Source organism: Phaethon aethereus, assembly GCF_964289735.1.
Source record: "Phaethon aethereus genome assembly, chromosome: 5".
In the NCBI taxonomy this organism is placed as follows: domain Eukaryota; kingdom Metazoa; phylum Chordata; class Aves; order Phaethontiformes; family Phaethontidae; genus Phaethon; species Phaethon aethereus.
Window position 1 is genome coordinate 45038142 of NC_138579.1, and position 144179 is coordinate 45182320.

A 144179-nucleotide genomic window follows, 5' to 3' on the forward strand; every position below is an offset into this window, starting at 1 on the left:
ATGAAGTTATTTAACTGTGTTAAACATTATGAACCTTGCAATCAAACTTATTATAGTAGGAGTATACAGAAGTACTGTCTCCTCTTAGAAAAGTAGAGAGTGGTAAGCATGCATACTCCAGTCTGATGGGAAATACTTCAAATCAAGATTTGCTTATTTGATTTTGCCAAGCATGAGTCCTCCAAGTTTAGTGATATCGCAGCAGGAAATTAAAGGTCTGTTTGTGTTAATGCTGGGTTTAGATGGCAGCATGAAAGTTGGAATTGTGATTTCAGAGCAGGATGCAAGCAGAAGCTCAGGAATTGTCGCCCACAAATAGAAGTGGAGATTTAAGTAAGTGAGGAAATGTAAGGCTCTTCCCTCTGGAATTTGAGTTACTGCTGTGTACTTGTGCTTTACTTTCTTGTGGTCCCTTCACCGCCGCTGCTATGAAAACCTTCATTCTCCAGCAGGTAAAGTGATGTCCCCTAAACTCGTTCTCTGCTAGCGCCATATTTTCATTCACAGGACCAAAGGCTTCAGGATGGTGCTTATTAATTTACTCCCTTCATCCACTTAGTTCAACAGCGTCAGGATTAATTTTTAATGTTAGAAGAAAAGTGCTTCTGCTAATCTCTTAATTTTAGGCTTGGGTCTTTTTCTCTCTCTTTCTTCCCGCTCCCCCTTCCCCCCCTTTCTTTTTCCCCCCTTTTTCTTCCCCTCCTTTCTCTCTTCCCCCTCCCCCCCTTCTCGCCCCCCCTCTTCTTTTTTTCCCCCTCTCTCTTTCTTTTTTTTCTTTGTATTCTGCAGCAGTAGTGCTTTGATGTCTCTGAGTTCAAATCCAAACCCAGTCTTTTTACTCTTCCTAACCCAGTCCTCTCAGGAGAATTTTCCCCATTGGAAGGACTGTGGAGGGGTACTTCACTTAAAGATAAGGCAACTTACTGACTGTGAAGTGTGGAGACAGTACCGTGCCTAGGTGCTGTCCTGTTCCTCTCTTCCTGTTCTCAATTACGATACAGGACTTTACATCTTCCCTTTTCTCCTTCCCTCGTGGCACAAGGTCCTTACAGCTTTCCCTTCCTGCTTTTTGAAGAGTATATGAACAGTTGTATGTTATCCAGTGGGCAGTGAGACTTACACAGCTGTAAAAGTCCTACCCTATTTGGCTGTGCACCAGCCTCACTCCCACCTTTATCCCCTGGTGACATGGAGTTAATTTGGAACATCTGGTGCCAACGGGTAAGGTAGCTTGGATGTGCACCTCTCTATCTCCCCAGCTCTAGTAGTGACTAGAGTGTTACTGGGGCAGTGCAGCCTGGGTGTGCACTTCCCCTGTTTATTGGTTCTTAATGTAACTAGTGACTCCAAAAAATGAGAGAATTCAAAAATTAAACAAAAATAATTTAATTGCTTTTTACAATCATATTCTGTACTTTTCACTAGACTTTTTTTCAAGAACGACAATACCATGGCATACAAGAATTAGTAGGCACTGGTTTTATATTTAGAGTACTTTCTCAAACCCAGTCTGCACTGTCTACTTTTGGCCCCTTAGAGTGTGATCCATCTTCCTCTCCAGCGTTTAGCTGTGTCACATCATAGTTGAAAATATAACATCTGCATGGATAGGTTTTGTTGTGGACTTTTCCTAGTTATTCATACTGAACTCATCTGCCTCTCTTTCTTTTCTTGTCACTAGTACTATGTGTAATGAAATATTTACCCTTCCTCTATGAACCTGGTATGATTTGGTTTTGCGTAATTTCTGTATTGCTTCTTCTAAATTTTTTTGTTGTGACACAGAAATTCCATGGCAAATTTCAGCTATTCTGGAAGGGAAGTATTCAAAGTTGGTCTTGGTATTCCACTGATCTTAACATTTTAAATTTGCCATTTGTATGTTCTTAGTGTAGTCTTTGTTTTCTCCTGGTGATTTCCCATGGTATCTGTTCACAACAACATTTGTAGACAAAGTATGTGTCAAAGGCACAGTTCACATGCAGTGCACACTAATGGGATGGTTACAGCTTGCTTTTTTTATGCATTCCACAATGAGAACAAAAAGCAAATTTTCTCTATCTATATTATGCCTGTTTCCTTTCTGTTAGTTTGAGGCAGTGCAAGGGAGTAAGATGAAATTTTTTGAATAATAGATCTTTTTTTCCTCAGTGCTCTAATGCTCTTTTTATATAGTTTTCTAGAAATCAACAAGCCTGGTATTTTAAGAATACGTGTAACTGAAATCAGTGTTTTATTTTAAGACAACTTGCTCAAAAGTGATAAATGCTTTCAGTGAATATGTCAAGTAAATACTCATCACACACATCCTAGACAGGACAAAAAACATCTTGAGAAACCCTTGAAAACAGCTTTACAGTTTGGAAAATTTTCTCCCTTGCCTCTTCTTTCCCCCCCCCCCCCCCCCCCCCTGTATTTCACTAACTTGGTACAGTGTGTCCAACAGTTCTTTTGAGATCTGTTTTCCAGCAGGGAAGGGTTCAAACATCTAAAAGATAAAATCTTTGAGAATCACATACTCACAAATTCCTATGGAATAGTTGGTTTATGTTTTATCGTAGTAGACATTAGGCATATTTTGTCATTAATTTTGCTGTCTAGTAGGAATAAGTAGTATGCGAAAAGTCAGAGTCTCTTAAGAATCATCAAATATCTACTGTTGTTTTCCAAACAGAGTGAAATATTTTTGCCAGCCTGAGTAATTTATTATGACATTACCAGTATCTTCAAGGACATATGTAATGTAAATGAAGATAAGGAAGAGTATCTAGAAGTGAGGGATAGTGAGGTGCCCTGTACCTGCACCTGCTGTCTCTGTGCATCCCTTCCCTTTCCTATGGGAACATTGTGCTGTTTCTTTCCCCGTTTCCTCTCGTTTTTTGAACTTTTTGTTTTGTCTCTTGCCCGTCCGGTTTTAGTTCCTGAAACTAAAGAAGTGGTGAGCCACAAGTACAAGACGCCAATGGTGAGTCAACTCTGATGCTTTCTGGTAGTTCTGTAGAGGATATATCTTTACATTTTCATGTGGCAAAAAGAATTACATTGCAGTTGCAGGATTTGCAATGCTAATACTGCAGTGAAACACCAGCTGCTCTTTTATGATGGTTTTCCTTAAGGGAAGCCAACAAAACTTGGTGATTGTTGTTTCTGTGAAACCAGAGGAACTCACAGGTAGTGCAGAAAGCATGGTCTCTTTTATTAAGATAGATAAAGATGCAGGCTAGCTGGTTTGGCATGAACTTTAGCACAATAAGAGCTAGTGGAACTGTTAAATTTAAGACAGTGTAGAACACAATCCTTAATCCACAGAACAGATGGATAGGGAGACTGGTTCCTGGGCATAAATGATTGTTAACTGACTTTATGAAAAATTCCCATTTCCTCATGAAAGTGAGCAGTGAGATGCAACAGAACAGTGTAAGTATTGAATCCTGCCATATAGGTGAGTTACTGCTGTGGTTTAGTGTTCAGTTTTTATAACATTTTTCGAACATCAGCAGTTGATAATGATACTTAGGACTTCTACACGTAGTGGTTCAATGGTCAGGCTTATATGCACTTATGAAGAAGAAATATAAGCCAATGATTATCGTCAGAACTGAAACTTCTTCAGTTGTTTTATGTCTGAAGTACAGTGTGTGCATTTGGTGATTGCATGGAAGCTCACACTCCTTCAAGAAGAGAGAGAGAAAAATTAATTGAAGAAGGTGGAAATGTTTTAGAAACAAAATGCTTAGGATATATATAATTTAAGAAGCAAATAGCTGTATCTTTTAATAAGAAAAACCAGTTTAATGAAAATTTATTATATTTTATGTGTTTTTTTTACCTTGTACTATACTGGAACAAAATACGTTGTTATGCTTATTACCTTTACAAAGATTATAAATGTCAATTTACAGGATGAGGACTTTTAAGAACACCAAAATAGCCAGTATTAGTACTAGGATATAATCTAAGTCTAAGTCTACCTTCAGTGAATTGTGCTGCCAGTCACATGCTAAAAGAGGATTTTCTGTTAAATAATAGCACACCTAATCAGTTAAAAGCAGTAATTGTAAATCTTGTTAATGCTATGTAAAACCCTCTGCTTTAAAGTAGTGACAAAATTGCTTGGTATTCTTCATATGAAATGTGCGATGTTGGGTTGTGGTGTGTTTTTAATTAAAAAAAAAAAAAAGCCTCCCCCTCCCCCAAGCCCAACAAGAGCTTGTATTATCGATGGATTCACTAGTCTTGGTTAAAAATTGCAAGGATTACCAGTCCTTGTACTTTTGAGCATAAAAAGATAGTTGTGAATAGGAAGAATCCCACCGTCTCACGAGTCAAGGTACAGTATGGTATGTTTAGTCATACTCTTTTTAGTTAGCTCTTTCATGCCCTCCCAGAAAATTTCTTATAACTTCATACAACAGAGCAAAAGCAAATATGTAGGATGTTTTTTCTAAAGCCAGCTGGCCAACTCTCTAGCTTAGCATACTGTTCTTAAAAATTATTAGAATTATACTGTTGAGTAACTAATGTTTTTTTTACCCCAAAGGAGGTTTTTTACTTGTTACAAGGCTTTTCTTCTCTATCCATCTCAGTTATAAGGTAGTATGGGACACTTTTTCCTGATTTTGTCTGTAGCCAGAGTAGTTGTCCCATGAAGGAAGACATGCAGCAAAATACAAAATGTGCAGTGGATTTTGTAAAACACCAAATCATCTGAATTTGATTATTTCCTTTTCTCAATCCTTGTAGGCTCATGAGATCTGCTACTCTGTGCTGTGTCTCTTCTCTTATGTGGCTGCAATTCGTGGAAAAGAGGCAGAAAACAAAAGCAAACCACCTCGACCAGTTTCCAGTTGATCACAATATTGGGAAATACCTACCCTTTGGCACGATGATGTGCAGTACTCCCGTTTTTATTGCAGTACTGGAGCTCACTTACTGTCTTCTATGAGAACTTGATTATTCATGTATGACCTTGCAAGTCTTTCCCCATAGAAAAACCCAAGACTTCACTGCTCAGTCTCTTTCTGAATTCATCCTTAATGGAGTTTTTATATGAGCTGTTAATCAGACAGTTTTGAGCATCAGCATCCAGCTGTGAGTGACCTACTCTGGCCATTCCTTTGGAATTCCTTTTTTTCTTACAATGACTAGCAGCTTGAGTTCAGTTGTTTTTTTGTTTCTAGTGGTACTTGTTACAGATTAATCACTTTACAACTGCAGGCTTCTGCTTTCGGATTCTCTGCTATGTGCACAGTGGAAGCAGTCTGGTCCTGCATGTTGTTTAAATGTAGTGTTTTTCTTGTTTACCTTCCGTGTTGTTAATTTTTACCCATGAACATGGAGTTATTGTCACAGAGTTCTTCAGACTGTTTTGGTAGAGATTTAGCTACCATAGTCTTAAAATACCATGTGGCAATTGAATTTTGGTTATTAAATTGGTCCATCTGTGCAGATGACTGTTTCTCAAGTGGGAAAGGAAGTGGAGAGAGAAACTTGAAGACAGTATATTGTGAAAAACCTTGACACCTCATGGACTGTGTGGATTTTCAAATGGGAGTTTAGGTAACATTTGTAGATATCCCTGCAGTAGACTTAACAGATGCATGTAAGGACTACCTAAAGCAGTTAACACAGGGATTAGGAAATTTAAAACTTGGAAACTTTTTTGGCAGAAGCATATGGCAGACCCATGTCTCTTTGGATTTGTAACTATCCTCTACACATGATATTTCTATAGCAATCTGTAGGACATGTTCAGAAGCCCAAAGGATTATGCTGTCTCCAAATTTTTAAGCTATTGCTTTTTTCCAATCTGTACCTGTATAGCGAGGAATCTTACAAATACTGTGTTAACATATAATGAAACTCCCACAGTTAAAACTTTCCATCACATTCCTTATTTTAAATAGGCTGAATACGAATGTTTTTGCATCCTGTTTTTGTTCTTGAACTGCACTGCACTTATCTGGAAAGCTGTTAGGATGCTGGGAGGGGAGGCTGTCTAGAGAAAATAATGTTACATGTAAAATACTGGGAAAAAATGCTCTGATGCAAACTGATGTATTGTATGTTTTGACATAGAATTCTGAGTAAATGCACCCAGAAATAACCCTGGTTTGGCTTGGTCAGGGTGTCTACCATTTTGAATGGAATACACTAGTAATGGGTGAGGAAGTGATGTAAATATTATAGTACCACATCTATTTATAGAAACTGTACAGCTGTCTGAATGTGAAAATAAAACGTCATTCAACCAGCAACTGGTTTTCATCCTCTTGTGCTTTTCTATTGATGCAACTTATTCTAAAATTAATGTAACTGTATACAAAATACATCATACACATATATGAAATATATGAAATTTCATTATTGAAATAATGAAAAAGAGAAGACTATAAATGGAAAAATCTACATTTCTTTCCACATAAGCAGTTGAAACTTTTTATTTATTTCTTCTATCATAACATCCATGTAATTTATCTTAAAAAAAAAAACCTGTCTGAAAAACATGAATAGGGAAAACAGACACATCTGAAATATTGACATTTTTTGCACACATGCAAGTAGAAGCAAAAAGTAAAGCATTTTTCATCCTTTCCTAATATAAAGGCAAAACTGAAATTGGCAAACCCTGAAATTAGCCTGTTTTGTATTTAATTTATTTTCCTTCTTTTGTCTTCTGTGACTGTACATTTTCTTAGAGCAATATTTGAATTTTCAGCGATTTGTAGTATTCTTGATACTACTATATTACAAGTATAGTTAAGACTGATATCACTTTGGTCTACAATAGATATTCTGTTTACTGCAGTACTGGGTCCCACTTAAGTAGACAATATTTATTTTTAAATTATAAATACTAATAGCAGGCCTATTAACATATTCAAACCAGTTAACTTAAAATTTTAAGGGGAAGATTAGAGTTTAAAATAATTAAATGCACAGCATCTCTTACTATATACAGCTCCTTTTTTTCCCTCTAGGAGCTGTATTTTTGCAACTGTATTTTTCTTAAAATCATAAATTACATAAAGTGCTGTATGCTCTAAACTGCTGAGAAACTTCAGTCCAGAATAAGACATTTAAAGGGCCTGATAATAAAAATGCCCCTCTGTCCTTTTTGACAGATATGTTGGTTTTTTTTTTTTTTTTAGAGAACAGATGTGGCTAAATAGTTAACAGCGTGTGATGCTCAATGGCAAGGAAGAAACAGTAACAGCCTTGGACACTGGGCTCCTGCTCTTTAGGTGAGAGCAACCAAAGAAATTTTTGAAATGAACAAACTCTTTCTTGTACTTGGTGATGGTGACTTGGCAGGTGTTCTGCTAACTGTGGAAATGCAGCATATTCACCTGAGACAGAGGCATGCCGTGCCCCGTTTCCCCTGCTAAATACACGGTTGTCTGGATACCAAATGCGGATCTGGCGGTTGGCTTTAAAATAGGTGTGAGAGCCTAAGTCTTTTGGAATGCAGTCTTCCATCCTTTCCACCTTCTCTTCCTCGCTCCTAAGCATTGATAGGTATGTAAACTTCACTTTTGAGGAAAACAATAATTAGAGAGGCTTGCATGTGTTTTGTCATGTCCCACTTGGTTTGATCTTTAGGTAAGAATTCCTTAGCAGCAGTAAGAACTTGGAGGCTTCTAAGACTGAGAAATAGGTAATAATAAATAGTGCTAGAAGATTCTTAGAACAAAATGAATAATCCTTCCGTTTTTACCACTAGGAGGAGCCTGTGTCTTAGTTTTTAAGTATTTCAAGGCGACGCCCTTTTTACTTTAACACTTGAGATATTTCCAAGGCACGCACTTACACAAATGTGACAAAGATTCATGAACTTGCCTTAAGGTATTTGCTTATCCTGAACAAATTTATTTTTCTGCTACGCTTCCTTGTTTGTGGATGTTGGTTTTCAAATGACCATCAAATGTTCTCTGCAAACACTGGGGGTCGTGACTAGTCTTCCTGGCAGTTTTCAAAGTGGAGCCAATGTTACTAATTTATTGCCCTTCAGGATCGCAGATCTTCGTTGTGGTGTTCCGCAGAAATGCCCTTGTTTTGTTTGTGAATGTGGTGTCAGTTGCTAATATGAGTAGGTCTACATTTTAAAGGTTAAAGCTTTTAACATCAGTGTGTGTAACAACAATGGTAACTTAAGTGATATTTATGAAAGATATCTCTGGAAAAAAACTTTTAAGGGAAGGTCTGTTGAAGGAAAGAGTTCGTTACTTTAAGAAAACCATTGTAAAAATTTCCTACACTGATTACTAGCTTCAGATAATCCCTACCCTCCTACTGTGACACTTTCAGGATAGCAGATCTTGTAAGGTAAAATGTTCATCTGGGCATTCAAAAGCTAAATTACTAGTAAATGTAAATCACAAAGAATTTTGAGATTAAAGTGGATGGAAAATGTGGCTATGGTTCTAAGCTGCCTTAGGAATATTTATGTTGCAAAGATATTGAAGATATTTCTAGAATCGCGCTGCTTATGCCAGAGGGGGCACTTTGGTTGCCACTGAGGGTATTGTTAATAAGGAAGCCGTTGCCTAGAATGGGAACAAACCAGTCGCTTGACCCTGTGTCAGGTTACCACCAAATTCAGAACTAAACGGAAAATAGAAGCTAGGTTTCTCACAAAGAGCAATACTTACATCCCAGTTGCCCTTGATTGCCAAATGGATGAAAGTCAGAAGATGTTGTCTCTGAGGTGAGATCTTCCTTCCGTGAGAAAAATGGCTTCTGCTCAACTCTGTCTCCGGTGGTATTTAGGAACTCCAAGTCACTGCTCTTAGACAAGCCAGGTTTTGATGAAAGACAGCATCTCCTAGCTCCTAAGTAAGTGGGAATTAGGACCAAGAAGCGGAAGTGTTGTGCAAAGGACCTTGCCAGACAAAAGGCAATGCCGAAGGGCCTCTTGTTCTTCCAGAAGTCGCAATTCGGCTGGATGCATCTGCTTCTCATGAGGCCATTTCCGAACAGCTGAGTGGTATAACTTTGCTTCTGCTAGCAGCAGTGGCTTCACATACAGCCCTGCCCGGTCACTCTCTTGTGAGATGTTCAGTGTGAGCAACAGCTTTGAGTTCCTACAGTCATTCCCAGTGTGGCTGTTTTACTAAAATAGTAGAAATGTGATGATGCTTTAAATAATAGTGGATATGTGACCCCTCTTTCCAGCACTGTATCTGAAGCTTTAAAAGCTTGATGTTTGTGACAGGTGAGGTTTGAGCGCAGTTGAGTACAAGCCAGACTTAGAGAGGACCTCTTTCATGCAGGTTCTGTGCTCAGATACAATAAAAATCAGCTCAACATTTACACCAAGGTTAGTAAAATCGTGAATTAATTTTACATCTAAGTTTAGATGTGCTTAGTATAATTGTAAGTTATAAGTTAATTTTCTGTTTACTTGTGTACAATGTTTTGAAACTTCTGCAGCAGAATAGTTCTAGCATTGACTAATTTTGTTTTAAAGCACCAGTCCAACAAAGAATCATATATACAACAGCCAAGGGCAAACAGTCCTGCTTCTATTTGCAACAGTTACTATAGTGATAAATGTGGTTTAGGAACCTACATAGAAAGAGAAATCCCCTTCTCCCAAAATAGCTATACATAAAAAGGAACAAACGGTGGCAGGAAAAACACCAGTAAAACTCTAAACAGTTGCTTCCTTCAAGTAGACGAAAACTCTAGTTCTGTATTTCCATCCCTTCCACTCTTTCTTGCCTTTTCAGTTTCTCTTACTAACTCCAGCGAGCGCCAGTCTATCCACAGTGCTCTGGGTATCAGTGCTCTCTTCTTCCCTTTTTACCTGCCTCCCCGCTTGGATTCCTCACCGCTTCCTGGCCTACGCTCTCTTCAGCCGGTCAGGCTCAGTTCTGCCCCTCAAGTTCTCATCAGATGTCCCCATCTGTTTCCCTTAGTGTTTTTTAATACGTTCTTCTCGCCTCTCTGACCATCATCATCTTCCAGCCTCTTTCCCCAAACAGTTCAGACCTATGCTCTTGCCTGGTCTCCTGCTCAACCAGGCTCTGCCCCCTTCCAGTCTTAACCATCTTCCTCTCTCCTGTTCTTATCAAGCTCTCCGTCATCTTCTTTCATCCCTCAGCCTCATTCCACTCTTACTCCCTTTGCATTTAAATAAAATTATTTTTGGTGGAGTGCTGAAGGGTGCTATAGAGGGAACAGAAAAGATTTCCAGTCTTAGTTCTGCTGTTCCGTGATAGCTCCCAGCAGCAGCTCTTCCCTACACTCCGTGTTAGAAATGGCTCAATTATTTGATAATCTGATATTAAAAATAAATACATTTGTCTAAAACAGACCTGTAACCTAACAAATTGTCTAAATTGTTAAAGTTTTTCAGTGCTGTCGGAAACAAAAAAGCATAAGAGGAAATACCACGCTTTGTAAATACGCAGGACTGTTAGGGCCCCTTATACCAGTGAGGAAGAACAAGTCCTGTTTCCAGGTAGAAATTTTTGAGGACTTTCCAATGATCAAAATCTACTCTACTTGGGTTTTTTTAAGGCAACATATACATGAACTGACCTACAAAGCAGAAGAGGAGCTTGGATTTTCATCCCTTCTTTTTTTTTTTTCCCCTGGGTTTGGTATATGAAAACCAGCGGTAAACAACAAAACTGTATTTGAGAGTTGTATCAGTAATTAGTCTTTTTGTGATCATACTTTCCTGGAGTAGGTCTGCATTACTGGGGCAATTATTAGCCTTGACAGATACCAAGCAAATGCAACCTTGCTGAAGATTAAATTAGTTTAATCTGCAACCTGGGTTCATATATCTGGGTCCTACAATTTATACTTCCAAGCAAAACAATGAAAACTATCTATGATATTCTTTGTTTGTTAAGCAAACCATAATGTGACTATAAAATCAAGTTCAGATGATTATCCATGGTGAAGAAGAAAAAGGGGGCACAGTTACTGCTTATTTTTTCCACCTTATACCAATTTCCATACATTTTCATATCTACTAATATTTTTTATATATTGGATTAGTCACTTTTTTGGATTATTTGTCTTCCGTAACGCTATCCTAATACAGAATTATGACTGAAACATGTAGATAGCTATGACAGTTATCTGTGGTTTTAGGGCTGCTTATTGTCAACGTTTCTGTCTGGCACAGAAAGCAGATGCTAGACTGTTTTTTCCATATCAGGACCTAATAAATAAAGCTGTTCTTATCTGTTGCTTTTAAACTTTCACCAGTTAAACCTGTTTTAAGATGTGTTGCTTATGCAGACTGCTGTGTGGACCCTGCCCAAAGACAAGTAAAGGATATCTCACTGACAGCTTTTGTTTCCCTAAAATAGAGTTCTGTGGTTGGGAAGCACTTGAAAGGTATCAGCGGGGCTATTTTTAATCTCAGCAGACTGTTCTTACAAAATTCATTTATAAGGAGACAGGAATGGCTTGTATTTCTAAACCTGCTCCAGGAAGATATGTTAGATACGGGGGTGGATTTCTGCTCTCTCTTAAGCACATATAAGGATTTTATTTCGAAGAAATTCAGTGATAAAAGCCACATAAATGACACTTCTTATTTCCAGATAAGTCTTTTCCCTTGCTGTTCTCGTTTGGATGGCTATTGCATGATTAAATTAAGGAAAAAATGCTATCAATTAGTATTTTCTTGTGTTTTTATTCATTCTACTCAATTGTAGATCTCCCTTGGACTAGCTAGTACAATAATCCTATTTTAGAAGGTAAGAAACCTGCGTGTTAGGTATGCTGAAGCTATCTTAAATGCCTGTCTTGCCCTGTGCTGAAAAGCTTTGTTACAATAATATATGGGAACCTCTTGACCTCTCACTGTAATTTTCAACAAGTAGAATTTTATATATAATTTTATAAAACAAGCTTAGACAAATCTTGTAGGGGGAACAGGAAGATAAATTCATGACAGATAAGGCACTTTATACCGTTTTAAACATCCTGTTGGGACAACTTGAGCTCAATCCGTTTAATTTGCATTTTACCCCACTGTATCATGTAAGTATTGTAACTTAGGCAGCAAAGCAGGGGCACAGATCATCAGCTTGTGCTAAAATGAGGTCATGCATTGACTGAAGCGATATCTAAACTGAAACAATCCATCAAGGACAATGTTTAGAGTTTACAAGCTACAGAGGAAAGCGAGATTTTTCTAAACGTGTTACTGAATGCAAGTAGTTTTCTTTGTGTTACTTTGATTTCTGGCTAACATTAGAATGATCTTTTGAGCGGTGATTTATTAGAAAACGTGAATGTGTGAAAATTCAGGACTTTTTCATTTTAGGATATTTGTATCAGCATAACTATGCTAGTGCACCTTCAGTTACAACAACGAGTATTGATTGGTGTAGTTAATCCTAACTTGAACGTCCAAATAAAACGCATCAGTACCTAATGCGCAACAACATACTCACATTGATGGAAACATATCCTCTTATTGCACGGGTTACCCTTCCTTGGTCACACAAGGATCCACCTGCATTGATGATACTACAAATATATATTTAGTAGTTGGCACCCTTTCTACAAGAGGAGCTCTAGTACTAGAGCATATACCTGGATGTCCAGTGGCTGGGAGATGAAATACTACATGCATTTTTATAACCAGTCAGAAAGCTAATGCTCAGGAAAGAAACAGTGAGTATGTTAACTCTGCAGCCATTGCCATGGATATGCCTGCTAGTTTTGAACTAATAGTCATGTCTTTATGATGGCAGAATACAAAATAGGCTGCAACGTGAGAAGCTCCACCAAATGCAGTCACTGGGCAATAACCTCTCAGACCAAGAGCTCCTGGCGCTGAAGGGAGCTGGAACGCCCCAACAGCTATTCTTTAAAAAAAAGCCCTGGCAGCATCAGGCACCGAGAGCTCCCCTTTTACACCTCCGCTTGTGCATCCCTGGGCCCAAACCCAGGCAGCCCCAGGAACGGGGTGGCTGCCACAGGAGGTGGGGTTGCCATGCCAGCTGGCCAGTCGTTCCGGAGAGCTCCCACCTATGGCTCTGGAGGGGGTGGATTTTAAATCCTCCTCAAATCCTGTGACAGCCACTACCCAAATTCAGGTGTTGGCATTTAAGGCACCCCACCGCCCCGCCCCGCGGAGTTCAGTCTCTGAGCATCTTGAAGAGAAGTTCTATTTTGTGCCTTTTAAGTAAGATTTAGGTAATGCTTTAAAATCAGATTAGCAAGTAACAAAATAGTTGATATAGGCTTGAAGGAGCCAATCTTTCATCTTTGAGAAGCTTACTCAGTTTTAGAATTGCACTTAAAGAAAAAGATGGTTTTCTTGATGCATATTATGCTTTGTTTTTTCAATTATTTTTGTTCTCCTGGGTCTCATGCACTGGTTTTTTCTCTTCTTGCTGTTTTACGAAGTATTGGTCAACCATTAACTCATTTTGCTATTATTTTTCACTTGTAGAATAATAGTCAGGATTTGAGCACTAGGGCAATCTCCAACCAAAGGAAATGAGGAGTTCTGGTAAGGCTTGCTTGCATTTAACACTTTAATTCCATCTTGTGGCTTTTTATAAAGAGCGTTAAGCAAAGCTTCCCATTGCTAGGAGCAAGTAAACACTGTTTACTTATAATATTTCCACAGCAGTGATGAAATAGAGGATGAAACACAAAAGAATTGATGCTGAGGTGTGAAATGTGTGTTACCCTGGGCTAAAGTGTCAGCTGAGGGTTTATCTGGCTGGCAGGCAATGCCACACCGAGACAACTGGGCTAGTAGGAGTACTGGAAGCATTATTTGTTGTCTTAAGATTTTTGAGGTAGTTCGTGTTTCTTGTAAGTGGTAGCTTAGCTCAAGTGAAGCCCTGGGCTAGCTTGACTATTTCTGTGCTGCACGATACCGTGTCTTTAGTAATGCTCTGCAACGTGCCGGCGCTTCAGCTGCTCCTTACGTACCTTAATTCAAAGCATCTAAGTATTTCCGTTCCTGGTATGTAGTTAGTACGTTCTTTGAAGGAAAGGCACGTACGCTGAACTGCCAGCAAGCAGGCTGAATTGATAGGTTTTAAATTGAAATGGTGGTAGCGTTGAAAGGTAAAGTCACTCTCACATCCAGCTGGATAGGAATAATAGGCCTGAAGAGGTTATGTTTGTCTCAGTTACGTTACTTTTCGCGTGGAAGGATCTTTTACTTGAGCAATAACAGCGTATTTTGTCTTGGGAAAACTACTTGAAAGGACTTTCAGTAGGATTGTTTGGTTTGATAGTAGTTGCTGTCATCTGCAAAAGACACTCAATGTGCTAAAAGGGAATGCGAGTAGATAAGAATTTTTTAAACTTATGGCTTATGTTAATGATTTTTTTTTTTTACTGTTGATCTTAACTTGCAGACTTCTTTCTAACAGTGCTTAACAACTGCAAGGTAATAATATTTGTCATGACATTTAGAAATAAGTCCACCTGATTTTTGCATCAGAGGAGATCACAGAGAGGAAAAGATAGTTAAAACCATCTTTTTGTCAAGTAGTCTTTCAGGTGTGATGGGGGGAAATTGTGAGATGCTTTGTTGTTCTTAGCAAGCTAGGTTTGGGAGAAGCTGCTCGGTTTATGTAGTTTTAATCAGATTAGGATGAAATTTATTTATTTATTAACAACACGGAATTAATGGGGAATTAGTGAACTATACATTCAGGATCAATATTGGCCACGGAACAGATAAATGACAATACTATATGCTTGCAAAACATCAATAAACACCTACAATTTTCTAAAGACCTTCTTTTTCTAGAACTAATCACAGAAAGTTCAGATCTTGCAGGTGCATCTTCCCTCCCTCCCCCTTTTTTCAGTGTGTGAGAAGTGGTTCGCTTTTTGAATTTTCAGAATTTACATTTTTAGGAATAATTTTTAGAAACCTAACTAGATTGTGCTTCTTTTTTGTAACTATTCGGTTTGGATTTGGTTCACTCCTTATCACTGAAAGTTTTGGAAGTTAAAATTAATTTGTATTTTTCATGTAGGAGCAAAGCATTATGTTGGAAGACCCTATGGAATTAGATTCTGTTTGGTACTACCCTGCATGAAGTATTTCCAGAAGCATTATTTTGGCCAGGTTTTTTGAGAAGGCATTTCTTTGATTGTCATTAGTTTGAGGACCAAAACAGTAGAAAGTAAATTTGTGAGCACTGGAAATTTATTTTATTTTTTTATATAAATATATATATGGTAGTATTTAATTCTTGAAGACCATTTGAACAGTGAAATTTCCTGAAAAAAATATTGACTAACATCTAGTGAAAGCATCAGTTTGCAGTATACTGCTTTTCACAGCTGAGAGGTGAAATAAATGTTCACTGGTAAAAGCACTGCTCTTCCCAAAAATCTTGAACTCATGATGAATAGCTAAGAATTGAGCAGAAAATGACATTTTCATAGCGACTCTTGATTTATTTTTGTAGTCTCAGTATTGTACCCTATTACAGCATGAAAGTCTCCTTTGTGAAACACCTTTCTGATAATAGAACGTGTTTGGTATAGCACCTAACTCTCCTTAGGGTGAACTGTCCTTTGTAATCTAAGCTCTTGCAATTCAGTCTCTGCTTTTCAAAAGACATTGTCCCACAGATGCTGGGATGATCTTCGTAGCCCACTGTGTTCTGGTCATAGGTTCTTTAGAATATAGAATGTCTCTGACTTCTGTGTGTGGTATGTGCCTTATTTTTCAAATAATACTGTTGCCGAGAAAACGAAAGGACAAAAAATGTAAACTTGTTTGCGTATTTTTCATTGGGTTTTATTTATTTGTTGAAAATAACAACGTGCAACAGACAAGTGTTGACCTTGGATAAGCTTACTTTGGTTTTAGAGGGGTACCCTTCTTTGTTCTGATGCCATAATAAAATAGTCAAAATACACATCTCATTATCATCAGTGCTTTTGTTATGAAGAAGTGTTTGCTTGTTTAGTACAACTAATATGCCATGTCAGACACGCTTTCCCATCTCAGCTGGCATGTTGGAGGCAGGGGAGCAGTATTACTTCAGTTCCTTTGTGTTGATTCTTCCGAAAGGCGATGGGTTAATTTCATCTTCCCACCTTCTCTTGTATTGTGATCACAAAAAAGTACTTTCCAGCCAGAAATTACTAACAACTACCTCAGGTCCAAAAAACCCCCACCCCAAATACTATTCAAACTAGCAGGTGAGAAGCCAGAAATGCTATTGTGTCATGTGATTAGACAAAATTATCTGCAAAAATACATACATGCCATTCATGGGCTTTCAAAAGCCTTCAGTAATATTTGATGACAGTAAGTTTATTGCATTCATCACAAGCTTTTTGTTTTGAAATTTTTTGTTTACATGCAAATAATCTTCCTTGCTACATCTTTCGCTGTTTCGTCTGATGTACAAAATTATCTCTGTAGCTTAGCATGATGCCTACGATCGGTTGCAGAAACATCTAATAACTGGAATTCTATGCTGGTGGTTTTTAAAAAGCTAGAAAACTGGTAGTGAGTAATTATCAAAGAAACTATTTTCTGTATAAAGCTTTAGCCAGAGATTCCCAAACGTTTTGGTGGTGGTTCTGCAAAGATCTGCTCAAGAGCACAGAAGTGGCTATTTCAAGCAGTGACAGTAAAAGCAGTAGGAATGAAAGTTACTTTCTGTTGTGCAGAGATCAGTATAATGAAAGGTGATTAAATATTGCAAATAATTTGTTAGTATGTCATTATTCTGAGCTACTTGTTTCTTATGAAGAATGTCAGAATTCTGAGGAGAGAAAACGGAGACAACTGTAGAAGTGGGGGATTTATGTTCGTTTTGGGGATTAGGAATGGACTGGGTTTGCACCAAATTGTAGTATTTGGTTTTTTTCAGACATATCTTATGTATATAATGGGAGAAAAGTTTTATCTTTATTTCCCTGAATTTCTTCACATAGAGACAGGGGCAATCTAACTAAAACAGAGGTATGAAAAGAGGAAATATTGTCTGAAAATTATGCTGAGTAAGCAGGACACTACCAGACACTGCTGCCTGCTAGTACCAGTATGTTAAATGACTTTTAAGATGAGCAGGACTCCTAAATGTAACTGCAATTATCCTTCATTCATTTCTTCAATTTTCTTCTTTTCGAGTTCCATTCCAATGCTGAGACAGAGAATGGGGAGAAGGATTTATTGTCAAATACATGACCTGATTTTTTTTTTTTATGATAACTATTGCATTTTTTTAAGTCTAAAATGTACATAACACTTCTAGATGCACTGTAATTTTAACTCTGCTTACTTGGTTAAAGTAATGCACATGAATTATTGATGCTCATTAGCTCTATATTAATAAATAAGTCTCCTGCAGAGTTAAGAAAAACATCAACAAAGTATTCTCTTATTATTATGTATTTTTACACTGGAACAGTGTATTAAAGGTTGAGACCCATGAAATCCTAACTTTAACATAAACAAAATAAATTACCTTGCGGGATTGTGATCTTAGTATGATTATTGGAAAAAACAAACAAATCAAACAGGCACCCCCCCCCCCCAACATTATAAAATTTCCATGAAGTCTCTAACATGAATGTCTAACGACTTTAATCTTATATCTAACCAAACAGCCATTACTCCTTTATCCAGCCGAATTATTTTGATTCATACCTTGACTTGCAGATGAACTGAGATTCAGAGTTCTACTGAGGTGCTAGAGAATGAAAAAAAAAAAAAAAAAGTCATTGTCAGACATTAAAAGATGCTAATTTTAAATTGAGACTTGGTCCTGAGGGTGAAATATGGAAGCTTTATAGCCGTTGCCTTTATCTGATGATTCCAAGGAGATTTAATGTTCCTAAAGCAAGCTTCTGAAGATGATAACGTTAAGCTTTGAGCCATGTCTACGCTGTATGGTACAGCACTGAACAGAAATACTTGAGCCGGCCATTTTGCTGAAAGTAGCATTGTCTTAATAAGCTGCTGCATAGATTAGGTAGGCATTTCAGAGTAGCAGCTTTACCAAAAATATTTAGTCAGTATTTCTTACTGTGTTATAAACATGGGAATTTTTTTTTTCCCCTTGGCCCTTTTGGCAAACAAAATAAATTATCAATGTGTGAAAAATGTTTGTGAAGTAACATGCGCTACCTTTTACGTATGTCTAATGGCTAATGACTTAATTTAAAACTCTCAGTAACAGAGTATGGCACAAAGGATGATGAAATTATCCACAATGCAGTGTTTGTAGATAGTCCTCCATTCCAGCGCTAAGTATCTTCTCTAGAAATATTTAGTCAGAAGCATGATAATTGTCCGCCTTCAGACCTGTATGACCTCGCAAGGAACCGAATTCCATCGTAACGCTTTCGAATGAAAACCACAGTCTTGCTGGTGTAATTAACAAACTGTTTATCTACCGCCAGAGAATTCAGGGTTGGATAAAGGGGAACTATGATTTTTGTTTTCTTTTTAGCTGCCTGTTACTCTTTCTTCGTTGCGGTGTTAGTGTCGCCCATAAAATTAATCTGATTACCTCTGACGTCCAGTCTGCACTCTATTTCAGCTTCCCCACACTCGTTAACAGCTTTACAGGTATAACAGCCGCTGTCGAATGGAGTGGGTTTCCGGATCTCCAGGGTCAACACACCCTGCTTGCTGAACATGCGGTATTTGGCATCCCCGGAGAGATCCATTTTGTTTTTGTACCAGAATATCTTCGGCTGAAGAACACAAAAAAAGAATTTTAAAATAGGAGCTAGAAAATGGAAGACTTGCAGCTTATCTTGCAGCTTTAATGTAGCCATCAAAGGTTATTGCATTATGAGGGCTATATGTTACACAGCGGTGTTAATATTTTTTCAAGGAACCTCTCCTCATTCAGTACAAACTCATGACACTAATAATTCAAATGTTCAGCATGTTCTTTAACTCTCAAATAGCATGTAGAAAATGTAGGTCTGTACCCTATTTTATTGCAATTTTTAAAAAGCCCTACACACCGACTACAAATTCATTCCTTCAGGAGTTATTTGATTGTGCTTATTAAAATATATTTGAATGCTTCAAGTATCTTACAGAACAGGAATTAAACTGCACAGATTATGAGAGCAGAAGCATCATAAAGGTCTGCGGATGTTGGGTGGCCAACTTGGGATGCCAAAGTTTGGGCTGGAATCTTTTCCAAACCATTTAGCATATCTTTAGCGACTTCAGGAATTTCAAAATAAAGTTCCTGGTGTCTTCAGCTGAGCAGCAAAGAGGTTGGCTCTGTAACAATTCAAGCCATAGTGTTTTGTCGGTACCTGAAAATGTGCCTTTAATTTTTATAGATGAAATTTTGAAAATGAAAAATCTGATATAAAGCTGGACTTTTTTCCGGCCTCAGAATTTTTTGTTTCTTTTTTTACAGACTCTTTATCTTTCTGGGTATACGTCTTTTATTTCAACACTGCTACCAGGGCATGAATATTGGTTCTGCTTGAAGTGGTAGCTTTTTCATGCCATACAGATCACATCTGAGGTATGCTTGATAATCCATAGTTATTCAGAATTGGAAAGCTCTGTCAACATAAGCTACTCTCTGTGAAAAAGACCTGTTGCAGGGTTCTGCAGTAGGTACAGAAACATTTTGTTAAGGTTAATTTGGGCAACACAAGTAGAGAAATGTATCTGGAAAAGCTGCTTTAAGAGTATGAGGTGTACCGAAGGATGAGGACTATTTGTATCCTTCAGGCTGATGTGGAAGGATGAGCTAAGCATGCTCACATTGAAAAGCCTGTGACTACTGTATTTAACAGCTGTGAAATACACAGGTTTTTTTAGAATCTCCTTAAAACCATGGAAACTGAATGAAATGGATACAGATGCACAAAAAGGTCAGATAACCAACTTAACTTAACCAAGATGGTCAGTTAACCATCATTTCGTGATGAATCTGAGCTGAGGCAGCTACTGGAAGATGGATTTTGCCTGCAGTTGCTGGTGTTTTTTCTATAATGTTCTTTCAGAGCTATTTACGTGGATATGCTTCCTTTTTATATAATCATAGAATCATTAAGGTTGGAAAAGGCCTCTAAGATCATAAAGTCCAACCATCAAATAGATTTTTATACTTGACTTTTGTCTGAAGCTCCTTCTTCATCCAATGAACTGCAGCAAATGATTGCGTTAAGACAATCCTTTTTTTTTTTTTTTGAGTCAATTTGAACTTTGAGCAGTTATTTTACATGTTTTCCTGTGTAGCTATCAGATCCTTGTGCAGGCATGAGGAAGGGAGAGGAGCTGGAAACAGGCAGCCAGAAGGGGAAGGGAAAAGGGTACTGCGTTTTTTTGTGATGTTACTAATTTAAATTTATGACAAGATTATGTCATAATATGGTAAATTCCTTCACGGCAGTCAAAAAGCCTATTTCCCTTTTTTCAGAAACCTAAATTTAGCTCCCAGCTGATACAGTTTTTACTGCTTGTTCCTGACTAACAAAAAAGTACATCTTTTTGTACTCTGTGAAGAGACTTCAACAAATGTGTTTGGACTGAGAAAATATTCCTGTGAGACTAAAAAAAAAAAAAAGACCCAAAACTTCACAGATGACAGCAGGTCTTATTTGGCAAAATTAGCTAGAATAACTCAGAATCTCAAAAGGTTGTGTGGATGTATTGACATAACAGAAAAACTGGTGTTCCTATGTACCATTTAGGTTAATGGAACAGTATATTACATTAGCTGCTGTTTTCTTGAAAGACTGAAGAGAACAAAATATACATTGAAAATACCTTTTGTTGTTTACCTTCTTCAGTGAGTAGATTTTACTTACACATGGTACATTTTCAACGGCATGGTGTTACCGTAAGCAATGACTGTCCTTTCCTCTGTCCCCTATAGCGTATGGCCCCACTGGTTCTGCGCACAATGCTTGCGCCATGCCTCCTGGTTAAGCATCAGTTATGAGTGAGGTGGGAGATAATTGGGTGACCTTTACTTTTTTTTTTAATATAGTCATATATTAAAACATATTTCATATATTAATAAAATATTAATATAGTCATATATTGTCTTGCTGCAACAGTGTCAATGACAGTTGATGTAATCTGTACCTTGGGGATTCCTCTTACAGCACAGCTGAGCGTGGTGTTGTATCCTGCAATCACAGAGCGGTTTACTAAAGGGTGAGTGAATTTAGGAGGCTCGGAGAAGTCATGTTCTTTATATCTAGGTGGCTTATAAGTGGTGCCTGCAATTCAAAGAAACAAAATAGTGAGAGCTGCGTTCTCAATTCTGTTGACTCGTGTACAATCTATTTGTCATTTAATATGCCTGTATGACTTAGAGAAGCTTCAAAGTTATGGCATTTATGATATAACAAATCTTTCAGTTCATTTCACTCTAAAACACATCTCATGATTAATGCTTTACTTGAAGTCAAAGGTCCTGTCAATTATGGGTTTTCAGCTTCTGTTAAAAATATGAAAGCCATATGTCTGCAGGGGAAGTCTTCACCACAGACATCTTAAACTTTTAACCCCAGAATGTAAATATAACCCCTCAGTTGTGTTATTTTAAGAAAATAATATAGTTTAGGAAGACCGTGTGATTAAATATTTTTTGAACAGATGTTCATGTTAGTTCAGATCTGTCTAGATAAGGAGTCTTGGTGCTAAATACTTTATAACTTTAGCTAGTTGCTAAGGTACTGAAAATATCTGTCATGGTGCATCTAGAAAGACTGTATTTTCCATTTACTAATGTATTACTTCTGTTACTTAGTGGCTTTTATGATCTTTGTTTTGAAGAATATGTTACCTGTTTTTTGGATATGGGCAGGATTTTTGGTGGTTGCAGCAGTCTCACTCAATCCACACAAATTTTCACTGAAGATTCGAAAAAAATACTCATTTCCCATAATCAGGTCTGACACTACACAGTTTGTGCGACGATAGTGATCAAAAACAGTATACCATTCCTGTAACAAGACTATACTGTTTAGAAAGGTGCTATGAGAGGTCAGGCATGGTGCTAGTTTTGGTATGGAGAGATGCTTCTCTCTACAAGGGAAAGACAGGTATTCAACACTAGCCTGTGAAATGAATATTACGTTGCATCCCGTGAAGATCAGATGATCTATTTTCTTACTTGTTTTTTCTGGCTGATGTGATAGATATATGAATACTTGCATTTTGAGGGGGGAAAAAAAACCCCACAACCCTCTTTACATTTTAGCCCTACTTCTATCTGGGGAACCTGCTACAGGATGTGTCCTCAGAACATGACTACTTGATGGGGACTTCCATGAGAGACACGTTCTCCAGTTTGACTGGCATACATACCTCTCCCAGTGTATACCCTAGTATGCCCAGCATCTGAGTTCAAGCCTAACTCTTCCTCCCTCCCCTTCATTTTTTCCCCTGTATTTATGAAAAATATAACCCCAAATGAAAAAAATATAATTCCACCTTCTGAGTAGAGCTATTTGTCCAGTCACCACCAGAGACGGGACAGGCTAGGTCTTTTTTGTTTTTACATTTTCTACCAGGCATTTTATACAGTTCTATACTTAGCCTTTTGGTTCTTTTTAGATTCTATTCTTCAATGTTTAACTGCCTCAAGTATGCCATAGGACACCTTGGATACACAACTGAGTCACAAATTCAGCTGTTTTCCTCAAGTCTCTGTGTTCCCAGAGCAGGTAGTAGTTTAAACTTCATAAAAAATAACTGACTCAGTGCAATTTCTTACCATTGTCTTTTTATCAGCTTTCTGGACTGTGTAGCCCAAGATCTGTGCATTGCCATCATCTTGTGGAGGTGTCCACTCCAGGGCTGCATTAAATCCCCAGACATCTACAAGCTTTATACTCTGAGGAGGACCAGGCTTATCTGCAGAGGAGACATGAAAAAAAACCCTTAGCTTTTGGTTCAAGACCTAAGAGCTTTGTCATTTCCTCCCGTGCAGGGAAAAAATAGAACTTGATAGCGATCTATAATTGTTCCATAGCAATACACTTCATTTATGCGAAGTTGAAACTGTAAACAGGAAAGTTGGGAAATTTTCAAATACCCTCTTAATACTCTTCTGAGAGGCTGAAACCTGCTCAGACATAGACAACACAGTAGAATTAGCAACAGAGGAACCAGACAAACTCTTCCTTAAAATGGAATAAGAAGTTTGTGTTGTTTGGGTGGGTGTGATTAACTCTTTTACTACAGTTTTATTACTTGCTTTGTTACCTCAGTGCAATTTCTCAGGCATTTAGGTACACTGATAGTAATATAAACAACAAAGGCAACTGGGTGTATATGGATGGCTGTTTGGGAATGTGACTCTCTCTCCTGTTGCCTCGGTGCTTGCCCACTAGTGACACTTGTCTGTAATAACTAGAAAAAGAACAAATGCTCAAAGAGGTACAGAAGTCTATGTCCATTTTAAGATACCTGGAGATATATAGAAGAATATATATTATAAAGTTATAATAATTTTCTTTTTTCCTTCTTTTAAAGATCATTCAGATTTGTACCAGTGTTTAGTCAAATGCTGTAACATTTAAGTTAGGTTTATTAAGTAATGCTGCTGTCTGTTTTAACTTGAAGATGCTAGCTCCCCTTTTTGGCGTGTTGGATTGTTGCGCACAGCTACAGGGCCTGTTGGGGAGATGATCATTAGGTCTGGGTAGATGAAGTTGTCATTAAGTGCAGAATAGTTTGGGATCATTCTAGATAGCTGAATGGAAACTGTCTCCCCTCTTTGTAGCTGAGCTGGAAAAAATTAAGAAAATAGTTAGAATCTGGCGGATGTAGGATTGAGACGAGCACAGCGCAAAGGAATGTAACTATAGATTGCTTGTAATTAAATTCCTTAAAGAAGGATATCCACACCAGTGATAAACCAGCCTTTGACTGTTATTAGGAGAACCGTGACTTTCTGTGTCAAAGCATATGGTGCTAATTCTCTTTTCGCTGGCACACTTCGGATTCAAAGACTGCTTTAGAATTAGCTTTAACCCTTTTTGTCCTCCTTCAGATTGCTGAACACTGGAGCCAGCTAGAACACTGCATGAAGTTCAGTAGGGAATATGGAATGCATTGCTCCCATTCCATTTATTGCCCTCTTCCTTCCTCTCTTACACCAACATTGCGGAGAAAAAGCTGCCATCTTCTGTGTTTCTTAGCAGCTACCAACTTCAGGTAAAGCCTTCTTTCTTTTTCTTCCCTTTTTCTGAAGTAGGGAATGGTAGTGTGTTGTCAGATGAACAACATTGCTTATGAGGATGTGGAAATGTATTTGTTGTCATCTTGAATCACCACTTCAAAGAAAAAATCTGGATATATGTCTAGATGTGTGTCTTCGTTATACAGAAATCACTGAATCTATTCTGAGTTGAAGAGAAGAATTTTGTAGACTACATATGAATACCTGTGTGGGTATGAAAACTGCAACAGTCTCGGTGGGCAAAGCTCTACAAGCCCTCAATAAGCGTATTGTAATTTAATAGTAGACAGATGTTATGATGTTTGGTAATTTGTTAATTATTTTCAAGTCTACCTACTGTTATAACCCTCCACAGTACCTGCCTAGTTTCACAAGTATTTTTCCTGCATGCTTACCTACAGATATATCTACACAACAGTCGTGTTTTGTTTTAAGGGAATGCTTACACAATGCTTTGGCAAAAACTGGAGATCTTGGCGATGGTAGTTCGTTTAAATACTATAGGAAGAGACTGATAAATGGAAGAAAAATACAGTCTTAGGTGCAATGAAAGGAAGAAGAACACTTTTTGGGGAGGCCTCACTGGACAGATACATTTTGAAGCCTGTGCCTTAGTTACCTAAAAGCAATTATCTGGGAACCTCCCTTCAAAACTAAAAACACTGGGATGGCAAGTCATTTGTTAATTCAGTTATCTATTGGAAGAGTTACACTTCAGGAATGTGTGTGTGTGTGTATATCTATATTTAAGACATTCTTATGTATGTGTTTATGTTTGATTTTTGGGGAGAACAATTTCAGAGTATGACTGAACAGAAAAACACTTTAAGCCTTAACCTGCTATTGGATTAATTTGCTAACAAGTCAATGATCTATTAAATAATACCTTTTTAATTTTAAATAAATTATTATATCTACTGTGGTGGTATAGGTGGAATAAAGAAAAAGAGCATCCTGAAAATCTCAATACTTGTAAGGCTTTGTAAAGGACAACCTTACACAAGGTAGAGATGGATACATTTGCTAAATGGCTTTTTATATTCTTGGTCTTTGTGGTTTGGTGGGATAGTGCAATCTGCAAGATTATATCTAACCAAACTCCCTTTGTAGAATTGTAGAATATTAATTTCTCGGTACTAACCAGTACTTCTCTAGCTGGTAATTTGAAGAGAGGATGGGAAAAGTTAATCTTAGTCATGCATCTGTGGCTCATTATTTTTCTCTGTAGGGTACTGTGTTAGAGTGGGGACTTATATTCTGGGGAAATATTCTGCTACCCTCAGCACAAGCTCATCTGGGGATTTTTGCATATTACTGAATGTTATAGAGTGGGAAGAAGGCATAAAGTGTGAATTATCTTTCAACAAGAAATTATAATTTACATTTTTGAATAATAAAGAATGAGAACAATAAATAATTCCAGTTAAAAAAAAATTAAAAATATAGAACTGAGATTTGCTTTGGTCAATAGAAGACATAATGGAAGGCACCATTTATTGATTCATTTAGAGAGAGAAAAAAGTTGGGGGAACTGTATTTTTCAGAGATTGGAGATATTTTCATTATCTAAGACCTTCCTATAAGTGTTTGAAATATACTGTATTCCCATAGTAAAAGTCCATATTTTCTAGGTCTCTAGAGTAAACCGCAGCAATAGTTTTGGCAATAAGGGCAGGTGATGGCAGCAATAGAAGTGTTTCCTCCTGTTTGGAGCCGACAGGAAAGCGAAATAAAAACAATTATCAAGGATGTTACATATTCCATCATAGCAGCAGAGCTTTTGCTTACCTGCCTTCTTGCATTGCTCCAAGAAAGAGAAGGGCTGAAGCTACAAGCACTACTCATTCATCAAGTGGACATTTGCCAAGGGGAGTTAGCTATGAACAGACACCGCAGGAGGTCTCGGATTGCCGTATAATGTCTCTGAAAGCTGGGCTGGCTTTTCAGCACGCCATTCTACAGCCCCTAAAGCATTACTAGTAGTATAGAAAGAGTGCCTGAATAACCCCTATTTCTCTCCTGCTAAGAGAATATAAAATTTGGAGAGCAAACAGTGCTGTTGACAGAATTGAAAAGAGGTAGTTCTGATGAGAGTGACAGAATCAAGAATCAGAGTAGATGCCTTGGTTGCAGAAGCATCTGCGTATGTTACAAGCCCTTTCTCTTCTTGGCCAGGAATTAAGTGAAATTTATTTATTCACTTTCAGTTGAGCAATCTGCCCAAGAAGTAAAATGTTTAATACCTGTCCTCCAACTCTGATGTATATTAATCTGTGTGATAAGATTAGTTACTTTTTTTCAGCCGTTCATTTTCTATATGAAATAATTCTTTGACAATGGTACGTGTATCTGTGTTTATGCTTTTCTACAGTGCCAAACAATGGGTGGAAGATACTGGGTACTATGCTGTAAGAGCAATGTGCTAGAATCTGGAGTCATTAACCAGTTTTAGAAAGCTATTTTGCTGTATAGGGTGCACTACTCCCCTTTATCTGAGTCCCTTGGGATTATTTTGTTTTAGTTGCCATTTACTTATTTTGCTGCTGCAGAACTGCAGCCAACCTCTTGAGCAGAAGCAGCTGGTGGTATTAAGTCATATTTGCTCCAATTTGTTATGCCTTTCTTGTTTGCTGTTGGCACCACTGCATACCCGTTCTGCCAACGTTATTTTATAAAACTTTAAGCAGGATACAGTCAGCATTATATCTTCAATTCCAAAGTATTAGGAGTTATGTTTAAACACTCTTTTTGTGCCAAAATACATGTTCTTAAAATGTGTTGATACATTGGAGGAAATTTGGGATGATAGTGTGAAAGTGTGGGGAAAGAGAAATAAAAACAATTATCAAGAATGTTACATAGAGCTGTAATTAGGAGAAATCTGGCTAAGCATTAAAGAAATCTGAGTAGGCAAGATCTCAGAATATATCTCTCAATCCCAAGGGAAGTTACAGAAACTTTGGAAGTGCATTCCTTTAAAATGACACTAGAAAAGAGACTAGCAATTGTATAATAGAGAATAAGCCTCTGCTAAGCGTCAGGCTTAACCAGACACTCTTAACAGAGTAAGGCATTAAACATGAATTTTCCAAATTCAAGAAACTGGAAATCAGGTTGTAATTCTTGTTGTAATTTCTAATTATTGGAACAGTAGGGATATATAGTGCAATGATTTTATCTCCACTGTCCTTATCTGCTGAAGAAACCTGGTAAGAGTATATCCATTCCAGGATTCGTATTTCCTTCCTTGAGGACAATATGGCTATTCCCAAGAACACCAGAACTCTCAAATTCTTTCTATCGCTCTCAAAGTGGTAGAAAGAAGGGTGATAAAGATGATCAAAGAGATGGAATGGCATGTTTTTTGAAAATAAACAAAAAAAGTCTAAAACTTGATAAAGTTAATTCAGAAGAGTGTCACTGAAGGCTACAGAATCATTAGCAGCATGGAAAAGGTGAATAAATGATTATTCATGTTTTTTCTGATACAAAACTGTATGGACACCAAATGAGGTTATCAGGGGAGAGACCCAAAACAAACCAAACAAACCAACAGGCAGTTGTACATGTACTTAAACTGAAATTCCTTTCGAAAGGGTATTTGGATTCTGAAACTAGACCTGGATTTAAAAACTGACTGCATAAAATCATGCAAGAAAAAAAAAATCCCTCAAGAGCTATGGGACACACAGATAATTCCTCTCCCTCTGCAAGTTTCTAGGACACAGATCACTTCAAGCTGGGAAAATATAGTAGGAAAATAAAGTGACATGCTAGCCCTGTTCTGAGCTTTGTCCTAGTCATCTGCTGTCAACCGTTGTCAGAGAAGGGATTCTGAGGTAGCTGGTTCTTTGGGTTGCCTCAGTACGTCCACTGTTTTGTTTTGTATCATAAGCTTAATTTTGATGTTGTCAGGCTCTTACCTATGATTTGCATTGTTATTGCAACTTTATCAGTCATGTTTTCTATCTGAAGAGTGACTTCATATGCTCCTGAGTGATGAAGCTCTGCCTTTCTGATGAAGAGGATTGTGTCCGTGTTGCTGTTCCGAATTCCCACGTCTTTGGAGTCTAGAGTTTGACCATCTTTCACCCAAATGATTTTGGGTCTTGGTTTACCCTGAAGAGAAAAAAAAAAGTTTATTAATTTTTTTTAGGCTATAATAGATTTCCTTTTTTCACTTTTTCTGTTTTTTAGTGATCTGTAAGCCTAGAAAGCCTGATTTAATATGCAAAGTTGAGATAGTAAACTCTTGAAAGACTTTCCAATTTCTGTTTTCTTGCAGACAAATATTTGCTCCCATCTCTGTGGTTTAGTGGCACCATGCCCTGAGGATGCCGTTTTAGTTAGAGAAGAGACTGAAATTATATTGAGAACAAATTAAAAAAAATATATACTTGTACTGGTCTGGTACTCTTTCCCTGTGAAGCCAACAGTTGATCTATCTCACTCCAATTATTATTAAGTAACGTAAGTCTTTAACATCTGAAGAGTTTATTAGCTTTTTCCCCCCTTCTCCTCCCTTTCTTTAAACATTTGATTCTTTATCCACAGGAATTTTTAAGATCTTTCAAAAAATTGTTACGGTCTTGAAATCTTGAGATGTGAAACACTGTATAATTCTTTCTGCATTGCAAAAATTTTTTCGTGACTGTCAACCTAAGCAGTCAGCGTTCTACACCCATGAAAGATGACGTTGTGGAATCAGTAAGATATCTGTGGCTTACATCACTGTCACTCAGCCATTTCCAGGAAAACTGGTAGATAATATTTAGTTCCTCAAAAGTTATTTGAGTACTATTTCCACAGGACAGCTCCAAACCAAGGATCCCAAGAAAACAGAAAAGGGCCATACCATATTTGTTAACTGTATTTATAGTCAACCTAGCAGAAAAAAACTTTGTTTTTTTTTTTTTTTTTACGTTTCTCCCAGATTAACATGGTGAAACAGTGCAACACAGGGCTAGGTGAATGTCAGGAGCAGCTCAAGTGGGGAGGGAAGGAAAGTGAGACCATCCAAACCAGTAGTCAGATGTGCTTAGGCTGCGCTGGAACTGAAGTCTAAGGCACTGAAATTAGGACACACGCTGCCCTCCGCCTCTCCTAAACAGCAGAGAGCACCTCTGGAAGGCTCCTCAATTCACTGGGTGTCTGGAACATACTCTGTAAGACTGTGTCTTTTTCCTTGGGCTACAGAGGGAGATTAGGATACTCAGACTCTTGGTTTAGGTGCCTAAAGGTAGGCAGAATAAAAAGAAATCTTTGTGCTTTGCTGCACCTTTTTTTCAGGTTTGTCTGGTATTTGCTGAGAAAGTCTGTGCAGCATCATTTTATTTTTCTCTGGTATTAGGAGAAAAAAACCACCTTCTTTTATAAGAGTCAGGCCAAGATCCATCCAAAATTACTCCAATTACATCCAAAAGGGCTACTAAAACATCTAAAAATTGCTGTTCTTTAATAGATGCTATTTTCTCTGGCATCTAAATCATCGGATATATTGTAATTGATTTTATACCAGGGCTGGTAATAAACCTTGAATGAGAAATGTTTTGGGATCTTCCATTTTCCCCATCTGGTAACTAATTTTCTTACTGCTTTCTGCCAAGGAGTATAGTCTCCTCAGACCTGTAGCTCTGAAATATTAGATACAAGATTATTTTGTCAAGTTCTAGTGTTCCTTCACGCTGGTCTCATTTCGTAGAACCCTTACCAAAACCTATTAGTGGAAGACATGGCTTCCCTTCTTCATCTGGAAGGTATAGTAGAAATGCTTGAACAAGTGAAAGGATGTGTTGCTTGTTTTATTTTGTTTTGTTTCTTTTCCATATCCAGGGCTGATTACTGGTGGACGTGACTTGACAAGAGTTGACTCTCTTTTACTTTCCACTTGTGTATATTTGTAAATGATACGAGGATTCTTCTTGAAAATTTTGGCTAGGGGAATGCTTTTAAAATAAAAATGATCCCTTAAAATACTATAAGTATATGGAAATTTTATTTAAGTTTCTAATTTGTCAAGTCAAACACTTGGCTACGTTTTCAGACTGATTACAAGATTTAATAGTTCTTGATGGATTGAGTAATGAGGTGAATTGAGGATCTGTTCCTACATATCTTGGCAAAAGTGGGCACGAGAAACCATAGCATTATCTTTACTATAAAAAACATCTTGACTATAAATCAAGCTTTGCTACTGCTGTTGTTCTAGTGTGGTTGATCAGATATATTCACTCACAGCACCTCCTTTTTTGAGGTTCTATAAGTGCCAGTGAAAGACTGCAAGTGTTCAAAGTGTTGGTTTTCACATACTCATATTTATAGACTGTGAAAAGCATAAACAGATAGAGAGCACGTTCCTAATACATATCTCAGAACTGTAAATAGTAGAAGACACTGACTTACACTTTAATTAGATAATATTCTGCCTGCTTGTGTTCCCTAGCTCAGGGTTCACAGTAATTCCAGTATTTATGTATTTTCTCCTATATCCTTTTTGTGACTTGAAGATTGCAATCATATCTACTTTGATATGATTTAGACTTATGATTTAGAAGACTTTAGAAGTCTTTTTCTTCAATAGAAATAGTAACTGATTTAAACCTTTTCAAAATGTAAAGTGATTTGTTCTTTTTGCTTTGCTTTTTTTGAAAGATCCTCAATTTTGCGTATTCTAAATAGTTTTTACAGTATTAAGAATTGTAGCTACAGCTGCAACTCAACACCATTACAAATTTAATTCACTCAAAACATACCTCTTGAATTAAAATCCTCTGGTTTTGTTCTCAGGCTAAAATTTGGTGTTGATGGATCAATTTTACCATTTTTTGTTAGCGTTACCTTTTAGGAGAGAGGAGTTTATACCCACACGTGATTTGTCTGTCAGTCAGCTACTCAACTTTTGAATCAGCTAGATTCAAACACGTCAGCTAGAACTACCTAAGGGAGTAGGGCAAAGAACTGGCAAATCTCAGAATATTGCAGTGCTGGGAAGATGGTAATATAGGGGACATAAGACACAAACCTGTAATATGCCAAACTTTATCAGTTCCTCTGCTTATGGAATAGTTTGTCAATTTTGTGCAAATTTTCTTCAACTCAGGCATCAAAGCAGCAAAAATACCTGTTGATTTCATTTAATTTTCTTAAGACTGACTCAGACATATCAGATGTAAAATCTTGAATTTTGCATGTGGCTAGACCTCAGTGATGGGGCCATTTTAGCAATTTTGGAGATAAGAAACGCGAAAGAAAAAAATAAGCATGTGATTATGTCGAAGTAGTGCAAGCATGTAATTCAAGGTAGTTACTCCACGTATTGGTTTGCAACTGTTCACTGATTAGGCATAGCTTTGTGAAAAGGCAACTTTTCATGTAACCCAGTAACCACAGGGCAAAAGACATGTATATTTTATTTTACATAGATTTTGCTCTTATATAGATTTCTTTTTTCCCCTGCTGGTATTGCCCAAACAAAAAAATGTAGGTAATGTGTGCATGTATGTCTCCCTTGATGAAAAAATGTTTTGCATATCTCCTGCGTCTTTTACATGAGGATTTAAAAACTCTTCACTAGTAACAGTGATTACATATTCATAAATGTCAACCCTGGACAGCAGAGAAATTTTAGTTTCTTCAGATTATAAATGAGAACTAGATTAAATGATATATCTATTATTACTGAAGATATCTCTGTCAGAGCCAGAATCTGCAATTTACAATTTCTTTTCCTATGTCTCACTCATTTCACACTAATTCTTTCACTGTATTGATACGATAGTCTTGCATATGAAAAAAATGCATGTGGTCTTTTAAGAATAGTTATTCTTGTTGCTTATACAGCTGTAGAAAATGCAGAGGCAGGGTAACTCGTTAGGTCAGTCTGTGTGTACGTTTTAGCAATTTTGTGCATGCCATAGCGGCACGTGTAGTTAGGTGCATGCACTCTTGATAATCTGTGACATGCTGTGTATTTTACACCTTCAGCTCATCTACAGTAATAGCCCAGCGATTCTTTGTATACACACGTATTCTATATGGGGCCAGTCGTGATACTCTGTTTATGCACAAACACTCTTGTAGTCAGCCTTTCAGAAATGAGCATACACACTTTTGGCAAAGCAGTTGCCCGGTACCATCATGTACCTTGGCTCCAGAAGAGCAGTTGGTTGAATTCTTACACTTTTGTGTACTTCTGTCTTTAAGATGCGTCTCATGCTCAATAAGCAAGAGCGGGCTTGCACGCACTTACAGCACTTACTTTTTCTTTTTCCCCAAAAGGAGGGATTATGGAAGAAACTCTATAAAAATAATTGCTACTGAGAGAAGAGTGATTTTTTTCCCCCTCGCCCTGCTGCTTTAATATTTGAGAGGGTTTTTAAATTGTCATCCATACTTTATGTAATACTGCTTAAGCAGTGAAGCAATGGGAACTTGCATAAGGGAAACTACTTTAGGTAAGTAATGATAAATAACAATGACAAAATAGAAACCGATACGTACCTGGAAAGGGATCACAATATTGATTGTCTCACCCACTTTCTTCACCAGAGTCTGCCTGAGATGGCGTGGCAACCAGATTTTGGGACGCTCTGCGGTTAAGCATTATTACATAAATATAAAGCTTTTAATAATTTGAAATATTACTTATAGCACAAATAAGACAAAACACCAGAGAAGAAAGGCTTGGATACTTGTAAGCATAAGAAAATTGTGCAAACACTGTGTATACAGTTAGGGAGTAGTTAGTTCTCTAAGTATTTTCAAATGTATTTGACTGCTGGATACAGATTTAGTAGCAAATCTCAGTTATATATTTACAACTGAGCAGGTTTCAATGACAGCAGGATTTGTAAAACTGTCGCATGTGAAATGCCAGGTGTGGGTCACTTCCACTGGATGTGAGCCTTCTATGTGGACTTTGTTTCTCTGGAGAACTTTATCAGTTCAGTAGAAGGGATGGGACAAAGGGTGTAGTGGAGTAAAAGAGTGATTACAGACTGTGATTAATCTATTGCTGTATTGATAGTGCAGCTCCTTGTAATTTCTCATTTGGAGATACTTATGGACTTACCCAGAAAGCAGAGCAATCAATGGATTTCCTTTACCTTTCTACAGTCATTCAGTTATAGCTCGCTCTTTGAGGTGGAAGGACTGGAGTCTTATTGTAGCAGCTTACTTTTCACTAACAAAAAGAGGACCTTAGTGCATGTTTTTTCACCTTGTCCCTGTTTTCCTCTACCTCACTGGAAAGCTTTCTATGTTCTTCACGTGTTCCTTATTCTTTTCCTAGTCATTTACAGAAAGAATTTCTTAACATACAGTTGGAGTATCCGTCTTCATATCCATTTAGTTTTGAGATGCACTACAACTTCGTTTCATTTACACTGAGTCGTTTTACTGTCACTGAGACTCTGGCAGACACGTTGTGTGAGTCAAGGTTGAGGAATCCACTATTAGCAGCTCTTGATATCTTTTGGACTCCAGTCAAATGAATTATAATCTACTGCTGTTGGGTGATACACAGGGTGTTAATTAATAACCTAGGACAATCAAGTACAGATAACTGCTTTTAAATAGATCACTTGCTGTAGCCAACATGAATTTTGCAGCAATAAAACAGCTTTTCCAGGAAAGAGCTGAATATTAAGAAATGTGTCTCAAATGCTGACAGTGCCATTACGAGAGGCGAAATGTCGGTATTTTGAAAGTAAGAAGTAGGATTTTGTTTCAAGAGCTATGCTTTAGAAATATAAGGCCTGGCTAGTATAGTAATGTTCTCAGAATCAGAAGATATTGGGCACCTAGTCAAAGTCAAAGAGCTGTTTGGGTGTTACTCTCAGAAGGCAGCACAGGCTTGCCAGTCTCACAGTTTTTCTGCATGTGTACACGAACAGAATTTTGACAAGAGAAAATAAATTAATAAGATTTATTCAGTCTAGATACTCACGCAGGATCTCTTGAACAGTAACGGGCTCTTTGATTATTGCTGCTCCACTCTCACCAGCCAAGTTTATAGCTTTTATACGGAAATGGAGTTTGTCCCCCGTGACCAGGTCTTTAATGAGTGCAGACGTGCGCTCAGTTAGGCCAGGAAGAGCTGGAATCCATTCTGTAGCTGCAAGTACAGGATTTGTATATCGTAATAATAAACTATTTTTCCAAACTGATGCCTTGTCTAGATTTGAAAGTAAGTTTGTGTTAGGGTAAAATGAATTTAATGTGCAATACCACACTTAAAGGGAATAAACTAAGCTCGAAAAAGAACTCTGGATCTAGAAGATGTGTTTACACATGGAGTTAAGAAATATATACACTTTTGTTTGTTCAAAATAGCTAGGGGTAAAGGAATCATTTTTGGGTAGTTCCTTTGGCATTCTGTTCTATAGACCTTAGAGCTGTGGGGTTCCTCTACTTTTATTTTCATTAGCAGGAGGTGGGGGAGAGAATTTTGGAAGTATTTTTAGCAAGAAAGTGAATCCTTAATTTAATTTTTTTCTTGAAATAAGTATATCTCCCGTGGGTGTTCAAACAGATTCATGAGAGCCTCATATGCTGAAAACAATAAGAGAGCACATAACTGTTGGAATTTACTATTCACTTCTCAGTTGACACTCTAGAACAGAATTTTTAGGGCTTCCCTATGTATTCTAATGACACAGAAATAAGACTGATAAAATCATTCTTCTATGACAATGAAATAGTGATTCTGGTAATTCCATGATGATATCTCATTAAAGACTATAAATTACTTCTGGATAAATTATACTCTGTAAAAACTCTGGTTTAGGTTATATGGCAATTGAGCTTAGTGTCAGAGAAAATTTCATGAGTGAAGTGACTATAATTTTTTTTTAATTTGATTTTTATGACATAAATATTATGTTGTAGCATCGCAGTAAATTGAGTATTGTAGATATGGTGCAGTTATACTCTTTTATTATCAGACCACACAAGTATTAAATGAGATAAGGTAATAATTACTTGAAAGTTTGACTGATGTTCTTACAGTCATGATATTATAACGGTTTTAAGGAATATGCAATTCGTCAATGCTACAAAAGTATAATAGCGACTATAGAGCAGCACTGGTATTTTTGTAGTACTCTTCCGTATTAAAGTTTATGCTGACTGTGCAGATGACATTATGATTGATGTGACTTTCACGGTTTTACAGTCATGTCGTGGTAAGATGGTTGGCAAGGATGTTAGTCATAGATTAGAGTTCAAATTTATTGGTACTGGATGTGGTTATTTTATTGGAATGTTGCAGTGAAGCTATTGCAATTGTAGTATTTTAATAACGTTCAGTTGCTGCTGCCTAGTACTCGTGCCTACTTACATCCATCTTTGCAGTATTCCACAATATAACCATCTAATCCCCCGGCTCCAATCCGCTCAGGGGGTCTCCACTTCAGGGCAACGGTGCTGTCGGAAACATCTTCCACTGTAAAATGGGTTGGCTCGCTTGGAGGAGCTATAAGGAAATACGTAGAAGTAAATTCTGAGAAATGGCAATATAACTGTGTGAATTCAAAGGCTATAGAAGGAGTTGAATCGAATACCACTATTTGTTTTAATAAAATATATTTAGCTGGAGCTCGGTTGTAAAAAGTAACACCTAATAATTCATTTAATAGAAGTGCAGCACAAGATTCCTATAACAGGGAAGGGAACAAGAGGTTAAGATAGTCATTCCTATTCATATATACTCCCGTATGAGTAAAAGCCAACGAAAAAAGAAGAGTTGTAGAAGGGAGGCAAATTGTCAGCAGAAGTCTGCGGAAAAGTTTAGAAATAAAAACGCATACCATTTGTATGCTGTACGTACAGCCTGATTGTAATTAGACAAAATTCACAGTCAGAGGACCAAATTCATCAGTGGCTAAATTTGACTTCACTCATTTTCCTCTAACAGTGGAGAAAATGACCGAAAGTTATGACTACATGTTTACAGAAATGCTAGTTCTGATTTGCACATTTGAATAAAGACATGCCTGAGGAAAATATTTTGGGGCTGAAAAATTTTCACTTCAGCTAGATACAGCTGTTTCATATCTTTTCAGAACAGGAGTGTAATGGCTCTTTTTAAATCCATAGCTCAGAAAGACCATTAGCTAAATTCAGTCATCCTAAGCATGACGGTTGTCTACTAATTAAAAAACAGTCAAGAAAAGCCCTTACTGGAGAATCCGAAATACACACAAATGCTACTGTGAAATCATTGATTCCAAAAAGCAAACAGAAAGATAAATTTTCAAAACAACATTTAGAGTGCTGGAACATAAAATTTAGTATACATGGCATAAGAGCAATCATGTTAAAGAAATGGGTGTTTGGCATACATAAATTGAACATCTTCCGAATATACATAACAGGTTTTACATATTAGAAATATTTCATATATAAGTAGGTTAAATACAGGTTTATAAATTGTGCAACTGATTGAAATTGATCTTGGTTCCCAAAGCTATTGTAAAAAAAAAAAAAAATATCACCCAGTTTCCTTTCTGTAGCTGTGTCAAAATTTTTCATATTCAAATGGCAGCAAGGACTGTGAACAGCACACAGGAGGCAAAGGCAGTTGAGAGCATACGCAACCACACAATACACGATCAAAACCCCAAACCTCTTCTCTGAAGCAGTAAGTGTGAACTTTATCCTTAATCAAGTAAAACTCTGCCTATCCCATGAAAACTTTGGACCTTTTTTTTCAGTGGCTCCGCTTGATGGTTTTCGTTTGCCCTCTTTTGTTGCAGACCAGCCGTTGTGTGTTTGAAATCCAGAATTAAGAGACCCTTCTTGCAGTTCGTCCTTTCCTTCTGACCCCTTCACTGCATCATCTGCTTTTACATTATCTCCTTCAGCAGGCTGTCCCCCTTCGCTGATATTTGTAGATTTAGCAACTCTAGTCATTCTAATCTCTAGCTATTTGTATTTCTGTGGGTCTTCTTTCTAAAGCTCTCAGCAGGCAGGCTTCCTGAGGACTCCTTTAGTTTGCTCCTTCCTCAGGGACTGCAGGAGACACTGCACTGCTGTGCTGGGAAGGATTATTTATAGAAAATCATTCCTCAAATATTTTCTTAATCAGCTATCTTTTAGCTGTGGAGAGGGCCAGGGTTAAGGGAGTACTGGGTGGGATACTGTGATATTTGCACCCATAAGGGAATGGGAGAAGCTGAGAGGGACAGGGAAATTTCTGTCAATTAGTTCTCCTCCTTTCCAGATCCAGCTTGACTCTGACACTTCTAATTATAACAACTAAAAATTCATCAGCAATTTCGTGAAACTGGAACCTCTGTGCTTCTCAGGAACAGGAATGAGAGATAGAGAAGAGGAAGATTACAAAGGAAAAGGTTGATTAAATATAGAATATAGAGATGGTCAACAGCCTTGATAGGTTGGTTGGTAAAACTCACCAATTGGCATGAAGGGTTGCGAGGCAGGGCTCGGCCGGGACATGCCGATAGAATTCACAGCATAAATCCGCATCTCATAAACTACTCCTTCAATCATTCGCTTGGCTTCGTAGGTTAGCTCTTTTAAAAGGTCAAAGTTCAGTCTCATCCATCGATAACTCTTCTTCTTCTTTCTCTCTAAAATATAGCCTGGAAAGGATAACTCTTATGATGCAAAAGAACTGCAAATTATTATCTGACATGCCGGAAAAAAGAAAATTAGCTTCTTTTTTTTTTCCTCTCTATGGCATAAAAGAGCCAAATGTGGTTCAGAATTATTGCATATAACTTAATTGTGTGACGCTTTAGTATTTTTCTGCAGTTTCTTTTTGTATTGCTTTCCTTCTATCTCACATTCTTGCCTGAACAATTATACTTTTCAGAGTAGAAGTTATTTAGAATTGTCTGTCTGGTATTAGGCTTTAAGCACATTTTGCATTCTATACACTGCTATTAAGGTATTTAGATGTACGCAAAACAGAGAGGCTATCAGAGCTGGTTTAAAAGGTAAATCCTTTCTGGTGAGAATGCGGTCATTCACTCCTAATGGCAGAGAAAAGCATGAGACACAGCAGGTCAACAGAAAGCCCCTTCAGTGAAGGAGAAATTGCCTTGAAATGTGTAAGTTGAGATATAGAGTTAAAAAAATAATTTCTTATATTCTGCTGCAATTCACTAATCTTGACTAACAGCATAAATCCTAAAGCAAAAAAGTAGTTGGAGGAACCGTTTGACACTTCCTTTTTTTTTTTTTTTAAATGATTTATCAAAGAATGTGTTAGATCCCTGTGTCCATCGCTCAATGGTGGAATTGCGGAGTGCTTCCCAGACAGTGCAGATCCAGCTCCGCTTCAGCCCTATAGTGGAGTGAGTCCTGGCCACGCACCGTTTTACGTGCTCCGATTCCCTTTGGAAGGAAAGTGACCCTGTAATTGGAACAGAGAAGCAAGAGAGCTGGATGCGCTGCAGAACAAATCTGTAGCATAGCTTTGATGTACTCTGTATGCCCAGAATCCAGTCTTCAGTACATCTCCTCCCCAGCGTGTGCAGCCTTTCCCGCACTACTGTTCCATTTTTCAGAATGACTAAGTCAGGCTCGGTTATCAGCTTAAAAGATAAACTTCTCATTTCCCAAAACTGGGAACGGAATCTGTGACTCTTGATCTTTAATATGGAGGATGGAATATTTATGAACATTTGTACAAATTGTTTTCCGGTGACCTGCTACAAAGGACTTATCAACTGTTTCTTTCCATCTAGCTATATTAAATTTCTGCTGCTTCTCCGTGTTGCAGACAGTATGCCTGGATGTGATGCACTGAGACTCCTCTTAAACAGATTTTGTTTTGGAAGCTATTCAGCTTTTAACTAGGGAGTGAATAATCAGAAAATAGGCTACACAGTGATTTACACATACCGTATATTTGTATGTATCATCTGCCTGTTTGTACCCACAGCCTGCAGAGGGTATGTCTGTAGCAGCGGCCGGCTGCAGTAGCGTAGCTCTATAGCCGACACGCTCTAAAGGCTTATGAATTGAGCTGTGGAGGTCAGTGATTCAACCCCCGCTGCTCACAAAGGTTGTGGCTATCAGACCTGCCCATGTCTCTTTGGTGTACCGGGGAAGCATGGTTCACACTTGCAGCGTCTAACGGGAGATGGAGAACGACACGTTTGCTAGCACGATACGGGCACAGCCATCCTGCAGCAGCAGCCTCTCCTGTCCACGGTGAACTGTGAGAAGAGCCTGGGAGTCTACAGAATGCTTTGGGCACTGAGTGGTGGAAGTATCTTTCAGCGGGCAGGTTGTATCATCACTTGTAATGTATGGAGTTACTTCTGGCATGCTTGTTTTCAGTAGCTTTTAAACAGGGTTAAATGCTGTAAGCAAAGAACCTATGGTTCCTTTGAGGTGTTCCTGCTTTTTTCTCTCTTCACCAGGGTTGGTGAGACTGAGAGAAGTTTCAGCAACTCAGTTTCTGTTTTTTTGCCATTTTAGATAGGCATATCTTCCTGTCAGAACTGAGACACTTCTTCACTGTGGCATACCAGAATTGCAATTTAAAACAAAACAAAAAAAAAAAAAAGGAAGAAAGAAAAGGTAAGAAGGAGGTAAAAAGACAGTACTGGTACTATTGGTGACATTTGGTAAAGTAGATTATTTCCCCAAATGCACAGAACGTATGATAGATAAAGATACTGCTTTAGTAACAGAAAAAGTATATGAGACCCCATGGAAGGTTTGCATTACAGTGAAGATGAGGTGTGACTTTCCTTTCTGTATCTCTTGGCTATAGCTAACAAAGACTGTAGCAGACTGCCTACAATGCCATCTGTAACAATATGAAGACAGATAAGAACACGTGTCTCTTTCCCCTGCCTTTTAAACTTGCTTTTAAAGCTTTGCTGGAATGGATAGTGCTGCATCTTGGCTTTTCGCCCCACACCAAGGCATTTTATTCTGGCTCTATTGGTAGTACCATCGTGTGCTAACTGAAGAAACCGCCTCATGTAGTGCAAAGTGTCAGTGACACATTAACAAAATCATTCCTTTGACAGTGAAGACAAAAGAACTTTCCAAAACACGTGTCCTGAAAATGATACAAAACCAAATCATGGGCTTTGCATGGCCAAGGAGGGGGGTTTGGCTGTGGAAATGGGAAGGCTGGTGGTATATATCTTGCACATAATAGTTTAAATTGTTAACTTCTTGCTTGCTTCCTGTCAGGACAGATGAAACCACAAAGGACTGGTCCTGTAGTATCTTGTTTATTCCTGCCCAGATAACTTCTGTTGAGTTAAATGAAGTTACTCTGTTCTTGTGGAAGTGAATGAAGTCCAAATATCCAAAAGCAAATGCAAACTCCTCTCTTGCAGATACTATGCAGGAGGTTAAAAGAATTTTAGAACATTTCCAGCCCTGGCAAACCCGTGGGAGTCCATATAGTTTTCGGTGTATGTTTTTGAAAAGAAACTCAAACTCCAGTAATCTTTATGAAACAAACTGCTAGATTTGGAGTGCGGAGGAATTTTCCTCTAAAATTGGCCAAGACATGGCATTATTTTCTTTTCCTTCTGAGGATCACAGGGAGTTTTGCCTAAAAACCACCATGCTCTGCAGAGAACTTAAAATGGTATCTGTGATATTCTTGGTTGCTTCTGCTCATTTCCTGTATCGTATGATAGCTTTGGCCTCTAGTTTTTAGCACAGATTTTAAGGTCATTAAAATGATTGAAAAGCGCTTTGCAAGCCGTGGTGTATATGAAGTAGAATTACGAAGTAGTTTTCTAAAACAAACATGTACTGCACGAGTGCAGTGATTGCAGACGATTGGAGCTGATGACTGAGGTGGCCACAGATCTATTTCGGTATTCCTAGGTAAATCCAAAGACCTGTATACTGACCTAAAATGTCAGTCTTGAACGAGAATGTGTAGGTTTAACTATTTTTGGTATCATCTTCTTTTGCTTTGGCAACTCGCTGAGATACTTCTCTGACCCAAACAGCGCGGGCAAGGGGCACCCTCTCCCTAAAATTGAAGGGCCAGAATCTAGACCAGCTTGAAGGTTTGATATGTTAGAGTAGTTAGTTTCTGAGGGTCAGTCTTCCTAGACGAGTAAACATAGAGAATCCCTCTCTGCCATTTTAAAGGAGCAGCAAAAGACACAGGCAAGGTTGCTGGGGACTTCGTATTTTAGCACTTCTTACCAAGTACTGGTTGGCCACCATCATATTTAGGGGGTTGCCACTGCACAGTACAGTAATCTTCTCCAATGTTGCTGATCTTGGGAGCTTCTGGAGGGTCAGGAACATCTGGAGAAAGTGTGAGAATGAATGAGCGTTGTTACAATCTCAATTTCTGTGTACAAAGTCAATGAAATATTTTTCTTTAACATCTCTTCTGTATCGTGCTGATACAGCTTTGTCAGGTGGCAACAGTAGATACAATCGAGAATGTATTATCTTAGTCTAAAGTGAATCCTGCTCTGTGACGCTTCTGTGTTAGGTTGGCTTTCCTTTAACTACCATTGATTATTCAGCTCCCTTGTTCTTCCCAGACATAATCAACTTTTTGCAAAAATGTAAGGTAATTCTCTTCTGTAAAAAGAGGTTTGCTCCAGGGTCTCCTATTTTCTCTAGAATAAACTTTATATAGATTACAATGGCTGCATGTCTCTCATATTTTGTTATTTTGGAGCTATAGTAAATATCTTGATTCAGGATTTATAAAAGATGAAGAGAGATTTAGTATTCACCGAAGCAGTGAATTCTAAATTTTAATACCATAGGTGAAAGTAATTTTCTTTTATAATTTTTGAGTTTGCTTATAACCTGACCTTTTGTCACATGTGTGGCAGGGTATAAACAAGTTAAATATTAAGAAAAAAATTTTAAAAATTAATGACTTAACATCATATTGCCCCTAGCTCTTCTGTGACTCTCAGTGGCAATCTGTTAATCTCCTTACTCCATTAACCATTTACTGCTTACAGAATGAAGTAATCTTTGCTTAAAAGCATAACAAATAAGATAATCACAACAAAATGGCGGGAAGTTTTTCTTAGACAAGCATGAAGCATATACTTCAGAACAGAATGTCATCTATAGAACGGTAGGATCACCTGAAGCGGGAAATATATAAAAAGGAAATACATGGATTTCTACTGGGAGTTGTTCTCGTACCGTTTCACACAGAAGGCAACTATCTGTAAAAAAGACTTCTGCCAAATTTTGTGATTGATAGTACTCCTGCCTTTATGATCCTTTTGTGTTTTTTCTAAACCTAGAGTCAGAACTTGCCTCAGTTTTAGAGAAGGGTGAGTTTCAGTGAACTCGGGATGCTTTCATGCTCTGGTTGTTTCCTTCCTTCCTTCACTTACCAATAACTTTGACTGTGATATCAGCCGTATCTTCTCCCACTGGATTCTTAACTATAACTCTGTATACTCCCTCGTCCTCCTTTTCTGCTCCTTCAATGATGAAGACACAGTGGTCTTCATGCATCTCCACACGGACTCTGCCTTCAGATTCAAACAGAAGCTGTGGGGAGCGAAAGTAACAGATAAAGTTATTGTAAGTTGTGCCAGGGACAGCCCGATGAGCCTCTGTGTAAGCTGGTGAAATTCTTCAAATCCTTGAATACTGTAAAAATTATTGAAAAGCTATAAGGTTTTTCAAGTTCTCTTTGTATGTAAAAGAGAGAAAATACAGACTAAGTGGCTCAGATAAATAATAGTTGGAAAAATTGGTTCTGAAAGTCTGCAGGTTGTTAAGATTCATTGCTAGTTACACATACCCAGTTACGTTTCAAAGAAGTTACTAAGTACTTCCACAAATTCCTATTTGGGATAGCTGCTAGTATAGATGTAAAGAGTTTTATGGAAAACAGTTGAGTACTGTATATATTCAAGAAAGTTTGCAAATTGAAATTCAAATGGCTGAACAAACATTCTTGATCAACAGTATCTACATTTGGTATCAGATAAAACATGGATTTGAGCAATTTTGAACAAAAAAAGTACAATGTTTCTTGTAACTGTTAATGGCATCCACATGATTTCTGTCACTCAAGAATGTCGTGTGGGGTAACTTTCTACTCTTCTCTGAGCTGAGCTCTAAACATAATGACCACAACTTTGCTGTACGTTTATGACACACTCCTTTCTTCGTCATGTGCCCATGCATCTTTAGACTTAGAACAGCAGCTGTTAAAACACGTATGTGCCTGAATAGTGACTAGTACAGCAGAATCCTAGCCCTGAGAAAGGTTTATTGTTGCATAATAAATGTAAAATATTTTGCACTCTATCAAAGTAAGGTTATTTATGACAAAAAGGAAACTTGCTGGAAAATGAATCCTCTTTCACTGTTTTGTACATACACAGTCCACTGTCTTGACCCGTTGTCATATTTCCCTGTGTCCTGTAAGATTTTGTCCTAGTTTGTGCTTTTTTTTCCTGCAGTTATTATTGAAGCTTACAGGTTAGTGGTGGTGGTGGTGAGGGAAGGGATAAACATTTGCAAATATATTAAAAAGAGATTTCAAAAAACTGCTTTGATTCCTTGTAATCCAGCCACTGTGTGATGGTGATTAGAAAGAGATTTCCTTAATCAGCATCTTTCTTACTCTAAAATTTACGTGCCAGATCTCTTGTGCCCATTCAAAGTATTTGGTAATTACCATTGTGAGGCCGGATGTTGGGCCTGATGTGCTATTTACTTGACCATTTTTAATATCTACTGACTTTAATTTTATTTCCTTCTGAATATGACCTTTCACCTGGAAAACACGAAGCATATTTGTATATCTGCGTAAATAATAAGGAACTTACCTTACTATCGGTGTTTAAATCACTGCTGTTTTCTGGGGGAGTCATGGAATTGTCATTGCTTCGAACAAGGTCAGTTTTCTAGAGAAACAAAGAAACCACTGAAAGTCAGCTAAGTCTTTCTGAGCAGAGCAGTAAAGTTGTTTCTGCAAGACGTAGGAGAAGAGTCCATAGATTTGTTAGCGGGGTTGAATATGGAGGTGTGAGAAAAGCGAAGAGCAAAGTGAGGGAGCAAACAGACTTGGGAAGGAAATCAACTGATAAAAAAGTAAAAAGCAGAAATGGAAACATGTATCAGATGCAGTGAATTAAGAGAAGGATAAATCAGCAAAACCAAATTTACAGCTTAACAAAAATGCGTGATGTTCATGCAATAGAATTATAACTGGTTGTGAATCTGTCTGTGTCCTGGGGTACTAGTTACTCATCTTGATTAACTACAAAAATAAGGATTACTTCCTTCTGTGACAATGGGATAGCAAGTTGATGTAAATGCTTTAGCACTCAGAAACATAGTCAGGACTGTAACACACATCAAACAGCGTATTCTGAAGATGTGCTCCTGTTTGTTTAGGATTTCATTAGTAAGTGTATGTTATATATCCTTCAAATCAAGACTGGCTTATTTTACTCCTATGTTGAGACCCCACACCTTAGACAGCACTATATAGGGGTTGTCTGATACCCAATCAGCATTTTATCAGAGACACTGGTGTATGAGAGAGTCAAATTCTCTTGGTTCCCAAAAGGGAGACAAGTGGCTTTTTTGTTCGTTTCCATACTAATTCTGCATTACAGAAAAAAGCCTTAAGCTTTATTAAATATGCTAACCAGAACAAAGAATGCAGCAGAATCATGAAGATATTAGATTGGTGAAATTAATATAATTGGCAATATTATTTTTTGTATATCTACACCTATGGGAATTGTAATGATGCTGTAGAATATTATGCAAAGTATTTCTGTGGTTTGTGCTACTTATAGCTCAAGAGCCCACAGATGGCGAGGCGTTGGAATGTTCTGAGATAGCCAGAAAGGAAGCTCACTTAACATTTTGTGTCTAGCTTCTAAATTCTTTCTTTGATGTTTTGTAATTGCTTTGATGAGGGCAAATAGCAAGCGTCCTCTATTTTTATTACGCCAAATACAGTTTTACCCCAGTGGTCTGCTAAGACATTTTCTTCACAGACTGTGGAATTCTTGAGAAAGACTAAAAAAGAAGCTGCCATCTCTAGAACATATCCATCCTACCAGGTGAAGGTGATGGGGATGAATCATTTACTTGTCTTCTTATCTCAGAGAAAAAGAATAAATATGTATGGTATCCCACTGTCTGCATGTACATATGTCTGCTCATATATACTCAGCCCTTTCTTTTGGAATAAAAAACCAGGCAGTAATTCAGAAGAACAGTTCAGGATGACTCACAAAAACAGCTACATCCCAAATAACTGCATTGCAGATATTTAAATTTTTTTTTTTTGAGGTTTAAAAAAAATGAAAGGAAGATGAAAATGCTTGTAACTAAGAGTTGTAAATGAAAGTAAGATTTGAGACAGAAAATAAATTTCCTGTTGTGACTTCCTTGCCTCAGAGATTGTGTCAGGTTACACATTACCTTGTTTACTTTCTGCCAGATGACAGTGGGTGTTGGATCTCCTGATATGGGAACATCCAATCTCAATTTGTTCCCGGCCACCACGACAATAGTGTCAGGGGACTGGCCCAGACAGTCAAGGTGGATTTTGGGAGGTTCTATAACAAATGCAGAGAAAGTAAATTTTAAATATAGTTTGAGTGTTCTGTATGGAAAAAAAAAAATCATACATTAAATGAATATTAAGTGAATATTCATACATTAAACAAAAATGAAAAAAACACCGCTTCCTTTGATATTGAAAACCTGTGTACTTACATATAAATAATGGCTGCTGTTCTTACCTTCTCTTGGTACAAAATCAATCTTGACCTCTGGGGGGGGGAAAGGGGGAGGGGGTAGAAGATATGGATCAGAAAAGAGAATTTACATAGCATCTGTACCCAAAAAGTAATTTTAAAACTATTCATCATTAAAACCTCACAAGGCATATACATCAACAGATTAATGCAATAAACTGGAAAACAGGCTCTGTAGAACGATGTGATAATGGTAAACACAAAGTTACAGGGAAAAGCAATGTGCCTGTATTGAGGTATCTACATACTCTTTCCTGGTATAACCATGATTAATGCCATCTTTTTATCCTTCTGGAATTCCCATTACATATTCTAAGATAACTTACCTAAAAACTGAAGCTTGGCAGAAAGATTGTAAGCAAATCCCTGAGGGATGAAGGAATAATCAGCCTCGTCACCTGGTGTTACGTCCTCAATAGTTAGCTTATGGATTCTGGAAATGTGAACAAACATATTCCGCTCCCTTACCTTACCTCTCCAGGAGAAACAGGGCGATCTCAAGAGACAAGGTGCAGGCTATAGGATATTAACAGACATTACTATTTCTTCTCCCCTTGCCCTAACATTAAGTCAACATCCACCAGGGCTGTAGACTGCTCTACTTCCAGTGTTCAAGCAAATCCATGTCGGTATGTTGTCTATGAATGGCTGTTTCTTGTCAAGGTAGATGCATAGTCTAGTCTGAAAAGAGGAGGCACTTTCTCTGCTTTAGTCCAGTCCTTTACCATTACAAGGGCAGTTGTAACACAGCTGACTGGTTTCAGTTGATCAGATTGTGACTATAATAAATTCTGGAAAAACAAGCTAAAAATTGATGCTCCATCCCTGCCAATTCAAAACAGAATACGGAAAGGGAATACCAAGGAAGACTTTGCCTAATGTGTAATGCTTATGTACCTTCTGAATCTCCTTGGTCTCCATTTCCAGTAGTAGTCAGACTGCTAAGAAACTTGAGCACAGAATTGACAGCTGTATGTGTTAATAGAAGCGCTAGTTTTTCTGAAGGGGTTTATACATACGTGTTATCTGTCTAAACACTACTGCTAATTTTAATGTTATCAACAATGTATTTTCTAGATTGTTTGAGTACCAAGAAAACATGAAATCCTAATGAAAACTGAGAATGAATTCTGCTGATGTACCCCTGATGCTATACACGTAAAACATACCAACGCAGAAAGGCTGCATGCGTATCAAAGCAAGTCTGTCACTGTATGTTGATTGTCTATGAGAAGGTTTTTAACTTTTTTTCCTTTTAGCTGGAGCCAGGACACAGTCTTGTTTTATATTCCTGTCCTCTGAGATAATAGTTCCTGTAGACTGTAATGCAAACACCCAAGCCTGTACCTGCTTTCTGAGACAAGACTAACCTGCCAATGTGGGAGATCTTTATCCTTTCATCTGGGACCACCTCCTTTCCATTTTTCAACCAGATTCCTTTCACATTTTCATCGGAAACTTCACACTTGAAGACTGCCTGGTCACGTGCCTTCACTGTCAGGTCTGCGATGCTCTGATAAACTTCCAGCTTTTTCTCTGATATAGTGAGAATAATCAATACACACATCAACAAATCGGCATAGCTCTGTGAGTAAACAGTTGGTGTGGATTTACTGAGTAGAAAAGGCTATGGCTGAGCAAGCTGTTTGTGGAAGGGTGAAATATGAAGGGAAATCCACAGCATGCGGAGCTTTAACAGGGCCGATAGCTAAGCACCAGTTATTATCAGAGTATCTGTTACATCCGGCACACAGGTCTGAGTTCTCCTTGAGGTCTTCATTAGCAAACCTTATGCCCCTTATTAAGTCATCCTTTTCCCTGGCATCAGGATTATGCTACCCCTATGCACTATCCCAGAGAAAGTTACCTGGTTTCATTTACCACCTTCTCTGGTTCTGTAATATTACCGGTGCCTACCTTGTACAATTAGTTCAGCTACTGATATCCCACCATTGGTCTTCACAGTGTAGTGTCCACTATCCTCCTTGGTTGACTCATTAATAATCAGATACTGCTTTTTTCCATCTTTCTTGAATCGGTATTTGAATGTTTCTTCCCGTGTCAGCTCAATTCCATCCTTTTCCCTGTAATGCCAAATAGTGTTGAGTCATTTTTCTACGGTTGGAAGAGGAGAGTAAGAGTCAGCTCAATGTTACTAGAGATTGGAAGACACAAGATAAATCCAATCTTTGCAGCACTTCAAGTTAGCGAAAAAGAGACCATTGCACAATTGTTAGTGGAACCAGAACCAGAATACTTCTACCTTGACCATTAATTTTCACTATGTATTTGACTTCTAGTTCAAGAGTGTTCACTCACAAGGAATTACTTGATTGTTACTATTTATACACTATAGATAAACATGAAAGTATGCTAAATGCTGTAGAAGATACAGGGACAAAGACACACTTCACCAGCAGGGAGTTTACTATCTTAAAAGCCACCATAAAGGTAAACGAGACTTGCCGGGAAATGACTTAAAAGCCTTAATTTTTCTGATGTGAATTATAATTGTTATAAATTCATCGTTTGTGGGCATCAGTAAAAGAAGAACATTTTAGGATGGATTTAAATGAAGATGTATTTTGGATTTAGTAGACCTTTCCATTCAAGGATGCCACAGTATATTTAAGACGTTACTAAATTAAGCTTCACCGTCCAGCCTGGGAGGAAATTTAATTATTGTAATTTCCAGTCGTCATGAAGGGAAATGAGCAGAGAGGTCAAGGTCACATAAAAATACTTAAGACATTTTAAAGATGTCCTGTTCCTAACCCTAAATAACATAAACAGGTTACAAGAAAATACTTTGTAATTTCTTCAACTTACGCCTTTTGTAGCATTTTATATTTTTCAATATTATATGAATATATTTAGATTATGTTACTTGAATACTGCTGCAGTTTGTAAATGAAACAATTTTTCTCTTTGATACTGACTTATGTGGAAAAAGAAATAGAAAAGGTATTGCTTCTAATAGAGTAAAAATTTTCTTTCTGTCTTGTGTTATTTCCCTTATTTGTTACCAGTGACTATTCAGATTAACAAATGGGCTTACAGGATAGCAAATTGAAATGCTACTTAGGGACTTACTAAAACACTATAGCTCTAATTTCTAGGTAGATGAATGCAAGAAAACCTTTTGCCTCTGTTAGAGTCTGTTGAAGTAAATCACATGATCAAAACTCTAAGCAGAGACAAGACTCCTACAGCTTGTGTGTAAACCTTTGCTGAACTGCTGAGAATGGACTGTAATCCAAAAGTTCAACACGCTGCTGTTGCAAAACCAGGCACATGCACTGTGGCTAGTGTTCCAAAGCTGAACTTTTAAATTTATTTTTTGGTGATCTATTTTGACACGTGGCTAATGAAAGACATCTGAACGTCTTATTCAGCCATTGGTAAGAAAGACATCTCTTGACGTCTTGTCTAAATAATGAAAATAGGCTCTTTGCAATGCCTAGTGTCTTAAATACCCTGGGAAGGGAATAGTATATTTGTGTTTGTTTTACTGAGTAGCACATTGCTGATGCTGGGTATGACCAGAGTGTTTGCAGAGGGGTGTACTGACAAATAGTGGAGTGATAAACCTGTAAACCTCAAAAAGAACTCCCAGATATCATTTGGCTTAATATAATACACTGCTGCAGTGAAACGTGAAAAACCTCATATTAAGTAATATTATAGGCCTTGTTTTTGTAACTACAGCCGTGAAGTAGAAGAATCAGTTGATACTGAAGTGTAAGTGGAGGATTTTATAGAACCATGGAAGTGTGCATTTAAAGACCACCGTGGGTCATCTGGTCCAGCCTCACACTTGAAGCAGAACTAGTGCAATAATGGGTAGGTCAGCTATGGTTTAGTCTATCCAAGTCCTGAACACCTGCAAGATCAAATATCTGGTCTCAACTTTGCCACTTGATGCCTCTTTTCTCTGTCTGGAAATTATTTCCTATTTCCTGTTTAGATTCTAAGGATAACTTGGTTAATGTCTTCTGAGATACCACTCACGTAGGTAATCAATATCATAATAATAATGTGAGACCTTTCTGGGTGATCAAGAGAACATTCTTTCCTGATTAGAATGAAGAGACCCACATAATGAGTTCTCCAAGCCCTAGTCTGATGGCCATGCCTAAGAGGCTGTAAGCCTTATCTCTGTCTTGTGCAAGTCACATAACTGCTTTTGTTCATGTGCTTGTGATTTCATGTCCCAGGTTTAAAGGGTGCAAGAGCTATAGCAGGTGCCCTGAGTTAGTGGCTTAAACTGTTGAGCATTTCCCTAATGAGCCATAAAACTGGAACTCTTTCTCCATACTATGTTTCATGTTTTCCCTGCACACTTCTCTCCATTGTCCAAAATGCTCTCTTTGTTGCCGAAGAGCATTGACTGAGTCTCACATAATAAAACCAGTAAAATACAGTGTAAATGTCTAACTGCTCAGTTTTCTGTTGCTATGATTTGAAGAGTTTCTCTGACCACTTGCTGCCTTTCAGGCTGAGACAGCTGCTGCTTTGTCCTTGTCACACCAAATGCCCATCCCACAGATACCAGCTCTGCAAGATGTATGGGAGTTGTTCAAAGGCAGAGGATCAAAGTGTGGCAGCTGCACTGTGCTCTGAGAGGGACAGATCTGGATGTCCCCATCTCTTGTGACCAGGCATCTGTAAGCAGTTCCTGAACAATAGCGTGTGCGTGCCCGTGCATGTGGCTTTAATAGTGTAATGCATACGCTGGACTAGCTCTTGGGCTCTCTTTAAATTCTCAGTTCCTTCCTTTGGGAGAGCAGATGAGTGGTTGTCACTTTCCAGGAATGTCATGGGCATTGTGGGAACAGTTGATAACCATGTGCCTGAAGCTGTTAACAAGCGCACGAGAATTTCATCTGGTAGAGAAATGAAGTGAGAACAGTGTGCGTTAAGACCTGGTATGTGAGCACTGCCTGCTGTGCCTGCCCAAGCAGCGTGAACCTTCCAGCTCCCGCTCAGCTGGAATGCCCAACAAAAAATGGACTCTATGGTCTAAATGTTTGTCATCTTAACCCTGCTGGCTGCGTATGCATAATGACTGGCTTTGCAGGGTCACCACGACAGGTATGTTAAAGCCAATGACCTTGCCTCTCTGTCTCAAGAGGCACTAGCTTTTGTCTAAGAAAAAATACTTAAAAATCTCACCTCGCTGCAGTTGAGAAGACCAGAAGATTCCACAAAGTACAGCAAACTCATCACAATACAGATCTGATTAGTCTGGGCAATAGTTAGACATTACGGTCAAGTGTTTAGAAAACTTTTAAGCTAACAGCTCAGTACAGTCAGTAGGTTCCTGTAAGCACTGAACAAGAAATTCTAGAGACGCTATAAAGTAGCTATACTTAATCGGTTTTCTGCGATATTCTGGGTTCTCAGTTCCTCCTCAGTGTTTGACGTATAGGAGGATCAATCTTTTCCTGGAAGCAATTATGTAGGATGCCTTCTTTCTTTTTATTCCACAACTCTTCTCCACAAACACTGGTCCTAGAATGTCCCACGGAGGGATATGGTTTCATGTTGTTTGTTGTTTGGTTTTTTCCTTTTTCTATTCCCTTACCATTTCACAGTAGCTCCTTCCTCAGACACTTCACACTCAAACTCCACTCTCTCTCCAACCATCACCATCTGGTCCTCCAGTGGGCGAGTGATCAGAATTGGAGGTTCTGTAAATGAAGAGACTTTTATTAAAATGATATTCTGAAAGACGGAAGAGCAGAGGTAGATTTCACCACTCCGCACGCCATGGGAAGAGCGCCTGGCCAAATAGATGGTGATGCTCTCTGTGTCGGAACTTAAAATTTACTACGATTGATCACATTATCAATATGATCAAATGACTTTTTGGTTTTTGCTTCATGAGACAGAACACAAACACAGCTTTAATCAGGTTTCAGATATGTTCTGAAATTCTAAACTGAAGGCATTAGTTTTCTGTACTACTTGATCCGCTTGTAGAGCTTGAGGCACGTGTTTATCTTGAGTGGGCTCAAATTTTTAAAGTATGCTTCTAGCCCTATTGTTGTGCAGATGTAAATTGCTTTCCAAATGAGAATTATTACGGTGCGGTTTTCCTGTGCATTCTTAGTTGCAGCTACAGGGAAAATTTTCCTTCATTTAACTGTAAGAGAAATATCTACTTCAATAGATGTCAGAATTTGTTCACATGTTTGAGAATTTCCTTTCCTATGAGATGAACTAATCTGAGAGTAGAAAAGGTGACAGTAAATTGATGCTAAATGTTATGGGAGATCTCTTTCTTTTTGCTACCATTGCTCACCTTTTACAAATAACTCTGTGAAGCTCTTCTCCTCCCCTACCACACATTCATACGCTGCATCGTCCGCCAGAGAGCAGTGGTTTATGGTCAGTATTCTCTTATTCCCAACAGCCTCAAAAATATATCTGAAAAGAGAATCTAAATGTAATTATCAGAGTAACTCTTTTGGACCCAGGCACTGTCTTCCCCTGCCTGACAAAGAAAAAATTTCCTACTTTTTTTCTGACATCAGTGGTGAGGTTTGTTAAGACTCAAGCCCTGTATCCCTGTCCTGGTGCAGCCGACAGCAGTAATGTTTGAAAAACTAGCGTAGGAAATTACGGAGACATCTTCACACGAGTGTGAGATATGGAAACTCCTGCGAATGGTGTTGGATACTTTTCTACCATCTAGCCATACAACAGACCTGGCTACCTTTAAAATGCTTTGTCATGGCTTCAGCACAAAATCGCTGGAAATTGGTTTTCCAAATAAGCTACACAGAAGTATATCCCATATCATGAGAAAGTAATTTTGAACCCTGGATATGCATGTAAAGATCAGAATATAATCTGAGGACTTACTTGCTATGTATGTAAGCATCCAGTTCCACGCGTAGAAACATAGAGCAGAGGGAAGAAAAAGAAAAAGTCATGAGAACGGCCAACTGACGCTGAGCCAAAGCACCATGTAGGTTCTTTCTCAGCTCCCATTTCTCCCTATTTTATTCCTTTCTTTCTAAGAAAAGCTAGTTTTTCCACTTTGTCCAAGCTGTAGCTCATTCCTTTTTGGATTTCCTATATTTCAAGTTTACCTGCCGCTCACTTGGATCTCCTGTCCATTCTTCAACCATTTCACATCAGCATCCGGATTGGCAACTTCGACCATTAATTTAATCTTTTGCCCTTTGTCCACTTGGTAAGCTGAATCCAGTTTCTTGAGGAATGCTATGATGAAGAATGATTTTAAAAAAAAAAAAAAAATCTTAATAATTTTTATACTTAACTTTTTTTTTTTTTTTACATTCTCTGTCAGGAAAATAAATCTTCATTCCCTTTCCTGTTGTTTACCATCTTCTTAAACTTTCCCCACTTTCTGCATCCCTATTTGCATCTCTACCATTTCTGTCTGTTCTTCATCCTGTTCTGTTTTCTGTTTTTCCTTAACATAGGAAGAAAAGCATGTGATATAAGCTAAAATAAGCCAAGCAGAATATTCTAAATCAGATGTAACTATGTACTTCAACACATCCTAAATAGACTTACAGCTACATCTGCCCATGTATGAAAATGATCCTGATCTTCTCAGTACTAATGAATGGCAGCTCGCCTTCTCTGTTTCAGACTTTTAAAAAAATCAGTTAAAATTAGGTAATTAATACTTCACAAGACTAGAACAGGCTCAAGAATTCCAAATGTATCATCCCAGTGGAAATTAAATTTATTTTTTTACATTTAATGTATCACCGATGCCTGACGTACTGACCAGTTTTGGGGGTGGGAGAAGTAGGGGGTACCGTTGTTTTATGTTCGGGGGAAGGTAAGGGGCAGAGCAGAAGAAACTAGTGAAATGAACAGGTTCAGAATACCCAGAGTTTCAGGACAAGGTAGCTCAGAGCTTTGGGCACAGCTTTAATCTTTGGTAATCAGCATTTCACGTGTAAAGACTGTGTAAGTGTTGGAATAGGAAACTCCTGTTTCTCCTGCTCTTGTATCTGGCTGCTGTCCAGTTCGAAGAACTCCCAGAGAAGAAGATATGAACACATATATTTGGCACAAATACAGCTTCACCAACCTGTACTTTTTTTCTCTTCCTTCTTTATGCGTTTGAGGCGTTTCAGCATCCCACGCAAATCTGTGATACCATACTGAAAAGCAATTTTCTCATATTCTGAAGGAGGAGCTTTCCTCAGGATTTCCCAGACATCAACATCAGATTGTGATTCAGATTTTGCTTCACCTCTGCAGAAAGGGATTAGAGTATCTGAACGCCACTGTTGAGAGGATTTAAAAGCAGCCATAGGCTTGGCAAGCTACATATTGGCTTGATGAAGCCATTTCTTAATAAAAAATTTAGCAGTCTAAATTTTTACTGTATTATTACCTAAATTAAAGAAATAAAACTGGTGACTAGTTTTACTTATATTTATATATACAGTGATTAAAATTCAATCACTCTCCGGAAGGGTTTACTTTCTAATAGCGAAAGCAAGTAAATATTAACTTCCCTTTAGCCATGGGTAATGGAAACACAAGGAGACTTGTTTTCCTGTCATGGTCATACACAAAACATGTGGCAAAGCAAGGAACTGAACTGATAGCCTGAGAATGCCTTAGAAACAAAGCAGTTAGTTTATGGTAATAAGAATCAAGACCTCTTTTCTCAGGACTTTTCTTCCTTTCACTAAAATGAAACACAGATCATTAAAATATTTTTCATCTATTCTAAAGACAATTGTTGGCTGGAGCAATCTATAAAACATAAAGACACACAGACTGGTGAGTAGTGGCAAACAAGACAATATTCACAATGGGCTACTTATTTTATAGTTTAACCAAAGAACTAGTGATTATGGAAGAATGAATGTTTGGTTTAGCAAAACCAAGTGAAAATTTGGTTGTCTGGCTTTGGGAAAGGCGTTCTTTTTCTGTCATTGTATTTTTTCTTCAAAAGCTCATAAACAGAAAAAAAAATGGCGTAACCTTACCGATTTGCCGAACGCAAGAAGCTGCTGTACTCCAGAATGATGCAGAGAACAGTTTGGAAAAACATGGAGCATCCCGAAGGGCAAGAAAGAGAGCATCACGTGTTAATACAAAAGAGCCACGAGTGTCATCTTCACCTTTAGCAGAACATGCCGGTGCGTCAGTAGCAAGGAGATGAAGGAGCTCATGCAAAATCTCTGAAATAGGCTTAAGAAAAGTGCTGTTCCCTATTGAAACCAAACTCACTCACACGCTTTGTACAGTTCCACTGCAATTTATACTATAAGTGTAAGCACTTCTGCTCGTTTCTAATTATGGCTAATAGCCTTACAGGGAAGCAAATAGCTCTGCTTTGCCCTGTTGTCATGGGGTTGTTTTCTGTCATGGTTTGCATTTTGGTAAACAGAGGAAGGATGAAAGAAGTAACATTTTCTTGAAAATATCTTTAGGAAAAGAAAATTCCTGTGGCTGTTGTTTCTGACATCACCAGGACCAAGCAGATTCCAGTGCAGGAGAACACACCCTTATAACGAAGCCACGTTCGGTGGTAAAACCCAACAAGCAGACAAGTTATGCAGCAGGTAATGCAGAGAAAAGTGGAGAATTATTGGGCGTATTTCCTTTTTTTTCAGGAAAAGAACAGTCCCATTAGTCTGTGAGAGATATTACTACTTAAAAAGCATGACAGTAGTCAGTCTGGACAGCAAATATATAACCACACATTTCTGGTACTCCTTTCATTGCCCCCAAAAGGCTTGCTTGTAACGAGAGCGCTATGTTTATTAAAGTACTGCAGCCCAGGCTTGGGATTTCCAGCACCCTTGTAGCTCTTGAACAGAAGGGAAGCAAGAGAAGAGGATTTCAGCTCAGCGAGTTTGATCTGAAATATGGCGTGCAATATCTTATATCTCTGGAGTGGTTTAGCCCTCACTAAGCCCTCACTAGCACTCATTGTATTGATGATAAGTGTATCTGAAGTTTGGACTCCCTGCCATAAGTGCAGCCTACTGAGTTTTTGCTTTGTCCTAACTAACAGTGCATCAACATCACCCACAAATTTAATCAGGATTCCTCTTGCCTATATATCTATCATTTAGTCTGGGACAGCTACAAATGGTTTGCATTTTTGCCTAGCAGAAGGCAGGAAAATTGAACTGATTTTCCAAATAGACCAAGAATTTTTCTTTTAGGCACAAGCGGTTCTTGGGTTAGTTGCCCTAACCACATCAGTGAAGAACTTTAAAATATTTCTAAATACATACAAATTGGTATAGATATATAAGTACATAAAACTAGGAATATATAATATTTCTAATACGTGCTGAGTTCTTTGTACTAGTACAATAAATGTTCTGTGGAGCAAAGTGTATCTTAAAAGGAAATATAAAATCATAGGAAATAAGAAAGACTTAACAGATTCAAATGTTATTGTTTTCCCTCAGGCATTATATAAATATTGGTGGCCTGTCTGTCTATCTACCTATTTATATGTTCATCTGTATACACACCTTTACCTGAAAATTTGCAGACAGGATTATTCATGGAGTTTTCAAAAATATTTTGTGTGGGTTATTTTTAAATACATCATGAGAAAAATCTTCCAGTTTGGAAGCAATTCCACAGTCTACTATATCTCACTATTGAGGGAACGTCCTTAATTTTTGCTTTAGCGTTTCCATTACTCAGTGTCATCCCATTGTTATATCTGGCAATAGTGTTTTGGTGCACACAAGCTGAAATACAAGAAATTTGACCATAAGCAAGAGTATAGTCTCTTCCCTGGAAATACTAATATTTTCTCATTACAGGGAAAGGCTTGTCAATTGCATGTAAAATGGTACTAAAAGCTAAAGGTTGTAATTTGTGTAGTATTTAAATGAGCTGTGAAAAAGAAAAGAAAAAAATCTCTTTCTCTGCCTCTGTGCAAAGGTTTCCCCATCCCCATACTCCTTTTCATCATTTTGTATTTGTTAAAACATTCCCTTTGATCCCATAAAGACACAGAGTTTCCACAATTAGGTTGTACTCTTCCACTACCAACAGGAACTAAGCAGTGAACAAAAAGTAATAGAGCACTTGGACTCCTGAAATTTCTCCCACCCTTACGCTACTCTCCCTGATGTTGGGGATCCGTATTCAGCGTGATCACCTCATAGGTTAACTATGCACTTGGGGGCATTAAGAAGCAGCTTAGTGAACGTGCTGTAAATGGAATATGCAGCTGATATGTTTTAAACATATGTGGAGGGGTTAAAAATAGTTTTGTACATCCCAGAGATGGTTCCTTCCTATCCCATTACTGTCAACTGATTGGACCCTGTCAGCTGTCACCTCCTTCAAGGTCTCTGCTGACTATCCCATTTAATAGTTCTGTGACAGCTGTTCCCTTCCTCTTCCCAATAACCTCTCCTTGGCCCATGACATCTGTATGTCAACACCAGTTAATTAAATTACAGTGATAGGAGATACAGTATTAAACGAAGCTCCCTTTATTATAACAGGAATGTTCATTACCTCTGGATTGAGGGGCACTTGTAAATTAGGTGGGACAAAGCAGGAGTGGTAAAAGAATATTCTTCAATTCTATATGAATTTGCATATCTCTTGGGAGTTCTTCAAGCATGAGGTCCCTTTTCCTATTCTATTTTAGTGGAGAATACTTTCATTCCATGATGAGTTTTTATGCCTATTTGTGCTCATTAATGTAGGAGTGGTCTTCAGCCTGCGGTGTGCAAAGCCTGAAGGATTCAGAAATTACTTCTAAAGTGGCTGTGAAAAACAACTAGGAGCAGTGAATTTATCATTATGCTTAAATTCACTAAACAGAGATTTGTAAGTCAAGAAAGGTCAAAAACACTGATAAAATGCAGTGAAATTACAAGCTTCTTTTAATGAATTATATTTCTAGTCTAACGAATAGTGAATAGCTAAACCTACAGATTGAACATTTCTGGAAATACTGGAGAGTTTCACTGCTTTTTAGAGTTCTATCACTGCTCGAAACTAATTATGAAAACAGAAGGGAAAGGCGATAGGAAAGGGGTTCACAGTACTTAGCACTTCATTCCAGCTGGAGTCACTCTATGAAATTATGCAAATATTTTCATGTTGGTCTCCATTTATCTGAAATTTTTAAAAAGAGATCAACTATTCTTTTTGGCCTTACATTTTCTATAGAAGTTAGAATGTGTGTACAACTACTCTATTGGAGCTCTCAAACCCGTACAGTTTTGATTACTGCCATTATTCAGAAAGCCTATTTTCCCTACTTTAGAATTACAAAAAAATTCTAATGCAGAGTTCTCTGGGGTTCACGATGAAACAAGAAACTTTGATATCGATGTCAGCTATGGAAAACTTGATAGGTGTCTAGCTGGCCCTCTTGAGAGTTCTGGCTGTAGTGTTACTGCAAAGCCAGAATTCAGTTCTAGTTGGATACATTGCATAATACAGGGCTTTGTATACCTATGTGACCTTGTTTGCCCCACTGAAGTTTGGGTGACTTAACCTGGGTGAAACATGAGCCTGTTGTGGCTTTATTGCCTTCCATAATCAAGCTACTTCAGATGTCTATATGATCCTGTACCCGTTGTGAAAATAAAACACTTTTTATATAAAGTGACACCAATACCTGAGCAGAGGCTGAACACAGATTCACAACGTTCACCCAAGTAGTTGACTGTGAAAACTTAAACTGAGTAAGTTTAGATTTGTAAGACGTGATTCTGGAGACAAGTGTTTATAGTAACTTCAGGAGCTGGAAAGACAGAGTGAGCGGCCAGGAGCCATAAACAGAAAGAAGCATACTTGGAGTAAGGGGATGATAATGAGAAATGGAATAATTTACTTGCAATAAAAAGAAATGTTTTGTAATAGAGAAGCCTGTACATTTATGGAATAAATGACTTCAGTAATACGTTCAGTTAACATTTTTAAGGATGGGTGGAACAAAATTTCAGCGCATATTCGAGAGGCACCCACAGGCATATTATGCAAATGATTTTTCTGTTTTTAATTTCTATGACAATAGCAATTTAAAGCAGCACGCTAGTGAGGAAATCTGTAAATTCAAGGACAATTTAAAACTGCTTATAAAAGAAAGTGATTGTGAAAACCAAAGGACGTTCAGAGAAATATATTGATTTGTATTGAATGGTCTACTCTTCTACTAAGTCTTTAAAAGCATTTCTGTCTCAGAAATCGGTGTCTGATAATTTTCTTTCATATTATCTAATTTTTGTCATGCTCTGTACGTAAGAAAGATAAAGATGCATGCAGTATTTCAAATTGTTCTTACATTCAGCTTGACTCATGCATTTATAATACAGTGAAATAGAAATCTTACTCTCTGTTGGCAACAGCAGAATTCAGAATATCCAGATTAAGATTGTGGTAAAAAGAGAAATCCATAGGTAGACAGGGTATGAAAACAGATGCGGCAAGGAAGGATGAGAATGGGAGAGGAAATTCCACCCAAAAAAGTAGAAGCAAGAATAAGAATTAGAATTGGAAGAGTAAAAGGTATTTATATAATATTTATACAACATAGAATATCTTTTTGTATGTATGAATAACAGCTTATAATATATAACATATTATTGTATAGTGTAATAGTAACATTTTAACTTGTCCTCCCAGCTCTCTGATGTGAAGTATTCTGAAAACTTAAGACAGAAAATTCTTAATAAGGCAGCATTATAGACAGGTATTATAAACTGTTGTGTTTTGTTGTTTTTTTTAAATGAAAAGTGCTGGTGGAAGCATGTAATTACCCTAATCCTGGCCTTCTCCATCTTAGGAAAGATCAATCTTTTTTTTTTTCTTTTCTTTTCTTCCAGTATAAGCCTAGCAAAAATGCAGCAAATGCTGAGTATTTGAAGAAGCTGCTATAATTACCTGTCATCCTTTTTCCAATTAGAGCTGCTTTAGGAAAATGACGAGGATTCTGAATTTATGAAACTTTTACTTGTTCTAGTTTTAGTGTTTTCAGAGTTGTTCAATAGAAGCTGGTTACTTTATTTCTCCAAGTCTATGGAATTTTACTCACCTCTTTTTCAGTAGGGCACTAAAGTTAAACTCTCCACCTTCTTCATGTCCCTCGGTACTGTATGGTAACAGAAAACCATAATTAGTTTCAGAAGGAAATGGGAATAGCTTGTCAGACTATTTCATTATGCAGACAATATATTTTTTGTAGGGGAGTAGTAGATGGGTTTAGAATGACTTAGAATGTGTACTGACATGGAAGGTGACTTAGTTAGGCTCTTTGTCCATATTGGTCTTCATACAGGTTTAAGAAACCACACAATCATTAAGGTTGGAAGAGACCTTTAAGATCATCAAGTCCAGCCATGAACCCAACACCACCATGCCCACTAAACCATATCCTGAAGTGAATATATTTAATGAACTTATATTAAAATATTTAAATATATTTTAATATTTAAATCTATTTAATGAACTTCTATTTTTTCTGTACTGATTCATAGAATCATAGAGTGATCTGGTTTGGAAGGGGCCTTAAAGATCATCTAGTTCCAACCCCCCTGCCATGGGCAGGGACACTAGACCAGGTTGCTCAAAGCCCCATCCAACCTGGTCTTGAACAGTTCCAGGGATGGGGCATCCGCAGCTTCTCTGGGCAACCTGTTCCAGTGCCTCACCACCCTCATTGTCAAAAATTTCTTCCTTATATCTAGTCTAAATCTACCCTCTTTCTAATGGTTTAAAGCCATTACTCGTTGTCCTATCATGACATGCCCTTGTAAAAAGTCCCTCTCCAGCTTTCTTGTGCCTTCAGGTACTAGAAGGCTGCTATCAGGTCTCCCTGGAGCCTTCTCCTCTAGGCTGAACAACCCCGACTCTCTCAGCCTGTCTTTATAGGAGAGGTGCTCCAGCCCTCTGATCACCTTCGTGGCCCTCCTCTGGACTCACTCCAGCAGGTCCATGTCCTTCTTAAGTCGGGGGCGCCAGCCCTGAACACGTTATTCCAGGTGGGGTCTCATGAGAGATATGATTATGGATAAAGTTGTACAGGGTATTAATTTGGTGGTCATATTGATCTCGAGTGTATTCATTATCATAAAGAGGTTGCAGAAACTTTCCTTTAAAGTCATTATTGCTTTTGGAAAGCTGTAGTTTTAGGAATGTGGATATTGTTTACAGTGTGGGGCAGTATTTAACCAAACTCTTTTGTGGGACTTTTTACAATCTAAAATAACTATTTTTTTTTCTTGTTATTATCCCAGCTGTAATTGTTTCTTAAGGCTCTTTGTGATTCCAGAATTCGTTGTACTTAAAAAGTGTCACATCATTGGTGCTTGGGAGAGTTCAAGGAGGAATTCTGTGGTGTGACTTTGATTCTGAGATGAGGTTCAATATGCAGTTGTTCAACGAGCATCATGGCAATGTTGTGATGATTCATGAGAACAGGAAGGAACAAGGAGGAGTTTTTTTGTGTTTAATTCTGTTACATATGGTGAACTCAGATGGAATGCACAGTGGTATTTCTGGTGTTCTGAATCAAATGTGTTTTAACTGTGCTTCTGAACATTTGCGGTACAGATCTACTCTGAAAACTTTGTGTAAAGTCACTAAAATCACTTCTTTGTGTTTAATTCCTAAAAAAATCACTTTAGGGATTTGATATAAAAGTATTGGGAGTTACACTGCATTCCATGACTATTCATTATTCGACTTAGCAAAAAAAAAGGTCTTTTTTTCATTCAGGCAGAGTTTAGCAACTCAAAGTGGATTTTCTTCATCTCAGTCAGTCTCCCATCATTAATGTTCAGCTGCTCCTTGACATCTCTGTTGTCCTGAGTATAAGAATCTGGTGATGCAATCTCACAGCATTCAGATTCTTCCAGCAGCAACCCCTTATATTTAATTATTGTTTTATACAAAGAAATTATTTTTTTCTGTTGTGTTGGTGGTAGTGGTAGCCCATATGCTGCCTCTGCCAATACACAGTGCTAGTTGCTTCAGAGAAAATCAGTCTGTCTGTAGAAGTGTAAACCAAAATGTCAGGCAAACTCAATAGTGCAGGAACAAGTATTTTAGAAAGTAAGAAAACAGCCTCAACAGATAAAGGATAGGAATTGTAACAGTACTCTTAATAAAATGGAAGAGAAACAAGTGCCAAACTTCTTGTGCTTGCTTGACAATGAAAGGCTAGTGAGAATAAGTAACAATTTTGAATCTGTGTAATTTTGAATATGTTGTGAAAAGAGACCTTTTTATTAAGAAAGTACCAGTTTTACTTCTGTGATTACTTTCAAGATAGTACAGTACTGGAAAGGATAATTTTCTGGGTATAATGCTCAAACAGAAAAGTGTATTTTTGGCCACTTTGTTTCCTACTTTCAGAAGATTTTCAATGTTTGCACACATAAAATGTAAATAAAAATCACTAGTATAATCCCAAATTTGCAAAAGGCTTCTTGTGACCAAATATTCATGAAATCAGAATCTACAGCTGGGAGAATAACTAGTCACCTTAGTGCTTCCCAGGTGTTACTTAAATCAGATTTTCAGGAAAGCCCAGTAATCAATGCTTAGCTTTTCTGAAGAATAGGACCCTAATTATTGCTTTAACATGCATAGAGTTAAGTCTAATCTCAGAGTTCCTGTTTTCGTTATGGTGGAAGACACTGGGACCAAAAGGGACAGGGTGGGAAATTAATGATACTAGGATAAAGAGTGTGCTAGGAAACAACAGATTTTCATATTACATGTGTATTGGTACATTTCTGTGAGTAGTGGCAATTTTAGTCAGGATGTGCTCGGTAGAGAGGAAAACAGGTAAAACAGAGGGGACAGTCATGCGTACAATTTGAAGCTACTATTTTTCTTCTGAACACGGTGAGAAGATGCCACTTGCCAAACACATGCCTTTTCCCTAGATGAATCTGCCTCTCACTGAACTATCAAACTACTCTTTTCATTATTTATACTCATCTTACATTACTACTTACTTGTATGTATTTGTCTCATATAAATACTGCATACTATAAATGATGATTTATTTGGGATTTAAGCTGCTGCTAGTTCTGTGGGTTTGTTTTGTTGGTTTTTTTTTTTTCTTTTCCTAAGCAGAGAGAGGCAGTTCATTGTTAGACTTGAATTTGTCTACTGACACAGACGGTGGCTACCTGAGAAAGGCTGAAGTCATCCGTCTCCCCCCTCCTGCCAGGCTCCTGAGTGAGGGTATCAAAGACAAAGCTTCAGATGTAAACAATTCAGTTCAAAATTTGGCTCCATTCTTATAGAAGAAACTGAAGATCTGAACAGCCTGAAGCTGCTGACACTGTGCTCACTCTGAACCGATTCTAAATTCTTTTAATTGTGCTAGCAAGAAGAGAAACTCTTGAAGCCTAATTTCACTGCAGTCAAATAACACAATGCAGCTATGCACTGAGTGTCCTCTGTTTAATAGGCATCACAGCTACCTATAGATGGATTTGTCTGTAGATAAATTCTGCAAGTTCTTTTTTAGTTCTTTGTGATAGGATGTTAAAAAAACTCTTAAAAAATCTGTAAAAATACCACTTATAGGGAAAGACGCAAGGAGTTGCCGCAGATGATTTGTGTCCTATGTTATAGAAATAGATAACTGTTAGAATATCCTTGGTCTAGTAACTTTGCAAAAAGATATAAAAACTAAAACAGACACTGAATTACACAAAGGGATAACAAATACTCAACAATGAAAAAACACATGTTCTTAATGTCTAAATAAAAAAAACCAACCAATTTTGCAAATTTTACTGATAGAAGGGAACATTATTCCATTAAGTTGATCTATCAACTCAGAGAGTATTACAGATGTGGGGAGAATAATCTTTTCAATACCTTGCAGTCTTTAGTATCTAAGACCTACATATATCTGAGTTTTTACACAGACAGAATATCATTGTCTTCATTCAATTAATATAATTATAAAACATGAAAACAATCAAAAAGATTGTATTAATATTATGAGTGATATGCTGCTTACAAAGATCACATCAAACTCCACTTCTTTGTTTAGCAAATGTTTGTATTAAGGTACATGTTAGTTCCTCAAGCCAGATCAAATCAAGACTAGGCACTACACAGAATCTTCTCCTTCTCTATTGGTCTACGTCTGGAGTGCTCTTTACAGGTCTGGAAAAAAAGTGCTGAAGTTCTTGGTAGAATTATACACATTATCAATTGCATAATTGAAGACAAGCATGATTGTTATGCTAGTACAAAGTCTAAACTCTCTTAGATGATTTCTAGGAGTTGTTTAATATTTTAATAGTAGAAAAATTTTCTTAATAGAAATATTTTCCTAGTAGACATCCCTATCTTTGTGCTTGTTTATACAACAACTTTGCTTTTAACTAGCTTTGTCTAGGAAAGTAATGAATTACGCATGGAAGTATAATCTGATCTACGTAAGTTTCTACTGTACATACTCACGTGCGTCGGAAGGCAGCGCGAATATCCAAGTCTCCAGTTATTGGTGCTTCTGATGTGACAGAAAATGACAAAGAAGAATGGGAGATCAGGTCAAAACAATGCAAAAATACAGTGTTATTTCTAAAGTTTTCCTTTGCAGACATTTTTTTCTATATTTCTTATATTATAAATAGCGAACAATTACATATTGAAAGATTGAAACATCATCTTTAAACATGTAGCTTTCATTAATTAGCTTCAACATCCAGTGTTTCATGTATAACTGAATTCTGTCTCATGCTTCATAATAACCTGCAGCATGATGAACTATCTTATCTCTTGTTTGTCAATTCTCCTGGCAGTAAATTTTAGTTTCAATACTGGCTTCACAGGGTATTTAAACCATTGGATATCAACTGAATATTATTACTAGTAATACAATTTATTACTAGTAATAAGTTGTAATCTATCCTCTGAAAGCGAAGGTAAATTCCTGGAAATACACAGAGGTGTATAGGAATTCCCTCGAAGGTGTTGCATAGAGAGAACTTTATTACTCTGTGCTAAGCTTCTCTTGGTGTGCATAGGTGTACTGCTACTACTGGGAGAAAAACTGTTCTCAGTCATAGCTCCTAAGTATTATAGTCCTACAGCCAACTAGAAAAAATGAAAAAATGAACACTGCTCATTGAGTACCTTCAATAAACTTTTCTCTTTGCATATTAGGCTCATTGGTTGCTGGACACAAATTAATGTTGCAGTCACTTCAACAGAACCACTGAAACGGGAAGTGGTCCAAATGTTCAACTGTTTCAGGTGATCCATGCTTATACTGTTTTGCCTAAACTCTTCCGCACTAGGGGGAAATTGATGTTAAAATGTACTTCCTTCTCAATTGCTGATAAGCTTTTCAGTACAGCAGCCGAGAGGGTGGCACCATATATTATGTAAAATGAGTCATCTAATCTTAAAGCAGTTTTATATCACAAGCTGCTTCTGATGGTGAATTTATCGGGAAGAAAGGAATTGATAATAGCGTCACATGTCTAAACCTTCCAATTTCCCCCTTTTTTTTTTCTTTTCAAGTATCTATTTTTATTATTGAGCTTTTGCCAAAGTAAGAATAGTCCTCTCTCTTATTCTGGTGGATTTAAATATCATGAGAGAATGGAGCTGAAATCAGAATAAAGCCAGAGAAAAGTTGGGATGATTTGCATCTTTCTGTGTGCTTTCTTTAAGACCACCACAGTTCTGACTTGGATGACATCCAAGTGTTACTTCTAATGCTCTATATCTCTGCCAACCCATCCCAGTCCTCATCTGTGAGCCTCTGTAAGTGTATCTGTAGCTCTTCAGGCCTACACTTCAGATCTATGCTTGTCTAGTAGCCACTATGTATCAGAAAGAATTGTTGGTGAGCATGTAGGAAAAAAAATAAAATAATAGAAGGAAGAAACGAGGTGGCAGGAATTCATCTTACCATTGACTGTCAGGTTGAAATTAGAACTATCAAACTTGTCCTTGGTAGACACTTCACATCTGTACCCTCCTGCAAAAGTCATGTTTGCTTCTATGATTTCCATTTCAAAGGTGTACACCTGGAACAGACACCAGCGATAGAATTTGTAAGTTAGAAAATGAAGTGGTGAGAGAGAATGCAGCATATTAAGGCACAGAGAGGAACAGACAAGGGATGAAATATGCTGCCGTGTTCTTTTAGAATTAAGAACCTTCTGAATATGTAATTTTTTACTGTCATAAAAATTACCTATATCCCCCAAACTCTGCAGGAACAGCTAGGGAGTATTAGTACAGGCCTGCCAGAGACTACAGTGTTGTACTAGCAAACTATGCTGGTGTGCTGGTGTCCGCAGTCATCATATACACTAATTGCATGTACATTGGAAACAGGACTAGAGCTTTCATTAAACAAACACAGCCTCTACCCAGAATGTACAGAGTATATTTAAAAATTCAGCAAAAGGAGTGGATAACGTGAGCAAGTCTGTTCTGTTCCATCCAGGAGATGGTAGTAGTGTTTCATATACTACACAGGCTGAGAAGTCATGGTGCAGACTCTCTTGTATTCCTGTTTGTGTATCTTTGAATGCATTTGTGGTAAAAATGGATCTTACTCAGCTATTTGAAATACCCTAAACAATGCAAGACAACAATAAATTCCAACACTAATAGCTGAATGCTTGATCTATTAAAACCAAGATAGACCATAACTAAATATGTCTGATTTATTGTTTCCTCTTAAGTATAATGAGTATCTATTATTTGAGAGGAAGATGGAGGGAATACTGCAGTAGATAGTGCAAAACCACACTCCTACTCCTCCAGATATTTTCTCATTTCACTATAGATAAGGTAGGCAAGCGTCTGCATGTAGTGCTTGTCTCTCGTCTGCATGGTCAAAACACAGACTTCTATGCATAAGTACAGCATTGTGTGTCCTTAGGGTACCTTAGCATAAAAACATTCCTGCTTTAGCTTATTTTTTCCCCAGATTAAAGATTAGTGTCTAGAAGACTGACAACGTTACTCTGCCAATTGTACCTTTTTATTTCGATCATAATTGTCATGTAGCTGGAGATGTTTCCCCACTTTGCTTCCCAGGTCCATCCATTTTCCTTTGAACCATTTCACTGATGGTTTCTTCAGCAGGCTCTCGCCTGCCACTTTGGCAGTGAATGTGATGTTTCCACCTTGTAAGGGAAGTAGGTTAAAATAAGCTTATGAGTAGTGTTTAATTTATTTGTTATATCACTGCTGTCATCCTGTACATGGAGAGCTAATTAGTCAAGCAACAGGTACAGTTTACAAACATCACTTGACTCACATTTTGTACTCACCAACAGTAACTTCTCCATCCTGGGGTCGTGTCAGAAAGAGCCCAATGGGGTCCAGAAGCTCTCCTGGTTGAGTCCCAGCAGATGCAACTGAAATAAATATCAGAGTTACTAGTTAGAACTTTCTGTATCAGCTTCTGTTACAGCCTATATAGTGAATTTGTTAAGTCATTTCAAAATATCTCAATATGTTTCTTCTATCTCTGAGAGTCCTTATTCTCTTTTTTCTGTCATACATCACTAGTGGTCTGCTTTCAGCTATCGTCTCTACGCCACTGACTCTAAGGATTCCCTGTTCCTGTTCTTCCCTTCTGTTAATGAACCAGGCTTGATAACAGTGTTAGTTAATAACAAGAAGGTTATTACCTTCTGTGCTTTGGCTGCTTTCTACTGGTGGAGCAGGTGACTCTGAGGTAGCTGGGGCTGGAGCAGCTTCAGCGGGAGTGACTGTCTCACTCTTTTCTGGAAATGAATGCAAGCCAAGATTAGAGAAACTCATGTTTCAACTTCCTTTCTGAAGAAATTTTTCAGAAGAACAGCTTTTAATATATGTTAGGAAATGCAGAGAAACGAGCTGTGGTTTTCTAGAACTTAGAGGATGTGCTGGAAGCAGAAGGGGCCTACTGAAACTGGATGATGAGGCTCTTTTGCTGAGCTTGGGAAGAACTGGTGTCTGGGTTTTTAAATTCTATAGTCTTGAAGTGTAGAAACTTGTCAGCTGATGAGTAACACTGTTATTTGATGTTAACTTCAGCGGTCTAAATAGAAAAGGTAATGACATGTGATGCAATTAATTATTTTTGTAAGCAATTCACTTATTCCTGAGATTTTGTTTAACTCTGCTTTGGAATGTAGTGTTCCAAATGCTGTTGCTGTGGGCGGCTTGGGAAAAGCTCTAGACAATGCTGGAAATCAATATGGAGAAAGTATTTTTACAATCCATCTATCACTTCTTCCCCTGGCTCATGGAACTTTATGGCCTCTCAGTTAAACCATGACCTCACAGACAAATTCAGGCAAATGCATTTGGCACAATGGAGGAGATAGAAATGTATGAAAAGGGAGTAGGAGTGAGCAACTGGGGCAGATGGAGGGAGGTAGAATTTCTTGAAACAGATCAGTTGCAGAAGGATTCTCCTTTTTTTTTTCCATAGGTAGTGGAGCCACTTCCAAAGGGCTTTGCCTACCTCTCACACGGGTCCCACATGCAGTTTCCCAGCTATTTGCAATGTCTTTTCCACCAGAGATTTATGGCCCTGTTGTGCCATGTGATGACTAATTTGAGCGGCTCCTCTGTCACAGAGGGAGGTGGCTGTGTCTGGGCAGGTTAGGCTTCCATTTTTTTGATAATGAAGAGCTGAAATTATTGTTTGTGAAAATAATAATCCGGTTACCCTTTAACAATCCGACCTTAGTAAGGTCTGAAAAACAAGACACTTATCTGTGAACATATGAATATGAGTCTCAGAAAATGTATGCCTTTTACCCTAAACTCTATTTGTGTCTTGAAAGAGAACAGTGTGATTTTAAATTGGTATTATTTTAATAATTAAGTGTCAAATTCTACCACTTCTATTGTTAGAAGGTATCCCATTGGATCACCTCCAAATAAATTTTAACTCAACTTTTACTGGAAAGAACTAAAGCTTATTCTAACTAATGTAGCGTAGATGCTTCCATAGCTTAGATGTGTAGCCGTTTAGAAAAGGCTTATTTTGAGGCATCAATATATAATGTATACAGGAAAGTTATCTCTCCTTTGGCATCCTGAAATCTCCATCACCAGTGTCTGCCCGTCAGAGCTGTATTGCTTTTAGGTAATGATTACACTTCCAAATTCAGTTACTCTGTTATTTGTAGGCTGTCTGCCTGTAGCAGGCTCTACCTGCTACTAACCTGAAAGAAAATGAGGAAGATACAACTAGTGTAGTATGTACCTGTTTACTTTCAGGATGAGAGAGTCAGCAGGACCATATTCTTACATGCTATAACAGCTGTTAAATTGTCCTAATCCGTACTAGGATTTCCCCTTCCTCATAACCTGTCAGGTACTGTCTTTTCATCTGGAACAGAATGTCTTTTCTCCTGTTAAATATTCACCAGTATCTTTTCAGCTGACCGGAAGATCTCACTACCATCATGTTGCTAGAATAAACAGTGATAGCAAAGGAGAGGAGATGTTACAAACAATCTGAGTTTAAGGCTTTTCACCAAAATAAAATGGGAAAATTAAAATACCAGAAGTGGGTAGATAAGGACCATTTTGGAGGGGAAAAAAGGGACCATGAAGGTCAAAATGTTTCAATAAAATGAGTGATTTTATCTGTCCTCAGCATCTTCAGACAATTTTCATGATAACGTTCCAGAGAATTTGGCTCTTTATAGGTTTTCCCAGGAAAAGCCTGGGCAAGTTTTTCAGTTTCCCATCAAACTGATTTTTTAACATGTACAGAGGTAGTAACGATAGGTGACATAGAAATAATACAAAGGTTACTCTTTGTATTCAAATCCCTCTTGAAATATGTAGTTTTATTAGCAGGCGATTTTGAGACAGTTTTTAGGAATGTATGAGCTCCTAAAAATATTGCAGCGTGACTTGCAAATTTTTTGTCAATTGTTGCAATTTTTTGTTTAAATAAAATATTTTTCTAAAAAATAAAATACCAGGCCTAAGATGCAGGCATCTTAGTTTAGGTCAGGTTAGGTTAGACTAGCTTTGCTTTGCTTTTCAGTAGTTAAGCTGAAAAGCTTGACGGAGAATTCTAAAGAGGTGCCTTGAGATTTCCTCTGTGATCTCCACTGTGTGGACTTCTGACATCTGGAAATGGGTGTCTTAATCACAGGAGAAGTATTACTTAGCTTAATATTAATGAGTAGCTTCAAATAACTGGGGAAAACAGATGTATTGCTGGTAGGGAGATTCTACAGTGTTGAGTTAGGCTGATTTCCATGGACTTCATTCATCAAGTTTCCATGTGGGAAATTGCTTAGAAAATTAGAATTGCTTAGGAAACGCTGTACCTGGTTCCTTGACCTTGAGTTCAAATTTGACCTTGGAACTTCCAGCTATGACAGCATATGTCACATCATCTTCTTTTCCTACATTATTGATTGTCAGCGAATGCTTGTTTCCTTCTGCCTTGATGACATATTTCTCACTTTCAGTAATTTCTGTGCCAGCTCGCTGCCACTTCACCTTGATGCCGGCTTTTTCCGTCTCTGCTTCAAACACAGCTGTGCTTCCGGCTGTCACCTCTGTTGTCTTTGGCTTCTTGGTAAATGCAGAAACTAAAAAAAGAGAGAGGACTCACTAAAATCTGTTTTGCAATTGTGGCGTATCTGGTGTAGTCAGCTGTTGTGGCTGCAACAGCTGTCTCCTTTCTCTCCCATCTGCCCATGCAAGATATAAATTACCACACTTTCCACAGAGAAGTTGTGGAATTGTCTTTGTGTTTATCGAGTTCTGTCTCTGACTGAGATGTCGTATCTTCTCCGTATTGTCATAAAATAAAATGAGATGGGTAGCAAACTCATCTCACTGTCCGTCTTCCTCTTTCTTTCCCTCATAATGAGCTCTGATTTTTCTTAAGTGAATGTTTTGATCTATGACAAGGTGGTATGATAGGTATTCTTACATATCAAGCTCTCTACATTAATTTGCCGTGCAGTTTTATTTAGAAATATTAATTCTGTCCTACCAGCTGCTTAATACAGTTGTTAAACAGGACCAGGATCTGTTCCTCCAACAAAATTGCAGTTTGTGCAGTAACCTGTGTCCTAATATGCTGTAGTGAATTAATGGGTCATCTTTAGTCCTTCTGTTTTGACTGATCAAGGCTTTAGTGGAAAGGGATGCACGTTCCTATGATGGCCCTTCTATTTTTATCCCAGCTAAAGTAATATCAATTGTTGTTTGCGTTCAAATGTTTAGTTCAGCATTAAAAGTTAGGCACATAAAGGTGCCTATGCAGCACTCTACAACAGCTAGTTTTCTAATTAATTACAAGGTGGATCAAAATATTTCTTCTATGTGTCAGGAAGCACTTATGATGCTTATAATGAGAATTAATTAAATTATTAATATATGGGGTGAACAAGCATAAACCAAATGATCTGTTTTGGTTCATATGTAATCAGTGGCACAACAGATGATAGGAATTTGGAAAGCAAGCAACGTATCGTGATTTTGGTCCACGAGTATCCTGATCTTTCTCAAGATTAGATTTTAATAAGGTAACTTATTTTACTAGTTTCTTTACCCTGATTTATTTATTTTGATTTCTTCAACTTTATTTTGAATCAACTTTTTCATTTTATGCTCATGCTTTGGTCTTAATGAAATCTGTTAAGTTTTTGCTAATTGCCATGAGCTATGTTCCTGCATAAAAATACCAGTAATTAACATTCTGATTCATACACTGAATGGGTTTTGTGCATCATTATGTCATCTTTTAATTGATTTACCCTTGCATAACCATGCTTTTATAAAATATTAATAATTCCATCACATTTAATGCTATCTGTTGCCTCTGTGTCAAATTGTCTACAGCTTTTCTACTTGGGTAGCAACAAGAACTCTTCCAAACACCACAACAATGGTTACAATTACCTTTAAACTTATGATTCTGCTTTATAAACAAGGAGAGAACATGGAATAGAAATTTTTAAAAAGAAATATTTTGTACTCACGTTCAAAGAGGTGCTTTGGTTAGTATAAATGGTATATTACTAGTAATACCATCTGTTCATTGCACAAAATCTCTATTCCTGCAGCATGTCCTCAGACTGCATAAATTAATTGACCTTAGTGGAGTTACATCTGCAAAGATTTCATCAGATGGCCTTTGGACTTTAGTCATAATATAGTTCATGTTTCTTGCATTGTTTTGCAAAGGATTCAAAGCTGCTTAAACATTAATTAAAGTATCAATTACAAATACTTTTAGAATTTAGTGTGTGTTGTATTTTGCCGCTCTTTGTTATATAAAAAACCTAAATTACATTTTTATCTTTCTTTTTCCTTTTTTCAGTAAATAACACAACCGGGTATACTTCGATGCAGTTGTGTCATGAGTAATTGCAGAAGAGTTACCGTAGACAGTAGGTTTGATGTACAGAATTCAAAGGACGTGTAAAGGTGGCAAGGCTACCGCACAGTGGGGAGTCAGGTCGGTTCTGGAACCCGCTCCTGAAATACCTACGAGCTGGCTCCTCTCCTTATGACGCTAGAGACAGAGCAGCTAAGAGGCATGCTTTTTGCCTCTGAGTGCCATCATCATCACTCTTCTATTTAAGCACAAAAGACTCTGTAAATATAGTAATTACTTAAGAGCAATGTTGGCCTGTAAAGGTTCCAGTCTACAAATGGCAGGGTTTCAAGACGTGCATACTTGGAAGTAACTCTCTGATCTGCTGCACACCCGACAACGTGATTAGGTTTCTTGCATTTACTTTAGATGACTCAACAAAAACAGATTGTTGGCCAGAACTACACGCACAGTGAGAAATCTCCACCACCACATGATAGTTCTGACTTTTGGGAAATCTAAATACATATGTAGAAGTTCACAAGTTAGTGTCCTTGTCTTTTTTTGATCTCCCTTTCCTGCCAAAAAACTCATTTCAGTTCCAACTTAAAATGATTGTGAATACTTCCACTAAAGAATAAAATTGGAAAAGCCCAAAATCTCCCACGAGAATAAAGGTCTGCAAGAACGGTTGTTAAGAACCCACTTCTCTGGTTGAGAACCCAGAGTCAGTGGGTGACAGTGTCCGAAGTAGTTTCTCTCTGTATCTGTCTGTATTCCCTTCCATCTTTGTTCATATTTGCAAAGGGAAAATAGCGACGGAATGCAGGAAATTACTGTGTTGCAGAAGACAGATTGCTGAACAAGCACATGAAGAGAACGCTATCATTTTTCTTTCTAGGGGAAAAATGGGCTGCTTGACAGAAGAAAGAGAAGTGAGAGATCAGCTACTCCCAGTTCTCCTTCATTGTGGCTGCTACTTTAAGTAACACATAAATCCAAGTTCACCAGCAGATTTTTTTTCTCATGCGGTTACACCAATCTAATCCAGCAATTTCCTCATTAGGAATCTTCCTAAACACCACCATCCAAAGCTTCATGTCTGTCCCGAGAGCCTCACTTTTGCCTGCTTTTATCAGAAATAGGTTCCCCATCTGGCAATCTCTCTCACGTCAACATCTGGCTTCCACCCAGATACGCCCCCTCCGGCTCCCCTATATCCATCCCATACTCAAAACACTCTTGGACACGACCACCGCCCCCAGGCTGTGGAAAACCCGACGACTGTAACACCTCTCATGTGATGTTGTGGAACGTCTTACAGCTCCTGTGCCTGTCAGGCCCTGACAGATCTCGGGCACTGTCACAGGTTTATCCAGACTCCAGTCGAACACGCACTTAGGAGCCACTGGGCTGGGGCACCTGATGACCAAGTAGCCCATGTCCTCTGCTGCCCACTTCAACTCTCTGCTTCCCAGTAAATTCTAACCCACCCTGCACACAGGGAGGGAAAGGTGACGTTAGTACTAACACACTACAGCGATTCTGGAGAGAGGGCAGAGAGACACACGAGTTACCAGCGCTGATGACGGCAGGAATTATCGACGGGAAGGGGAGCGATAGGTGCTCTGTGTGCGTGTTCGTGGGGACGGAACTGGAATTGCTGTGGGGAGTGAACATGGGGAGAGACGAGGGACATGGAGCTAGTGAAAGAAAATGAGGCTAGAGCCACTTTGTCCTAACCCATTTTTCAGTACTTCACTCCTCATACCCCAGACATTCCTAATCAGCTTTGCAAAGAAATTCAGATAACTTCTGAGTAACGTAAACCAGCAAATTTCTACCCCAGGCAGAAGAGGAAGCGGGCTGTGTGTGGTCTGCAATAGTCTTGTGGCTAATGCTGCTGCTACTGCAACTTGCATGCAGCACCCATCCTTTAAAAAGCCTTCTAACACCTGAAGATTGTACTGTACATCACCCATACAGTTATGTATGTTACACGAATTACAGCGTCATTAATTAGTAATGAAAAAGCTCTATTTGGAGGTCCATGATCAGATTGCATTTTGATAATAGTTTATTAATAAGTCTTTCAATGAAGAGGCTGGAGAAATATAAAATACATTTGCTTTTGGCCAAATTAAACTAGAATGAAATAATTTAAGCTCCAAAACCAATTTCCTTCACTTTTCACCTAAATAAAATAATAAAACTAGCCTTCTGCCTCCCTACGGCTGCCATTTATTAAATCTTCATACTAGCACCTTCATTTTTTCTCCCTTACTTTCTGACCTGCTTCGAAGCAATCTCCTTCTAACATCCGCCATCAACCTGTTTTACCTTCCTGCTTCAAAACTTTTTCATACTCTCCTATGCAAAAACCTAGAAAATGGCTAAGCTACTACCCAGGTCGCTATCTATTGTACTAATCGTTGTTTCCTTTGCACTTTTCTTGAACTACCTATTTACTGGGCTTTTATTTTGTAAGTGTTCTGAGGCAGAGACTGTTTTTCTGTTGTCTTTGTACAGTATCAAATTGTTAGTAAGTAGCTGCTAAGTACTGTTGTATCCCTAATAAGAATACAATTTAATATTAGAAGCTAGAAGAGACATACCTATTTGATTATTGTCAGAAAAAATGGCGATGAGCTGTATATTAAAATAATGTTTAAATAACTGGATTAATTTAAATTCCCAGCCACATTCTCTAAATAAGTTGGATTGTTAAGAATCACAAGCTTTGGGTGAAAACCTTTACCTCAAATCACTGAATTTCAAAGTATGTGTGAAGTATGTCAAATGAAAGTGGGGAAGAAGTATGGATTCCACAAGGATGATTTTAACTAGAGAGGAGACATTATCTTGTGGTGGTTTTTTTAAATTTCATCCTGCTTTTCAGAGTGGTGGCTCTGACTTCAGCTCTTCATCATTCATTATTTGTGATATGTGTGCGGAGGAGAGGAAGATAAGCACTTAAGGAGAATGTGTGTTAGATAAGGATTTCAAATGATATTTCTGCCTTTCTGAAACAAAAGCTGTTGAAGTTATAAATGTTTTAGGAGAATCTAATGTATCTGGTTGCATGCACACGCTACAAACTCCAACAGAAATCTGTGATGAGTGTAACTAGAAAAAATAGGATCACAGGTTTTCTCCCACAAAGCTGATTTATCTTACTGCACATTCTGTGTATTTGGTATTAAAATATGTATCTATCTGGCCAATGTATTGAATTAATATTACAAAAGCAGTATTAGCTTTTGGAATTCCTTAATTTGCTAAGGCTTCGTGTTGAAAATTTGTCTTTGTTTTCGTACTTACACTTGGCATCTAGTTTTCTTTTTATACCATTTGCTCTTCCATTGAGTTAAAAGCCAAACTGCGGATAAGCAGACTTCAGTAATGGAGCTTGTAAATACCTTGCTGAGGAACTATATAAAGATGCTACGCGTTCCTCGGTCAGGACCTAAGTGGCTTCTTGCAATTACAAGCTTAATCATTCCATGATCCAAAAGCTATTGAGCTACTCAATCTTATCATTCCTTGCCTACTTCAGCAGCTGAGATTGTAAATTCCTGTAACATGAGCAACAGGCGAGGAATAGTTTCACTAAGCACAGTTACCTCTCTCTCTCTATGCACCCGTCATACTTTCTGTAAAATGGGGATAATAATGTTCAGCTTGCTTTGAATCTTAACTTACAAAAGAGGAAAATATATCTATATGAATTATTATCATTTATTTTTGTATTACTGTAGTGCACAGAAGTTCATTTTCATGGAGCAGTACTTTACTGTGCTACATGCTTGCAAATGTAAAACAATGAGCTTATATTAAAACTAAAATTCTGCAGTCTACTCTTCACTATGCAATATTGATTATTATTATTAATGCCAAAAGCCTCTGTGTATTTACAAGCCAGGTTATTTATAAACCCTTGGTAAAATCTCCTAATCTGAACTGCAAAATCCAGACTCCTCAATCTATAAAATACGTGAATAAAAATTGACTGATTTTCAGAAAAGGTGAGTAATACCAGACTTCTCCTTTTCCAGATACAGTAATGCACACGTTTCCCACTAAGTCCCATTTATCTACTAAATTTGGTATTTAAAAGGTCAGCTGTTTCCTTTTATTGTCACAAAATATTGTTAGGGAAATGGTTGGGTTTGTTTTTAACCTTTCTGAATTTTCACAACAAAGAAGCTCTCAAAACTTTCTGAAAAGCGAGCCTTTGAACAGAGATAAACTTTGAAATGTTTAAATCAATGGGAGAAGAACATAAAGTTTTTGCAACAGAAACCTGCAAGAAGTGATGCTCTTCAAGGTTTGATTGTTTGCTCTGACGCTAAATCAATACAGGTCCTCTAAGTCTTGTTGCTCTTGGGGAGTATAGATTTTCTGTGGCAGTTCTTTTGTTATTCTGTAAGTAAATAGGACAGTGCTTTATCCTGAAGTATTTTAGTTGGACAGTTTAAAGTAAAAGACTATCTGTTGGAAAATCTACTTCACTGTTTTAGGTTTTTTGAGTTTTTTACTTTCTGGGTTTTTTTTTTTTATACATTGTAAAAAGTTTGTTAAAACAGCAGATATAGGCAGAATATCTCCTATCGTGCAGAATATCTCCGATCATTCTCTGGCATGAAGCATTTTCCTTTGTATGAGTTGCTAGATGATTATTCAGCCCTCCTGAGATTATGCTCAACATTATCCCATCTTGAAATGGCTTGAACTATATAAACAACATGAAATAGAAAACCAAAGGGATTAATGTCCCTTGGGAGAATGACAAGATCCCCTCTAGAAGTTATGGGGCATGTGACTGGTTCTGTCTCGGTCAGAGTGGGTAATAAGAGCTTTTCCTCCCCCTGCTGTGATAATCACAGTGTTTGGGCTGGTTTGTTCATAAGGATTGTGTAGGACTAGTGATGTTAGACACCTGTTAGATTTCTCTGGAGAAATAAGCTGCAATAGAATTTCTCTTCGCCATTAGCTAGCAAAGGTGGGCATCTTCACAAAGAGGGAAGTTGCCTCTCATCCACAGAGACTGAAAATGTTAATTTAAAGGCAGGTGAACCATTAGAAACCAAAAGTCACAGTGTCTAGGTGAACACACTGTCAAATTTTGCCTACTCCGTCGTACTTCTTTTTGCCAGCATTGTCAATCACAGGCATTAGACATTTCAATAAATATTAAAAAAACACGTGACTTTAAAAATAAAATATGATTATGAATGTCTTATTTTGGGGGTGATTGTTGAACCTGTACAGCTTATATTTTCAAGTTTTTCTCTACAATTACAAGGTCTGATGTATACTTTTTTACACAATTCTACTTCCATCTGCTTTCACAAACTGCGGCTTTCAGAACATTAAATGATGTTATAGCTGTGATGAAATTGAAGGGTTGGTGACACCACAGTTGCTTTAGAGTTATCATAGAGAGGGAACATAAAGAAACTTGTTGGAGTTAATCATGCTTTAGTCCTTTGCAGTTCTTAATGGGAGATACGGGCTGGATTTGTGCTCTGCCTCTGGCAGTGGCTGATTCCAAATATTTTGGCCAAAATGAAAATTCTTCTTAACAATTTCTTCTTTTGTTGTGGGGACCACAGGAGATTTTGCCATTGACCAGCCTAACAGGAGACCGGTGCCTGTTCAGTCCTTTGCAAAGCGCAAAGCACAAAGTATCAACAGCTCTTATTGAGTAGCTCTGGAAACTGCACATTATTAAAAAAGCATGCAGCTTGTTCTGTACATTCAGGTAGTAGTGATGCTGGGTATACGCTGGCATCGGTGAAGTGAGAGCTCTAAAAATGAAAGATCCCAGATTTAGTACAATTTTCTCCAGCCCTGTGTGTTGGATATGTGCACACTTTTCAAACAGTCATAACTTCAGCTTTTGACAAATTTTTCCCAGACTTAATTGTGGACACAAAGTCCTCCTGAGACATCTTCCTCTACCCACACACAGGTGTCCTGAAGCTAAACTCTCCCTCCCTCGGCTCCCCAGGCTCTCTTCCTCTTTCTCAGGCAGATTCATTGCACCTTACACCCCATCCTCGGCCTCCCCTGCTTTCCTATGTGGGCAGCCGCTGCGTGATTCCTTATTTCTCAGTTGTAAACTAGAACTTCCCTAAATCTGAAATCTTTTCCTGATGTTTTTCTAGAGGGGCAGGACTTGCAGTGGGCTCTGTGACCTTGGCTTTCTGAAAATGGCTAGTCATTTTCTGGCCCAAGGAGAACGGATGGAGGAGGGCGAGTGAAAAGAAATGCACGTATCTTCATTACAGTACAACGTCCTCTTTTTTCCTAGAGCTCTACTGTCGCTGGCTGGAAGAACTAGAAAGAGTAAGCGCTGAACCAGGTGCCATTTGCTTTCATTTTCGCAGAGATTTCACTAACAACAAATACCATAAATGTTTGCCGCTTACACTTCCTCGAAAGTATCAGGAAAACAAAACAAGACAAAACCAGAGGAGGTTTATACTGCCTAACTGCCCAAGAGAGAGGCTACAAGCTTTTTTCAGAGTCCTAAAGGTGACTGGGAAAGGAAATGAGAAATGAAAACAGAGAATTTGTTTTCAGAGAAACAGAGAAATCTGAGAATTAAATGCACTTCACCTCTATTCTTTCCTCATCTAAAGTCTCTTGAGAAAATTCTGTGGCTGAGGGTTGCCAGACTAGTTACTGATTTCTCTGAAGATCACTCAACATCTCTTATATTTATAACTTCATAAAATATCATCTCTTTTTCCTCTCTGTTTTTTTTTTTCCCACTGAGGCATCCCATTTCTCTAGCCTACAAAAGAAGATACTCACATTTTTCTCTGTCAAGCTGTTCTTAGTTTTTGTCTGTCGGTTATGATCCTTACCTGTTTTCTTTGCGGGCTCTGGCATCTTCACTGCGTTTCTGATGAAGCTCCTGGTTGTATCTAGCAAGCAGGGTCCGAGCTAAACGGGAATGAGACGGCAAGGCTTTTGAGACCCCCTAAAGAAACACTCCGTGGAAGCCCCCATCCTGCTCCTCCCCTCGATCCCCCACTGTTGTCAGCTACGGCACCTTATCAGCCGCAGGACGCACTTGACAGGCTACATCAGCTGGGATAAATATAGCCAAGTTCCAGGAGCCAGAGCGCTCAGACCACCCAAGACTGGCTACCACTGCTCTGTCGGTACAAGCCCGCGCGCAGTCTGGCGTTGCACATGCGTGCAGCACATTTTCCAGCTTCACATACGTGTTTGCGTTAAGAATTCCTACGCTGCCGTGTTTACAGCGCATTCAGCAAACTAGATCTGATCGTTACATCTCCTGTGTGCCGCTTCTGTACTTACTCTACAGTACAATACTGTACGTTACTGTATGTATGTACTTTCGTTCTTGCTATTTCAGTCTTCGTTATCGTTATAACTGGGTCAGAACTGAACGGCCCCTCAGAGAGCTTTATTCTTGGCTTTTTTTTTTTTTTTTTTCTCTTCTGCCAAAGAGTGTGTTTGTAGAACTAAACGTAAACCTTCGGGAAAGGACTTTCTTTTTCAGAGGCACTTACACATTACTGACATTTGCAGTCACAACTAGAAAGCATGACACTGCTTAAATAGTTTCAGTCCTCCTTCCCCATCTACCCACTTGATCCGCAGCATACATTTCTTGAAAAATAGCAAGCCTTTTTTTTTTTACTTTTAAGTACCATTTAAAAAAATAGTTCCAAGGTTCTATTCGATAACTCTAGAAGTTTTAATTTTGATTAATTATATAGAAGAGGTCTGGGGGAAATCTCACTAGAAAATTACTCTGGTATTGCCATTTCATGCTCCAGCCGTTGCTTCTCATTTATTCATACACTTAGCATATGTCAAAATAGTAACTGTGGACAATCATCCCTTTATTGACTTGGTGGTATATCCATTTCCTGTCACTTTTGTCTGTCTCATTTTGAGTTTTGAGCTTTATCACAGAAACTCCGTAGGCCAAGCATTTGGCACATTTTAGCTGCCACTAGTATTGAAAAAAGAATTAAAAAAAAAAAGCGGATTTCAGTTTTTCCAGTTTCACTAGCCTGTAAAAACCTCAATCTAAAGGGTTTCTGCTTTTGGCAGGTAGCTCAGAATAGACGAGTGTGCGTGCAGCCCAACAGTCACTGTACTTTGTCTTTCACATCTGACTCTTTGGGTAGACTGATAGGACAAACGTGGACATGCAAGAATGACTGTTGCTGCATACCCTGATTTTGGGCCAGCTACCTCCCCTTCCCTTCCCTTGAAGGAATTTTTTACATATCAGTGAGGAAGATGAGCAGGATGTGATCTATGTACATTTTCCATTGCTTCATTTCTTTCTTAAATATTTCTCCCTGTTAGAGAGCTGCCATTAACTCTCTCTTCTCTCCAGAACTGATCCCCAACACACTGTTGGAACTGCATCCAGATCCTTTCTGGGAAGAGATTTTTCTCCCTGCAACCTTAGACAAGAGAGGCCACAGGAGGCAGAGCTCCTGTGGACTGAGATGGAGAAAGAAAAAAAATCTATGCAGATTATCCAGAGGTGGACTGTGATGAGAGCCACGCTTCTTTTCAACTTAGTTTCCTCTCTAGTATGTGTCCTTGAAATAATGTTTACAAAGAAAATTATCTGACTAAAAGTCACTTCTGCAGTATTTCAAACATGAACCTCTTGTAATTGCAATCAGAATATACTAATCTTCCTCAGGAATCAGTTTCCCTAGAGAATTTAGTTTTGCTACTTCATCGTTTCTCCTTCACCTACTAGCAAATAATTATTTTTACTGAAAGCCTATATGTTATGTTCTGAGGTTCTTGATTTGATAAAATACACAGTATGCTGATGTGTTCTGTTAGATTTGGATTCAAAAGATTGTTCACGCTATTCAAAATGATTGTTCATTGCAATCTACAGGCTTGGGGAGGAGTGGCTGGAGAGCTGCCCGGCGGAAAGGGACCTGGGGGTGCTGGTTGACAGCCGGCTGAACATGAGCCGGCAGTGTGCCCAGGTGGCCAAGAAGGCCAACAGCGTCCTGGCCTGTATCAGGAATAGTGTGGCCAGCAGGAGTAAGGAAGTGATTGTGCCCCTGTACTCGGCACTGGTGAGGCCGCACCTTGAATACTGTGTTCAGTTTTGGGCCCCTCACTACAAGAAGGACACTGAGGTGCTGGAGCGTGTCCAGAGAAGGGCAACAAGGCTAGTGAGGGGTCTGGAGCACAAGTCTTATGGGAAGCGACTGAGGGAACTGGGGTTGTTTAGTCTGGAGAAGAGGAGGCTGAGGGGAGACCTTATCGCTCTCTACAACTACCTGAAAGGGGGTTGTGGTGAGGTGGGTGTTGGTCTCTTCTCCCAAGTAACTAGCGATAGGACGAGAGGAAATGGCCTCAAGTTGCACCAGGGGAGGATTAGACTGGATATTAGGAAAAACGTCTTTATGGAGAGAGTGGTCAAGCATTGGAACAGGCTGCCCAGGGTCGTGGTGGAGTCACCATCACTGGAGGTGTTCAAAAAACGTGTGGACATGGCACTTCAGGACATGGTTTAGTGGGCATGGTGGCGCTGGATTAATGGTTGGACTCGATGATCTTGAAGGTCCTTTCCAACTTTAATGATTCTGTGATTCAGTTCTGAAGTTTTTTTTGCAGTCAGCAGCATAGGCCTTTATTACCATTAACTAAAACAATGTAAGTGGAAATAAACCCATTTGAATGGGTTTAAAAGAAATATATTCTTATATACAAACTCTTCAAAATGCAAGCATGAAGTATTTATCATACACCCTAAGCCTGTATTTGTTCTCCGGGAGTGTCCAGTAGGAGGTGCTTCAAAGCAAGAACTAAGAACCTTGGGATAATCAAACACGGGATAATGCATATCTAACACAGAACTAATTCTGAATGCCAATAGATATTGGCTTAAGTACATCTTAAATATTTCTTCTAAGTTCTTGGAACTCTCAATATTACTGATTCACCTAAATACTCGTTTCTCTCTAAAATAACATTAACTCCTTGGACTCAATACTTTCCAATAGTGGTGATTCCACTGTTGAAACACACATTGTAAAAATAGGGATTCTATTATTGATTCTGAATTTTCCGACTTTTAATTTTAATATGCTCTTGTTCCGGGAGAACAGCCATTGGCATTCAGTGTCTGAATGTTGGTTGTTTTCTATACTTTTGTCACACCACCTCTGATTTTTTAGGACAAAAAGTAGAGCTGGGTGAATCTACATTAAAACACTTTTACACTTGACGTTACATATGGAAGCATTTTCCTTTATTTGCCGCTTTCTTATTGTCCGGTATTTGTCTATAAAATTGTCAGGCTTGTGTCTGGCCATGATGTGTCTGTAGGAGGTCCCTTCCATCACTTTGATGGAGATGGAAGGGTCCTGATCCCTCCAGGGAATTCATCCTGCCATCACATGGCTTGCAGTATAATTGCGTTCTTGTATTTTTCTGGAAATGTATGGGATGATCTAAACCGTGTTGCCATTCAAAGCAGATAGAATCTCATTCATTATATTGAATTCTAAGGGTGTGTTTTTTGAGGGTAGTATCCCAGTAACAGTTTATGAGCCATTATTTCCTAAGGAATTGCAAGGAAGTTTATGTTAATCTAAAAAATCTTATAAGCTAGGATAATAGATCTCTAAAAATATGTAATAAGATGATGAAGCATTTGCATTGTTCATTAGAAAGGAAAGCTAGACAATATACTCTGCATTTCTTTATTAATGTAGGGAGTACAGCGTGCAGCAGTTCATCCCAATGATACTCGCTGCGATCGTGTAAATAGGCTTATTCTGGTTTGCACTCTCTCCTGCTTATTTATCACAGATACTTAGAAACTATTTTAAACTTGAAGAGTTATGGACTCTTGTAAGTGCCTGGGGGAACCTTTTCCCAATGCATTTCATGTTTCCTAATCTTTATATGTGGGTTTTTTTCCTCTGTTTAAGTAAATATTCCTTATTTAATGTGGTTGTAGCATTTTCCTTTTCATGAATGGGTTTTCCACCTATGACAACACCTGACATCTTATTTTCTTTGGATCTCTTTTCCTCAGGATTTCATTTTATCTATTCCATAGATTTCTCACTGTAGATTGGATTCTTTCTTAAAACATTTAGTGGCATAGTTTTAATTCAGCAAGCTACTGGAGGACACGAATAACTTTAAATGTGGGCTTAATTCTGACTACTTGTGAGCTCAGAATCAGGCATATTTAATTCAGCCTGGTGAGTCAGCTCCTTAGCTGGTTATTCTCCATAGATACTTTCCAGGATTCAGAATCAAGTTTAATTTGGGGAGGGTATGAGTTGCTTCTTCCCCACAATGAAGCAAAGCCACGAGAATGATTTAATCTGATGCAGGGAAATGATCCTATTCCAGTTATAACTTTGCAGCTTTTGTGATTTTAAATGTTATTTAAAATAGTCTACATGTTCAAGGCAGGGCAAAGGGAATGTTTTCTCTGCTATTACACTTCTGGTTACCAGGTGGCAGCATTGTTGTAAAAGTAAACTTTTTTCTAGCATTTTCTACATTTTATTTATTTATTTATTTATGTGGCCACTTTTAATAACAAATCTGCTATGCAAATGAAATATATGATAGCAATGGCTATACTGGCCCAAAATAGAGGTGTAGTGGACTGTGATAACTATTTACCAGTGCACCGCAACACCTCACAATTTTTTAGAAAGTGTGTGAAGTTTCATCTTATATTCAAATGAAACTGATGTACAAGCGTAGTGAACACGTAGCAAATGTCTCTGGGGCTTTGCCAAAGAAAGGAATGAGAGGAAAAAGGGTGTCCTTCCTTGTCAGAGGAATTATCTTGCAAGCCTGAAATTATTGTTGTGTGCCTCAGACACTGGCTTTCATCACGTAGCTGAAAGTCAAGTTAAAAAATGACAGTAATATGTGGCCTGCAGTGGCAGGCTGTGTGATGTATCTTCCTAATTTTGGATAGTTGCAGCGTGGCTTATGCAGAGAAACATGATGTTGTTTTTTATTATTATTATTATTATTACTACTACTACTACTGCTGCTGCTGCTGCTGCTGCTGCTGCTACTAGTAATAGAAAAAGTTAGCAGCACCTCCTTCTAATAAGACTATCCAACATCCTATTAAAAGGCTATGTTTTTAGATGGTGACAACTTTGCCCACATGTAGTTATCCAGGCGGAAAACCTATATACTACTTTTCTCCTTTGGGCTTTTTTTGCTTTTAGTTTCTGCCGTGCCATTTGCTTTCTTGTCTCTGCCTCTCCCTAGTTGTCTCTCTGCCTCTTAGTTTTGTTTTGTGAAAATATCAGCTCCGCCGTGGCAGTTTCCGAGGACAAGGCTGTATAGCTAAGTCTCGGTGCCGGGGGCCACAGAGTTACGGGCGCGCGTGGCGGGGTAGCTGGGCTGGCTCAGTGCGGAGCACAGCTCCCGCAGGAGTCACTCACCGAAGGGAGTGACTTTCGCACCCCACGAAACCAGGCATCCCGTTTCCTTTGTGCTTTTGAAACACGGCGCTCTGGGGCGTAGGGTACAAAGGCATTTGGCCTCGCTGGCAGAATTTGAGTTTACAAGGGCTTGGGAGATCTGGGTAATGCTGATCCTGCTTATTTGAGCTTCCCTCTGCACAAACATTTTGTATCCCTACACTTTACACCCCATATTTGGGATCTTTCCGGATGTTTGACAGGTAATTTTCTTTAGTTTCTGGGATGTACTTTCAACTGGCTTCATGATAACCAACCTGAGTTGCTCCATATTCTAAACTAGAGAAAAAAATGCAGTCTACATATGCTCAGTGAGAACTTTCTAGATTTTATCCTCTGGAGAAGTTTTGACTGTGTCAGTTAGGTCCAGTGTAGTAGTCAGCAGGATTTTCTCCGCATTTGTCTCCCCCCACTGTGGGGCTTGGGCTGACTCCACACGCTTGAGCTAAGAGCAAATGGCATGTATGTCCCGTGTCCCAACTAGCATCTCCCTCAGGTGCATACAAAAGGGAGAGGGGAGCTGTGGGGGGCAAAGAACTGGACCTTCAGGGAGAGAAGGGAACACACCAAGTAGAGTGGGACAAGGAAATAAAAATACGTGATTTGAAGGGTACGGGTGGGGAGAAGAAAATTGAAACTGGAGGTTGTGTGAGGGGTTTTGAAATAATATTGAATGGGGAGTGGGGTACAAATGGGATTGAGGGAAGAGAACTGGGAGTCAGTAGGTGATAAGACTGAAACTGTAAGAGGATGTGGGATGGGAAAACTACAAGTGGCTGAATAAATGTGTTGGAACTGAGAACCATTCGCATAAAGAGAAGCTGACTGGTGGCACATGTGAGAAACGTTGGTCTGAGAGGAAGAAATAAGACTAGCCTGGCAAAGGTTGAAACCTGACATTGAGAATAAAGCAACTGGGATCTACTAAATACAGAGGCGTCTGGTGGCTGAGTCTAGAGATGGATAAAACCTGAACGAAGACCTGGGAGTGGATAGCCGGGACTGGCTGAGAAGGGAACAGAATACAGAATGTTGGTGGGTGGGAAAAAGTGGAAGAGGGAATGTCTAAAGAAGAATTCTGGAATTATGTTTCTAAAAGCAAACACTCAAAACTCAGAAAATTAGTTATTTAAATCTAAAAGAAACCCACACTGATTTGTATATGCAAATGCCCAGCTCAGCACCCAAACATTCTTCATTTTGCATAAGGCAGAGGCGTCGGAGCATTCTGTGCAAAGGCATCAGTGGTCAAATGGCTTCTCATACAAAGAGCACTGCTGCTCTGCTGCTCTGCTGCTGGGGAGTTAAAACAAAAGCTCAGAGGGAGCCCTTAAAGCACAGAAACTGCATTCCTTCCTACCACAAAGCCGCTTCCCCAATCCTTTGCATAACCTTCGTCTCCCCAACACCTCCTCCCACCCTTCCTTCTCCTCCACCACCTCCTGCTAAACCTTATCTGCTCTACCACATCCTCATTCTCCTCTTGTCCATAGGCTGCTCTACTCATTCTCACGTACTGCTTTGACTCCCCAATAGTAAAAAGTAACACTGTGGGGAACTGAAGGCATGAAGAAGGGGGTTGTGGCTGTATGAGTGGAGAGAATGGAAAGAAACAGAGAATGGAAAGAAAGTTGCCCTGAGAAACCCAATCTAATTGGCCTGGTTTGAGTAGGGGGTTGGATGAGGTGACCTCCAGAGGTCCAACCTAAGTTACTCTGTGATCCTGTGTAGTGATGTGAAGTGTTGTGAGAGAAATAAATGGGGCTAAGGCAGCCACAGGTGAGTTATGAGTGAGAAAATGAGAAAGAATATCTGCAGCCTACTGCTGTTTTCAAGTTCAATTCCCCAGCTTTTGGAATGGGACTCTGATGCCTTGGGTTATGTACAGACCCCCCTAATGCCACAGGCTCAACTGAACCTACTGAATTGCAACATGCAAATTTGTTAGAGAGGAAAGGTGAAACTTGGTGAAGTTTCAACTACGTTACAGTTGCTTCAAAGAGCAAAGCCCTTTGTCTACTTGACTGTAGCATGAGATTAGTGGGTTCATTACAGTAGCTTTGTAGTTTATTACAGGCTTTACATTTTTAGAGCTTTATGTATGTGAGTATGTGAAATTATGTAAATCTGGTTTGAGTATTGCTTAGAACAAAGAAAGGTGGTGAGATAGCAAGTTAACACACAAAATTAATTAGAAATAAATGCAAATTCTTGGAAATGGTACCCACAGAGTGCTGTAGTCTGTGTCATATCATAGTTTTTTCTACCAGCAATCCATACATTTTAAATACACAACAGTGGGATCCCCATGGAGAAGATACTGTTCTGGGCTTTGTCAAATAAAAAATACTTGTTGTATTGTTATCGGTGATAAAGTCTCTGCTATGAATTTACAATGTGCGGTTAGAGTATAAGCAAAATTAGAGCAATAGAGTAAATAAACTGAATTGAACTGTCATGTGATATATGTACTTGTTATGACGTTGGCACTGTAAGTTTGAATTAAGCTTGATGATTATGAAGTGACTTTAGTTGTGCAGCTATTTGAATGAGCGAGAAAACAAATAGAAAGTAATGGAAGAAAGAAAAAGCGATTAAGGGATACAAATATAAAAAAGAAACCGAGGCAGAAGGTTTACTGACCAAAAAAACCCTGGCAAAGGACAGAGCACAAGGCCTGTTGTAATCGAAAATGAAGACAAATACAGATTATAAGACTCTGTCAGTGTATGGATCTCAAAATGAGGCTATGGAGATAAAATTTAATGAAGGAGGAGACAAAGAAACAGTAAATATATTAGGATATGTATATATGTATTTTTCAGGAAGTTTTGGGGCGTTTGTGGACTGTTAGGCAAAAACAAATGATAGCACTTTTAACTGCAGTTCTGTCTGATGTAGGTGAGTAGCAGCTCAGATATAGAAATGTCTAAAACTCTCTTTGACTGGGTAGAATTAAAAAATATATGCTATCTCTGTAAATTATTATAAACAGGTTATCCCTCCGTACAGCTAGTGCAATTTTTCTACCTTCTACACCTCTGCTGTACGGCTGGAGGGAGTCTAAAATATTGTAGAAAGTTCAGGATTTTGGATTTAGCTCAGAAACAGCTTTCTGAATAATATCTTTCAACAAGAATTGATTAGGAACTAGTCAGCAGCTAATAAAGGCCGTTGTTTTTTTTAAAGCAGGCTGTAAAGGCCATATGTAATTTGAATATCCAGCTGTAGTATGAATGCTTGCTTTGAAAGAGGATTGATGGTCTCTAACAGCAGCGGGCCATGAAATGTTCCAATGAAGTTGTGGTAATCATGGGTCATCTCTCCAGATAATGACCTGACCTACCTTCTTCCAGAAGTACCGTCTGCCTGTCTGGTACTTGGACGTTTTCAGAGAAAACAGAATGCTGGCTTCTCTGTAATTTTCCTGAAACAGTGATATTGTCACATTAATTTTGGTGTCTTTCTCTAAAACAACCAAAGAGCCTCTGCTTGCATGTGCAACTGAATGGCGATAATTTAGCTTGTTTAGGCAGCCTACTATCCAGACCAGTTTGACTGGGTGAGATACAAACGGTACCGTGGCGGAGAAGCATCATCGTTTGGTCTCCTTCACAGCTGCAACACATGATTATTCAGACTCTTTATGCCACAGATGAAAAACCTAACCAGAAACAGATGGGGAGTGAATATTTTTAGAAACAGTATTTCAAAGCATTAACAAGAGGAAGAGAAAAAGATTTAAACTTTGGAGATAAAGAGAATTTTAAACCTGTTTGTTAAGGTATATTCAATAGTATCTTTAAAAAAGTTTTAATTATAAATAATACTGTCCCCAGAAATATTTTTCCTCAGATTCTTCCACTTCCATTTCCATGTTATTTGTGGCCAAAACCAGGGCAAAATGCAAATTCTTCAATGCAGGTACAGGTAGTTGCTCTAAAATAATATTTTATAGTAATGCACAGTGCTCAAATCACTCATTTAAAGGTTCTTGTTGGTTTTGTTTGAATGTTTATTTTAATTCTGTATTATTTCTCCAGCCTCTAATTATTTTCTGTGCAAGACTTGCTAGGAAAATGGAAAACTAGGTCTCTGGGATCTAAGAAGGCTTTTTGACAAGCTTGAAATGGCTTTTGTGATACCCTAAACATCTCCACAATTAGCTCACCAGTTAGCTCTTTTCAGTCATCATAGTTTTCCTGCAAGAGGAAATGATCCTTCTCCTCCAAATTATAGTGTCAGAGAATGATCAGTTCTGCTTTTCAAGCTGTGTTTGTGATAAAAGATATTTTTATGAAGAGAGGAATTAATCCTCTAGTTTTCTTGAATATCAAGTCTGCAAGTCTGATGAAGGCAAGTGTCTTTTATCTCTTTCTAGTAGCAAGTCAGTGGTGGAGAGTCCTCATCAGCACCAAGAAAAGTCCTGAGTTTCTAGTTTAGCATTGAAAAAACCCTAATTATGTCAGTGTTGAGTGTTCTCCTAGTCTTCTGAGAGCTACCTTCAGTGTCTTCAGCTTCCGTCCTACATCCATATTCTGCAATATGGATGCAGATGGAGTTTATGTGAGTCTAATTTAGTGAGTATTATGTTGTGTCCTAGATGAAGTACATTCTTACAATACAGTTTTAGAAACAAAATATCTTCTTAAATTGTTTTATAGCTTTGACATATCCTAACCCTAATTGAATAAAAAGTATACATGATCCCTAAAGAATAGTAACTAAAAGTTGGGTTGCAAGACTTTTATAAGACTAAAAGATAATTTCTATTCATCGTTCTTGTCTTGGATAGAGGAAGTTCTGAAGCCCTTGCCTGCTTTTAACTCTCAGTTGATTTCTGGCATTGACTGATGTATTTATCATGTTAATGAGCTGGGAAGAAGAATTGGGAAGTACTATATTGTGATTTTTTTTAAGGAGGAGCTTCGTTCTGTTTGGTTCCAAGGACATGCTATAGCCCAGTGATGTCACCAGACTTTTCACTTCCACAGCGAGATTGTTAGTGTAGATAAAACTGACTACATTTAGATATAATTTTGAGAACTGAGGTCTGTAAGAAGCTCATCGCTTTCAGTTATTTCTGGTTTCAATGAGCAGCAAGCTCTGCAAAACTTCAAGTTAGTTGGTTACATTACTTAGATACAACTTCCAAATTGTCATATTTGCCATGTTCTACTACATTTTAATATTGTTAAACAAAACCCAACTCTTCTTTCTAGACATATGTCATTTCACCTCATCTATTTGGAAGAGTCATGATGATATTTCCTGATTTTTGAGTGATGGAACACAATTGGGATATGTTAAATAATGTTAAAAGTTAAAATGCTATATTTCTTAGTGTTGGTTGACTTTGATTTTCTTTTCTGTGTTTAGATGTACTGGGTAACTTTACCATTGTATCTCAGGTGTGGAATTATCTTTTATTTTTCATTTTGAGTGTAATCTATACAATGCAGTTGTTATTAGTTACAGTAGGGATTAAAATCCACAGTTAAAAGCTTGAAAACCTTTTGTACTAGAATTCTGCAAAGACATGATTAAATGCAACTTATTTCCTATAAAGCTTCATAAGCTAAAATCAAGATATCACCGTGGAGGTAACCAAGCAAAAGGAAAGAACAGGAGCAGGAAAATGAGTGAAACCACAGAAGAACATGGTTAATTGTTATGTTCTAAACCAGATGGAGCTATAAATGCCATTCTTGGTATAAGTCAATAGAAATTATTCAACTGGCAGCACTTAGTTTGCATGGGAAAAAATAATGGCAGATATATATATGTATTTAAAAATAATATATTATAACCCAGTGTGCATTTTGTTCAGGTGCCACACGTGAGCTGCATCTGCATAATTAAATGCACATGAGATTTTTTTTTTGTGAAGTAATCATTTATTATGCAAACACCAGAACTTCATTATATCAAATTTTATTAAATATATACACGTTATTACTATTTAAAAGAACGAGTATCATTCCAAGATCTGCAAACTTCTCTCTAGCTTTGAGAGCTGCGGCAGAGCCTGTATTAATGCTAGTTTGAAAGCTGTAAGCTAATGCAGTGTCACTGGGAATGACACAGCACCACCTTTGAAGGCAAAACTTCATCAGCCGTATTCTTTATTACAATACAATCAAAATAATCTTTCCTGACAATAATATATTTGTACATTGTTTAAATTTCCCAACTCTGTCCAACTTGTAGGATGGAAGCAAAGAATTCTGTCATGTTTAGGATTCTCAGATGCTGAAGAAGGGAATTCGTACCAGAAACATCTGACGGTAAAGGCCCTTTAAAGGCAGAGAAGGGGGCACAGGAAGCAAAGAGAAAGATGCGTCCATCTCCTTTGCTGGTATCCAGCCAGGAGGTCTTAATATTTTTCTTGCTTAGGGTCCCATGGCCTCAATGAGGATAATGCTTCCTATCGGCGACCCCCCTTCCCATCACCTCTCCACTAAACTGGTAGGTCAGCTTCTTCTTGACTTTCTTGACCTCCCCTGTCTTGCCGTAGTTTCTCAAAGCCCGTGCCATCTTCTGGTAGGTCATTTTCTTGCGGTTGCCTTTCTGGATGCCCCAGCGATGCGCCAATGCTTCTTTGTGTTTGGAGGAGAACTGGAAAGTACCTTTTTCCTTGTCCACCCACCAGATGCTGTCCTTCATGTCTCCACTGCGAAGAAGGTCCAGAAGGAACTGATACAGACGTATCTTCTTCTTGCTGCCTGTGTGAGAGTCAGAGAAGAAAGGCAGCGGAGCATTAGTTACTAGCATGTAGTTCCTGCTGAAACAGCAGAACGTATATAATTCGTATATTCATAATAATTCATTGTCAGTCACGTAACTTCTTCAGTTTGCAGCATCTATAACAACAGGCAGGGTTGCACTCTGAGGACATAGTGTGGATTGATGTACCAAGAAGAAAAAACAAGAATAAGGAATCCCAAAGGCCAAACTCTTGCTTTGAAATTAATTTGCTAATTCAAAGCTAATTGAAAAACTGCTGATTTGAAACTAATCTGAAGCTAATTTGGGCAGGTTATATGGAACCTGACTGTCAGGTACTGAGCAAACAGAGCTAAATATTTTTAAAAATCAGTTCATTGAACTTCTTGCCTTGGTTTTCCCATCTGTTAATGGAAATTGGAGTAGAGGAGGTAGAAGCCAGGAAGCCTGAATAGGCAAGGCAGAAGGAGGAGGTGGGAGTAGGTGAAGAAATGAGATTTGAGATATAGACAGGGTTACAGTCATAAAAGATGCAGAGGACAGGAGAGTGCAAGGAGTCAGGGAATGTGAAGCTTTGGCAGTGGGATAAAATACTAGCGGAGCATTTCTACAGTTGTATTCATTATCGTCATGGTAATGTAACAGCTGCTCAGCACACAGCTTGACGAAGTCCCTCTGTCTTCACTCACCTGTTTCTCCATGCATAATTCCAGGCCCAGGGTCCACACCATCAGTCTCCCCATCCGATACCTCCAATGGGGGGCTCTGCCTCTCTATGTCCTCCTCATCAGAACTGGGCTGCTGTGGAGAAGGGTACTGTAGGCACATCCGGGGCAAATAGGACACCTTTGGGAGAAAAGAGTAGTAGAGGGAGGAGGTCGTGATAGAGAGTGGGGCATCGAGATGAAAAAAAATGGAAACGTCACAGAAAGAGTTACAGAGGGAAGGGGGGGGAGAAATTAAAAGGTATATGAGATTGTTTAGGGTAATACGGAGTGACTTAGTTGTTGACATTTATAATAAATGCTATGAAACTGAGAAACACTTCCAGCTAATAGTCAACACTTACACATGTACAAAGATGCAGCTTTACAAGAGGGAAGGAAGAATAAGGTTGCGAAAGTCAGAACTTTCTCATATGTTATATCCGAATGCAAGTGATATTGCCCCTCTTCCCCCATACCTCCCCTAAGCTAGCATTCTTCCTGATGAGTTTCTGATTCCTTTTGCCTGTCCCCCATGTAAAACTGCGTTTGAGAATAACCTTTTTTTCTAACACAAGCCTTCTGGAGCTACTCTTTTAAATTTGAAAGAGCCGAACAGTTCTGCCGTGGCATGGCTTCTTGGACTGGCTTTGGCTCTGTTGTCAGAGCCAAAGTACCTTCTGACAGCACTGAATCCCTGCAGGACTGCATCCAGCTCTGGAGGTGGGGTTACATGGGTCTGTCACCTTCCTGTCCTGAATTTCCCCAGTAAGGAGGGGAATAGCCTTAGCACTAAGATGAAGGATACATCATATTGGCTCACATTCTCTTTTCCTAAGTGACTATCTGAAAACTCCCCATCAATGGGGATTTCTCATCTGCAAAGCCAGCAAGCCAGTTTTTGTGCTAAATTCTCTTGCCCTTATACAGCGGTCTTGCCAGGAGCAGTGTGGAATATACCTCAGCTCTGTGGAAAAACAGACTACCTCTGCAGCCTGTTAGGGATCATGACCAGTTGCTATAAATTATTGCAGCTTCTTACTTAAGAATGAGAAACAGGACAGTCTGAAGGGCAGGGAGTAAGAACCCAATTCCCACATTAAAAAAACCCAACCAACACCCCCCAAACCCAGCAGCATATAGAATGTAGTTTGCATGAAACGGGCCAGATCGCTAGTCCTGGAAGGCGAGCTCCTTTTGAACTGCTCTTCCCTCCACCGAAGAAGGACGTCTTGAGCCTGATTCCCTTCCCACGGGACCTTGGGCACGGCAGCGGGGAGTGGGTGCGCACTTCATGAGTCACACCACCCACCCCACATGCCGGGCTTTGCCCGGTGGTGCTTTTCAGATGAGTTTGGGACCGGCTTAGAACGTCCCGGTAAGGAGCGTGCAGAGGGCTGGCTCTGGGGTGCAGCAGCTGGCGGTTAATGAGTCGGCAGAGCGGCTGGAGCTGATCCGGCAGGAAGGCCAGGATTGGGTAAGAGCGTGTGTAAGCTTCCTGTCAGATCCCCAAGAGCGAAACTTCAGCCCTCACCACAGAGTCACCTTTAGCTTTTTACAGTTAAGCAAGCTGCGGCCTCAGGGGTAGGAAGGAAGGGAAAGACAGTGCCATGGGGGAAGGGGAGTGAGAAGGTGGGACAACGTCTGATGGGGAGGGGGACAGAGGTCGGTGCCCCTGCAGAGAAAAAGGTCGCGGAAACCTGGAGAGCGTCGGCGGGTGGTGCGGGAGGGAGGAACCCGCTCCTCGGGGGCTGGAGCGGGAGGGTGGGAGGGTGCTGTGGAGGAGGGAGGGGGAACGGTGTCTCACAAGCAAAGGCAGTTGCAGAGGCCAACCTGGGGCGTTGGGTAAGCTTCCCCCACACCGTCCCCCCTTTCCCTATCATCTGCTGTATTTTTGCTTACACTTACTGGGTGCCTGAAATTCAGCGTAGGTCAATACATACAGTGCCACGCGGTTGTGTTACACGGAGTCGCAGAGGACCTGCTCGTGTGTTTGGAAGAGCCAGGCTGCTAATACAGTTCTGGAGAGACGAAGCTCAAGGCGCTGCTAGCTACCTTCCATATTCTGATGCTGTCTCAGGCTGTGTGGCACCCATTTGTGATTTTCCTCTTTCTAAAGCTCTTCACAGGTTTCCAGCCTTTTCCTTCATTCTCCCTTCAGAACGACTATTCTTTGCTTCATTTATTATTTGTGGGACCACCTGCCGGCAGGCTAACAAAACTTTTTAAAGAAACCTTGTCCAAGAACGGCTTGAGCCTCAAATTTGGTTTCACAAAATAATGTGATCTCAACAGAAAATTAGAGAAATATCTTGGCACATTCTTTCCTTTATTTGCAAACTGTAACTCTGATATTGCACGACAAGCATGGGTGCAGTCAGCAACTGGCAAATTCAGCGCAGGATTAAAGCTTGCTTCCTGCTTCTGTTTCTTTGAAAGTGCCTGGAATATGTTGCTTAGGACTTGTGGCTGAGACACACCAGCGCCTGAACCTCAGGGCATGCCAAGTACCACTTGCATGAGCTGCTGTAGGTTAAAGTAAAAAGCCAGAGATCCCCAGCTGGTAAGGAAGAGGAAGGCAGTGGTGAATTCTACCTGCTAATGTCTTCTGGAGCTTGGTATGGAGAGGGGCAGAGGAGAGCGCAGTGCTCTATTGAAAGTGGCAACAAAATTAATCCTCTGCCTTTTGTCTTGAAATGAAAGACGGTAACTGAGTGGAATGAAGTGGGATAAGCAGAAGCACCCTCTCGTTTTTTGGTGGTGCTTCCAAACACATCCATAAAGAGGCTAATTTTTATTCTTTGCCTTTTGGTTGGAGGTAACGGTCGGTCATTATGTATTAGCAGTTGCAGCGAGCAACTGAAACAGCTTGAAGCTTCCCACAGACTGCTTGTTCCATGAAGCACATTTTATATTTGTAACTTTCTGTTCCTAATTCTTTGTTTGTATCTACATCTTATATTCTATTCCTGATTTTTTTTCTGAGTAGTAGGTGAGAAGTTTGATGGCTTGAAGTCAGTCAGTTTCCTGTTGACAATGTTAACTTATTCACTCCGGTTTTTTCCTTTTTTTTTTTAATTAATACAGTATTTGTGTACAATTTCAGTTTGCTTTGAACAAAGAAGCCCAAAATGACAATTCCATGCATGCAGTTTCTCTCACAAAACTTCAGCAATGGCACCATTATATGCAGCACTGTAATCAGCAATGACTTTTTTCTCTGACCTCAGCTCTGCTCTGTCTTGTATTGAGCACATCATATGTCACTTGCCTGCCTTGGGAAACTCCTTAGCCCAAGGTCACCCAGCTTTCTTATTGCTCCCAGTAATGACTTTGGGCATATTCTTGTAGGATCAAGAGTTAAAAGTGATCTCCACACCCACTTTGCTTAGTAACTTTGCAGTAGGATGGAACTCCTTATAATTTCAGCTGTAGTGAGAATTCATTGGCACTTTGGTGACTATATTTACTGCACAATGGAGTATCTTTTTTTACAGGGAGATGGCTGGCTTCATGTAAAATCTAAGCAGAGACAAGACAGTGTGTTTTGGCTTCTGGCTTATTTACTTTCAGGTAAAAACACAAATAGGTTGTTCTCAGCCTGTTTCACTGTGGTAAAATTACCAGCGACTTGTCTTTGTTAACATTTCTTGTACAGATCATGTAAAATTGTCAGGGTTGCTTGGAAATATTTAAAACTTTCCTACAATTTTGAGACTCAGAATACTTCCCAGTAGTCATGGAAACCCTTGCTATGGCAATGCATAGCTTCTCAGGTCCAGTTCCTCTGTAGAATTTCAAAACAGTTGATTTACATTCCAGATTAAACTGAATTTTGAAATTTCAAAAACCTCCACAAAATGCAATTGTCTTGTTAGGCACAGTTTGAGGAACGTGCCTCCTCATTATCCAGATAAAAAGAATGCTTAAACCACATTTGTCCTGAGAATGAAGAGTTTTATATCAAGTACTTGTGCCGTAAGAGCTTGTGGTAATTCATTTCGGCATTCTCTTTCCCATAAGACTATGCATTCCCTGATGCATTATTTTCCTTACCCTTAACTATCATCCTAAGTTCCGAGTAACAGTTGGTAACCATACCTGATGGTTGAGTCCGATGTGTGTGGTTGGGATTGCAGAATCCAAGACATGCATTTGTTCAATCTCCATGTGCCTGTACAGCTGCTGCAGCTGGGGAGGCTGTACACTCTGCAGTTCTGTGAAGTGATTGTCTCCAAAGGTCTCAAACTCACTGTGCATGTGGTGTGGATGATACTCCCAGTAATGATCTAAAGAAAATAAAAATAGATTGTCATTGCAACCTTAAGAAACACGGCATCTATCTGTCTTTCTTTGGTTCCTACTCCTGTCACCGTTCTTTCCACCCTCTCCACCATCCCTGTTGACCTGTCTGTCTCTGGTGACAATCTATGTAGATCCCTGTAAAGTTTCTTTTCCTAATCTCATAAATGCCTGTGTCTGGGAAGTAGTACTTAGGCCATTTTAACTAGGAGAATACTCTCAGATGGAGAGATGGATTTCAATGATAATTTAGCACAAGATGCAAAAGACATTAAAGCTGGCACCTTTCTCAAGAAGAGACCATAATAATCTTACATTTTCGTTCTTGAGGCAACAAATTCTACTGATTTACATATCGTCATAGTCTCATTTCACTCTTCCTCATGACATGGAAATGAGGAGATGGAGAAAATTTACAGATTATTCTGCAATTATCTTCAGTCTTTATTTTACTCTACTAGCAAAATGTCAGTAATGCTGCAGAAAAGGCACAGCACTTTGCTAGATGTTTCCTGTAATCATGTGTTGGTATGTCACACATTTTTCAGTACCAATAGTAGAGAATAAAAGGATAAACTATTGTGGCAGTCTGGTGTACCCTGTTTACTGTGAAGCTAAATTCTGATTTAGACTCTTTCTCCACCTTTTTTATCTCTTTAGTATGTTTGAAATTTCTGTGATAATTTGGATTTTTTTTCAAAAACATAAAAAAAGAAACAGATAACCACTATCCTGTTTCCTGATTTATTTACTTTTGAAATTAAATGATTCCATATCATTCTCGGATTTAGATTTCTGGTTTTTTTAGTTCCATATAAGCCTCCACAATTTTTAGAATTTTATACTTTCTGCACAAAATTTAAAATGTGATAGAGGACATGTGAAGCACTGCAAATTCTATCTCTCTCACATACAGTAGCTGCATGCATAATTATGCACATATTTGTGTGCACTTTTTTTTTTTAAATTGAAGTCAACTTCACATCCTCTGCTCTGACTAAGCTAGGAATCAATCTCCCATAGTTTTACTTTTCATGCATCATTTTATGTATGGCTGAAAATGCTTTATGATATTCAGTGTAACAGTGCTAATTTATATCTTACTATTCCGAGTTTTCTTCTCTTGCATTATTATAAATAATTTCTGTCCTACCCTTCACATGTTTTCAGGTAGCTATCATGTACCCTTAAAATCTACTCCTAATTGTCACTTAACCCAGCTGCATGTATTTAGCTCTCAGTCTTTCAGTATAAATCAGTATATTGACGACTCTAATCATACTTGTGTACTTCTTCAAGCTCCCTCCCAGCTGTTGACATCCTTCTGATAATGCGATGGACAGAACTGAAATGAACACGTTGTTCCAAGTGTAGTTGTACTGAATTTATAAAGGAGCAATTTTCCCATCCTGCAATATGATGTCATTGTGTATGACATTGTCTGGATACTAATGTGCTATGAATGTTTTTTCTTAAATACCAGTTTCAGTTTTTCTCTCAGCTTCTATCTCCTCATCCTTCCCCACTTGTGTTTCAAAGAATTAGGTCTAATCTCACTGAGGATTTGAAATCCGGGATAATGACTCTGAATGTGGCTTCCTTTAGAGGGAACTCAGTGATATGTTTACACCAAACATAGTTGTACCTGAGAAGTTGTAAGCTTTCAGCTGCCTTTACTGCTCAGGCCTGTAGAAATTTTTTTTTGAGGCTCTATCAGACCATTTACCATACCAGTGCTTACTTTTTTGTCCTTCCTGAATTTCTGATTCATGGATAAACCATATCACTGCATGAGAAAGGGATGGAGAGGTGCTTGTAAAAGCACCCAGGGAGCTGTTGCATTCTTTTGTAATTTCTTTGCGTTGTTGTATAGCGCTTTCTGTGGGCTATGTATAGACTTTATAGCCCACGGTTATAATTACAATACACAGTAGCACTTCTCCATGTTGTAGTGCTAGAGAAAAAAATTTGCTTTCTCTGGCAAAAAAAGTGGGTTTTATGGGTGCAAAGTACCCAGGTACTTTTACCTTCGCATCTGCTCCAACCCAGGAAATGGCAGAGCATGTGTGTTTGAATCCATGGGTCATCTAAGGCTGTGTACTCATAGGAGAATTTGGGCACTTTCAATCTGAAACTTTTTGTTTATTTGGAAGACTGAGTCACACTAACTCATGCTTTTACTGGGTTAAATTACCGCGGATTTCTCTAAGTAGAGCCAACTGTTGAGGTCCCATATGCCATGGGCAACCCTGTATAATAAAGTGTTGAGAATACATTGCAGGAGTAATCTATACTCTTGTTCCTTAGGATGATCTGGCTCTGCTCCTTGTGCAGAAAGTCCTGTCAGATGGCAATGTATATTCTCAGTCCTGTCAGATGGCAATGTATATTCTCAAAGACCCCTTGTCTTTGATAATCTACTACAGCAAATGAGATCGGTGCATATTTGTGAGGATGACAAAGCCCAGGCAAAACTCTCTGAAGCTCTCAATGGCAGGTCTTCAGCTGTGGAATGTCTTACTAACAGCAAGTACGGTGGTCAAGAGAGAACACAGTACATTTCCAGCATGCATGGTCCATGGTTTTGATTCTTCTTAAATAATTTTTTATCAGTCATGTTTTTATACTTCAAGGTACCTCTTAGTTTTTTGGAGCCTATGACAAGGTTCCTGCTGCCTCCAGAACTGTTTTTTTAAATTCTTTCTTGGCAAATAAATTAACCTATGGAACACCATTTATGCATATTCATGTTACTCACTATGTAATATGTAGCTAGTCATTACTGAAATCCTTTTTTATGGAATTAGGTGCTATACTATAATAGAATAGTACTAGTAGCACAGCATTTAGGAACTTACAGTGACCACATAATACTAATACATTATAAAATAAATCTATGTCAGAAATTACTTCAACACAAACTTATATCCAAATATTCAAGTTGTGACAGGAGGAAAAGTCCTTATTTCTTTCTAAATTATCTGTAATTTCACAGTGATGACTAGGAAAAACAATATTGTTTTAGTTACATTAAAAGAGAAATTCTGAATTCTGTCTCCACAAGGCCCTCTGCAGTTAACCATCCTGGCTGAGTTATTGCACATGAAAATATTAAAAAATTCTAAATATCTGTGTCTGCAGTTATTAGAGTTATCAGCAGCTTTTTACTTCTATGTTCTTTGTTAGCGTGACATCAGTAACGCACAGCAATCCTGTTCTTTTCTCAAAAGCATAAAGGTGGAAGGAAGAAAAAAGAAAGGAGAGAAAAATTCTAGAAATGGAAAGTGTCTATTCTTTGGGTAAAGGAAAATGTCATTAAAAGCCAAGCTAGAGCTACATAATGGAGTCATTATGAGAAATTTCATGTGAAGTGAAAGAGGATGTGAAAAAAATTCTCTTAGAGACATGGAGATCGTGTTTGTTTTGGTCTTGTATGTAGTGAAAGGTTAGAGGAAGGACAATCATCAATTCTGAACTCCCTCCCATGACAGAGAGGATGTTAGCCTGTTGGGAAGCAATAGCAGACCTAAAGGCATCGTGTTAATATTCACTATGGAGGTAGATTCTCACTCTGCAAGTGAGAAAACATAACTGGACTTTCTCAGTCGTCTTCTGACCAATGTGAATTGCTTTGCTGCTGTTTTAATAGGCGAATAATATCAGAACCAGCAGTTAGAATAGGAAATAGGCTTAAGGCAGGCATTTATAATAAAAGTGGAGTAACAGGCTAAATCTGCATCATGCAGTGCAAAAGCAGGCAGAACTTCATGAGCCAGCTCTTGCACCGGAAACGTGACAGCTCCGTCAGCACAGCGCTCTGCCCGGTCTAAGGAGACGGCTGCGTTGACATGGCTGCGTTTGTGTCTCAGAGTGGTTCTGCTCTGGGCTGTGCAGGTTCTCCGACCCGTTTTGAACTAGGAGAGGGTTTCGCACACGGTGCCACATTGCACAGCTTAGGTGTTAGCACTGTGTTTTCGCTCACCTGAAAAAACCCACAGAGGAAACGGCAAAAATATTGAAGGGCGCTGGAAAATGAATGTCTTGGTTCCCTACAGAACTGCTCTCAGTTCACTGAAATGCTGTGCTCCTAGGCAGTGCAACAGTCTTACCTATAAAGACAGTAGGATCTCAGTAGCTCTCACTTTACAAGCTTCATGATTTTAATAATCCCAAATGTTCAATAATCTATGGGTCAGGCCCCAGTAAATCATCATAATGGCTGTGAAACGAGGGGATTTTTTAATGAAGTTTGGAGTTCTTTCTGTTTTCCATATAGAATTTAAGGCTAAGGTTCACATGTTTGGACTTTCCTCCACTTCTATGTGGGCTAAAATCCTAACAAAATCAAAGCTGAGATCCTTAAATCATCATATTACTCCAGGAGGTGGGATGAAAATAAAATCCCAAATCACAAAATCTAGCAAGTTCCATGAGGCTAGCAACAAGGCGAACAAGGGTCAGCATTCAGCTTCATACAAAAAGTGATTTTTACTAAACCAATAATGTTAAGTAATAACTTAGAGACAAAGCTGCAGTGGAATTTTGTAATTACTAAGATTGCATTAGTGTTACAAAATATGCTGTATTACATTTACAGACTTACTAGCATAGAGGCTCAGGGTAGGGTGATGGACTAATACACGATCACTTGAAGTGAAGCTTCTGTCCTGCATGACTATGTCTCTGTGTTTATTACAGTATTGACAAAATAGTTAAACTACAGTATAAAAAATAAATGCAAACAACGCACGTTGAGATGAACATATGGATACTTTTATGGTGTGTTTTTGCTTCTTAAATTTAGTGTTCACTTATTGGCAATGATCTCCTGCATATTAAATTAGTGACACACTGTTGTGTGTACTTTACTGCCTACTCATGCAAACATGCAGTAAGAGTTGCCGTCAGAATTATGTTCTAGAAAAGTGACAGTAATGCATGTAGCACAGATCTACAGATGAAGATATTGCCATCCCCCTTTCACAAAATTAATTTTCTAGCAGTGAGAGAGAGGTAGTCTGATGCTTGACCAAGATCTTCTATTTCTTTAGCAACCCCTTATCAGAAAAGTCAGAAATAATATTCTGTCTTGTAGTAGCTATTTACTTTATCTAGTAGCTTTTCTTGGAGGTCCATAGCAATATTGTGTAGACCTGCAAAATTATTTTCTATGTATTGCCAGTGATCCCACTGTACCCCAAGCTGAACTTCTCTCTCATCATTCTGTCCTACTATTTCTTCTTTTTCCTGTCTAATCACGTTCTCAGCTCTTTCACTTCACTGCTATCACTGCAGCACCTTATTTATTCTTTTTGCTGGTCATTTTTCAATCCTTGTGTTTTTATCCACATCGTTCTGAACACCTAGTACATATTTCTAAAAGTAGTTTGTGGTGTCGCTTTCCTGCTCGTCTGCACGGCTCTCCTCAAGACTCACTACTTCTGTCATGTTAACAAAATGAAAGCCAAAGTCGGGTTTGTCAATATTTATAGGGAAGAAGCAAAATGTGTTAATTAGAGTTTTTTACTCCCCTTTGTATTCTTTGGTTGTTCATTGCTTTTTTAGTCTGTGAGCAATTCAAGAAATCATAGGGCATATTAGATATTTAGACACAACCAACTACACTACAGGTGCTTTCATAAATAAAAAAGTAATTGAAATGTGCAGGCTGGGATTAAGTTTCCTCTTCCATAACCACTTACTGTAGGAGTTAAAACATTAAACAATTTTGGGGGGGTCTTTAGGACAAGTGCAACACAAGTTTTGGAAGAGACAAATTTCTGTTCAAAGTGGGTGTTTAGGTACTGCTTAAGCCAAAACTCACACAGGTGACATTCAAATTTTTGTTGTGTTTGTTATCATGAGCAAAAATGTGTTAATGATCTGAGCAGTGTAGCTTAGGAACAGCCTTCCAACAGAAAAATGGGCAGTAAACCAGATGGGATGATAAGATTATGAAAGATAAAGCAATGTTGTTGCTTGAGATAGCCTAGATTTAATGACAGCAAAGTTATTTCCCAGTGCTTTTTCCTACATGGCATCTTTTACGTTTATTGTTTAATTGCCACAATTGCCTTTTGATATAATAAATGTTATCCTCATTTTATGGGCATGTAAACAGGTACAGGTTATACTGTAAAAACCCTGAATTTCCATGTGGAATTTGCTGGGTTTGATTAATGTGACTTGACAGATGCCATGAGCTAACTTATAAAAAATGAATTATTTGTCTCCAGGAGTTAAGAATATCATAGGTGTTTTTTGAATGCAATGTAGAGAACAAAGTTAGGTAGGAATCTTTTTCAGTTAAATGCTCAGAACAATCCTATTCTGTAACTTGCTGTCCCTTAAGGTAGCTTCTGTTGCCACAGATAAGAGAGTGTTATGGTGTGAAGTTTTTAGATGTCTTAAATTAAGCAGTGATGGGTCTAGTTGCTATATCAGTGGGAGTCTTTTAGGGAAACTCCAGGATCTGAAGGGACTGCCACGAGTGATACAATAGAACGGTGCTTTTCCTTCCTGAGTCAATATTGACTCTGATATTTCCAGGGGGGTGTTGCTGGGCCATTGTATTGCACAGGAGACAAAATTCACAAAGCAAGCCTCTCCCTTCTGCATTGATTTAGAGTCCAGCGCCCAGACGACGTGAAAATATAAAGACACCAAAGCTTTGAAATCACATACATAAATTGAAGCAATAAATAATCATACAGTAATTTTATGTTGAGCTAGGTTTACGTACAAACAGCTACAAGGAACTTTTACATAGATTTAGAGAGAGGAAGGAACTTGGGTGTACTGAAGGAAGAGTGAAAGTTAAAGCTAGGTGCAGCAGCATGCGAAAGAGATCAAAAGAAAGAGAGAAATATATGGAGCTGAAAAAGGCCAAATACCAAAGAAACGTAACAGAGCACCTAGGACATAAGTCAAACAGGAACTGGAGATGGGAACACAAGAAGAGAAATACAGTATTGCAAATCGATATCCTCAAGGAGTTCTGAAACAAGCCGAGTGCTTTTGATCTGAAAGTAAAAACACTGAGAATAATGAAGGATAGAGATCATGAGATCCCACCTTCCTGGCAATACACTGAATGTCCTGGAAGCTCCTTGCATCATTCAGTGTTTTCTAAAATTCTCTGTCAGAGAAACCATGTTGCCGTTGCCTGGTTGGAACAGTGCCATTAAGCAGAATAAAACATGGTTGGTTTCTGATTTGAAAGTTTGTGCTTATACATTATAGATCACAGCAACATGTTTATTCTTTTCCCTGAATGTCCTAAACCTCTTTCCTGTGGTATCCCATGAGACTTTAGGCTCCAGAGAGATATTTTTTAACTTACCACCATGACTGTCTCCATCACTGTTGAGGTATTGGTAATAGTCATGGGGCTGTCGGTAGAGGTCTGACTCATAGGGTACCATATCTTCAGAGGGCTGTAAAGAGAAGAGGAATTTTTAGAACTGTAAACTTACACAAATCCCTTCAAAATTATTCATATAGTTAGTGAAGGAGAGATGTAAACACATTTTATATTGCCTAGGGAAAGAAGGGGGAGGTTTCAAGTTCTTATTGAATCAGCAGGAATAAAATGCTTGACACCAAACACTGGTTTACAAAAAAAAAAAAAAAACACCAACCCTCCTTAGACCCACTCTGTGTAGCAGAACTTGTCCTGTGGTATTACACAAGTTCTTGATATCCTGTCCTCCAACTTAGAGAGCTGTCTTGGACATCAGGCCCAAGCCAAGATGCCATCACACCAGCACGGCAGGGAAACCTTTTCTTTGGTAGTGACAGACATTCTTAATATTCCTCCTGTACACAAAAGAGAAAGCAGAAATTTGTCTTGCCTAAGCACGTTATTCTGAGTGTTTCTAGGAGGTCTCACTAAATGGTGTCAGTTTGTAAGATGGTAATGATGTTGACAGAGGACATAAAAACATTTTCTTTCTCATTTTTTGTCCAAGATGAACTGTAAATGTTTGCTGGTTCAAATCAGCTGCACAGAGCTGTTACGTATGCACAGAGAAGACTTAAAAAGTCCAAACGTGGGGCAGACATTGAGTCATGACCTATTGGATGCTTAGTTGTGGAATTAAAGTCATCTCTATCTTCTTAAAACAGGTGACATAGGGTAACTTTCCCACTTGTCTTCCTCCCCACGCCTAGTACTCCAATGTTAATACTGTTTAACGTCACACGTTTTTTCATTAGGTGGTTTGTTTATTATTAGTTACGCACAATTCGGTTGCTTCATTTAATGTTTAGTTTTGCCTTTTTCCAGATTGAACAGCTAGAGAAGGGCACTGTCCTTCACAGAGCTTTGCTACACTTTTGTCCAATTAAGTTTATTACAATATTTTCTTCCAATCTGAACAAATTCCTATGGTGTCAACAGCGATGTAGAACTCAAATACCTTCTTGCTTTTTGTTCTGAAAGGAAATTATTTGTAGTAGGTACCAATAGAGATATTTTTGTTCTGTTAATGACTTCAGCATAACTAACTTTTCTTTAAAGACAAATATTTAAAGCAACATGATAACTTACATGATGGACATATTTTTTATGTTCATATGTTTATATGTTCATATGCCTGTCTGTATGTCCCAAACCCTTATCTCCCTCCATAAATCTGTCTTATTTTTGGAACACCAGCAATTTGTAAGCTCAGGCTATGGTGACAGCATGCCAGAAATGCAGGCGAGCTTCTCTTTTTCTTCCTCCTCTAGACTGCTTGAGAACCTGAAACCTAAGGCAGCAGCTGCCCTTAAAATCCAGATGGAGGTGGTAGATAAGCAGCTGGCAAAAGGAAAAGATTTTTTTTTCTGGTGAAAACTACATCAAAACTACATTGCTCATTACCTCTGCTCTTTAATTCCAGTTAACTCCTTCAGTTCATTCTGTTAGAATTTGGGGATTTAAAGCTTGTCCTTTTCCACGGATGTGATTTTTATGATGACATTTAAGAAATTACATCGAGAAAGAGAGAGACTTATTCCCAGAGGATTAAGATGTTAGAACATGAAAAAATAGAAAACACTTTTAGAAATTGGACCTTGGTAGATCCTTAGTAGCAGCTGCATGCAGTATTAGCATATCATATTAAAATGCACTGGTAAGACTGTCTAAAATGCCATGACTTCCAGAATACACACTAACTGGGCATCAGATCCACGGAATATTCAAAGCCTCAGGAACAAATCCATTGCCTGGCTGTCAGCTCCCAATATGATCTGTGGTGGTGGATAGTTGTTTGGGGGAATATTGAGAAGATGGTAACCCACAATAAAGACAATCTAAGAGGAAGACTAAGCAAAAGGAGTAAATCATCATTTAATGGTATCCACAGCAGGGATACCAGTGAAGGGACTCCTTGTATTTCTGGTTTCCATAGGACACAGGTGCAGTATCCCTTTCCAAGTCAATGTAATTCCAACAGAATTGCCCTTCATCTACACAGAGATTTAATGGGAAGTATAACCTATTTTCCAGATTTCAGAGGGGTGGTCAAAAGAGACAGCACGCATGGATTCTCTCTGATGCTTCTAGTTTTCCTCTACAAATTTTTTTCGTGTTCTCTCTAGCCCTAACTGGTTATATGCATTCACTCATCCCCATTCCTTAGACCAGTGGTTTACTCTCATCTCTGACAAGAAAAAGTAATGAGACTGTGTTTTGCTTTCTTCAGGATGAAGTTCTGAATGAAATTTCTACTTTTCATTATCTTTGCAAATGAATTCACCTGACTCCTCCATTTCCTTTCATAAATATATGCTTCCTGCTAAACCAGGAAGTCGACCTGAAGAATGTATGAAGTTTCTGCCGTCATATTCAGAATTGTTAGTTTGTCATAACTCAAAGGAAAGCATTCATGTTCTGTGAAAGGAGACACCTCAACATCCAAATGGAAAATGCACACCATACTAGTTGGGAGAAATGGAGGTTAAAAAAATCACATAAATGTATGTAGTTTAAAAGAAAAATCTTTGCTTCCTTTCAACTAAAATACTAGAAACAGACTGAAATGATAAAATTTTCCTCATCTAAATGCATCAAAGTTTGTAGCTCTGATAAATATTTAGCCAAAAGTAAACAAAGTTCCAAAGAAATCAGTGTCCTGTCAATCTAGGCTTAATTTGCTATGTATAAAATTTCCACAGCTACAACAAAAACTCTATCACTCATATCTTTACAGAACTATAGTGTCAGTTCAAAAAGTAGATAAACAATACATATTTTAGGCATGGGAAAGAACATTTGACTTTTCCTAGTTGTGTTCTTCCTTTGTTGTCTTTTCTTCCCTAAGATTTTCCAAACTCCCCCATTTCAGTCCAATATACTGTAACAGGCGATAGTGTCTCACAGTCTGAGAGCTGAGTATGAAGTATATCTACCATTCATACAAGTTCAGACGTGTGTTCAATGACTAGAGCTAAAGGAAGGTGTGTTAAATAGACTCTGAAAAACGTGATTCCCTTAATATTTACAGATCTGGTTTACTGCAGAGTGAGTTGCAGCTATTCAACATCTAAAAACCAGTCTGCTTTTACATAGATCATTGTCTTTTTACATACTCTGTTTTGAAAGTCCGGGACTTAAAATGTCTTTATGATGGATTGTGGGAATTTTCTTCCTTGCATTTGTTTTCTGCTCAGTGATCCATCTGTTAAAATATGTATGTGTATATCCTTGTTAACTCATGCAACCTGGACCAATCCATCCCCACAAAGGACTTGAACTGGCACCACTTTCCTTCTTGATGTCTGATCTTCAAGGGTACAGTAACTAATAGGGGAAAACGTGTATTAAATATTTAAAAGTTTATGTATCATAAACTTAATCAGATGGTGGCAAAGGAGACAGCACAGCATGGATTCTCTCTGATTATCTTTATGCTATGGGAAAGTGGGATATTTTCCTCTGTTCTTTGGAGAAACTATTTCCAAGAACCTGTTTCTAATCTCACTCTGTTTTTCTTTTACGTTTTATTAAAAACTTTTTCTCTAGGTAGAGAGAAGAGGTTTCACCATGTGCTGCTGTCGCCTCTTGTACCAATCTTTACCCACTTGCCCCATCCTTCTCTGGAACCTCCCCACCCACACACCCATTTCATCATCTTTCTTACTAATAGCATTTCCATGACACTGAACTGTTTTATTTCTCCTGACAAAAAGCAAAGAATGGCTCATGTTACGATTTAATATTTAACTGATGTCAATGGCCATTTGTTCTATCAATTGTTTTCATGTAAAAGAGTGACAAAAAGCTTTGTTAGCAACTCATAGCTGTGGTCTGAAATTGATATCTCCTTTCCTACATGCCATAAGTGCAGTACACTATCTAAAACCATATTCCACCCTCAAGGAAGAGGTCAACAAACAATACTTTATCTGTCACAGGTGTTGATAAATAGAGAGTTGCCTCCATCTTCCTTCTTTGCCCTGAAAATCAAGGGAAAGCCACAAAACTACCTGGAGAAAGCTTGGTTGGCATTGGTTAAGAGAGATACAGGGGACTCAACTGAACAGCAATCTGAAAATTCTTGTTATTCACCAGGACTTTGTCAGATGATTTCAGATGATTGTAAATTCACTAAATGCTGATCTTTTTCTGCTATCCTCACATAACTATTCACTGGCATGTGATTCAGAAATACTCCACACAGTTTCCAATGATGTGCTGCTGAGACAAGTCTTCAGGCCAAGATTAACCTTATTTCCTTGGAAAAAAAATTACAGTATAACTATTTTAGAAAACATGAGTAAAAATATTAGCATGATCACTCATTGGGCCAGCCTCACTGGACTGTGCAGTTAGGTGGAAGAGAGTGCATCTGTGAGGCATTTTGCTCTCATATATATATAATTCCATTCAAAGCTGTGATTTCTACAGGTGGCTACTTAGGAATTCACCTACAACTGGAGCCCTCTTTAGGCAAAGGTCTTTGACTTAATAATTTTTTGCCCTGTAGCACAACTAGATTCTATCATGCACTGGAAGATACGGGCCCAGTTTGCAGAACTTTTCCATACAAAATTCCTAATCTTCAGAGAAAGATGCAGTACTCCTAAATCGTTTCAGCATTGTTTTCCAAATGAAGGGTAAGAGTTTCCTAGCATAGTCAAGAGGAAAGCAGTTACTGATCCAGCCTCAACTGAAAGGGGAGGGGCAGAGGAGGGAAGTATTGCTTCACAGAAACCCCTGTCTAGAAACAGGCTTACGTCTCCCCTCTGAAAAAGTCCCAGGAGGCACAGACATTTATAACCATGTCATGTGGGGCTCTAACGGGCAGTGCTCAAAGTACACTTAAAACAATTTTGAAAGTCCAAAACACAAAATTATTAATTTTTGGACATTTTAATCACAAAAATAAAAACCAAGTTGCCCTGTCCAAGTGCTCCTGTAAAATGTAATTGTATTTTCACTACCTGTTGTGTCATTCATCTGAACAGAGTTCAGCTAGAATATTAACTACAACACAAATTAGAAAACTTAGACCAGACTCTGTTAGATTTTCACTCCATTTATTCAATGTATGCACTGGAATTCAATACTGAAAAAGAGTCCAGAAAACTTGGCTATGAGTGAATGAGTGGAGGGAAAAGTAACAATTATGTATTTCTTTAAAATGGAGATGCTGATTTCTGGGGTAGCTGAGGACAAGGTTTGGGTTTCTTTTTAATTTTTTTTTAAGCCCAAGAAGTAACATATTGAGAAAACTCTGTGTACTTTTTTCATTTTCTCAGTTTCTTTTCAGATTTCTATCTGAAATGTGTCTATCCTGATGCATTTAGGGTAGATCCACTGGGCAAGTAGCTGTATTTAAGAAAAAGAAAAAAGATTTTTAGTGTCTTCTCACCCTTTGGGTAGATAGGGAATTTCAGGGGCACTGATGATGAACTGGTAGAATAAAGAGTCTCACAGAAAGAAGACATATTTTTTCAGTCAATATGTCTGAAAATTTTTCAGTCAATATATTCCTTTCAGTCCAAACATGAAAGGAATTCAAAGGGCCATCTTTCTGGGTGGAAGACAAGGAAATATGTCTTTAGCCTTCATTAGATGGGACAAGACAAAAAGAAAACTTGATACAAGTTAAAGGGACTCTTGGATCTGCATTGTCTCTTTCTGTTTTCTGAACAAATACAGTAATTACCGTAAGTCATCTGCCACATAAAAAGCCAAGTAAAACACATTATCTGACATCTCTTCAGCTTCTACATACTTAATAAAATCTAGTTAGGGCCTCTTTTACCCATTCTGGTTAGGGATTTCCCATTAAGGTTTGTTTCTGAACAGGCTATTGACATTACGTTCTTCATAAATAATAATTTCTGAACTCATCGTGTGGTAAATTATAGCAGTGTTATATGCTCCAGAGTTAAAGAAAGGATAGAAACAGTCTCATAAGAATGCAGAAAAAATTTGTACCTTAGAGAAAACACTGAAAGACCCCATTAAAGGCTGTGGGGTTTTTCCCCTCATTGACCAATTGCTTTTTCATAGCAAGTGAACTAAAGAGAATTCAGTTCAAGAGAGGCTGCAGTTAGAAACTAAAATGCCATCCTAAAACCTGCAATACATAAAATCAGCATTCAGCAACCATTCTTTCACAGATTGGTAGTTAGTTAGATACATAAACTATGTCAGAGACTCCAGATTATTAAGAATTACAACCTGAAGAAAGATTCGGCCTCATATCACAAAGTCAGCACTGAAGAAAAAAATTTACTGACTTGCTATACGCATACTGTACAAAAATACCATACATTTAATCTGTGAAAACAAATGGAGATCAAAATCAGATACAAGTTTAGGGAGGAAATGTTAATTTCCCATTCATTGCAATGTTGTCACTAGCTTTATATATCGACCTAAGACCAACTTCCTGGCATTACAAATACAGACCAAAACAAAGATATTCGCAAATAATAAAACCTGGTTTATTTTGCCTTTTGCTACTGATCCCAATGATCCATATTAGGAATAAACCCCATATACTCACAGGGGGAATGAGGGGAAATCCTTCCATTTTGCAAGCTTGCAACATTCAGCCAACTTCTGAGTGAATTTTTCTTAATTCAGTTTTCAAACATCCAGAATAACTGACTTGAAAAAATCACATGAAACAAAACAAAAAAAAACAAAAAAAAAAAAAAGAAGAAAAAAAAAAGGGGGGAAAAGTGAGATCCTCGGACTCCGTGAAGTCCCTTTGCAGTGATGGATCTCAGGATAGGAGAAGGACCCTAACAAGTTTTCATAGTTTGCCCTAATAAGTTCTGAGGTGAACTTCTTCCCGAGTTGTATGTGAAGTTCCTGATTTTATCAAATGTCTGTAGAAGGGAGATAGCCCTTGGGTCTATCAGTGCGCTGTGACATCACAGCTTTTAGCCAGTTTGCATAAATCTCATTTCAGGGAGCTGTGGCGCTGCAACAGGAAGTCTGCCCTGAGCCAGATCTGCCATGGGCAGGTGCTTACGGTATAATCAGCAACCCAAAGCCCGGGCCTGCTACCAATAAACAAGTATGTGGGTGCAGAGCTCTGTGGAAGACTATGTGCTTCCCAGTGCAGATGAACCGTAACGATAGTGCTGCGCTCTGGTTTAACGATGGATCACAGAGACATGGTCCTGACAGCTTCTGTGAGGACAGTGCAGTGGCGTGGACCCGCTTTAATAATAGTCCTGTGTTGGAATTAGGTGGCAATACGTAGCAGAAGGGAAAAAAAGAGCATGCAGTTTCAAATATACAGTCTTCGGTTTCTACAAAACACTGAAGTTAAGCCCATAAGACTTTCTTCATCAAGTTTGGAATCAAGCAAAAATGATTCGGTGAAAGATACTTAGTCCTCTTATTTGTTTCTTGTGATTTCTTTTCTTTTATGGCTCATTCAAGGAGGAGGCAAGTGGGGAAAAGGAGAAAGTATTCCATGTCCTGTGCAATTACTCGAGTTCTCTCAGATCCTGAGTGCCTATAACAGTGAGCAGAGAACAAGACTCGTAGGTTTGTATTTAAACAGTCAGGTGCTGAAATCTCTTGTAGAGATTTTGCTTCACACGGTCTTCTCCCCTCTCTTTATCCCACTGTGTTTACTTGCATTTGGCTCCACCGAACACATGCCCTTCGTTCTGAGGTTCTGGCAGGGGCAGGGGTGAGTCGGCCATGGGGCAGGATGTAGAGGGTGGGGCCTTGCTACAAAGGGAGAACGGCCTCATTCTGCAAAATGCCTTCTTGCTTTGCACTTAATTACTAACGTCTTGGAAAAGTGAAGTTTCTTTGTCTGGGTTGTTCCCTTTCAATCTATGCCCGTGTGCCACAGGTTCTGCTTTTGAAAGTAGCCTGTTCACCACTCACCTGGGTCTATGTTAAGGGGGAATTTCAGCCACTACAGACTTCCTCCCTCGTACACTGGTAAAACCAGAGGCCACTCACAAGTTCCTCTCACTCCCCACCCGAAGGAACTCAACAAGCAAACCATATTACCAATGGGATAAGATCAAGAACGTGATGGGAGATTAACTCTTGAAGCCCCAAACTGAATTTCACAAGCATCGGTTGATACATCTTCATTTCATTCTTATTTTTTTCGTACCGTGAAATCTTGACTTCGACCTAGAAATAAGCAAGCTGCTAAACAGTCCACTTCTGTCTCTGCGATGGTTCTCAAGTCTCCCCATGGGTACCAGCCTGGAAGTGATCAGAACCACCTGGGGGAAAAGGAGAGAAGCAAAGTACAGTCCCGATGACAACATTCAGTGCAAACAGAGGAGAAGGGAGCATACACAAATCTTAAAGTGGATAATTGGGTAAGAGGTGATAAAAGTAACCGTGGAAATTGTGTGTCTATTAAAAAGGCTATTCAGAACGAGGAAGAGATGCCATCTGATTCATCAAACATTGAAAGATAGCTTAAGCAGCTATCTTAAGGTTTAAACCTTAAGGAAGGTTTAAAAATGTAGTGTTTTACACAAAGAGGCTTCTATTAAAGTGGAATGCAACTATGTTTCATACACCGGAGGATATTTCTGCGCTGTCTCTTAGCACAGGAAATTACCTAATAAGGATAGATACTGTGCACCAACCTTACTGCACTCAGGGAATGCTAGATTACCAACATCAATCATATTTAGCATACAAGTAATCATAAGTGTGCCAAGGTTACCAATATAAATAATGAAATCTATTCTCTGTATGATGAACTAGGACCAAATAACATGCCATAAAGCTTGAGGACCAGCAGAAAGTCCAGAAGTTGAATAAGCTCCCTAGGATGGAGAGTATCTCCATAAATGGAGATGCTAAAAGCAAAATAAAATGCTTGATTACACTATCATATTTGTGTAGGAACATCACTAGTAAAAATGTTACTAAGTTTCAACGTAAATTACTTTCTCACAGTTGCATGTAACTGGTGTTGTAATCACAGAATCTTCTCACTCCTGAAAGGAAGGCCTACTAGAGATGGTGCTTTTGGCCCAGATCCTTGCAGTCAGTACCTTATTAGATGACACACAAAACAGATGAAGTGAAAAAACAATTGTATAGTAGAGAATTGATTTCCAGAGGCATATGATGTGAACTCTCAGAATGTAATATGACCTTCGAAAAGGCTTTTGAAGTAGGGTAGGGATCCTTCTCCACGATGGAGATTTGGAGAACTAAAGAAAAAGCTGCTGAGTTGAAAGATTAAGTTTCTGAAAGCATTTAACATTCATATTAATCTGAGAGATTTTCCCTCCAAGCATCACCTCACTGTGTGCAGTTTTTTGAAACAGTTCTTCCCCTACCTCTACCCATTTATTCTTCAAGCTATTTCTAACCACAAGCTACCAAAGCAAAAGGGTTTCCACTCGCAGCCACATCACAGAGAAGTCCCGTTACCTCAAACCTTGTTTGGTGCTTGGAAGGTAATTCTTCTGCCTACTAAAACCACACACAACATCACTCATCCTGAAGTCTTTTAATCAGAAACAGGTGTTTATATAGATTCTGCGACTGAGTTTTTGCTTAACGGTAAGACAAGACCTCTAAGCAAGGGATTCCCTTGTATGTTCCATATTCCTCCCAGGGCTATGTTTTCCATTGATCTCGTTATCTAGAGGTAATATGGCTTGTGGATCTTGTATACCACCCTTTAACACTGAATATCCATTCAGATGTCGGGGAGGGGGCTGCCCTCTTCTCTTAAGAGAGTCTGTGGGTCTCTCTGACTGTGGAACCTGTGGCGTCTGGAGCTCTAGCGAACAATCCTCTGCATTTAACTTTTCGTTACATATACTCCTACAGAGTTGAAGATCTGATTTGGAATATCTTTGTTGCCTTTTTCCATAATGAGAGAGTAGGAGCCAGAAAATGGCTGCTGCAAGTTACTGGCTGAGAAAAATTTGTTACCACTTCTCCTGCCGAGCTTCACCTTAGGATCCTTAAGCAGTCTGAATGTAGACTCCACTGAAATATGTGCTGCCCTTTCCGCTGTGATAGGTCATCACTCACTGACGTTCCCTTGTGATACTCACAGGTTTATTGCCATGGTTACATTTGAACAAAGACTTTTCCTTGCTATGTGGGCATCCCCTCTCAGAGTTGATGCAGTTCCTAGTGGAAAAAAAAGTGCTTTTGACAGTTCAGCTTTCATGAGTTCCTGAGTTTTATGTAACAGCATGTACAAGGACTTTTGCCAGCAGGACATGTCATAAAAACGTCATTAAAATATCACAGTCTTAACTAACTTCACTATGTTGGCAAAGATTTTCAAGCATAGACTAGACTAAATCCATATCAGAATGAAGATAACCATTTTCACTGGGAGGAAGAGGAGTAATTTAAGTCAGTAGTAATCTAGAAAGCCTCATGGATTTTTTAAGAACCATTATGATATGATATGCAATCACTTAGAGAAATTAAAAGCACTTCATTTCTCATTGTGTTAGTAACTTTTAAACTGTCCATAAAGCAGAATTCAGCAAAGAAGAAGATCTCCCTTTGGCAATTTATGTGGCTGTAAGAACTGTTTACATCTCAGCTACATTTATTATTTACTGTATTTGGAAAAACTTGTTTTGGCTTTAAGGTGTGTTCAAATAGCTATAAGATTTGATGTCAGTTTTTCATGATCTTCTGCATTCTGCAGGCAAGAGATTTTCAATTTACACATTACTGCTCATAAATCTCTCAAAACTTCTGTATCATTTCAATCAACTAACATGGAAGAATGCTGTAATACCATCCACTCAAAGTCTACATCCAGTCCACATATTACATACAGTCAGTAGCACCAGTGAGATGCAAACAGTATTGCCTAACATCCCTTCATAGAGTTGTGCCTATAACCTACAGTCCAAATGAGGTTCCCCCCTCAAATCAGATACTTTAATAGTCAAAATTAAACTATAAGGATGAGGTGCATCTGAGATATGACTCAATAAGAGCGTATCTATAGAGAAAAAAGTTGTCGTTGCTGAAGGGTCAACAACCACCCTGTATTTCCTTTGAGGGGGTGTCACTTCAGACTGGCTCTAGTCTGGTGCCATGGACTGAATTTCCATTTGCAGATGGAGTCCTGAGACACATCTTCAGCTTCATCTGAAAAGAATCAGGTTTATGTGCTCTAATACTGCTATGTGGTACAAATTAAAGTAGAGTAAGCAGGGATGATCAGGAGATTAATTTTAGAAGTGCACTTATGATTTGAACTAAATTGCTGATCTACACCCACCATTAGAGCGGACTCTTCCCCTGTGTCCATAGTGAACATTCGCCAAGCTGTGTCAGAAATAACTCTGCTGTATGGAGTTTGATCTGGATATTTAGGCAGCAGTTCTTTCTTGAGAGTGCAGCTGTATCTAGGAAGAAGTCTTGCTCTCCTAATGTAAATAATATTTTCCAGACTTGCATCTTATTGGGACTATATCTCTTAGTAATCTCTCAGAATTCTACAGGGAAAAACACTATTCACAAATATTATTCACAAATAAACATGTCTTTAGGTAGCCAGTGGGTTTACAACTGTGCTTCCTGATATCTGCCACGACTTTCACAAAAACTTTGTGTCTGGAATTTTGCATAAACAGAGGAACTGAAGTACTAGAAGCCAGTGGTCTTTATACATCCTCACAGTAGACGTTTGGCTGTGTAAGAGGTGAAGCATGCATGCAAGCCTCATGTCACAGCTTTATGTGTGCGAATAGGAGAGGTGTGTATGACTTGTGCATGACACACCCTGTAGTATATTATCTACAGAAACTTTTTTCTTATGGAATTAGTTACTGATAAAGAAAAATTGTCTTTGAACTAATTACTTTTCATTCTTTTGTAACCTTAGACCATCTTTACTATATGTCACATGCAGTTAGATTCTTTAGTCTTCATTTTTGCTTTCTTGCCTGTGGGTTTTTTTCAGGTGCCTTGAAATCTGCAGGATTTGGTAAGAAGCTGATATCTTTCACTAACCTTCTGGTAGAAAAAGTTAACAGTCTAAAGATAAGTAGCTCCATCTTAAGCTGTTCAGTTTTTTAGAAGCACAGTTTGTTTACTGCTTTGACAAATGCTACATCAGCCAGGTAAAGACTGCAGGCCTGTTGAAAGAGTTGATAATTTTTTTGTTTGGTTGCAGTTGTTTTGCTCTGTATTTTGGTACTATATTTTTGTAAAGTTGTTCTGCTAACAGTATATAGGTTGATACTTTATTTCTTCCCTCCTGTTGTTCTCACGACTGTGGTTATTGGTCTTCTAATTTCGCAATATTTTTTTTTAATACAAGCAATTTTCTGTACTTACATTCCAGTATTTTACTGTACTGAACTGTATTCAACTCTTCTTCGTGTGCCAGAAGTACTACATCAAACATTAAACAATTACATTTTTGTATTATATTATACGTTAAACAATCAAAGACTAGGAAGGACCAGTTGTGTGAAAGGTCTTAAAAGGACTTCAAAAATTGTTTTTGATGTGGTAATCAAGAGGAATATAGTGGAGAAATGCAAAAGAGAGCATTTGAACAGTATTTTGATCCCCCCTTACACCGGAGAAAGGAGAGAAAGGGAAAAGAGTCTGAAGCCAGGAAGGCCAGAGGAGAGAAGACTGCCATAGTTCAGGCCATTGGTGGGTAAGAGTTTAGGCAATGAAGGTGAAAAAATTTGATCTCACAGGTGTCCTGCAAGAGGAAGCTGCACATCCTTGATAAAGCCTGTTTGTGTAAATTGGCATAGTGTCAGAGACAACACCCAAGTGATAGCGAGAGTAAGAAGAATAGCTTTGCTAAAAGAAGGAGGTAGAAGGAAAACAGAAAGGCTTTGTTTTGACCATGCTATATCAGTGGTAGCAGTGAAACATTTTAAAGACTGTTACAAAAGAATAAGCTGAGAGGTATATATATGTCTCAGAAAACGAGAAAAATGAAATTATCTTCCCATTTTAGGAGAAGCGACCTCCACAAATCTGACCCAATTAACCGTGTGGAGAGCCTAAGGCCTCGTGACCAAGATTTCACTGCAGTGACAGAGGGGTGCAGAGGAGCAGAATGCTTTGGATACTAAGCGCTTGTCTATGGCTGAAAGGGAAAAAGGGGAAGAGGAACTTGGGGTATCTTAGTTTGTAGGACTGGATCAATTCACAATAATTCCCAGAAGGAGTTAAACATTTTCTGGGGTTAAAGTGAATCAGAATTTGTACACCGTGTGCTGGAAATTCCCTAAATGATTTCAGTGGTCATTCAGAAAAGGGAAATGGTTCTTTTCTGAGTGGGAGATGGTAGGAGACAAAGGAGTAGACACCAAACCAGAGCTATGGCTGAGTATTTATAACTCAGCTGACTCTGTCCCCAGATTGCAGGATTCCTGCCAGCTGAGAAGGGGCCAGACTTTCCCAACGGCCGTGTCTTTTAAGGGTGGTCTTGTTAGTAACCATTGTGACCGATGATAACACAATGGGCTGAGATAGTTGCAGTCCTATTAGGAATACTACATGCAGTTATGTACAGCATGGGAAAATATAGGCAAGACTGCTGATAAAATGTGCTGTGTTGATAAATGGAGCTTCTGCAGTCACCTTATTCCCACTCCTATGCCCCTGGGCTTAATCAAGCTTTTTATCTCCTCAGTCACAGACCTCACCTACATACAAAGCCTTAACTGTTTATTTAAAATTTAATTCAAGTACCTGGATTGTGTATTTTAAACAGTGTCTAAATTTAACATAGTTTACAGTTGCTGAGTATTATTACCAATGTTGTTGTTTTCATTTAATTCAGTAATACAGAAATTATATTTAGTTTAACTAGTACAAGTACTATGTTTAAACCTATATTTTCCAGCCATGATTTAGTGACTTTTCAGCTCCTGGTTTGCAGGCCTCCACAAGTCCATGGGGTATTTCTGAGGCATTTGAGAAAAGTAACAAAAAATAGCCCTGTTATCAGTGGGTTTAAACTGACCATGGAAATTGCATGTATGTTTGCACCTACATGCAAGCATTTTAGAGATCTCCAAGTAAAAAAGTTTTAGAACCCTGTGACCTAGAGGAACCTCCAACTTTATTTTCTTTGTATAGCTTTTCTTCTGAGTACCATTTGCCTCCAGCCAAGATCTTGCTATCATCCCCCAGTCTCTAACCGGCTGTAGGATTTCTACTGTGGTGAGAAGAAATATAACCTGTCTGTCACAAGTTAGTTTTTCCACCAAACCAATGGCAAAGTTTGCCTTTGGAGCAGCAGGCAGAGGAGAAAGACTTCAGGAGTGTTGGTGCTGTTGATATCACAACCCCAACCCACAGTGTTTCCTCAGTCCCACTCCTGCTCCTCCCTGTTGTTGCTTCTGCCTACTTTCCTAGTAATCTCTCCTTGATGCTATGGCTAGATGAAGGTCTTTCACTGTTTTATTCATGTAATCATATTCTTTCTGGACAGCACTCTACTCACCCGTCCACCCTGTCTCTGGTGTTAAAGATGTCTGCAGTATTGTAGGAGATTCCTCTACAAATGAAGATCTTCCCAATATTGCTTTTCGCTTCACAGCTATTGTTCTGGTCATGATATCACTTTGCATGCTCAGTGCAGATTACTGCCAACCTAGAATAACCCAGCATTACTGACTGCCCTGCCATGGTTTAACCTTCCAGAGGCCATCACTCCCATAGGCGTTGTGCAGAAGTTCTTGTCTACTTATTTATGGGAAGGCATTTCCACTTTTAGTTTATGCTACATAACTGCATACATTTAGCGCAAAATTCTGCTTTGTACTGAGTATTTTTGAATATGCAGAGCTGCTTGAGTGTTTTGGAATAAAAATTATAGTAGTGGGTACAGAATTTAAAGCAAATCCGGTCTGCAATTAAACACAAACCCGCAGCAGTAGCTGCTGGACTGAGCTCACCATCTCGTTTCCAAACAAGCTGACAGCAGTAGGAATCGTGGTTTATAAAAAGCTGCCAGCAGTGCTGAGCTGGTGAAGAGAAAGAGGAAGCTACAACGGGAAAGAGAAAAAAAGCACAACCAAAGGCAACTTCACTTCTCTGCCTTTACTGTTTTTAAATAGATTTGGCTCTAAGTTGCTGTTGATGGTGCTGTGAAGAACAGCGAAAACCTCACAAACTGAGTGCCCCACAGTATTTATCCTTTTCCGAATACCACCTGCAAATCATGTCCCAGTTCTAAGGGACTTCTTTATGTTTTTGTGCATACATGTAAGAATCTGTGCGTGTATGTATGTAAATATGAATACACGCCATGTTACCAGAACTATTGCTCAATAGCATGCCAGTAAATAGAAGTTTACTAGAACAGCTTTTGCCATGTTACTCCTCCTTTGCACGATATGCTGAGCTGTTCTCCTGAGATTGTTTCCTGGTGTTCCCATCCATTTCAGGCTGTGGATTTCACTTGATTATTCTTCTTGTCCCATGAAAAGTGAAAGACTGCTTCTCATCCTCAAACCACCAGCAGCAGGAAATCATCTAAGGCACTATTGACTGCATTGTCTTGCACTGGGTGTTAGGGAAGGTGCTCTCAAAGAGCTCAGCTGGGGACTGGGGCACAGACTCACTCCTTTGACTTTGGGAAGGAATTCTAGCTAATCAGAGGTTCTCTAGCCAGAAGGCAAGCCTCTGGTGAAGTTATATCTTGGGTCTTATTACAAATGCTAAGCCAGGTGATGGAAGATACGCTGCATCAAAGGGAGAGTGTAACTGGAAAGCTAAACCCAGAAAGCAGAGGAATAATGTGAGAAAAGCTGATGATTAAAGCTAGTTGGATTAGAGTCTCCTTTATTTTGTGTCATTCTGGGATCACAGCTTTGATTCTGAGTATTTTAGTTGAGTTGGGATTAACTTTCTGTAGAACTAGTCAGAAGACTTCAGGAAGAAGAAAACATTGCAGAGGGAATGACCTCAGGAGCTCTGCAGGTTAACTGCGTTTTGTGTTACACTGAACACTCTGAAAGAAGTACCTGGCAGAATCTCTCTGCATGTTCATTGCTCTGAATCTGAACACAAAGAATCAAAATGAAAACCATGCAAAGACATCATAATTGTTTCAGTAGCTGTGCTAGTGCTAGTGCTAGGAAGAGGGCTGCCATTGGCATGCCCTAAAGAATTGTGCATGACTCTTGAGGATAAACTGAGGACATGTTTAATCTGCAATCAACCTATATTGTTACAGTATGGGTCACAACACTAGCCAACTCTCCTCTGTAAGTGGGAGGCAAAAGGCAGTAACAGAACACATGAATCCCATGACTTCCCAGCAGCTAGAATGCTGAGAGTAGTTTCAAAGGATTGTTTAAGCACCCAAACTTTATAATAATGATTTCTTTCCTTTTATCATTGACTTTTTGGCACCAAACCTATTACACATTTGCTTGTAGTGCCTGAGATACCAGTATATACCAAGGTGTTTTCAGCTCTGGTGCCAGAGCCCTTTATATTTAGCAAAGAGCTATGAGTTGGTAGTGGGATCTGCAGTGCTCTTTTTTTTTTTGTTCTTACTGAAACATAAACATCAAACCTTCAAGAGAGTCAACGCTCAAATTGCTTCCTTTCACAAGTTACCTCTTGACAATGAAAGGAAGGCCTGTTGGATGTGTGTTCTTCCTCAGAATCTCCTTCAGAGAACATTCCCCATTTCTTTCCATTCTCATTTTGCATGAGGTCAGAGGAGATCAGGGTTTTCTTTATGTCCAATACGCGTAGGCTTAGAGAGAGACACTGTGTAGCTCCCTTTCCATCCAACAAATGTACTTAGTTCTTTTGCAATGTGCACAAGCCTAGGATTACTCAGAATCACAGAATCACAGAATCACTAAGGTTGGAAAGGACCTTCAAGATCATCACATCCAACCATTAAGCCAGCGCCACCATGTCCTGAAGCGCCACATCCACATGTTTTTTGAACACTTCCAGAGATGGCGACTCCACCACCTCCCTGGGCAGCCTGTTCCAATGCTTGACCACCTTTTCGGTGAAGAAATTTTTCCTAATATCCAATCTAAACCTTCCCTGGTGCAACTTGAGGCCATTTCCTCTCATCCTATTGCTGGTTACTTGGGAGAAGAGACCAACACCCACCTCACCGCAACTTCCTTTCAGGTAGTTGTAGAGAGCGATAAGGTCTCCTCTCAGCCTCCTCTTCTCCAGACTAAACAACCCCAGTTCCCTCAGCTGCTCCTCCTAAGACTTGTGCTCCAGACCCCTCACCAGCTTTGTTGCCCTTCTCTGGACACGCTCCAGCACCTCAGCACCCTTCTTGTAGTGAGAGGCCCAAAACTGAACACAGTATTCAAGCTGCGGCCTCACCAGTGCCGAGTACAGGGGCACAATCACTTCCCTACTCCCAACTGCCTTCCTGCTATCACGGAAATACAGCTTCCTAAATATTTTTCTGTTTATTCTCCTGATCCAATCAGTTCTTAGAAAGATCAAAACTGGATGCAGCTGTTGTACTTACTCATAAAACCATGATTTCTGAGACAAGAATAGTGAGCAGATCCTAAACACCTTCATGGTCAGTCACCAACAAATGGTCTAGACATGCTTTCAAAGAAACAGGGACAAATTTTTCACCTTGATCCCAAAGGACTGCATCTGGCTTGGTGTTGGGAACATCACTGATGAAAGGTGCTTGACTGAAACACAAAAAATAACCCTAGTCAGGAAGTCATTTTCATGCTGTAAACAATTTTTAGTGTTTTTTTCTAAGTAAAGTCTTAACCCACCCCAGATTAATTTGCAAAATCTTTATTCTTTACATTCTTGGAATAATCAAGACTTAACTTTTGAAACTAGGTATGTTAGCCTGTAGTCCTCATAAGTTTAAAAGGCATTATACTCTTCTTAACTCTGAATCATGTTTATTTTCCTATAGAGAACCACCTCCATTTTGGAAACCCAAAGATCTGATGAGTCAAATTTTGTCAAATCTGTGATAGTCTGTTTATTTACCACCTTTCCATTAAAAACTATTTATTGCTGCTGTCACTTCAGAAAAGGCAGGTTGTCTGAAAATAAGGTCTCTTGGCAGATCTTCCTTGCAGGGTGATCTTGTGACAATAAAGCATCATAAAAGTGTAACTACAATTTAATTGCTAATTTAAATGTCAGTGAGTTTACACTCTCTCAGGGGTTTTTCCCTAAGCTTTATTCCTATGTGCTATGATGCTAAACACACACCTTAGACATTGAGGGCCTTCTATTCTCAGAATTAACGCTAAATAGTTTAGAGGGCCAAAGTAGGATTATCCACACCCCAGAGTGCAGCAGGACCTTCAAGATCCTCCAGACAAGCTGGTATACCTACATAGTAAGGCACTAAGAAGAAACATTAGCTCAGCGATGGGTCTGGCCATGTCATTGTATGTCACATACCTCCCCCACACATCAGTTGGAAGATCTCTGCACAGTAATATATTATTCAGGGTAGACATGGTTTGTGGCAATTTATAGCACACCAAAAAAAATTTCCCCCAGAAAATTTGTCTCAATCCTAAGACAACTTTCTCACAAATCCTGTCAGCCAGCAGGATCTTCCTCTTATTTTAGCATTTTAGTACACTCCACTGTGGCTATAACTGTTTTCTCAGCCTGTCTTAGACGTATGGCATTTGCATTACCTTACCCTGTGACCTGACTGATGGATTAGATGTTAGATTTGGGGAAGACCTCTTCTAGAATCTGTAGTGAGGACTCCAGTGGTCATCTTCCTAGCATGTCATTAGGGAATCCACTCGGGATCAATACGAACGATATATTCAAAGCAGTTTTAAACTGATTATGTACTGCTGCAGTTTCTGGTTCTTCTATTTTTGTGCACATGGATCCCCAAGCCACTTTCTTCCTTCACATTTGTTATGTGCCTTTTACCAATGAGATGTTGGATTTGTTGTGGAACACGTGGCTTTTAGGACAAGGCACTACTTTATTTTTCTTCCAGCTGTGTAAGGATAAAAGGCACACATCTTGTTCAGTACCAATTACTGGACAAAAAATTTGTCCAGTAAAACACATACACGTACATCACAAGTGTGATCTACGTTCACCAGCCTGGCACAGCTGAGGAGTTTTCTTTCTTTCTTACAACAGAGCCTCTCCTTCTCTGGATATTGATAAATCCATAGATGACTTATCTCTAGATTTTGTGTATATATTTCAGGGGAGCACGTTTATTGTTTTGACTGGACTGGAAATGCAAGGAATTTCCACAAAGTATTTCTTTAGTAATTTTTCCCCTGGGTCCAGTTTCTTCAAATTACTGTTCATAAACCAATCAGGTAAACATACCTTGGAACAGTTTGTTGCTGAGCTTTGCTACTCCTTTCACATTTTGCAGTGGCTTTGGTTGTATCTGTCTCCAACATATGCTTGTTGTCATATATAACAGGGAGTCAAAGAGGTTTCACCCAGGCTGGAAAGGTGTTTATTTTTTTTACTAGTTTTTTATTACAATGGTTGAGAGCATATTACTTGTTCTCCCAGTTTGATCAGGAAAGGAACTTGAAGAGCAAGAGTCAAAACAAGATGAAGAAAAGGACTTTTCTTTTTAAAAGTAGCAGTATCTTTTTATGGGCCTCTTACATAAAACAAGAAGCTCTTGTTCTTCCATATTCCGTACCATTTTATCCAAATTAAAAAACCTGTAGGTTTGATATACACATATGGTCTTGGTCCTGAGCAGAGAAAAGAGGTTACCTGGAAAATGAGAATTGGGCCCTGAATTCCTAACTACTTCTTTCTGAATTGTCATCCAACCCAGCCCTGCAACTTCTCACAAATATGTTCTTTTATGCAGTGATAGGAATTTGTTAAATTCTGGGAAATTCTGTCACCGCAACTTTTCCTTTTTAACAGACTTAAGATTTATCGAGCTGATAGCTACAAGCTCAAGCTTGTATTCAAGCCACCTGACCATCTGAAGTGAAAACACCAATGTTATGTGAAAGGACAAGACTGCATATTAGCAGCGTCTGGAGTGGACTCTGCTGATGATTCTCTCTATGGGAAAGAATAAGGTTCCAGATTGCCCAGCATTGCATATGCATGATTTACCTGGAACTCCCACACCCTGCACTTTGCTAGTGCTGTCCACATTGGTGTTGATCAGTCTGTGTTTATCAAGCTTTGAAGAAGAGAGGAGTAGGATTGGTTTTAGTTAACATATTCACGGGCTTCTGCTGGAGCACAAACCATGGACACAGTGCATCATCTGTTACCATAATGCAAGTGAGCGGCTCTTTCTGTAAAAGCCTGCTGTTATTTCACGTATGTTCTTGCTGCTGATAATCAGTGGATAAACAAATTTCATAACACTGCAACCCCCCCCGCCCCCACCTAGCAGTCTGGCAGTTGACTTGATGGTTAGCCACGGACTTGTAGCAGTCTTGGGTAGCCAGTTTCCAGATAGCAGCCTGCCTTTCTGGTCAGTACGGCCTCTGCCACTCATGGTATGTGGTTCCAAAGGACTGGGCAGGTTTATCACACAGGTCTGCAAAGGCCTTCTTCCTCATGCAGAAGTTTTGCAGCTGCTGTTGTACATCGGTAACTGAAAAGTGATGTGATTTGATCCTCTGTGTTAGTTCAGTCCCAGAAAACACTGTTGGACATTTTTGGAAAGTTAGTATCATTCATCATGTCATCCAAAATGATGGTCACGGATAAATCCACAGATGACGTATCCCTAGATTTTGTCTTTTGTTACCACTATCCATGTCCATTTTACCATCCTCCACATCTTTTAAGCATTGCATTTCCTCTCGAGTTTCAAGACCTGCCTGCACCTCTCTACAGTGCTTCTCCAGTTTGTGAACACCTCAGTTGAGGTTATAAGGAATTGCTCCACAAGAACTGTGCTAGCTCCATATTGCTGCAAACTGAACTGCATGCCAGACTGTCAAAGATGTATGTGATTGGGGACTCAGTCAGAATCTTTAAAGCCAGGAAGGAAAAATAAGTAAGTTTTGTAATGCACCATAGACTGATTCTTATAAGAGTTTTGCTCAGTGATATGGTAGGGAAATTGGGATGTACCCTTTCTTATTCTAGTGTTTTATGTGCAAAACCTTGTGTAGATACCACTAAGCAGGCTTGATAAGATTTTCAGAAAAGAATATGAGTAAAGGAATGGACGCTTGAAGGTAGAGCCACTGAGCCAGATCAGGAAGAAATCTAACGGCATGTCCTCATTTCTTGCATCCTACTCCAGCACCAATGTCTTCATCCTATGAACCAGGAACTCAGGAACCCTACGCTTGAGCTCAGAGAGCTTCAGAATAGATCAGTGAGTGAAAAGAGGAGAAAGTGAAACAAATGCAGTGTGGGGAGAGGAACTCAAGCTCTTTCATATTCACTTCTCTGTGAAAACTCAGAGCAGGCCCATGACAAGAATTCAGCAAGCAAAGGGACATTCATCCATACTGAATATTTATGTAAAACACAGTCTAATATTATAGGGGACCATGCAAGAGCGGGAGGGTGTGAAGGTCCAGGAAGCAGAAAATGATGTGCAAATATTTGGGAGTCTTTTAGGCAATGTAGCATGTGGTCCAAATAGATGGTTTAAAGCAGAGGTGTTAGCATACAGGTAATGGAATAAAAAAGCATTCTCTATTATTCATGTTAAATGCATCCAGCACAATGTAAACATTTGACAGGCAGTCAATGTAAACATTTGACAATCATTTTGAGGCATGAGACTTAAAATAAGATCAAGGAGTAGCAGAGCTATTTGGTTTAAATAGTAGTCTCTGTTCCTCTCTGGGCTGGTTCCAAATGTCAGGAGTGGCCACACATACGTCTCCAGGAGGGTCCCACCAGTCCTTCCTTTTACACTGTTCCTTTCAACCTTAAGAGAGATTGGCTCTTATTTGCCCACTGTCTCCTTTTCATTCTGCATAGGTCTTGCTTCCAAATGTAGACCTGGGCTGCTTTTGGGCATGGCGCTGAAGACAACAGCAATGAATTAAGGCTTTAATCGTGAAACTATCTCTTGCAGGCTTGGGAGCTTGGATCTGAACTGAAACAGGTTAAAAAAAAATCATGTTAGCTTGCAAAAAAGTCTAGTGCTGTGATGGATAACTCAAAGCATAGAGGAAAGCCTAATATTTAATTCACTGAGCTTAGTGCATGCTAAAATGCCCACTGCCTTGTCTATGCAAGATTTCTCAAGCATATTTATTAGCGTATGTTAGCTAACAGGTGTTAGCCTCAAATTTCTAGACAACGTAGGTGCTGATGTGAGTCTGGAGCTCAAAGTACAGTATGAATTTAACTGCTTTTTTTGGTTTTGTTTTTGGTTTGGGCGGTGGGTGGGTTTTTTTGTTCTCGCAAGCAGGTGCTTCATTTCACTTTTGAGAGTGCCCTGCTCAGGGAAGCATCTTCTCTAATTCTGATTATATTGCAGTTATTTGTAAATAGGTATGCAGAATGTCTCATATTGATACGAAAGTTTTAATAATTATAACTGGATAAAGTTGTAACAGGATAGATTTAGTCTGCATCTTTTATCCTACACCGTGAGATTTTTTTTTGTCAATTTCTTTTCCCTTCCTTTCCTGTCTTTTACCAAAAAGTTCCCTTCTTTTACCAGTAAAGGGAATTTATTGTATCCTTGAATCCTCCAATGGTTTGAATGTTTATTTGTCAAAAGTCTGTGTAAAGGTAGTTCTGTGTTTCAGCAACCTTCCTATCCATCTGCCGTTACTGACTGGTGGTTTTATTAAAAGTCTTGTGATAACTTCATGATTTTCATATTAAAAAAGAAATTATTTCTTACTCTTATGGAAGAAAAGGGAATGTATCTCAAAGAATGGAAATTAAGTGAACAGAAAAACACTCTTCCAAAAGTTGTACGATTTTTGAACTACTCTCACAGTCTCTTGTGGTCTGGCTCTTGATTTTTGACTGTTTGGCGTTCTGGGCGTTCCCCACCCTCTTCTCAATGCATGAGCAGGTAGCCCAACGCCACCAGAGTCAGAGTTCCAACTCTGGAAAGATTCGGGATTTTTCTATAAGGATGGGACGGTGATTCATTCTGAGCTCTCACAAGACTATCATGCAGCTGCCCCTGTTTCAAAATCAGCAGCCCCGCCAGCTCGTCTCCATCAGCCTTGAGAAAACAGGAAGCACAACGGCCACCACAGGAAGTGGTGCGCTCTTACACCCACCCCAAAAACTTAGCTGCTGAGCCTATTGCAAAATGTTAACAGAACACTGCAGGGTACACAGAGAAAGAGATGAGAAATCTGCTGACTTTTGGGTGCCTGTGCAATTCCTGGCTTCAGTTTCTCAGGCCTAGAGCTTAACTCGGTCACCAACATGCCCGGTGTTTCTCAGTCATTGCAGCTTAAATCCCCTGTAGTAGGATGCTCTTACCCAGAATGTGAAGACTTTTTCTTAATTGTTTCATCGGCAAAGTTTGCACAGAAATGCAGTAAGAAGCTTCTTGTCTGGAGAGCTGACAGACTGAAAGATAGAAATAGAGAAGGTGGAGCGGACCGTGTTTTGTTCATCATGATTAACTATGTACTCATTTCCTTGGCAACATGGAAGAAACGGGTGTTTTTAGGGTGGAGATTTATACGTGTATCTTGTGATTTGGATGTTTTTCATATTAAACAAGAAAACATATTTCTCACTCTCACGGTCGCGGGGAAAGGACTGCAGCATAACATTTCAGAGATTAGAGGTGCCTTCTGCGTGTAAAAGGAGGAGCACATTGAACTGCTCTAAGTAGGAAACACCATTCCCTGGGGCTGCTGTGGGGCACGCAATAGAAGTAGAAATGGCTGAAAGAGAAGAACATGATGTTCCACAACAGGCAAAACAGACAAAGAGAGATAAAATATGCAAAAAGATTTGAAATTTGAGAAGGCTATTTGTTGTGCTTTCATACTAAAAACCATCTTGAAAATTTCAAAGGGGGGAAAAAAAAGTTTATATGCTGGATGATGGGCAAGTAGAATTTTAGTAGGGACTTTTAAATTAAAAAAGAAGGATTTTTGCATTAGAGAAGCTGCTGCAAAAGAAGTGCAATAATAAGAAGGCAGGATAGGATCAGAAATGGAATATGATGTTAGCTATTGACACTAGATCTAGGCATTATTTTTCTGCTAGGTGTTTAATTTGTCCAATAAATGCAGATGTGAGAATCTGGTCCTGGAAACCAACCTATTTGTAAATACTTGTTAAATTCTCTGAATTGTTTTGGTCAACAGTTGAAACTTTTGAATGCTGGAAGTTTTTTATTGTTTCAAAATTTAACAAAACTTGAAATTAAAAAGGATGTAATTTTGTTTTTAAACAAATGTTGCATTCAACTCATAATGAAATCTTGGGGGATTTCAATTTTTGTAAGAAAATTGTAAAAATTATTTGGGGTAAAAATGAATTTCCTAGCCTTCCTTTTTCTTTTTTTTTTTCTTCTTTTTTTTTTATTCAGCCAGTAAAAGTCAATTATTCCCACAACTCCAACCAAACTAAGAAAAATGGTCAGATTCCTGAAATCTAGTCTTTAGCATTACTGGAAGATGGAAAATATTAAGAGCTATACTGCAAGAGTGCTGAAAGTCCTACACAAAAAGTAAATGTAGATTTGAAAACAATGTTGTCAGAACATTAGACAAATATCCCTAGGAAGCTGGCTTGGTTTTACTTCAGCAGCGAAGTTGTATGCAGAATCTTTAAGTGGATTACAGACAAATATCTTATTCAGCAGAGTGGATAAATTCTTTCTCTCTTTGTCTCTCAGCACTAACTCCTAAGTGTCTTCTTTCTCTGTCACCGTTCACTTGATCTTATTCTATGGTGAATGGAAATGCAGTTCTACCAAAAAATAAATTTAATATTTTACCTGCTCCTGTTACTATGGGGAGTTTTCTATCCAGATTTCTGATCTCCAAATTGTTTTAGAATGGAGCTTATAACACTTTCAGCACAACTTACTTTGAAAATACTTAATCTGTGACAAGAACTTCATAATACTTCCTTTTGAAGTAACTCATTCTATGCAGATTGTTTCTGTTTTGCACAGTCATTCAGCAGGCAACTTCAGTTTGTCTTGTAACTCCCCTCATTATCTGAACTCTCTTAACAGCACACACTTTGGAATTTTTCTAAAGCTCGTAACGGTGTTTTTTTTCCTGCCATGAAATACATTTTCATTTCAAGTGTGCACAGAGATTAGCAACATGACTAGTTCCAATATTAACACATCCATACCCTCTTTATTTTGATCTAACATCTCTCTCCCTTCTGTTGGCTATTTTCAAAGTTCTAAAAATATTAATAAAATAATGAAGTTTACTGGATGGAATAGTCTGTGCTGTTCATGTCTTTTCTCCTGAAAACTATGATGCAGTTATCCTTTTCTCTTGGTGGCAGGTTAGGCAAAATATATAGCTGATTCTGTTTGTTTCTAGTAAAATATCCTGGTAAATATCAGATTTTCCATGGCTTAATGATTTTTTTTTTTAACAAATCAGCATATCCTTAAACTCCAAGATATGTCTTGCCACTCTGTATCCACACCAAAAAAATCACTAGCTCACGTAAATTTGAGGTCCGCATTTAATTCTGTCCCTTTAGGAATATTGTGCATGTACTCAAGATTGGACTTCTGGAACTCCATGTCCCAGCCATGTAAATGTGAAAAATAGCCTGTCCTGAGCAAGGAAGAAATCCTTATCACTCCTGTTACAGTGAAAATCTGACCTGGAAACCAAATTCAGAAACAAACTTCCACCAGTTCTTCCTCATTTACTTTATTCAACTTTGACTACAACTTAGAATTTGCTTCCAGATGTTTTCCAGAGGTCTGATGATTCATGTCAACCTGCTTCTAGCTTAACATCTATTGAGAATGATTTTTTTTCCTTATAACCTAACCAAGGTGAGAATTATTAACCTCTGCAGATAAAAATTTAAGCTTTGAGAGGAAAAATCACATATTATCATTGATTTTCATTGTACTAAAACACAGAGCCAACGAAGATGATTAGGGAAATCAGGGGTTTTCAGCCCTCTTAAACTCTGTGTGCTTATTAGACTGGATCATGCTATTTGAAATTTGTACCTTATTAGTGGTCTAATATGCAGTATGAAAATAATCTAATGTGTGAGGCAAGAAATAGAAGGAAAGGGGTGCACTTGATGCAAATGAACTCAGAAAGTGTTCAGGACTAGTGACTTTTAAGTGCTTAGGAAGCTGAGAGATTCTTGTACTCAGAAAGACTTTTGCCGTGCCTCTCAGCGCAGAAAGCATTGATCGGTTGGATTTGACATAGCCCTTCGCAAGTAAAGGAGGTACAAAGTTGCCCTTCAAGTTAGAAAATGCATCCTCTGTGAACAAAGGTATAACTTGCATTAGACCGTAGCATATGGTTGCAGATTTGAAAATGGAAAACGGAAAGCAGTCTTTAAAATGTGGACATGATCAGTGTTTTGAAGAACAAAATCTGCCCTACAGGAGGCTAAGTTAGTTACGTTTGACTACATTTCAATCAATTATCTCTTACTATGTTCTCAAAGAGAACTTTTTCAAAACACCGAGCTGCTGGTATCTCTCTCTGCCTCTGCAGTCTCTGAGTTGGCTTCTCTGGTTTTCCTTCCAGCTGCTGTTACCCAGATTATAGAAGGCCTCAGGTAAGGACCATAAATGTGTAGCTTAACAAGCCTTCGCTGAGAGGCCTTCCACTAAGAGGAAGCAACATTTCTCCAGTAGCCATTCTACAACACACATTTCTTACTTCAAAACCATCTGTTTTTTTTTTAATTTGAAAATTGTTCTACACACTCCGCTCTGTCCATTCCTTTGTTCTCTTAAATTCACTGGCAAGGTAATCACCCTGGTTGTTCTGTATCTATACTGTGTTTTCAGCAGTCAGCAGCTTCTTTTAATGCCTCATAACCTAATTTTGGTAAGATAGAACTCTTCAGAACTAAGTTTGTGAAATATGGTTCAGGTTTGTTTGGTTATTTTTTGTCTGATTGTTTGTATTAATTGACAAAACTGACAGACCAAAAAAGAATTGGAGCCATGGAGAAAGAGGAAAATGAAAGGAAGGCTGAAAGCTCAAACCACAGTTCCATCACTTTCAGACTAACATATATTTAGTCCATCAATTTCCCAATTCAACCTTAGGTCAAAACATATTATTTACTGCATTAATTGAAGCATCATTTTTTTTAATTCAAACTCTGACTCTGTCTACAGTTTCTACAGTGTGAAAGGGAAACAGTTTGTTCTCCCCTTACAACTTAAGACTTGATTTTCATAGGTCCTGAGCTCTCTTGATTTCGACTGCAGTTGCTGGAACATTTAGACTGCTAGATAAATAAACGATCTAATCCTCTTCAGAGCTGCATATGATCTACAAAGTATTTTATAGGATCAGTAGTACTTTTGAAGCTAAACCAGTGCAGAAAAATACTTTCAGCTTTTCTTGATGTAATCAGAGTTTAAGGGAAAAAACATCATTAGCTTTATTTATTGCTTAAAGCAAATGCTTTAGCTTTGCTTTAATAAAATCAGTCTCTGAAATATGTGAATTGTGGATTTTGAATGACAGAGGGTTTCTACATGCCAATTCCGTTCTGGTTCCACCAAATTTTCTTAGAGGGAGTAACTTCCTTATGTCGGGATTATGTGACAGAGGTAGAGCTATGTTCAGGATAGAGCTGACCTCAGAGAAAGAGCAGATTTTTGTTTGCCTTCTTTGTGAAATTTTTTATCAGTTTTAGCCTTATTTAACATTATGCTTGTCCCAGGTTTCAATTATGAAGGTGCTCACAGCACTTTTTCCTTCTGAGCAGACAGCTTGAGTCTGAATCAGATGACAGAATGGTTGGATAAGGTTGTCCAAGGACAATGTTCTGCTCCGATCATTGCAAAGGGAGAGACTGTAGCTGCCATAGGCCTGCCTGGTAAATCCACACTTGCTTATTCTATAGCCCTCAGGAATGTAAGAACTTTCCTTACTGCCTACAAGTTCAGAAGATCAGGTAGAAGTTTTGCCTTAAGAAGGGTTAAGGACCACTTTGAGGAGATCAGCTCAGGTCTTTTCTGGTTTTTCAGTGCTTCCTGTCTTATTTTTAATTATTGTTTTCCACTAAAGAGTTGAAGATTGATTTTGGTGCAGCATTTTCCAGAACCATTAGTTTCAGTCTCTAGCCTTCAAAACCATCAGTCTTGATCTCTATGAATATGTGCAATGAATCTGGGTTTCATTTAGGATTTGCATTTCCTGGGTAGAAAAATAATTAGGGCTTGCATGAAGGGAGAGGGGGGAAGAAAAAAAAGACAAGAAAAAGAGCAACCAGAACATTTCTACTCTGAATTCTTTCTGGTTGGTGATAAGCTTGACTCTACCTCTCCCCTACCCATACGAACATCAAGCTTTGTTTCTGTAGGTTACAAATGGCATGATTTTGCATTTCTGCCTGCCTGCTAGTTTGGGTGAAGTAAAGCAGTGGGGTTTTGCAGAGTGTGACAGCTGGTTGAAATGCTTCTTGCTCTCTTGATTCTTTCTTTCTCTTTCAAAGTGAGTTGCACTCATCCTTGTGGAAAGGAAAGAGAAGATGGTGGTTTTGCACAAACATTCTCTTGACTGTTCTTTTCTTTGGCAATCTTGGAATTTCCCCAAAAGCTTTTGTTTCTTGCAGCTCCTCTGATATATTTTTTTCTTCTGTTTCTTTCCTAAGTCTCTGAGCCCCAATCAAAGTTGGTCGCTCTCTTTCAGCAATATAATGGAAAACTAACCTTTGGCCCATCCAGACCCTTTGGAATGCCAGGGCTGTAATAAACTACAAAAAGACATGGAGGTATGGCTGCTGCTTGCCTCTGGTAGATGGATTTTATCAGAAAAGGTAGTGATGATTTGTATCACTCAGCCACACCAAGGTTATACAAAGAGCAGCAAAGCCCCAGGAGCATAACAGTCGGTCTGCTCTTAACCTCAACCTTTATCTCTCGCAGCCAGCTTCCTTCCCACACCACAAGCACCACGTGTTATTTTACACTGAAGCAACACTCAGCAACAGAGGTCTATCTGCCCAAAGAATGGAAAGAGAAAAGGAGGATGACATGAACACAAGATGGGTGGGCGGCATGAGGACTGATAATTATGGAGCAATGGGCTTACAAACCAGAGCCAATCTACTGCCTGCCAGAGTACGTGAGCTTTGGAGTGGTCGGGATGGGCTTTTCATCAGTCATTTCTTTCTGTCTCAAGCTGCTGTCTTCAGTGATCAGAAGTGAATTTGACTAACAACTGCTGAATGAAATGAGAGAAAGTTGATGGAATCAGAGGGTGACAGCACCTGCTCCAGTCTGCTGGAAGGCACCCATGACTAAAAGTGGTGCCCCCCCATGCCCCAAGGGGATATATTCATTTTACCCAGAGGTTGGTGGCAGCTCCCATAATGTTCCGTCACTATAAGGTCACACCACCCCACATCTGATTTGAAATTTGTTGAACCCTGTGGATAAGTAGGGAAACTGTTTGTACTCTTTCATGCGTTTCCAGTAAATCATCCCTACAGGGGGAAGAGCTGTGCTTACCGGAGTTCACAAAGAGTGAGGCCTTTTAAAGCCTTTGGCAGGGGATAAATGCCTGAGCATATGTGCCTGGAGAACAAAAAGAAAACAAAGGAAAATCTAAAGCCCAAGGGTAAAAGTCTGTCTGAGTAAGAATGTGTTGGTATTTACTATTTAATTACTAACAAACAGAACGGGTATTTGGTTGTTGAGGGTTTCGTGATCAATACATTGCAGTAATCAGAATAGTATTTCTTACTCTTCATCTCCCTTATCTGCAGCATAGAACGATAAGCCATTTATAAACATGAGATGGCGTAGGCAAAAAAAAACCCAGAGACAGCTGCACAGACCAGCAGCTGTGACACACACAGGAAATTTGGATGGAAAGAACCATTAGTGCATTGAGACCATCTCCTCGTCTGTTAGCAGGGCCGGCCCCCTTTTAGCAGACTTTGAAAAAGCAGCTCCTTTATGACAGATGTGAGTGACTTTAAGAATTTGTGCTTCTTAAATAACCTCTCAGGGAAAAAGCCTTTTCAGCTATCAGTCTCTGCCTCACCTTTTCTAATTTGAACTTGTGTCCATTCCGCAACAGACATAGGCCTAGCCTCTGTATTTGAAAGACCTGTCAAGCTACAATTTTGCTCTGCATTATGCAAATAATGACTGTTCCTGTGTTGTTCTACAGCAGGTCCAATTACATGACAAAGCCAGTCCTAGGATAGGCATATGATGACTAAGAACAGCTCTTTTGCAGCCAATTTGTTGAGTGATGGATGTGTGTCTTAAATGTTAGAGAAAATAAATAGCAGGCAAGACTGTACCTGCCTCTTGGCCAAAATGCACATCTCGCATCAAGCCTCAAATATTGTAGTCTGCTTATCCTCTCAGTCCCTTAGGAGAGAAGAGTATTAAACTGTTGATAAACACAAGTTCAAATTTTGGAGACTTTGTGACAAGTCTGTACTTGGGTCATCCTGATTTCCTGCTGATAATCTGACCAATTCCAAATGAATTCTGGGGAAAAAATCCAAAGTAAATGTTCCATGTGTAACTGGATAAATTTCATGGCCATTCGGTGTCCAAGAATATTCTGTCCAAAATTAAAACCTTTTATTTTATCCTATTTACAAACTACTAAAGATATTCAATAGAAGTTTTTTGAAGAGCCACAGCTGGAAAACTACTAATTGCATTGGCAAAATACGAATTCTGAAGTCTCGTCTAGCTCTTAAGCCCAGTCTACCATCTTCCCCATCTTGCCAAACAGAAAACCATGTGTTTTCTGCCAAAGTCCCACAACAAATCATGTGGAAAACAAAGAGCTATAAATAACTCCTCCCCAACATGAAACGTGACTAATCTGCTGCTTCCAATAATATCACCCTCCAAACCCAAAAATTTTCCTTTGCCTTTACCTGTCTTTGTATTAAAGCTACATCACTGTGCTCTTTTCCTGACCACCCCTCTGTTGAGATCTCATCCTACTACATTTGGGGTTCTCTTTCAATCCTCAAATACCTGCAAAAATGTCACTTTAATTGTGTATTCACTGTATTGTAATTCACTTTAACCTCTGAACTAATTTTGTGGAAAAGTAGATTTCATAAAAGAAAATGGAATTTCAAATGCTAACGTAGGACAGGGTGATCCACTGTTTGGGATCTGGCTTGTAATCTAGGATATTGGGTTAATTTTCTGGCTCCTTGAATCATTGGCCGGCCACTTGTACTCCCTATGCCTTTATTTTCCCTGTTGGTGATGGGGATGGGTGGGGGGACGACACATGTTCAGTGCCTTGTTTGGAGTAAAATACTGCGTCTAATGAGATCTGTTGATGTAAAAAAAAAAAGGGCAATATAAGCACTAAATGCTACTGCCACAAACAAAGGTCAGCTGAAACTGTGCTACAGAGCGTAAAATCCATACAGGTCTGGGAAGAAAAATACAGGGAAGGATTTCCTCTCGCTGTCACTGCTGTCATGCACCCTTTATCAGTTATGAGGCATAAATCACCCACTCGGTCTTGACTCTGCCTTACATCTAGTGGAAACATAGTGCCAAAAGTGGTGTTGTCTTTACTAAGCATATGCTAATGATTTCAAAGGGAGGATAGTTCAACAGCCTATGACATTATAGCACAGTTCTATAAACTTTCATATAATACTGGTACAACAGGATGTTTTCTCAATAGAAATGGGATGGATATGTTTGAAACTATGAGATACACAAAGCACGTGATAGGGAAGTTTATGCAGAGTTTTAAGGTCTGTTTTTAACTAACCACTTAGTAATGACTATGTATTTTTAATTTTGTACTGTGTTTTAGTGTGCTATGAGCCAAACAATGGTTGTCGAACGGAGCAAGGGATATGATTTCATTTGTTGTCAAAAAAGAAAATATTCACATGACCTAAGTCACACAGTTCATGTAAGTGACTAGCTGTATTTTTGTAATTTATCTTCTTCTGTCTCCGATAATGTCTTCTATAGGTTCTGTCATTCACTTGTTGCATTTGATTTCAAGTTAGCTTACAAGATTTTTCTTGCACATATATCATTTCATCCGAACGTTGTTCTCACCTACTGCTAAAATAATAAAACCAACAATAACAATTCTGTAATGTGTTGAAAATCAATTATTTGTGTCAGCTACAGTATTTCATAATTCCAGAGTAGTTTGTTATTTTGAATTTATTATGTATTTTGATAATCTTAGAGTGAGTCATAGTTAATGGGGAAGACTGTCAGTAAAAGAAGAACCGAAATCTTTATTGCTTTTCCATATTTTCTTTTTGAATACAGCTTTGCCTGTTTGTTAGCTGGTTGTAAAATAAGAATTTGGAAGAGAACAGCAGAGGAACAGTATTCCAGTGAAAGATATTACAACTTTCTTTTCATTTGTGAATTTCTTAGATTTTTCTAACTGGTGTCACAGTTTTAAATTTAATTTCTCCGAGAGATCTATAGGTATCTTTTCCTGATAAATTTGTTTAGACAGTCAAAGTCTGGAATTTTCACCTGCATACTTTAGCAAATCTATATGGAGTCTATGTATTGGTTTGAAGTGGCAAAGTTAAATCTCACTGTGTTATGAAAATACGGCTTTGAAAAGCATTTATCTGCACATAAAAATTTTAAACACTTATGACTTTATTCATAGAAAATTTTGATCATTATGAAGTTTTTTGGATGGCTTGATAATAACCTCTTCCTTTCCTTGTGTCTTGCCAGGTCTCTCAGACATTCGCTTTGACATAACTTACCCTTGTTCCCTGTATATTTTTTGATATTTCATTTCTCTGTAATCCCTTGTCTCTGGGCATCAATGTCTCCCTGACTATAACCATGGATCCCTCTGCCTATTTCTTCTCTTTTCTGCGTCCTTCTTGTGTCTTTCTGTGTCATCTAATGCTTTCCAAGTCATTCTATTCCATGCATCCCTTTCCAGGTACCACACCATTTTCTTTCCTCAACACTCCGGTTTGTTGGGAATCCAGTTACAGTGCTGAAAAGGCAAACCATAGTTCAGCTCCATCTACAGGCTTAGGAATAAAGCCTGTTGTAACTAAGCACCCTAACAAAATATTTTTGCAGTGCAAATAAGTCCTCTGTGTGGGAGGCCAACTTTTCAAATGTGCAGTGTATCATCTGAAAAATTCCCTTGGGGCTCTGACCTTGTAGGCAAATCTCTTAGAAACTGGTTCCAAATGGCTTTTCATGGTGAACTGGCCAGACGGTGTCTGCACAGCAAGGCTGTCTTAAAAGCAGCCAAAGCAGGCCAGAATCAAATCTTGATTGTGTCTGTACATGTGTTTTAGCCTAGCCCAAATGAGAATTCAGCCTGCTTCACCCGAAGCGCCAGTGCAGGAGGAGCTAGGGCAAAAATCAGTGACTCCATTTTGACACAGGCAGGAAACAATGTGAGGGAGGGGGCCTTGTTTCTACAGCATAAATAACATTTTTGTGACTCCCGTATCATGATTCAGCAGCTCTGATGTCAATTTACAGTAACAAAGGAGACGGGAGATGGTCTGTGTGGGAAGGAGTGTTGACAAAAGCATCTTGTACAACTTCCTCTGGGCTCCTCAGCTGTGTTATCAGGGGTGGGCAGCTGTGTAGGACAAGCCCAGCATTAGGGGAGCAAAGCCCCAGACTGCTGAGAAGAGGTCTGTGGCCATAGCAAGAAATGAAGGTGGTAGATAAGCTTTCAAGCTCAGGATCTGTGATCTTTGTGGGGCCACTGGCTCTGCCAACCAGCAGATGCTTTTGCTCAGTTTAAGTAAATGCCTGTGCTGGAAAAAATGCGCTGTGGACTGTTCAGAGCATACCCTGTTTCTGATAGTGCAAAATTTGTGAAGCTCAAAAATACAGGATGAACCTAAAAATGTCATGGTTGGTTAAAACATTTTTAGATCCTCGTGATGTTAATATGGGGTTCTATTTTTATGGGTTCAGATTTTTCAATGTTGTCAGCTTCACGTTTTCAAGCCTGATAAAAAACTTCTGAAAGAAAGAAAGACTGAGATTCCACAGGACCTCTCAGTATGCCAAGAGGTTTGGCTTTTGAGAACACAAAACAAAAGATAAAATACAAAACACTTAGTGTGAAGTTGTGGGGAAAAAAGGATTTGTCAGTACTGTATCTCACAACTTTTCTCAGCTATCTTTTCTCTGTCACTATTGTACCTGATACTGTCCCTATCCAGCTACACTAAGGTCAGTTTTCTAGACCTCACGTTTGAGATGCTATGCCTGCACCCCAATCTTCTCCTCCTAAGACTGACTTTGAGTTGGTCCTTACACAAACTTTCTTGCACCAGGTTGCTTGTTTCCTTCTTCTAATCATTCCTCTTGATGTCTCTGCTAAATTTACTTCTGCCTGCACCTTTTCATCATTGATCATAGCACCAGGAAACCATTGCTGTGTACTGGATTGCTCATCTTGGATGTTGCGTGTGAACTGCTCTGTTTAACCAAAACTTCAAGTTTCTCAGAGTACTGGTAACAACGAATGTTAGTTGAGCTTCAGTGGCAATTCTCTTTGCTATTCTTGTTCTGAATCCTCCTCCGTAATAATGTCTGTCACTGAGTTTCAGCGTTGCCTGTGGCACTCCCACTATTGCTCCAGTCCTGGGCTTCTTTGCCAACCAGAAAAGAAAAAAAAGGGCTTTCCCCACCTACTTTGAAGTACCTCGGATGAACTTTGCTATCAGTTGCACTTTTTTTAGTGCCAGCTTTATACAACTTCTGTCACTTTAGACAAACAGAAATGGAAAAACCCTGATCTCATAGTTTTCTTCTGTCTTTGAGAATATATTCCATAATGCAGGATGTCAGACTGAGACATAGCAGGAGATGTTCTCCTTGGTCTTCTTGCAGAACTGTTTGTACCAACCTACTGAGTAGTTTTTTATTTTACCCAAATGGAGACTACATAGATTCATCAAGAGTCTGGGAGTAGACTGTAAACCACTGACCTCTACACCGTTGTGGCCTCCTCATTAGAAGAAAAGCTGGACGAGGCTGTAAGACCTGGACTTAGCGTTTGAGTGGTGTGTACTAATAATGGATCCTCCTGCATTTAAGAAGGTGGAGAATTTAATTCCGTCTCTGGCTTGAGGTGGGCATTGTTCTGAATCACAGTATTATGGCTTTGGAGATCCTTTTGCACTCCCTGAGCCCCTTCATCACAGGGGCCCGATATTTAACCCTTTCTGCATACCGTGTCTTAGAGTGTAAATAGTAATCTTACAACTCTGCCACATGATGGCTACTCCACTTACAGGGTATGTAGCACTGTACAGTCTGGAGCTTGCAGCACTCAGGGTGAGTGACAGTACGGGTCTCTCTACTCGCAGTAGCTGAGAGTGTGAATCTTGGCACTAGTGTTCAGAATATGGGCCTCACTAGGGAGGGATGTAGATCTCACTCTGTGCAGAGAATGAAAAGTGTGAATGTAGTTTATAAAGTATTTGTATGCTCGCAACACTGATATTGAAACATCCATACTGAACTGAAGCCTGTCCTCTGAACTGTCAACTGAAGGGCAGGAACCATTGTTTGGGCTGTACTCTTGGAGACATGAAGAAGATGTGTTAAGTTGTAGAAATCAGGGCTTTCATTACTGAGCACTGAAAAACATAAGAAAACCCTCTTTCATGGTCAAACCCCAGCATTAACTACATTTAGATGTAAGACAAAGACCACAGATCAAATACATGACACATACTGATATCCAGCTTCACAGGGTAATATTGTGGCCTCATTATTTAAGTCTGAAACCTCAGCAAAGAACAAACCCATGTTAATCTTCTGCTAGAGATCTAGATTCCACTAGACCTTCCAGTACTAGTCATTGTCCACACTCATACAGATTTCCCTTCCTCTTCTCGCTTATATTTGCTAAGACCAGGTAGAGCACCTTTTCAAGATGAAACTCAGTTCTGACTTCTGTAAGTAAGTCCTCTATGGCTCATTTGCCACATTTCTCTCATCTGCCCTAACCTGCTCTCTGGCTATCTTTCCCAGACCGGGCCTGTCTTTTTCCTTCTTTCTCCAGCATGACACTGAGATCTGCCCAGATTAAATAGCACTCACCAGGCAGTCCAGTTACTCCCAACAAACACTAGTAAAGTTCAGTGGGTCAGACTGAGCTCCCAGCTGGAAGTGCATGGTCTGTGCATGGAGGCAGGCATAAAGGAGTCACCGGGGCTAGCGGACACCCTTGTGGTGCACACAGAGTTAATATGCTGACAGAAACACTGAGGTTTACATCTGAAAAACCAAATATAAAAATAATATGATGAGTAAGACTAAAATTCCCTGTTCTGAGCTTCCATAGGGCCAGCTCCCCTCCCCCTCATTCAGGGCTCAGCAGTCACTTCTCCTTTTCTGCTGTGCCTTGCAGAAATGTGTCCTGGGATGAGTCAGAACACGACTTCCAGGCAGCAGCATTACTGCATTTGGCTCCCACCAAACACCAGGCAAAAATGCCTACTGCTGGAGCCTCGCAGCTCCTTTCATACACTTGGAGGACTCTCCCTCTGATTCACCTCTTACCCCTTGATACTGTTTTTTTCTGAGTGGTAGGATCATAGGAAACATTAGGTTGGAAAGGGCCTCTAGAGGTCACTCAGTCCAGTCTCCTGCTCAAAGCTTCACAATTAGATCAGGTTGCTCAAGGTCGAGGCCAGTTGAACTTCTGAAAATCTGCAGGATGTATCAGAGCAACCTTGGCCACCTCTTCCAGCGCCTGATCACCTTTATTGGGAAGAGCTTTTTAAAATCTTCCTGCCCTATTCACATTCATGGTCTGTCCCTGCTTCTCTGCTTGCCTGGGCCCCATATGTCAGTGCTTAATATCTAGTCTTACACATGTGTTCCCTCCAGAGATGTTTTCACGTGCCCTCTCCAGAGATTTTGCTGAGGCTCTGGTACCTTCTCTTTGCAGTTAGCGCACTCTCAGGGCACCATTCATGTCCCATTCTTTTTCAAAAGCAAGCTTCTGACTGTGCAACAAGAAAAAAAATGTTTAAGAACGTCCTGGGCACAGACTGCAGAGAGCACTATTAGGTGTGAGGAAGTATGAATTTACTAAGCCGCTCTAAGCCCTTTATTAGCAAGTTTTATGGTGGAAGTTCAGCTGTCAAAATGTCTTCCTAGGCAAGAACACCCTCCTGCAGTGGCTAGGGAGCCAGACTTCTCTGGTCCCGTCCTTCAACTGAAGCAGATGCTTGCCAAGGCTTTCATAAGACATTCAGGCCCTAACTCCCACTGAGGCTGTGCCTTGCTAAAGAATAGTCTCCCACGGCGCCGGAGTGACCAGGGGAAGGTTTATCACTGTCCCTGGGCTTGGAGTGCTCCTGTCCTGCCAGCACACCACCTCACCTTCATGGGAGAGGTGGCCAGCGGTACAGCCGTACCAGCCTCACTGCCCAACCCTGACTGCACACAACGCCCAGGCACTGCGCTGAGCAGTAAACTGCGACGGCCAAACAAGCTGTTACCACGCTCCCACTGGAAGGTGCCAGTGGCATTGGGATATTTTGCAAAGGTCACTCATGTAGTATTTACCCTTGGGTTTAACTGCTTGTGTCCGGTAGCTGTGTGAAAGAGCAGATCTAATTTACCAGGTTATACCTTCTTCCCTGCCCTGACGCAGGCGAAATTCCGTATTTCCCCACTGAAAGAGGCTTTCGCTCAAACCCCGACGGGGAAAGGGGAAGTTGGCCCGGCGACCTCGTTTTGCGGGCAGGTAGCCCCTCCGTGCGGTGTCTCTGCAGAAATACAGCCTTAAGAGGATCGCCGCTTTTCCCAGCACGGCATCAAGTTGCTCCAGAGCAACTCTCAGCTACAAACCCCAGAAACCTCAAGAATCGATTAGGCGTGTGAGAATAATTGATTTTCCATTTTTTCTTTTGCATATATTCCATCTTTTTTTTTCAGCGTGAATGCTCTAAGCGGATTTTTCAGATAAATTCCTGCTTCATCAATCAAAGTAGGACTTTAAAAATTAATAATAACAATAAAAAAATCAAAAGTAGTGCTTTTGAGATCAATCTGTTTGCAGTATTTGTCGTTAATTGACTAATCCTTTTCAGTGACTGAATTTTTCAGTAAACAAATTATTTGCCCAAAAGATGTGCCAGACTCCACTGATACCTCTTGGCTTTTCTGGATGCACAACACTCCGGCCTTCGGGGGCTGTGCATGAGGTGTGCCCCATGCCTCTGTCTTCATGGGTGCCAGTGAGCTATTAATGGGTTTACATTTTTTTTCTGGAAAGCTGCTTCAGTTCCACTATTTCCCCACTCTGGCAAGCAAGACACAAGACACCACAAAGACCATAAACAAGGGTAAGTGCGGGAGACACCCAAGTAAAGAAGTTAGGAAGGCAAGAACATCAGTTACAAGTTGAAGAGAACTGGATGTATGGTGACTGGTTTTGTTAGTATGGTCTTAAAAGTGAACTGTTTTTTTCACCTCAGCTGAGGGAATAATTTAGTAAAGAATACAGAAACCTAAAAGTCACTTGCAGAGAAATCAGGTTGAAGGCTCTGTGGCTTGGGAGAGGCAGGAGATGGTCCCAGCTCCAGTTGTCTAGTTGCTATTGTGACAAAATACCTGCTTTTGGACACAGCCTACTGGACTGATCTCGCCATGCTGATCTCTAGACTATCACCGAAAATTCACTATAGTTAAGAATTCAGCCACCAACTGTGAAAAACCTCCATTTGATGCACAGTGTAGTAGCAGCTGCCACCTGATGACATGAGCTACTGAGTGCCCATTTCATGCAGAATTCTTCCTGTGCTGTTTTACAGCAGGATGTCATAAAAACTGGAAGCCTTGGAGCGAAATCCTACATCGCTGAAGTCAAAAGCAAACTCCCACTCATTTCTCTGAGACCGTGATACCACTATTGATTGCAATAGTCTGAAATTCTGCGTGGCTTGGTTTACCTGAGGAGGTGCCTGTTGTAATGGTGATAATCACAGGTATGATCCATCAGCACAGGGAACTGCTGCTGGAGCAAGGCTCAGGAAGGCTGATGGTACTTATTTAGGTGATAGGATGGTGGCTGTGGAACACAAGAACCATCACTCTTACAGCCTGAGAACAAAATGAAAAATACTTTTTCTTTTAAAATTCACTTTCAGAATTCAGCTTCCTATATAAACATTCTGCTTGCAAGTGAGAAAGATCGATCTTTTCTTAAACTGCATTTGCCGTGCAGTAGCATGTAGTATTGTGTTCCCGTTACATGAGCGCAGAAAGAGCAGCTAAACCAGTGCAGGCTACTGTGGCTGACTTAATTCCTACCTCCTGCTCCAGGGCATGACACTGGTATGATGTAATGAGGCCAGGGTGAAACTACAGAAAGAAGCGTCAGCCTCCACAGTGTCTCCTTGGGAAATGGGATTCATTCCGAAAACTGGATTGAGAAACAAGTTCTGTGTCTCAGGAAAGATGGTTAAGAGCTGGAACTAAAAGGTACATCAGTACATTTTGGAAAGTGTCTCTGTCTTGGAAACCATGTAGCTCCAAACTACCTCAGCTTGTAAAAAAGTGAATCTTTGTTCTCCTCTGCCCTATTTCTTGAGCATATGCAGTTTCTGCACATCTCTGTGAGAACCGTGGATATTCTTCACCACTAATAGTCAGGACACTAGTGCTTATGTAAGTGTCATCATGAAGGTTGTAACGAACCTCTAAGAAGGAGGAAAGTATGTTTAAAAGTCATCGTACATTTGGAGGCTAAGTCCTAGAGGAGGCTGCCATACTTTCTTCTGCTCCAACAACTTCCAGAAATTCTGCTCAAAACCAGGTTTCCACTGTGCTCATCTTTACGCATCTCTCGCCCAAAGAACTTATAATCCCCACAGCGTGCGTGGGTCCGTCTCGCTGCCCAGAAGCTCGTGCTGGGGGGGTGCGGGGATGCCTCGCTACCTGTGCGAGACGCGGGCTGTAAAGGGCTGTTTGCACGGACTTTGTTTCCGCCGGGCCGGACGTGCCGCTCCGGGGCTCCCCGAGGCACCGGAGACACCGCCGGCCCGGCTCGGGCCGCTCCCCCTCGGCCGGGGCCAGCGGGGCGGGGAGGTGTGCGGGGCCCGGCTCGGGGCCGCCCCGAGCCGCGGGGCCGCCGGGAGGGTGGGCGGCAGGAAGCGCGGCCGGTGCCCGCCCCCCCGCGGCGGCGGCCGGAAGCGCGCGCGGCGGCGG

At 39.0% G+C, this 144179-nt stretch overlaps 3 protein-coding genes across 5 annotated transcripts in view; 1 reads left to right on the forward strand and 2 right to left on the reverse strand.

Annotated features, from left to right (window-relative positions):
- MADD (MAP kinase activating death domain) overlaps window positions 1–4851 on the forward strand; it is a gene marked incomplete at both ends in the record, with an annotated part of 60151 nt that extends 55300 nt beyond the window's left edge. Inside the window, 2 exons of the mRNA XM_082000172.1 lie at window positions 2919–2965; window positions 4744–4851. Of these exons, the coding sequence (XP_081856298.1) occupies window positions 2919–2965; window positions 4744–4851 (155 nt within the window). The remainder of the gene's footprint in view (window positions 1–2918; window positions 2966–4743) is intronic.
- Window positions 4852–18438: 13587 nt separating this feature from the next.
- On the reverse strand, window positions 18439–79221 carry MYBPC3 (myosin binding protein C3; the record flags this gene model as incomplete). The annotated part of the gene is made up of 31 exons (XM_082000173.1): window positions 79076–79221; window positions 70195–70461; window positions 67540–67635; window positions 67177–67263; window positions 66881–67029; window positions 65799–65916; window positions 64340–64388; window positions 63046–63090; window positions 59940–59996; window positions 54895–54918; window positions 53982–54148; window positions 53002–53134; window positions 52209–52333; window positions 51489–51594; window positions 47819–47985; window positions 47272–47437; window positions 46228–46334; window positions 45887–45916; window positions 45564–45700; window positions 43949–44026; window positions 42497–42656; window positions 41325–41429; window positions 37577–37765; window positions 35500–35634; window positions 34108–34275; window positions 32661–32749; window positions 28085–28280; window positions 22692–22831; window positions 21759–21918; window positions 21053–21189; window positions 18439–18678 (listed from the first exon to the last, which is right to left on the reverse strand). The coding sequence occupies exons 1-31, from the start codon at window positions 79098–79100 to the stop codon at window positions 18439–18441; spliced, it is 3852 nt and encodes a 1283-aa protein (XP_081856299.1). The 5' UTR covers window positions 79101–79221.
- Window positions 79222–91114: 11893 nt separating this feature from the next.
- Window positions 91115–110845, reverse strand: SPI1 (Spi-1 proto-oncogene; the record flags this gene model as incomplete). Of its 3 annotated transcripts, none has more annotated exons than XM_082000618.1 (5): window positions 110448–110845; window positions 103781–103874; window positions 96238–96425; window positions 92118–92230; window positions 91115–91427 (listed from the first exon to the last, which is right to left on the reverse strand). In XM_082000618.1, the coding sequence occupies exons 1-5, from the start codon at window positions 110490–110492 to the stop codon at window positions 91115–91117; spliced, it is 753 nt and encodes a 250-aa protein (XP_081856744.1). In that variant the 5' UTR covers window positions 110493–110845. The 3 variants fall into 3 exon arrangements, with proteins under 3 accessions (XP_081856744.1, XP_081856743.1, XP_081856742.1); XM_082000617.1 differs by having other exon boundaries at window positions 92118–92248; XM_082000616.1 differs by having other exon boundaries at window positions 92118–92278.
- Between the last annotated feature and the right edge of the window lie 33334 nt (window positions 110846–144179).